We start from the raw sequence: 144,179 nt of genomic DNA on the forward strand, positions 1-144,179 counted from the left end.
CTTATCTTTATTTTAAAGTTTTTCTAAATATTAGGACTTGTTTCCGTTTTATTTTATTCCATGGCTGAGATGTTTTTATATCTTGGTTCTGTCACAGGGCCTCCACGCTAGCTTTCCCAGTGCTGCTTCAGAACCTTGTTAGCTAAACATGCATTTTGTCATCCAAGGAAAATGTCTAATAAGGCAAAACCACATGGCATAACATCAGAAACCTCACTGCAGTTGGACAGGAATCCGTTTATCCATGCTTTTTGGACAAAGGCCTTTCATCAGCTAAAAATTCCTTTGCTTCATGTGCTTCTCTGATTATAACAGCTTTGTTAAATACCCATTACTGACTGCATAAGTATGTATCGAGCCAGGCCCTGTGCCAAAATGAAAGCACCCTGTAAATAATGAGTTTCTCTCAAACAGCAATCTAAAAATTCTTACACAGCTGTCAAGTATTTGTGATAATTTATGCATATTATTATGACTTTCCTTTTTAAAGGCCTATTTTCTGATTATAAATGGATATTAATAGTTAATATTTATTAGTTTATAGACATATGTGATATATAGGGAAATGTGAAAAAATAAAATTATAACCTCAGTACTTTGAGAGAGGAAAACAACTATTGGCAATATTTTGGTATATTTTCATTTCAGGCTTTTGTATATAAGTTATATACTTTTTTTAGTTATATACATTTTAAAATAATGTTCATTTTTCTGATTATGACAGTAAGACATGTTGTCTGTAGGAAATACTTAAAGCATAAAGAGAAAAAAAAATCATCCCAAAACTCATGACACAATTTTTTTCCTGCTTTTATTTATTAGCCATTCTAGTATGTACATTTGAATATTTTTCTACATTAAGAAAAAACTATAAATATTACACAGGTATGTATTATATATTTAATAATCTCTCCACTGTTAAACATTTAAGTCTTCAAAGTTTCTAGTTTTAAACAATGTACAATGAATATGTTTGAACATAGTGGGTTTTCATTAGTTTCTTTCAATTCATATTATTTCCTTAGGATAATTTCTTAGAAATGGATTGTTAGTATCATCCCCCCAAAAAACATGTTTATTGCTAAATTGCTTTCCAGAAACATCGTATCCTTTCCTTTCTATAAGTTCATAAAATATCATTATTATATGTTTTTTGGAACGTACATTTCTTGGGAAACAAAGACACTTACCCATCTCTGAGCTTCTGTATTCTCGAAAGATTTCACTTTTACTTATTCCTTTTCAAAGATTTTTTAACTATTCATAAGAGACAGAAAGGCAGAGGGAGAAGCAGGCTCCATGCAGGAGCCCGATGTGGGACTCGATCCTGGGTCCCCAGGATCATGACCTGGGCTGAAGGCGGCACTAAACCGCTGAGCCATGCGGGCTGCCCAAGATTTTACTTTTAAGCAACCACAGTTACAAGTTCTTTTATTTCATCAGGGTCTAAAGACTTCAACTGACTAATGGTTCTAAAAATAGGAATCACCTGGGGATCTTGTTAAAATGCAGATCCTAATTCAAGAAAACTAGGGCGGAGCCAAGAGTCTGTTTCTGAAAAGCTTCCAGGGGACAAGCGGGGGTGATTGGTCTCTAGGTCACAGCAAAGAACCCAGATGTCTTGTTACTTTCTTATCAAATCTGGGGCTTCACTTCCTTCCTATGTTTATCTTACCTTTGAAGTTTGAAAATTATTCTTCTTGATGGAGACCTAAGCAAAAGAGAGGGTGGGCGGGGTGGGAGGAAGAGAGTGTGCAGAGCATGCTATTTTCTAGGTTAAAATTATGCCATGTGACCCAGGATGTCTCCTGTCCATGGTCTCAACACATCTTTATATCCTTAGTATCCTAGGACCGCAGCTCGTGTTAAGATTGGATCTCACTAATCTAATGACCATTTGTCCCCTTTTGTTCTCATCCTTGTTTTTTATTGTTGTTGTTTGTTTGTTTGTTTTTTTGCCATATTTCTGAGTGTGTCCATTACTGTGAGCAGTCACTTGGGTTTCTAAAAGCCCTCACATCCCCTTCCTCATTGTGATCATTGCACCATCAGAATTTAGCTTTACAGACCACCCCCCCCCACCCCCCGCCAACACACACACAATGTCTTGAGTTACCTTATCGTTTCACGCTATGCATGTCCTCTCGACTTCCAGTCTGCTCTGAGTTTTTGGAAATCCATTTTTTCAAGCTCCAGCAAAACAGGATTTTTTACCCACACTTCCCCTTCTTTGGCTACTGCAACCTGTAGGATGGGATAGCCACCTTCTCCCAAATGTCGGTCTCTTCCTCAGTTCTTCCCTATTGAGATTGGTCAAAATTGAGAAGAAACCTTGTGAATATGTATGTGAAGGAGATTGCCTTGCAAAATATAACACCCTTGAGGCTTGTACCGTATCCTTCTCAGAGTGAGTCATTCCCCCGGTTCCTTCCTTAATCTTGGACTTCTCAGCAAAGCAAGTAAAAATTATTAGTCTGCTTATAACGGAAGAGACTTTCCTAAGCCAAGTAGTTGGAATCCCTTCCTGTGCAATGTCTCACGTCCACATCAGGTCTGTGGTCTGTGTTAGGAAGGTGTATATCTTTGTTCTATCACTTCTGTTTCTAACTTCATGCGTGTGTCTCTCTACCTATAAAAAAAAGATGTGAATTATCTTTTCACGGACAGTGCTAAATGTCCTTGTTAACAAGTCTGTTTATTTAGAAAGTCATAAAATTCTCTTGTCATATTTATGGAATGGACGCTAGCCAATGGGTCCATATTCAGATAGACTTACACTTTACTCTGTGTTGGTGTTTCTGGTTCACTGTGTTATCCACACATAGTGCACAGACTGTGCTTAAAGACAATTCCCACCGACTTCAGAAAATTACTTCAAAACACTGGGTCAGAAACTGCAGAGACAATCTAAGGATGGCGATGTGCAAATTGCATTACGCCACATATCAGGATTTTTGAAAAGCAGCCTAAAAAAGTGATACACAAATTAAAAAAATAAATAAAAATTAAAAAATAAAAAAGCGACACGCAAGAACGGCATTCAGATTCATGTGAAAACCCCGGCAGTCAACCTGCTTTTGGAAACTAAACCCATCTCTTTTAAAGGGTCAAGAGAAACATCGTATACTTGAATTTTTCATTCCAGATCTAAAACATTTATGTGAGATGGTAGGTTTGTGAAGAATTATAGAGTTCTATTGAATCACTTGTGCATCAGTTTACTAGCAATGTTGAGATTTTATATGCATCAAGATGCTCTTGAAGTGTAAACATTATAAGTAAACTGGTCACAAAATTCCTATTGCTTCCCTCAAAAACAGCATGGATAAAGTTCTTGTCATTAAGGAGATTGAGGTGTCAACCTAAATAAACTTGCTCTGTTTGGCCCCCCACAGACTTAAAGCTGGAGGAGCACAGAATTTGCTATCTTTGCTGATTGTTGAGAATTGTCCCCTTAATCAATCTCTGGGTAAACGGTAGCTTTCATGTTGTTGCCTGAGGATGCCTGAGGGTGGACTGAGAACACAGACCAGAACAGCTGGTGACTATCTCAGAGGATTAATTCATAACATTTGTAAAATAGGAAAAAAAATAGTTGCGTTACAGGGGCGGGATCTGCATAGATGGATTCTAAGGTCATATCCATAACTGAAGAATCAGAAGGCGAAAAACATCAGTATCCCCCCAAATGTAAAGTTTATGTAATGGTTTTTAATCATGTGTGAGGATGCTTTTGCAGTGTCTGGAGACATTTCTGATCATCCTAACTAACTTGGCAGGCAGTACTGCTCCCGGCGTGGAGCAAGCAGAGGCCAGGGATGCTGCTAAACATTGTACAGTTCACGAGACGGAATTATCTGGCCCAAAATATCGATGGTGCTGATACTGAGAGACCATGATCAACAAGGTATTTTTTCAAAGGAGCTTTATGTCTTAATTCTTGTGTTTTTATTGATTTGGTCATAGAGATAAAGCCAGTAGGGAAAAGGGGAATTATTATTATTGTTATTATTTGTTAAACTTGTTTATCATTGTAGATGATGTGGAGCCCATGTCATAGAAAAATGTGCTCTGTTTCTGGCCCTGTTTTGTTTTTGTTTTTTTTTAATTGAATGGTGCTTACTTCATGCTGTGGCAAACTAATCAGGTAGAAATAAATGTATATAGAATAATAAAACATTACGAGTGCCTCAATATCACACAGGACAAAATGGAATCTGGCCATGATGTAGTGAATGTGATTAATATGGAAAATAAGCAAGATGGTTCAGGGCACCAGGGGAACATTTGTCCTGAATTATCTGGGTTGACTGTCCCCTCTTTTTATGAGAACTGAAAAAATCGCAGAGTCTTCTCTCCATGCAAGGCAAGCATGAGCTAGATGATGCAGTGCGCCAGGGTGTAGGCAGGGGAGATAATTAGTTAGAGGTATTGTTGTTCTTGGCTAAGGATGTAACTGGAAATAAAAGAACTGAGCAGGGAAACATGACAACACTACTGTGGCTGACCGATGATACTTTGCACAACTAGCAGTTCACTTCCCCCAATTCTCCTCCTGCACAATTCCTTTTAATGTGGAAGAGGGATGCAATACAGAGAGCTCATAGGTATGTTAGCCCTTTGCTGCTGGGGTCTGACTACCTTGGATGCCTTGTTTATGTGATACGGCTACTTTCTCTTTTTTTCCTCTTTTGAGTGTTTATCAACTTGAGTTGGTAGTAATTTATTATTTGTCTCTGGGTAGGAGAAATGAAATATTTTATTTATACTTGGCATATAGCTCTGAGTGGTTTTGATAAATATTGATTTCATACCTTACAACGTATTTTTAACTTGTTAAAAATGAGAGTGCCCCGGGGCACCTGGCTGGCTCAGTAGGTAGAACATGTGACTCCTGATCTTGCGGTTGCAATTTCGAGTCCCACATTGGGTGTAGAGGTTACTTAAAAAAAAAAAAAGTAAAATCTTAAAAAAACTGTGAGTGCCCCTAGAAAACTCAGTAACACAGAAAGTTTTAATAAATACAATTAATTAAACCATTTGGCATCTTTAGCTGGTGATGATATGATATAGTCCCTTTTATGTAGCTATTTTTCTTCAATTCATTAAGGTCTATTTACCAACTCACGTTAAATAAAAATGCAGGTAAAAAGCAAATTCCTATGGCTGAGCGACAGAGCAAGAGAGTAGATTTTATACACTGAACTTATGTTCAAACTTACAGTAATGATAGATTGAATAGAAAACCAAAAATGTATGTCTAGGCTCAGAAATAAGATGGAGATCTCCGTGAAACAGGAACTGCTCAGGAATGAACACATAAATGGGGCTGAAACCATTGGCATTTTAGAATCTGGTTCCAAAAGCCAGAAGTGGTGGCCAGGAGTTTCATTCCTGCCAGGGAAAGGGAGCCAGACTTCGCGAGATGAGGGATTGGAGAGAGGCTTGCTGTGTGAAGCCATGGGCTCGGGTATGGCTCTCTGACCACAAAATGAGAATAAATAAATGTTTCTGAACCACCTCCTGGCTCTTCAGCTTCATGGGAAGCTGAAGACCTAGGGAAGTGGTGCAAGCAAACCATCACCTCACCACCCAAAGCTAAACCAGTCCATGTGCCGGGTCAGTGCCTCCATCTCAGTGTCCCCAATACTGCCATAGCACAGCAGTCCCCAAACATCCTTACGAGTCCTTGCCTTGGATTAGAAGCCCAAAATGCTGAGTGGAAGCAATAAAAAACTTCTAAGTAGGGATGAGTGAACTCAGATTTGTGTGTGTTGAGAGGAAGGGCAACTAACTGTTAGTGAGGAGAGTTGAAGAGAAAATTGAGAAGAGTGGAAAACTCTTCTCAAGGGTAAGGGGAGGAGAGAGAGGAAATCACCAATCTTTCACTTCAAATAAGCATTTAAAAAAAACATCCCAAATATGTGAAGAAATAAAATAAGGAGCACTAACAATAAAAGGAATAATCAGAATGTGAATTCACTACATGTAAGGGTAAGGGGAGGAGAGAGAGGAAATCACCAATCTTTCACTTCAAATAAGCATTTAAAAAAAACATCCCAAATATGTGAAGAAATAAAATAAGGAGCACTAACAATAAAAGGAATAATCAGAATGTGAATTCACTACATGTAGTATTAAATGCGCTTAGAATATTTTTTAAAGTGATAAAGAATATACAACATCTGCTCTTGAATGAAATCTTTTGTTTGGGGACGATGGTAGACTCACACTCAGTTTTAGAAACGAATCAAAATCCCATGTGCCCTTCACCCGGTGTCCCCCAGTGGTGACATCTTGTAAAAACAATAATACAATATTACAATTATGATATTGCCATTGATATAGGCAAACACATAAGATTTTCATCACCTCAAGGACTCCTTTTGTTGCCTTCTTATGGCAACATCCAATTCCCTTCCAAGATCCGCGCTCCTATTCTTAACCCCTAGCAAACATTCATCTCTTCTGCATTTCTGTAGTCTATAACCGTCATTTCAAGAATGTTACATAAATGAAACCGTCCAGTATGTAACCTTTGGAAGGGACTGGTTTTTATTACTCCACATAATTCTCTGGAGATCCATCTCGGGTGCTGATTTTATGAATAGTCTGTTCTTGTTTGTTGCTAAGTAGTATTCCACTGGATGGATTGGCACATTTTAACCCTTAACCTAGGAAAGGATATCTGGTGGTTTTTAGTTTGTAGCTATTTCAAATAAAGCTGCTATAGACATTCACGTATACATTTGCGTGTGAACAAGAGTTTTTGTTTCTCTAGAGTAAATGCCCAGGAATACAATTCCAAATCATATGGTAATTGTTTGTTTAGCTTTTAAGAAACTACCAACAGTTTCCAGAGTGGCTGTGCCATTTTATATTCCATACCAATGATGTATGAGTGATTCAGTTTCTCTACATCTTTACCCTCATTTAGTGTTGTTACTACTTTTTTTTTTTTTTGCCATTTTGATAGGTATTTAGTGATATTGTGATTTTAATTTACTCTCATGGCTTTTTATGTTCTTATTACTATCTGTATATCCTGTGTACTGACATATCTGCCCATACTCCTTGCCCAATTTCTAATGAAATTGTCTGCTTTTTGACTATTGAATTTTGAAGGTCCCCTATATGCTCTAGATGGTAGTCCTTTGTCAGATATGTGTTTTGCAAAATATTCTTCCAGGGTTTAATTTGACTTTTTATCCTCCTCCCATGGTTTTTCATAGATGAAAAAATTTTGATTTTGATAGTCTTGTTTGTCATATTCCCTTTTATGGATCATGCTTTTGGTGTTGTGAGGAAGAGGTGTGTGGCCTGCTGAGTGGTGGTAAAAACCTTTACCCTCCGCTGGACTCCTCCAATACCACGGCAGGGGAGAGGGGTAGGAACACCTCCTTACTGCCAGGTGGCCATTGAAGTCCAGGCTTCCTACGTGGTCTCCATGGACACTGCAAGGGACAGACGTCATTACCACCCAGTGAGAATGAGCCCTATTTCCCTGATATATTGGAGGTAAAAAGAAAACAGAGGAACTCACTACATTGTTGTTCTTTGCATTTCAAGGTCTCTAGCCAATCTGCTTATTTTCTCCTTCTTCTAGAATTGTATTACCTTGCTTTTTTATATAACATCTAGGGACTTTAGTTGTGCTTAGCAGCAGGAACAGGGAAAATTGTGTCAACTCTATCTTCCTGGAAACAGAAGTCTTTAACTTCTATTTTAATATAAGACAGTTTAAATCAAAATCATCAGGAATAAACAAGTCATGGTACATCTGAAAAAGAGCAGATTATAACTATTGGAAATAAAAGGATAGTCATAATCACATTTAGTTTCTTTTTAGATACAGAAAGCGGAAAGAGACATTGCTCCTACCATTATATATTGCAGTAACAACATCGCTAACAACAAGCTGAACGAACTGTAAGTTTATGACTTTTCTTGAAACTCTCAGAGAGCCAAGGTCACTGGGCAACTAAAAAACGATGTTGACTTCCAGCTAAAAGACGATGTTGACTTTTGTCAAGTGCTTTTTCTAGATCTATCGAGATGATCCTAATGTGTGACATCTTTAGTCTGTCAATATGGTAAAGTATGCTGATTTTTCAAATTTGAAATCAGCTCTGTTTTCCCAGGATATGAATGGCTGTGAAGTATTATCCTTTCTATGTGTCACTGGATTTGATTTGCTGACAATTTGTTGAGGATTTTGTGTATATATGCATGAAGGATTCTGCTCTATAGTTTTCTTTACAATACCTTTGGTTTTGCTGTCATGATTTTATGATCATGCTATCATGTCTGGGCTCTTTTTTTCTTCACATCTGGACTCTTAAAATGAGTTGAGAAGTATTGCATTCTCTTCTGTTTAATGGAGAAAATTGTATAGAATTGATATATGTTTATATCTTAAACATTGGATAAAATTTACTAATGAACAGTTAAAAAACCAAGATCTAGTAACATGTTGTCATTCAAGGAACATAACTAAAGCAAATGTGTAAAAAATTTGAAAATTGAAGACTAAAAAATGAGATAACAGCAAAAGAAAATTGGAGTATATATGTTGGTGTCTGACATATATGAAGGACAATGTATAGTCATATGCTGTGAAGAATGAAAAAGAATAAGCACAATAGAATAAGAAGCTACTATTACCATAAATAAATATGTACATAACAATAGAACCAGATACTCAGAAAAGTAATAGGTGTCAGAATGTCAGGGAGAAATAGAGTAACCACCAATTTTAGTTAGCAACTTTTTTCCTGCTCCCCTCCATCAAAGAGATACAAAGATCTGAATATATGAATAATTCAGTTACTAACAAGCTAAAAAAAATAGCTGTATAACAGAACACTATATAATAGAATGTTGGAAACATACTAAAGTATATCCAACAAATGAACAAGTGATACTTTTTTCGAGCACTTACAGAAAATTTGGAAAATTTCTCTATGTAACTAGGCAGCAAAGGAAGGAGCAATAAATTCCAAAATAATATGGATCATTATGACATATTATGGCACATAATTATGTGTTATGTTATATTATGATTATTATGACACATAATAATATGTCAGAACATCTCTGACAATAATTTAAATAAAATTAGAAAATAAGTGGATCGTTTAGAAAACTCTCAGTTGTCGTCCTTATAAGATATACTACTGCTCTACAGCTCTCCTATGAAAGGAATTCATAAGGGCTATTGCAAATATCCTTAGAATTGAATGGTGATGAAAACATGTTTATCATCAACTGGGAGGCACAGATAAAGCAATATAAAAGAAATTAATTCTTTATGCATATTTGTCAGGATAAATAAATTGTATAAATATGTATAAATAATTCTTTATACATATTTGTCAGGATAAATAATAGAATAATCTTTTTAAAATGACCTAAGCATTCAATTAATACAATCAGGAAAAAAGAGTAGAGCAACATCAAAGAAATAAGAAAAAAAGAAATAAAGATAAGGATAGGTATAAGGGAAATAAAAAATTGAAGAGAATAATGAAAACAGTTCTTTGAAAAGATTGACTAAATCCAGAGACCTTGGGCCAGAACTTCTTACAGGAAAAAAAAAAAAAAAGTTAAAATAGATAAATTACAGAATAAGTGGAAACAACCACAGAAAAAAAAGCTTAAAATAATTTTCCAAAGTAAATTGCAGTGTGCCAAAAAAAAAAAAAAAAAGCTAAAAATCATCATGAAACATACATACTTACGAAGAAAAATAAATGCTAGAAATCAGCACAAAAAGGAATAGAAAAGTTAAGCAGACAAATGAGTGTTAAGGAAACAGAAAGTGTTGTTGAAAACTGACCTTTGGGCGTCAGAGCCAAAATAGAGCAGAAGACAGAGTTTGGGATAAAAAGGAACAATGGATTTATGGCTTTGCTGGATTAAGGAGTCTGCAGCAGGCAATGGCCTTCAAAACCTGCAAGCCCTCTGGGAGGAAGTGGGGGGTGCCTTACAGGGAAATACAGCAGCTAGCTGATTTTGACAGGAATTCTGTGCAGGCACCGGCCTCCTTTGTTCTGTCTTTAGGGTGGGACTGGGTCCCTGAAATGAAAGGCTAAAAAGGGAGTAGGGGAGGTTGTGGAAGGGAGGAAAAAAAATTCCTTTAAAAATCAAGCTTCCCTGAGGCATTAGTGCAGCCATTTTGATTTTTGCTCACCTTTGTGCTTTTAAGGGGTTTCAAAGTGGCTATTTTAACTTTAAAAATTCCATCTTAAAAAACTACAAGCTATTTTGAGATTCTACCAAATTCAAGGAATAAATAGTTAAACTGTTACTCATTTTTGTGGAAAATAGAGAAAGGGCACATTCTGGTTTGTTTCGTGATCATGGTATAACTTGATTTCAAAATCAGAGAAGGGCGACACAAGAAAAGAAACCAGGGGCTCATTTTGCTGATGAATACAGATGTACAAATTCCAAATAAAATATCAGCCAATTGAAACAAAGTATAGCACAATGGTATTTGTTAAATACCATAGCATGAAGAACGGGGTTTGTCACAGAAATGCAAGGATGGTTGAATATGAGTAAAGTCATCAATGTAATTCTTCCCTTTAGTCAACTAGAGAAGATATAATATGGTTTTCTTACTAAAAGTGAAAAAATTATTTCATAAAGTCCAACATCTAGTTATGATTACATCTTATCAAACTAAGAATAGAAGCCAATTTCTCCAAGTTAAGATTATGAACCAAGTGTCTATGGCAAACCTCATAGCAAATGTCACAGAATCCAAGTCAGACATCAGTTGTATGGCTCGGCATTATTTTATGAAATTACATGCTGTCTAAGGCTGCTTTCTCGCCACACAGCAATAGGGACCTATGTGGTACACATCTAAAATATTTGCTTTATCTGGCTGGCCCTTTAAAGAAAAAGTTTGATAACTGCTGATCTAGACCATAAAGAAACTTACACAAATCAGTAAAATTACGCCAAGGACCTAACTAGAAAAATGAGCATCTGCTAAGTCACATAATAGGTACATTTCAAAGAGGCAAAAAGCGATTGTAGAGATGCTCCAATTTATCAGTAATTGAGAAAATAAATTGAAACCAGAAAAAGAAATTACTTTACACTTGTCAAATTGATAAAACCTAAGGTCGTTTTTTCCCCACAAACATTTTATTAATTTGTTTGAGAGAGAGAGAGAGCACCCATGTTGGTGTGAGGCACAGAGACAGAAGGACAAGCAGACTCTGTGCAGAATGTGAAGCCTGACGTAGGTCTTGATCTTATGACTTTGAGATCATGACATGAGTCAAAATCAAGGGTTGGATGCTTGATCGACTAAGCCATCCAGGCACCTCTAAAGCCATTATTATAAACATAATTTGAAGGGGGATTAGTTATTCTACTAATTTGATTCAGATACTAATTTGGCTAGATTTTGCTTTATAATATACTTTGTCTAAAATTCATGTAAGAATATTAATATGGAAAGAGAAAAGCAGAAGATGACCTTTGTTGCAATTGTCAATTTAAGAATTAAGGAAGCCCTGCGAAATCCAAATTCTAAGAGCACACTTCTTATCAGATTAACATAACTCCTAGTGATTTGTAAATATGTCAGAATTGATTTGCAAACCTAAATAGCTAAATGAACCTTGAGATGACAAAGTTCTACTTGAATTCATGTCAACAAAACACCAGATAAATGCTTTGGTAAAGAATCAACTTGCATGTATTTTCAGAGATGATAGTCTTTTAATTACAGACTTAACCCACCTGCTAAAACTTTTTATAAGAATGTCCTTACCCACCTCCACGTAGCCCTCCCCGCCGTCACCCACTCACACCATATTGCTCTACTCTGTCACAGGCAGGAAATGTTTTTATTCAATCTGAGTATGATGAAGTTGCTATTGTCCTTATGTTCTTATATAATCTTTGTGAACAGTAAGTAAATGTATAGTGCAAGGCAAAACCCTGTACTATTCATTCATGCGTCATACTACATGCATTTAGCTTGTGCCAGTGTGATGCCAGATACTCAACATATAAAAATAGTTCCTGCCCTCCAAAAAATTTTGTCTAGTTAGGCAACAGTTACAGTACAGTCTGGAAGTACTCAGAGGAGAGTGAACAGGGCCTTACGAAAGCACAGAAGAAAAGTGTCTGGTCCAGCCAGATGTTGAGAAGGTAGAGCACCAAGGGCTTGTCCTAGACAAAGGGCTGCTTTAGTTGAGGTCCGAAGTGCGTGGGGTTGTCCCTGCAACAAGGCTCTAGGAAGTAGGAAGATGAGTCGGAGATGGCGGGAGATAAGTAAATAAATTCGGTTAATGAATATTTGGCTAAATGCGTATATCACTCATGTTAACTTTTCTACGGGCGCCAGGTACTATAGCATACGGTATCGAAAGTGACAAATGCAGGAGGACAAATGCCTGTCACTGGTGCAAGGCAGCCAATCACCTTACACATGAAGCCCCTCCACCCCACCGAAGGAGGCTCTTTCCAAACCTCAGGGAGCCCGTTTCAAGTCTTGGCCATTGTTATTCAGGATGCTTTTTCTAACCCCAAATTTCATACACAAAGGAAAAGAGAAAGGACTATAAGCACAACGCAGATGCCTTAGACCCTTCTGATGTGTTGAGAGTTCATTTTAACCCATATTGGAAATCATGGACTAGTCATGGGTAAGTGAAAAATATCTATAAGGGGATCCCTGAGTGGCTCAGCGGTTTAGCACCTGCCTTTGGCCCAGGGCGTGATCCTGGAGTCCCGGGATGGAGTCCCACGTCAGGCTCCCTGCATGGAGCCTGCTTCTCCCTCTGCCTATGTCTCTGCCTCTCTCTCTTTCTCTCTCTCTCTCTCTCTCTGTCTATCATAAATAAATAAATCTTTAAAAAATATATCTATAATTTGGGTCCTATGAAGGTTAATTCTAACAGAAGTCTTAATCACATTTATTGAATTGGTTGGCTTTCCCTTTGGGATGACTCTCCAATAAATGCAGATGTGCAGTCATATTGGTATTTATAAACAAATGGGGAAACGCTGAGGCTTTCATATTTCAGTGGCTGATATTCATCTTGCTTTGAACTGGTTTGACAACTCAGACAGTGAGCCATTCATCACGTCCTTCCCATCCCTTTCCTATTTCAGGAGATAGTACCTCTCCCCACCTACTTGTCCCAACCAAAAAAATGGAAATGATTCCTGATTTTTCTTGTCTTTTCCTCCGTCCCCTATAACCTCACCCCAATGGCTCAAGCCCACAAACAGCAACATACATATTTACACATGCAGCCAATGCATGAGCGTGTGCAGGTGTTTCTATGATGAAAATAAACCAAAAAAAAAAAAAAAAAAAAAAGAAAAGAAACCTTCGTTCTAACTACTTCTTGATCGGTACCATCCGCTCTCACATGGGCTATTATGATAACCGTCTTCTGGTTTTACTGTTTGAATTTCCTCTCCTCCTACTCTAGCCTCCAGACTCTAGGTTGTGACTTTTAAAACTATAAATGTTCTTATCTTACTCCTTGGGCCAACTCTTTCGGGGGTTTTCTGTTGCATTGATAGTAAAATCCAGCCATCTTACCCTGATCGAAAGACCCTGCATAATCGGATGCCTGCTTCTTTTTGCAATTGCTTTCCACTTGTTCACTATAGTCCATTGACATGCCTCCTTTCAGCCGCTTGAATTGCTAAGTGTTTCTGGCCTTAATGTATGCACTTCCCTTCGCCTGGAAAGTTCTTGCCCCCGTCTACATGGCTGGCTTCTTCTAATTATTTCTGTCTCCACCTCCATGTCACCTCCTGAGTCCTTACTGACACCTCTACCAGAGAATCTGCCCCCCGCCACGGCCCCAGGCCTGTTACTCTCCATTACAAGGCCTATTGTTTCCCTCATAACCTATCACATTTTGTAATTATTCATTTCTTTGTTGATATGTTAACTGATGTGATCCTCTAAAATCCACGAGGGCAGAGCTGTATTTGTTTAACTCACCCCTGCATACCATAGTAATGGACTCAGCACAAGCGTGCTGGGTGAATAAAGGGGTGAATCAGTTGATGAATGAACCTGTGTTCTTTACTTGGCGTGCACTGATAATGAAAACTATCGAACGGAAATGTCACTCAGTTAATCTATCATGCACACCTGTGTGGGCGAAAGAGGCTGAAGAGCAACAAATGTGTTGAATAAGGGAAAGTTGCTCAACAACTTTAGTGCTATTCCCTAGGAGGCCTGGATTTTATTTTTAGCACTGAAATTTTAAGTAAAAAAGTAAAAGCATGAAGACTTGAGCCGAAGAGAAATAAAATGCTATGTTCTCCTTTCGATTATATAAACCAAATACTTTAATTTGGAACAAAGAGCTGAACTGGAATTGGCAGACATGTTCCAGAGAGCCTAGCTATCAAATGGATTGTCTAGAAAATTTAAAATTCTCCCTGTGGATGGTGACAGTGCCTACATCTTTTTAATTTTAATTGTCATATTCGCTGCCTTCAGGCTTGAAAAATAATTACATCAAGATGCCTATTATTTAGGAGGGGGAGGAGAGTTGTAACACAATGGATACTAAAGAAGATATCACATATTTGAAGCTCAGGCTATGGGAACAGTGTGTAGCCAAATAAAAGCAGTGGGCTGAGCTGCAAGTTTTCAGAAGAGAAGTTGGTATGACTAGAAGTTAAACACCCATGTGGGATAATTGCTCCTTCTTGGGCCATTGAACTCCTTAATGAAACAAAAGTGATGACCCCAGGAAAAACTGCCACAACATTAAAGCTCAGAGACCTATTTAGGTTTATTACAACCTATTTGGGTTTCTGAGGAATATGCAAAGAGAAGACAAAAGAGATACTGTCAACACCAACGGCCTTCAGTTCTTTGCTCTTGAACAAAAACTTGTCTAGTTTTGGAGAATTTATGCCTAGTAATTTAAAGTGATTGGTCTCAGCTTGAGCCCTACTCATCTTTACTGTCTTTGCTGATTTTTTAGCACTAAAACATGTCTAAGGCTTTCTGAGATGAGTGTTCTAGTTAACAATCTAGAATACAGGAAAGATGTGAAAATTAACATTTTCAAAATTCTACTTCTGGCCAAGGCTCAGCAACAAAAACAGGACTTAACCTCCTGCCATGAAAATGTAAAATTGCCAAATATACAGGCAACAGCTCTCTTCAGACTTTAATTATATTGTTTTCACAGATCTGTGATCCCTGATAGAAGGAAACAAGGTGAGACATCCTGTGAGTGGGCTCTTTTCTCCTTAGAACCAACGGTAAGACTATAAAAGTAGAGAACATAGCCCAGAAGTCCCAATGAGAAATTAGGATTCAAGGAGGTCGCAGGGTCTGCTGATGGTGGAAAACAGAGCCCTGAAAGGAAGGAAATAACATAGATAAAGAGCTCAGAACTCTAAGGGAAAGTCCCCTTGAGTTTTTGCCGAGCAATAGGCTGCAGATGCTTAGGAGAGAAACTCCACAGGACGAGGCAATTTCCAGGGCTCACACAGGGTGGGGAAATGTTCAATCATTTGGAGTGGAGACTCCAAAATGATCATATTAGTAACAGAAATTAACTGTTTTTGGAGTAAATGATACTATAGACCCAACCCAGGCCTTAAAGAGATCAAACTGATCCCCAAGTAACTCAACCACCTGCAAAAACAAAGCTTCACACTAGGTCAAGAAAACATAATCCAGGCACTCAGTAACATAATGCTTACTATTTTGGGTATCCAAAAAAAAAAAAAAAATTGTTAGACATGTCAAGAAGCCAGAAAGTGTGACCTTTGCCATAAGAAAAGTAAGTCAAAGGAATCAATGCCATACATGATGGACTTAGCAGCGACGAATATCAAGGCAAATTGTAACCATGGTCAAGGATTTAAAGGAAACATAAACATGATGAGGAGAGACATGCAAGACATAAAAAAGAGCCAAGTGACACAATAGAAATGTACCTAACTGTACATGTAAAAATAGTGAAAATGGTAAACTTTATGTCATGTATATTTTCCTACAACAAAAAAAGAAAACCAAAATGACTTTTAAGAAACGAAACATATAGTGTCTGAGTTGAAAATTTCATTGGACAGAATTAACAGATGAATATATATTGCAAACAGCAACAACACTTGTTTTGAAGATATTGCAATAGAATCTACCCAAAATAAATTATGGGGAGAAAAAAAGGAAGAGAGAGAGAGAAGGAAGGAAGGAAGGAAGGAAGGAAGGAAGGAAGGAAGGAAGGAAGGAGGGAAGGAAGAATATGAGAGGCAAGAGGGAACAGAAAGCATATTTAAAGAATACTGGCTAAACTGTTTTCAAATTTGACAAAAACTATAAACCCACAGTATAAAAAAGCCTCTAATACTCCAAATTTAAAACAATCTACCTCCCAATGATAAAAAGGAGTCAAAAGAAAAGAGACACATGGTATACACAGGAACAAGAATGATTTCAGACACAATCAGGCATCATGCAAGTTAGAAGGTGATGGACTGGGATCCCTGGGTGGCGCAGCGGTTTGGCGCCTGCCTTTGGCCCGGGGCGCGATCCTGGAGACCCGGGATCAAATCCCACGTCGGGCTCCCGGTGCATGGAGCCTGCTTCTCCCTCTGCCTGTGTCTCTGCCTCTCTCTCTCTCACTGGGTGCCTATCATAAATAAATAAAAAAAAATTAAAAAAAAATATAAAAAAGAAGGTGATGGACTAGTATCTTTGAAATTGAACACCAATAAAAAATAAATTTATAAAAAAAATTTAAAAAATAAAGTGCTGAAAGAAGTAAAGAAGGCCAGCTTAAATTTCTGTAGCCAGTGCAAATATCCTGCAAAAACACAGCCCTAATTTAAGACATTTTAGATAAACAGAAGCTGGTAAAATTCACTGGTCACAGAACTTCCCTCCAATACATATTAGAGGAAGTTCTTCAGGTGAAATAGAAAATGATCCAAATGGAAACTTAGAGCTACACACAGAAATGGAGAGTGCCATAAATAGTGACTCTGTGTGTGAAGATACTAGGCAGCTTTTTTCTTTTTTCATTTAAAAATCACTTTGAAAGATAATTTAAACATTGAAAATAAAAATGACAATTTATTGTGGATTTTACGACACATTTAGAAGTGAGATGTGTGGCAGCAATAGCACAAAGGATGGAGGACCACCGTATGTGAAATATTTGAAAACAGCCTGTGGTATGTTAAAGACGTATATGCTAAACCTTCAATCAAATGCTAAAACTATTAAGCCAAGAATAGTGACTAATATCTAATATAGGACATGGAGCATCATAAAAATATTCGAGTCAAAAGAAGATAGGAAAAGAAAGAAAAACAGAGGACAGATAGGGAAAATAGAAAACAAATAGTAAGTTGGTGGATTTGAACCCAAACCTAACAATAACGACCTTAAATGTAATTTGTCCAAACACCCTAATAAAGGGCAGAAATGATCGAACTGGGGGGAAAAAGATATTCATCTGTTATATATATATACATATATATGTGTATACAACACATCTGCTTTCTAAAGCAACATTAACATTAAAAGGCAGTCAGTCCACAGACTGGGAGGAGGTATTTGTGCTGGCTAACCCTGAGAAAGGGCGAGGCCACAAAAGTCAAGCAGACATTTAAAAAGAAAATTTACAAGTGGCCATAAACACACAAAAACTTGCTCAACATCACTGGTCATGAGAGAAATGCCAAGTGAAACCACAGAGCTCTCCTATGCACTCCGCCGAATGTTTGAAGTCAAATGTTGTTAAGGCTGGAGAGCGCGTGGGGTCCCGCCCACCTGTGACGGCCTCCTCAGCCGGTATAAACACTGAAAACCAGCTTACCCGTTCCTAGTGAAACCACACGTGTATGTACTGACCACCTGACCTGGCGGTTACACTTCTAGGTGTTTACTCAAAAGAAATAAAAAAGAAAGAAAGAAAGAAAGAAAATCTATGCCTACAAAAAGCTCGTACACGAATAGCAGCTTTTTATACAATCCCCCCAAACGCCAAATAGCCCAGTGTCATGACAACAGGGTAACTGGAAAAACCAATTGTAGTGGGCCCGCACGATGGAGCACTACTCAGCGATGCAAAGGAGCCGCTACTGACATACGAGCCCGCGAACGAGTGCCCAGGACATCACGCTGGGCGAGGAAAGCCAGGCCCCGTGTGACACACATCGTATAAACGTTTCTAAAAAAATTTAACTTATAGTAACGGAAATCAAAGAAGTGGTTATCTGGGGCTGAAAAGGTGAGAAGCTGGGGGAGGTTTTTTTATTTTTTATTTTTTTTTCAAAATATGCATGTAAGAAATTTGCTGACATGTGCCTGTGAAAATATTGTATGTTGTGACTGTAGTGCTGGTTCTTGTAAATCTTGTGGGACTGTAGACTTAAAACAGGTATGCTGTACTAACATCGATTATATCTCAGCCAGCTTGGTTTTTTAAAAGTTCAGTCTGTATAATTGTTAGGATGTCTTGGGAGTTGGTGGGCTAAGTGGTTCACTGAAGTTCGAATCAAGAAGTGTACCTGCTGTCCAATCATATGTGATTAAAAAGAGAATTTATTTACGTGCATATTTGCTTGACACTTTAATATTTGTCCATATTAGTATTGTATATCTACAACACAAGCAATTAGGATATAGAGAGAATATACATGTTTAGTTAGGTTTAAGATTAGTATGGTTGGGATGCCTGGGGGGCTCAGCGGTTTAGCGCCGCCTTCAGCCCAGGGCGTGATCCTGGGGTCCCAGGATTGAGTCCCACGTCGGGCGCCCTGCATGAAGCCTGCTTCTCCCTCTGCCTGTGTCTCTGCTTCTCTCTCTCATGAATAAATAAAAATCTTAAAAAAAATAAGATTAGTATGGTTAATAAAGACCTAAAATCGTTCAATTATGATCAATGATGCACCAACTTTTTTTCTCCCGTAGATAAATTACACAATCAGAGGGTTTTATCCGTATTCAGGCTCAACTCAAACATCCTAAATTTCCTAAATCTTTTATAATTTTGTCACTCGACAGATTTCAGCAATATTACTTGGAGTTTTCAAAGCTAATCTCCATAATTGTATTTCTCTATATACAAACCGTTTTCTCTCCCACTCAGATAAGTATGAAAAATCAAAGTTGCAGCATAAAAAGAAGACATTTTGGTCCACTAGATATATCAAAAAGTACAGTGAAATGTATTTGTGTACAGTCACGTGATGGAGCTCCCACGGCTTTCGCCAGAGGCTTTCAGGTAGTCTGGGGCCGTGTGTGGACATGAGGAGAAGCCCTGGGAGATGCGCGGGGCTGGGGTCGGGGCCACGTAGTAGATGCCACCCGGGGACCAGCCTCCAGTACAGTGGCAGGTCAAGGTGCAGCTCCATACGCACTGTGATGGTTTAGTGTATGTGTTACCTTGACCCGGCCGTAGGATGCCCAAATAGCCAAACATTGCTTTTTTTTTTTTTTTTTTAGATTTAAAAAAATGTACTTATTTCACAGAGAGAGCAAGCGAGCACAAGCTGGAGGAGCAGCAGGGAGAGGGAGAAGCAGGCTGCCCACTAAGCAGGCAGCCCGAGCCGGGCCCATCCCTGGGCCCCCGGAGCATGACCTTGGCCGAAGGCAGACGCCCAACCCACCGAGCCCCCCGCCCGGGCCCCTACACATTATTTTTGCCAATGTCTATAAGCGAGTTTCTGAAGAGATTAGCTTTCGAGGGGATGGGCTGAGTGACCAGGTGGGTGGGCACCATCCACCCCACAGAGCAAGGGAGGGAGCTTGCATTCAGTCTACTGGACACGTTCAGGTGGGAGCTGCTGTCTCCCGCCCTCGGTGCTCTGGGTTCTCCTCCAGACTGGAGTCTGTGTCACTGGTTTTCCAGCCCGTAGCCTTCGGACTGGCTTTCCCAGGTGCTTCCAGTTGTGGGATTCCTCGACCTCGTGACTGTGAGAGCCAACTCGCTGGTACCGAATCTCATTTTCTGTGTCTCCGTATCTCTATGGACTCTGCTTTCCTGGAGACTCCGGACGAGGGCAGGCACAGGACCCTAAGATCCACACAGGCTTAGGGCGGAGACTGTTTCTGGATCTACCTGCTGCTCAGAGTAGGACAGCTAGAGGGCTGCTGGTAGGTCAAGGGGGGCCTTTCAGTACCGGACACCTGAGGTCAGGCAAGCTCTGCACGGACATCTAGGACGCCCAATTTGGGAAATAGTGGCAATTCATCCAGGATATTTGCAGCCTTTTCTGGAGGCATCTTGGTAGGCAGCCTCATTTTGGGGTCAGCAAGTGGTAGCCTGACTGGTCTTTCCACTTTGCAGGGAAAAAGGAAAAAAAAAAAAAATAACACCGACTGCATGTGTGAGGAGCCATCTCTAGGCACTTTGCCTGCATCTCATCTCATCCCCACCTACTGTCCACATTTTCATAAGAGGAAATCATGCAGCTCAGCAAAACGATCGCCTGCTTTGGCCCGACACTACATCATTAGAGTTAAGAATTCAACTCCCATCTGTCTCCCTCCAAAAACTGTTCTTTCTACAACTTTGCAAGGCTAAGAGGCCATTTTTGTCAGAACGCCAAAAATTAAGATTTTCACCGACCGTTCATACTAATCAAATTTATAAGAGACTGATTCCTTTAGAAAGGTGTAATTTATGGGGCGCCTGGGTGGCTCAGTCAGCTAAGCATCTGCTTCCGGCTCAAGTCAGGACCTCAGGGTCCTGGGATCGGCCGAGTCGAGCCCCCCGTGGAGCCCCGCGTGGAGCTGCAGGTCAGGGCCTGCATCGTGCGCAGCAGGAGGTCTGCTTCTCCCTCGGCCCCTCCCTGCCACTCGTGCGCGCTCTCTCTCAAATAAATAAAATCTAAAAAACAATAAGAAACAAAGAGTTATTCGTAAATATGCCTTGAGCACTAAAACGGAGAAGGAAGACTGGAGTGCGTCAGTCAGAGGGTTAGTATATCCTCTCAGCAAATTGAAGACTGACCTGGGAAGCAAATCATATTCTGAATATTGCTTGGTGGGTGCAAATGGGAAACCCAGGGCCCACGAGCTTGAGGATGAGGCTCTGCCGTTAAGGGAGCCGCAGGCGTCCTCTTCCTGAGGAGCAGGCCGGCCTCGGGGCTCAGGGCTACGTCTGCAGCGGGCACAGCTGAAGCCATGGCACCGCCCCGGATCCTTACTGTGCACACCGCACGAGGACGCTTCTCTGTTTCGGAATCCGGTGCGCTGGACAGCCCGGGTGGCTCAGCGGTTTAGGGCCGCCTTCGGCCCAGGTTGTGACCCCGGGGTCCTGGGATCGAGTCCCTTGTCGGGCTCCCTGCATGGAGCCTGCTTCTCCCTCTGCCTGGGTCTCTGCCTCTCCCTCTGTGTCTCTCATGAATAAATGAATAAAATCTTAAAAAAAGAATCCTGTGCATTCATTCAGTTCATACATATCGTGCGTCTCTAAAGGCCAGACGGTTCTCGGCTCTAAGCGATACAACAGTAAATAAAAATCAAGTCCCTGCTTTTGATGGAAGGAGTGTGAAAAAATATCTACACTGTCAGAATCAAGGAAGGTAAAACACGGACTTCACTGCAGCTGGAGATCTGCAAATACGATTGCTTTTACAAATGGATCTTCTGTTACGCTCTTCTCCACCAGTTACTTCTTTCAAAGGTCCCGGGGTCACTAGCTCTATCCTTGTGTGTCACCTATGTAAGGTGAGCGAGTGGCTGGGGGACACAATGCTTCCGGTGGAAGTGGGGCTTGGGGACGTGTCAGGGCCCGCACCTGGGAGGCTCCTGCGGCTCCTGAGTGCTGGGATCCAAGATTCCTGCCCTCCCCTCCCCAGGAGCCCGCAATCGCACAGCCCCGTGTCCTCGCGGCGCCACCACTGCCACCCTGGGCTCGGCTGCACTGGGTGTGAGGCCTGCTCGGGCCAGGCCTCAGGGCCGTGGGGACTGTAAGGACGCCTCCAGGGTTCACAGCAGGTGGCCGGGGCTCGCGGGGTGCGGTTACCCCTCTGCAGCTGAGGCGCTCGGTGGCCTGGACTCAGCCATATCGACTTCTCCTCTAGGATGGTGTGGCCCACACTAGCAGGAGAAAGGAGGGGCCGGTGGCTGGCGCCGAAACTCTTAGAATGATTAGGAATTCTTCTCACGATGCCACCGCCAAGGAGTCTATACAGAGGAGGAGGGCAGCCTTTGCTCTCTGCTACTCAGTCACCGGCAAAATAGAATCCAAGAACAAAACAAACCCCTATCTTCAATACAGTAGAAGGTTCTGGCTTCTACTCACCACTGGGCAGGTTCCAGAGTCCCAGCGGCTTCCCCCTGGAGCCCCAGCCTCTTGGGAGGGCCGGCCCTGGCCCTCTGCTCCTCGCCTGGGGGAGGCCGGTCCCGGGACGCAGGAGGGCCCGGGCGAGCCACGTAACCTCATGCACGGGAGTGGGTTGGTCTTGCTTTTCTTTCTTTCTTTCTTTCTTTCTTTCTTTCTTTCTTTCTTTCTTTCTTTCTTTCTTTCTTCTTTCTTTTTCTTTCTTTTTTTTTTGTAAATGAGGATAAAATGTACTTGATTCTATGAAAAACGACTTTCTTCACAAGCTGATTGAAAGGATCCGCTGTGGTAGTTACAGGAGAATAGCGTGAGACTGTAGAGCGGTGCAGATCTTGGTCGGCTGTGGGGCGGTCCTTATCCTCTCCACCTTGCATTTGCATAACTAGGGACTTCTGCGCCCCTGCTCACAAAGGGTGAGCACTGGGGACACCACATTTGTCGTCTCGGGAATCAGAACGGCCAGGTTTTTGGTGGGTAGGGCACCATGCTCAGGCCTGGCGGGCCCTTTTGCTCTTAGGCATCTGCATATGATCCGACAAGGTGCATGCTCATCTTCCCCGCCCTCGCCTTAGCCTCCCACTCCTCCATCACCGTGGGCACATCTACCCCCTCGCCCACCCCCGCATGCCTGGGCCTGTCCTGCCCGCGCCTGGGGACACGAGGCCACCCAGCCAAGCTTGCAGCCAGCTGGAATATACGAAGGCACTTGGTGTCTGCCCTACAGGTCCAGCTGTCCTCGCAGCCAGTTCCCAAGACTCAGAGGGAAGAAGTTCCCATTAGTCTAACCACGACTCACAGTTTGCAGATGCCTAGGAGTGAGCAGTAATGAAGGAAGCTAATGAAGGTGTGTGAGCTCATTCTGTTTGATGGGAGAAAGGAAGAGGAGTGTTTCCTCATCGGCCCACTAGACCCCTTAACTATAGCAGGGTCTTTAACAGGGGAATCTATGCTGTCCTCGAATATTTGTCACTTTTATTCCTTTGCTGATACTAAATCTTCAAAGAGGAAAAGTTAACTTGGAAAATGAATCTATAATCATTTTCCCTTTGACAATAAAATGAAAGAGAGAAAAAAATCTGTTTAGAGAGCTAGATGCAAAAACCTTTAACAAGAACCAGAGTCTATCTGCATCGAACTATATTTAGATGGAAAGCCAGCTGGCCGCACTCCAACTGCATCCCCATGTTTTGTTCAGAACTCAGCAAACTCTGTCCAACCAAATACACCGTGTGCGGCCAACGTTGCTTATTTAATACGGGTCTTGACTACTGGCAACAACAGTTCTAAAAATAATCACCCAGAATACATCACGGATTATCTGCAGGACAGGAAAAGTGTTTAAAACACTTGTTAACAAACAGACTGAAAGCAGCACATGGCCCGCTATCCCTAATCCGAAGGACCGCTGTCTCGTTAGTGGTTTCAGTTCACGATGTTTGCTACAATGGTTACATGTTTCAGTAGGTTTGTACTTAATTCCAATTTAGCTAAGATGACATTGTCCTTTCCAGGACCCCCTTCTCGGAAGAGTTTCACGTTAGCGGGGCCGTTGGAGACATTTTGCGGTATTATCACCTATGTGCTGGCTCCCCTTGTTGGGGTGGGGTAGGCAGCACTAGCCACACGGCCCTTCCAGCTCCTGCCAGAAACTCCTTCAACTCCCCAGACGCCTGAGCCATGCACATGCTTAGTCCCTCTAGGACACCCTGCAAACTTGGAAGCGCTGAGCCAGAGCCAGAGACTAACAGCTTCTATTCCATCTTAAGGGGTCCGGGTTGGCGTCTCACCTCTTATCGTCACATAATCTTCCCTTCTCGGTGGTCTCAAACTCTAGCACCAGATGTAAAGGCAACCACCTCACCTTGACTGTTTAACAAATTCCTACACATGTGTAAGATCAGAATTTTTAAATAAATCCTAATGGTTCTGTTTCTCTGATTGAATCTTGGCTAATACACGTCTTGGTGCTGGAAGGGTTTCCCCAGAACAGAATATGAAGGGTGGGTCCTCTACTTACCCTTAAGGTTGCACACTATCTGGAATTGACTCTCTGATATGATTAGGCTTGGAGTCATTGATGACCCTGTTCCCAGTGATAACGGCTAATGAAGCACAGCAATGAGCCTGGGCTCATGGAGTTTGCTGTTGTGATTACATTCTTTCTCACCCTGAAGCAGCTGGCCTAATACAATGGGGGAGTGGCTTTTTGAAGACTCAGTCAGTGATGGATGGCAACACCAGGGCTGGGCCAATATCCTCATTTTTTCAATAGCCTTTCCCCTCAAGCTAGGATTCACAAGTCTAGGAATCAAAGGGCTAGAAATGGGATAGCTCTTCTTATGAGAGGTCAGCTAGTAGAATTTTTGCTTTCTGTACTCATGACTTAGGACTCTGGTTATCTTAGACATTCTGGTTTCCATGTAAGGAATGTTTCCTCCAGAAGACCCAGCGATGGATCCACAAAACTGAAAGCTGAGCTTGCTACCCACTTGTTAGGCAACTTGTGCCAGCAAATCATCAGGCAAAGAATGGGGTTATAGTATTGGCTGGGATGCTTGACACTGATCATTAAGGGGGAATTGAAATGCTCCCACACCCTGGGAGTAGTAAGGAGGAGTATGTCTGGGATTTAAGAGCTCCCACGGGGCACCGTTTAGCACTTCCATGCTCTGTGACTAATTCAGCAGAAAGCTAACCAGCTCGATCTAGGCAGCACTTCTACAGACTCAGACCCTTCAGGGATGGTTTGAGTTACCCTGCTGAGCAAGGAACCACAGCTCTCTGAAGTGCTGGCTGAGGGCAAATGGAATTGGGTAGAGGAAAATGGTAGTTTTATCACCAACTATGCCTACATGACCAGTTACAGAAACAAAGAATGTAATAGTTTAAGTATTTCATTCTGAAATATATATATATGTAGAAATATATATATGTAGATACATATATTTCTTGATATATTCGTCTTCCTCTGTCCCATTCTTCTAGTATCTAACATAACATTAGTAGGAGTTAACTTTTTTATGTCAGTATGTAAGTTACAGGACACCCAGGGGAGAGCATGACTCATCTAGAAAACGAATGAACATCCCTTAAAGATGGGTAAATAGATTCGGTGTCTTCTTTGCTGGAGAAGGTTACCATGTGTTCAGTGTATGAGGAGATTGTTGCATTTTGCTAAACAGAAGCATGATCTTGCCTGTATTTGTACTTTAAGTATGGTTAAAGGAGGTGGATATAGATGGCAAGTTAACAAGGGGTAGAATGTAGCGGCTCTACACGGTGTCAACCTAGCTAAATTGAGGCTACGTCTCCCAGAATTCCTTTCCCTGCATGAGTTCTAAAAGAAATGTTGTGCGAGACGAGAAGATAGAAGAGGCAACCATATTCCTTCAATTCGCAGAAAACAGGTGCAGGGGCCCCAGGCGCTGTTGTGGGGTCTACAAGCTTCTCTACTGGCCTCACCTGGTTGGCCTGGGGTAACAACCGCCATGCTCCTGCTCCAGCTCTCACTATGTCCTCCTTCACCTACTCTGACTCCTGGGCCAGGAGAATGTTTAGTTTGGTGATAAGAGAACACTTCCTCATCAGTTTGGAGACTTGAGGGTGGTAAGTTCTCATATAGGCCCCAGCGTATTATGAACTCCGGTTTGTACTTCTGGGTTCCAGTTCGCCTTCTCTCTCCCCCTGGCTCATATTCCTGTTCCCTTCCCAACGGTTTGTCCTACTGGCTTCAAATTCAGCATAGATGCAAGAAGTTTTACTTAAACTGCTTATCCAGTTCTGATAATTGTGCAAAGTAAAAAATATCTACATAATCACCAGGTATATACATGTATGTGTGCATATATATGAACATACACATGCAGAAATATATAAACAAAGACAAATATGGCACACACACATAGATAAAACCACCAGCATCTAGCGTAACACTCGACCATAGGCACTCAAAACACATATGTTGAACTGAGGCAGTAAAGTGAATAGAATTGAAAGATGGTCCGTATGAACTTACATAATGTTTGAAGACCATACAGGTTTACCATGTCATAGTTCTGTAGGTCATTAGTCTGGTGGGTTTGGCTGATGGCTGTGCTCAAGTTTCCACAAGGCTGAAATTAAGGCACAGCCAGGCTGGGCTGTTAATCTGGAGGTGACAAAGGAGAGCGTGCTTCCAGGCTCCTTCAGGTTGTTGGTAGAATTCAGTTTTGCCTGAGGTCCCTGTTTCCTTGCTGGCTACAGCCTGGGGGTTGTCCTTAGCCTAATTCCCTGCTTCATGGCCTCTGCATCTTCAAAGCCAGCATCCGTATGTTGAATCCTTCTCATGCTTCCAATCCTCTACTTCGTCTTCCCTGCCTCCAACTAGAGAAAGTTCTGTACCTATAAGATTAGATGAGCCCCAGCTGGGTAATCCAGGACACTCTCCCTATCTTGAGGTCAGCTGACTAGTAACCTTAATTATATCTGCAGAGCATTACCTGGATTACTGTTTGACTGAATAACTAGGTGATGGGAATGTTGGAGAGGGTATATTTGTAATTCACCCACCATATTGCTCAGTCACATGTGATCCTAATCCTTGAGTTTAAAGCACAGCATGGGGCAGTCCTGGTGGCTCAGTGGTTTAGCACTGCCTTCAGCCCAGGTCACTTCAGCCCAGATCACTCCAGGGCGTGATCCTGGAGACCCGGGATCGAGTCCCACGTCGGGCTCCTTGCATGGAGCCTGCTTCTGTCTCTGCCTCTTGTTCTCTCTTTCTCTCTTTCTCTCTCTCTCTCTCTCTGCGTGTCTCTCATGAATAAATAAATAAAATCTTTTTTTAAAAAATAAAGCACAGCAGGAGACTAGAGAGGAAGATGAAGATGAGTCATGGACAGACTCCTATGCTATGCTATGGCATAGAAACCTTAATTTGCAAACAATTGAATGGGTTTTAGTAGAGAGTTCAGGGTTGTGTTTTAGTTGGACTTTGGACTGCAAAAAAGAAGGCTGGAGAAAGTTGTTAAAGGTCAAGGACAAAGATGAGCCTGAATTGTGAGGATGATAGTAGAAATTTAAAAAAACTAATGCATTCCAGAAGTATCTAGAGAGTAAAATTGCTGAGGAGTTGGATGCTGAGAGGAAGCAATAAGGAAAAGGAGAGCTCTCAGATCATTTCCGAGCTTCTGGCTGGAGGAAGGTTACCAAGAGCACGGTGGTGGTTCCGAGACATGAAACACAGGGAAGCAAGCAGGTCTTGGAGGGATTAGGAGAGGAATGAAAGCTTCCATTCTGGATCTACTGTCCATGAGATTTATGGGAGAAATACAAATCTGTGTGTATGTGTGTCAAGATTTTTGTGTTTTTTTTTTTTTAACATGGCCATGGGGTAACAGCAAAGAGGAAGGGAGTAGATCATAGTAGCTCTTAAAACTACAGATATTTGGGAATAAACACATAAACAAAAAGCCAATCCCCCCTAAAATTAATTTGTACAAATTTCATATGGATTATTGGCTCACCCTTAATCAGTGGGTGGGTTTCAGAGACGTAGGCATGCGCATTTTCTCTGATGATAATATCAAACTCTGTTCAGGTGTGTTTGGCTTTCTGACATTCTTGGAGAATGTTTAGCTGCTTACAACTTAAATACACAGGTCGTGGAAGTCAGAGGGAAGAAGAGGAGGTTACTCGTAAATACAGAAATGGGGCCACGATCCACTCTCTACGCCATATCCGCTCTACCTTCTGGACCCTCACTTTTTGCTTTTCTGCCTTCAAGGGTATTACAGAAACAAAGAAACCTAACAAGGAAATTTAGAGACAAGCAACACAGCTTGAGTCCCTGGTAGAACTAGAAAATTAAAAAGCAGCTATAAAACCTTGCTGCCATGACTGTCGGAGATGTCCTCTCAAGCAGAAAGTTAATGGCAATGGTCAAACCCAACCTTTTCCAAACCAGCCGCTACCCATGTTGATAATTGAGTCTATAAAGCATGACGTGTTTAACACATTTTTAGAAATTAGAATGGAAAGTGAAAGTACCTTGGTTAAAAACATAATTGGAATATGAGTTAATCGTGTTACAGGTACTGGACTTTCCTGCTGTTCTGGGCCTGGTCAAAAGCTTCAATTTTCCTGCATTTGCATCCTGCAAAATGCAATTTTGTGCATTCCGGTAACCCAAAATCAATTATGCTATCTCAGCAAAGGAGCGATCTTATAAGAACCGTCTCCTCTTAAGTATATTTTTTTCAGAAAGTTAAAGATAGCACAACTCTTTGTTATAAATGGCACGTGCGGTCACACACGTGAACCATTTCAAAGGCTTCTATGTCCACAGTATCCACTTAACCTTGAACTTCACACATGGCTCGTTCTCTTAATCCTTGGAGGAATGAACTAAGCACTTCTTAGTACTTTCTCTAATCTGAATTCTTCTTTTTTGTGTGTGACTCTTGGAAAAATTTCAATTACTTCCATTAAAAGTAAGCACCGAAGAAGAGTTTTGCCTTGGACCAAAAGTGGGGAGTCATCAGCCAAATTAAACATAAAATCACAGGGTGTCTGCACAGCTTGGGAGAACAATTCATGTCATTTGCCCAGTAATTGAAGGGCCGATGACGTGCAGTGACGAGGGTCCTCAGCTGTATGTGGGCTCATTCTTTACCAGCTCCTCATTATCACTGCCACCACCCAGCTTCCGCCCTCATTATCTCTCACCTGGGCTCTTGTAATAACCTTCTACTGTCTTCTTCCAAATCAGTACCCTGAACCTCTGCTTTCAAAATATCCCTGCAAGATTCACTTTCTTTAAGTGCTGTGCTGATTATGTCACAGCTCTGCTGGGAAGCTCTAATGTACCTCATCCCCTGTGGAGCAGGTTTATCCAAGCTCCTCAGTGGCCCCTGCACGACCCTAATTTAGAGCACTGTCCCACCTCCTCCCAGTCTTCTTTTGCTTTTTCATCACTTTTACAGTAAACATCAACTAGCCTCCATCTACTTTCCCACCACTGAACCTCGCATCCCTTCGTTGCCTCCATGACTAGGCTGTTTCCTCACATCAATGGCCAATGATGTGGCCTCTTGACATAGGCCAATGTTCATGCCACTTTTGTCAAAAAAGTGCCACCAGTCTGGCAAAGCATCTCTCAACTGTGACCTCTTTCACTATGACTTTTTTCAACCCATTTACTTCCCCTTCTTGAGCTGGATAAGACCTGTTCATGCATCTTTCATGGCACTTATACTGCTTTATATTGTAGTTATTTGTTCTTTCAAAATAATTCCTCAATTTCTTTAATCTGTGTTCCCTTTGGGAGAAAAATCCAAAACTCTTCATTTTAATATTTTTGGGATTCCAAAAGATACGAGTTATCATGACTAATAAAGAAATCAAAGTAATTATAGTATTTACTGTGCTTTTAAAAGCTATCGTGGCCCCCACAGAATGTCTTCATCAGTTGATAATTATAACTCAATCAGTGGATTACACTGAAAATGTATATAGAAGCTAAGCACAGTACCAGTATCCTAGGAAATGCCCCATAAAAGTTGGCTATTTTTATGAGTATAATGAGCTCCTTGAGAATAGGATTGTCAACTGTTGGTTGCAATATTCACAACTGGCTGATCCCTTAAATTATATGATTTTTCCTTCATGGCAAATTTAAGATCGTATCGTCTAAATAATGATAATCAGTAGTAACACTCCATTCCACATGTGTTGTGACTTGGCTAATGGGGTAAAGAACAAATGAAGCAGTGGCCCAAAGGGGACAATGTAAATTGGTGCAGTGTGGATAGCAAAGGATGGGTAAGTTGATTCTGGGTATTTCTGGAAGTCACTGTGAGTTCAGAGTCAGATTATTTTCACACTGAAAAAGATATACAAGTTACCCTGATTGGTAGTTCAGCAAGCCAGGCAAATATCCATTCCAGAACTTTAAATTGTTCAATAATAATTACCAACGTGTCATCTCAGGGCTTGAATAGAAAATCCGTCATATTATTCAAATAACTTGTTGAATCCACATTAAGAGAAAAAAAAAAAAAAAACATCTCTAGGTTTTTGGACTCAGTGATCTCCAGTGGGGGGTCATATGACAAAAAGACAAGTTGGTGATGTCACACACCCATTTTAACTTAGTAAAAACTCATCTATGGTTAAATATTTATGAGCTTGGAATCACCCCAAACAGAACTTTTCTGAAGTTTTCAGTTATAATTATTAGAAAAGAGGGCTTAGAAATTGAGCCAACATCAAAAAATAAAGTTGAAGATTAAACTCAATCACCTCTGTTAAAGAAAGAAAACTATCAGCATTTTCTCGTCAGATGACTTAGAAAGATACTGTCCAGAAAAGCATGGTTACACCCGAGGACATCGTTAAATGCCAATGAAAACGCCATCAAACGTCCCAGAAAGCATTTCATTGTCCATTAAAGTTAATTTTATTATTTGTTATTAAAAACACAAACTGTATTCTTCAAGAAATCAGGCAAACCATCCGTACGTACCTTTTACATCCCTGCAGACGCTGCAGGGCCATGGCTCTGGATAGAGCGTTAGGTGCCCAAGGGAACACATTCACTTGTTTTGAATCTTATCAAAAAATTGAGTTTGTTACTCTACACCATTTGTTACTCCCTTATCTTTAAATTAAAAAGTAGCACAACAAATAGTTTTCATTGACTTAATGGGGGCTTTGAGGCCAACCCTTAAGCCGGCTGCCAGGAATTCCACAGGGTCGTTGGGGTTCAGGCCCCGGGAGGCGGCGGAGGCCCTTGCAACACGGGAGCCTCCATCCCCTTGTCCACTGCTACGGGAAACCTTCGCATGGCCTGTGGGTGAACTTCGGGTGGGGAGACCTCGTCTGGAGGGCAGGGCCAAGGAGGCTTCCCCGGGACGGCAGCTGTGAGCGGGGACCTCGGGACAGCGGGGCGGGGCGGGGAGGCAGCGAGGAAGCTCCGTCCAGGGGCGGCAGGAGCAGAAGAGGCTGGAAGGAAGTGGCGGGGCCAAGGAGGGATGGAGCCTCGCCCTGAGCCAGCGTTATCAGGCCCCACGCCTTCTGCACTCTGTCCCCACCCGCCCCTGGTCACCGGCCGCAGTCCCGGCCCAGCCTAGCGAAGGCCTGCCAGGTGCCTGGAGAGAACCTGAGGTGCAGGTGTGCATGCAGCAGGAGCCCGCTGGGCCCGGGCAGCAGGGAGCGCCCGCCTGCCACCTATCCTCTCAGGCCCTTGCCATCGCCCCGGCTCCCTGTTGCCAGGCCCACCGGCCCGCGTCCTCGCCCTGGTGGCACCGGAGCCCCATCTCTGTGTCCCGGCAAGGGTCCCACCGAAGGCTTCCTCGCCATCTCAACAAGGCTTATAGGGCTCACAGGGCTCGGGAGCCAGGTGCCGGGGAACCGCAATGAGGCCGCGGGACGTAGGCTTCCAGGTTGGGCCGAGCCGCTCCCCCGAGGCTGCCAGTAGCAAGCTGGAACTCAGATGACCTCTGTGTCCCCGCCTGTCCCCCTGCACCCACCCGCTGGCCGGCCAGCGCCCGAGCGCCAAGTCGGGCAGGACTTTCAACTTCCCTCCTCATGTCTCATTCATTTTCTATTTGTTTCTTTTCCTCGTTCCTTCCTCTCACCCTATAAACGCTTCTTGCCCTCCGTCTCGCTTTACAATTCTCTGGACCAGTGGGAACGAGGCCACCCACTGCAGGGCGTGACAGTGTCACCCAAGGTGCCGTCTTCAATCGCTTTTAGCAGATGGAAGAAGCAGAGGGTAAAGGAGTTGGGGAGGCGGACAGAGCGGGCAGGCAGGGGCTCCTGAGCCTCAGGAAAGACGTGGTCTCTACGAAACGAGAGCATAAAGGCCCTGAACAGTTCAAAGACACACGGGGATGCGGTCAGATGTGCATTTTCAAAAGATCATGTGGGCCTTTGACGAAGAAGAACAGCCCCAGTTTGAGATCTCTGGACACGGTTCATGCGCGACTGTGTTGGGCCACAGCAATGGACGGTCACAGCCTGAGCACATCAGGACCTTATCCTCCCCACGCGTGGGCTCGGGCCTGTTACGGTGGCCAGGAGCTCGGAGACACCGCCGGGCCCCAACTCCTCGGGCGGCTGCCCCTTCCTTACCGTGGCCTTGGCCACACGCTGGCCTGGGTGCTTCTGCACCCCTGGGCGCTGAGTCCACGGCGCCGGGGAAGGGACGCGAGCAACAGATGAGAACCCAGCCTGCCCCAGTCCTGACCTTTCTCCCCCCCCCTTTTTTTTTAAGATTTTATTTATTTGAGACAGAACAAGACAAAAAGAGAAGAGAGAGCATGAGTGGGGCGAGGGAGAAGCAGGCGCCCCACAAGCTCACCGTGGGCAGCCCAGACCTTCCCAGGACTTTGCCTTGGGAGTTGCCCTCCAGGGACCCAGGTTCACAGGCTTCTGGGATCCAGCAGTTAATGTGCGCTCCAGAAAGGGCTTGGGGGCCGGGGGCTCAGCCGGGCATCATCAGGCCCTTGATCTGGGCCCAGGTCAACCTCTGCGTGTAGAAGAGGGTCTGCTTTTCCCTTCCCCTCTGCCCTGCGTGCTCAACTCCCCCTCAAAGACATAAATCTTAAAAAAAAAGAAAGAAAAAGAAAGAAAGAAAGAAAGAAAGAAAGAAAGAAAGAAAGAAAGAAAGAAAAAACAAGGACATGGCTCTGAGTAGGTGCAGCACATGGGTTCGTGGCCACCGCACTGCACTCTGCAGGCCTGTCCCTCCTTCTGCCCCGCGGCTGCCTGCGCCCTCCATCCCTGCTGTGGGGTGCACCTGTGTCCCTGCCCTCGGGTGCACCTCTGCCCACCCACGCCAGCCTGCACAGGATGGGGGGCACGACGTCATCACCCCCGTCCGCGGCCGTCGGAGCATGAGGCCTGAGCGTGCAGAGGCCCCGGGAGGCTAGGCAGCGCTGTGCGGGATGTGGGTGGGCAGAGAAGGCGACCACAGCGGTTCCCACGCTGTCCCCGGGCTTCTCACCGGCACGGTGCCTCGGGGGTGGACCTCGGGCCGTGACAGCGGGGCCCCTGCGGCACCAGCCCCTGTGCTACCTGCCGTCTGAAGCTCAGGTCCCACGGGAGGCCGGGTCGTCTTTGGAGCCGTTGGCCTGCACCAGCCGCGCCAGCGCTCACACGGGCCACCTGCTGCTTCCTTCTGCTCCGCCCACAACGCACCAGCCCACCCGAGGCACTGTGATGCTGGGCTGGATGCGGGGCTGGATGCAGGGCTGGATGCAGGGCTGGATGCGGGGCCAATGCGGGGCTGGATGCGGGGCTGATGCGGGGCTCCCAGGCACCCACACCAGGGCCTCGCTGCCCAGGGCACCGCTGTCCCTGCGCATCCCCACTCCACCCCGCTCACCCCGCTCCCAGCCCGGGGACCGAGGGGCAGCTTGCTAGGCGGGCAGCACGTCCTGACCCGTGGCGGGGAGGCCGGGGAGCCAGCTTCACAGCGGGATGAAGAGCCTACGTGCTTTGATTGTCTTACACATCCCAGAGAGCGAGGGTTTTAAGATGGATTGACTCAATAGGTTGATTGCATATTTTATTTTATTTTATTTTATTTTATTTTATTTTATTTTATTTTATTTTATTTTATTTTATTATGATTTTATGTATTTATCCATGAGGCACAGAGAGAGGCAGAGACCCAGGCCGAGGGAGAAGCAGGCTCCCTGCGGGGACCCGATGCGGGACTCGATCCCGGGACCCGGGGTCACGTCCTGGGCCGCAGGCAGGTGCTCACCCGCTGGGCCCCCCCGGGCTGCCCAGTTGCCTGGATATTTTATAAGACACAGAGGATGGAAACTACTTGAAGACACGTGACAGGGATACAGACACTAATAATTCAAAGTACCAAGAATTTGTGATTTTGCCTCAGGCCATATTTCAGAGAAGGCTTCCTTCCACATTCGAATTTACCAAGACGGAAGCCCGCTCCCCTCCATTGTTCGGGAGCCTGTCTAGGAAAATCTTACATCTGGTACAATATTCATTGCTCTGAATGAAGACAGGAAATATCTGAGACCTCTCCTCATTTACAATTCACCCTTGAATACACTTAATTTTAATGAAATTCAGAAACTTTAATTCATTGTCAGCCGGTCTTGATTGAGATCTCTGTTTTGGAGAATACATAAAGCCATACTTAATATTTATTTTCTTTTTCCTTGAAGGAATTATAGCTAGACCTCCTCAGTCTATTTGCATATAAATACGGTAATAATACGTTATGTATGTTAAAAATTATCATGAAAATTTGGACAGAAACACCAGGAACTCCTTTACTCAGTAAAAACCCTTTGGGCCTTCAAGCCTGGTAACCGGGAACCAACGGACAGGATGCGCTCAGGACACCCTTGTACTTGAATTGCCTGAATACAGATTAATATTAATACCTGGAAGTGATGAACCAGTTTTCTAACATCAGCAATGAGAAATTGATGACTGAGACTGAACATTTCAGGATGACTCTGCCCTCCCAACCATTAGAGCCCAGCCAGTGCTATAATGCAAAAATAAATATTACAGTTGCCATGGAAACTGAATCACCTTGGAGATGATTAATACCAGGAGAGCTAACGGGAGAGGTTGCAATCTCATCATTTCTGGCCAAATTAATCATGATCAAACAAAGAGCAGCAAACACTTTTATAAAGGCGTATGAGCCCAAAAACTTGTGTTTTTTTTTTTCTAGACCATTTAATAATTATTAACAAGTTACAGGGGTGGTTCAGTCCGTTGAGTGAATCAACCCTTGTGATCTCAGAGTCGTGAGATCAAGCCCCACAGCAGGCTCTGTGCTGAGTGGGAGTCGGCTGGAGGTTCTCTCCCTCCCCCCACCTCCTACCCACACTCCCCTCTGCCCTCTCTCTCTCAAATAATTTTTTTTTAAGGAATTACTATCAAGTTTTGTTCTCTGTGTGTCAGGAAGTTTCCTAGTGAATCATTACATTTTCATATATGGAGCAACTTTTTACTAGCTCAGCTGTAGGGGGTGTTGAATGACTCTTCCAGCACAGGCAGGAAGGTTTCATGATGAAAGTCCTCCTCTCCAGCATTTTTTCCTATTTTTCCCCTTTTTGCTGTGATTCTTCATCTTTTGAGAGTCTGGTGACTCTAGATTATTACGATCCTTGAGGTTTTGATTGTGGCTTTGACAAAAATTGCTTTGCTTGTGAGAGCCTTGCCAAAACATCAATACATGATGATGTTATCAAGAAGTGTTATTGAACAGGAAGAAATTTTATTGTTTAAATAAAAGAGTTCTTAATGGAATGTAGAGACAATAAAAAAAAATTGTTACCTGGCATGGCTGGTTGGTGATTAGGCTGTTCTAGTTTCAAAAGACAATGAAATTGTTATCAGCAAACAGACTGTTCCAGTCACATATTTCTCTCAGAGATTTTAGCATCAGAGGGAGAAATAAGAATAGAAATAATTATGTTTTTTTTCAGGTGAAGGGGGTTACATTATAAAAATATTACTGAAAATTGTTGGTTCAAAAATGATGGTCTCGATGCCTGTAATTAGTTTATAATACTTCCTCCTAGGCAAAGTGATGTTACTATCGATGTCTTAGTAACGTTGAATAACATGCTTCTGTAGCAGAAAAGCCCAGAAGTCTCAGAGGTTTAATTCAATGAAGATTATTTTTCAAAACCAGCACAAATTTAACAGCCCACTTATCACGGAAAGGGGTCACGGGTCTCACGTGCCTCCTAAGAGGACCCAATGAGAAGTACCCAATACCATCTACAAAATCCGCTTGCCAAAAAGCTTCACTAACCAAATGATCCATTTACAGGACATATGGGGCAGAGAAACTTGTCAAATAACACCAGACGCATGTGGTCTCCTGAATCCAGAATATGGAGAATGAAAGGGGACAAATGGCCTGGTTTCTTCAATAAGGAAATCAGGAGGGAAATGTGGGAGGGGAATCTAAAGATTGAAAGAAACTTAGAGATATTAACCAATTGTAATGTCTAGACCTTATTTAGATCCTAATATGAAGAAACGAAGAGAAGGAAAATATGAAATGATTAGGGAAGTTTTAATACCAAGTGAATATTTGATAATATTAAAGAATTAATGTTAATTTTCTTTGCTGTGACAACAGTATCGTAATTAGGCTAAGACGAAAGAAGACTGTTGGGGATAAATGCTGAAACGTTTATCGATGAAATGGCATGTCTGGGATCTGCTCCAAAATAATTCAGCGGGAAGTGGTAGTAGAGGTGAGACCTTCACCTTTTTGTTTTTTTAATGTCTCAACAACTAGAAAATTTGCTCATTAGTATAATGACGTGAGAAAGGAGACTTCATTGTTAAAATCAGCGGCTTTCTAAAAGCAACAAGGATGTGAGAGATGGGCTCCCACCTGTGGTATCTGCAGTGTCTGAGACAAGAGGATTTGCTCCTGTGTTTTGGGGTCGTCCCCACATGCATATAAACAGATTTAATTGAAAAGTCCTGGCGTCCCTTTTATTTCCTTCTTCATCTTTCACTCTCAAGGATGGTGTGGGAGGTTTCATGCCTACATTGTTCTATATACAGATATTGGTTCAGAGGGTTCTAGTTGCATTTGTTCATTTTTGAGTAACTGAGTCCTGACTCTAGATTAGCGATGCTAAAAGTATGTAGCTGGGACCTCCAGGGGCCCCCAAGACTTGAAACAGGTCTGCAAGGTAGACTTAAATTCCTGACAATAAGGTTCCGTTTGCTTTTTCACTCTGATTCTCTTGGGAGTGTGCAGTGGAGTTTCCCGGAGCCTACGTGATACATGAAAACATCACTGCTCTGAAAGCTAATGGGATGTGCGTTTTAATTTTTTAAAGTTCTCAGTTTTTTTTTTAAGATTTTTAAAATTTATTTATTCATGAGAGGGAGAGAGAGAGAGGCAGAGACACAGGCAGAGGAAGAAGCAGGCTCCATGCAGGGAGCCCGACGTGGGACTCGATCCCAGGTCTCTAGGATCACGCCCTGGGATGAAGGCGGTGCTAAACCGCTGAACCACCCGGGCTGCCCAAGTTCTCAGTTTTATTTTCCAATACAGCGAGCACCTAGATACATAAAACACAAACGCAAAATCTCCTTGGAGTCTTCAATAAATTTTAAGAGGATAAATGGTTCTTGAGCCCAAAAAGTTTGGGAACCCCTACTTTAGATTGTTAGTACATCTGTCTTAAGTAAAACCACTGTGCAAGGTGTTGATGGGGTTCAGGACACACTACCCCAAAATATTGCATCGTGACATATTGAGTATTTTAAGCTAAAGGAGACTAAGGAAACAGCAGAAGCAGGAAGGTCACTCTGATCTCCTTTCCACAGTTGCTTTTCTTCCCTGAAAACGGGATAAATCTCCCTGTATCAGGAGGAAGACATTCTTATCACCAGAGAAAAGGATTTAGGGCTGAGAAAGCCATATGAGCAAATCTTGCTACTTTTTCACCATTTACTACCCAGAGCCCAAACCCCTTTGTCTTGTCAATTCCTCACAAATTTATTGTTTCTTCGTCTAAAAGGTATACAGGTTTCTTGCTTCGGCCACTTCTCCAGGTCTTTATTCTCTTATGAAGTTTCCTATAGACATGTAACATTTTCATACAATTTGTATTCTTTTCTCCTGTTAATCTGTCTTTGTCAGCTTCATTTTCAGACCCAATCAGGACTCTAAGAGGGTCAAGGAAAACTTTTAACTCCTCTGCAGTGTTATAGAAGCTTATAAATTTTTGGAGAAGTAGGACTTGATCGAGCTTGCAGAACAAGCGGTTTTACTTCCACTTGCTAATAACTGTCTGCATCATCACAGGACCTGGTAAGAGACTTGCCTTCATTATAACGTCGCAGCAAGGTAAGAGAGCAGCCACGCCTATCTGTTAACTATTGGCAAGCATTGTAAGCAACCAGAAAGAACTTTTTTAAAGATCTTTAAAATTTATTTATTCATGAGAGACACAGAGAGAGGCAGAGACCCAGGCAGAGGGAGAAGCAAGCTCCCTGCAGGAGCCCGATGCGGGACTCGATCCTGGGACCCGGGGTCACACCTTGAGCTGAAGGCAGATGCTCAACCACTGAGCGCCCCCCCAGGCACCCTACAACCAAAAATAACTTACTTGGGATTTGTACCCCCATTGGCTTAGGTCATTTTGTACCAGTAATGAAAACCATAAAGCATATGCTCAGGAAACTTGGAGTAGATGGTTGGGAAGTTGGTGGAAGAATAAAGCCAAGGGATGAGCACATAGACTGGAAGCCAAATTCACTTAGAGAAGAGAGTAGAAGGTTTCTGAGGGGGGCGTCCAGTGTGGAGGGAATGTAGAGGTTCTAGCTGTAGAGGTTCCAGGTTGTGGAAAAAGCTATGATATGGGTCTTAGGCTCCTCCATTCCCAGCAGTTCCTGTATTACAGGAACCATTACAGGAATGGTTCCCTCCATGGCAGCTAAGCCAGCTCCAGTTTTCCCTTCTGGAGAAAGGAGTTTCCAAAAACCTGTAGAAGTATAATTTCTCCCTGCCCTACCTGCTTGCAGACAGGGATGATCTACTGGAGAACAAAGATATTTGTTCCACAGTTAGAGGAAAAAAGTTAAACATCAAAATATAATCAATTAGGCAATTGAATTGCCAATGGACATACCCCGAAAATTCCCCAGGCTCTCCTCCGGCCTGGGTCCAGTACACCTGTTTGCCTGGTGCTCTTTCAAGGGTAGCTAAGAATATATGCCAATCTGTTTCTCAAGGTTTGAGAAGACTTTGCTCTAGCCAATGGGGCATATGTTTCTTATTTTTTAAAATAATTTTAGTTCACAGATCTGTCACTGACAAAACAAAAAGCTTAGAATGTATGCAAATGCATTCGATGACAGGTTAAATGACTTAATAATTTGTGAGTGTCTGGATCATCTGAGAAATAGTCTTTTCAAAACCATTTGCCCTTATTTTTCCTGGCCTCGTCCAACCCCTTCATTCTCAGGCCACGGGCTCCACCTCCCACCCCTCCCACTGTGGGCAGGGGCTTCCATGCAGGCCGGGGCAGGCCAGAGAGGCGGGAAGGTGGCCCCGGCCGGAGGGGATGGTTGACGCCAGGGCAGGGTGTGAGCTCCGGCGCTGTGGAGGAGGATTTGGCCATTTGAACTTTGCAGGCTTTATTTATTTATTTATTTATTTATTTATAATAAATTTATTTTTTATTGGTGCTCAATTTGCCAACATACAGAATAACACCCAGTGCTCATCCCATCAAGTGCCCCCTCAGTGCCCGCCACCCATTCACCCCCACCCCCCGCCCTCTTCCCCTTCCACCACCCCTAGTTCGTTTCCCAGAGTTTGGAGTCTTCATGTTCTGTCTCCCTTTCTGATATTTCTTACCCATTTCTTCTCCCTTCCCCTCTATTCCCTTTCGCTATTATTTATATTCCCCAAATGAATGAGAACATACAATGTTTGTCCTTCTCCGATTGACTTATTTCACTCAGCATAATACCCTCCAGTTCCTTAAAGGACAAACAATGGCTCATCTGGTGGTGTTTTCACGGCACTTAACACCATGCCTGGTACACAATGGGGTTTCAAAAAATGATTGTTGCATTGGCCAGTTAAGGGTGGCATCTTGAGGGACATTTAATTTTCTAAACTATGCAATTCCATTTTGTTGGGATGTGGATTTTTTTTTAACAGTGACCACACTATTTCCATAACCAGTAATATCACACAAATACTTCTAAACACCTGAATAATGGTTGAAGAAAGTCCTGCAAGCAAAGGGGAAGTAATAGCTTGGGTTGTCAAATCCAAAGGAAAAACATAGACGTGGTCGAGAGACGAAAGAGATTGGGGACAGTAACAGCAGGAAGAGCAAGAGAGGAAGGAAGATAGAGATGACATGGTCTGGTACAAGCCCAGCGTCCGTTTTCCACAAGGGGCGGGACACAGGGGTAGGTTCAAGCCAAGCCTTGGGGAATTGGGGAGCAGAGAGGATGAGGTCAGAGTGAACCAGCGACGTCTCTCAGTGTTTTGTCTTATGCTTGGGGCGTCTCACCCCTGCCCTGGGGCCTAGCTCCCCGGCCCGGCTTCTTAAAGTTCCCGCTAATCTGAACTTCGGGTTCCCTTCCCGTTTCTCTTCTGTTGCTCTCTAACTCAAACTCCCGACTCCGGGAAGGCCAGATGTCCTGCAGGCTTTACTTCTCTCAGTTTCCGGGGCTTAACTCGAGCGGCAATTTCTCTCTAAAAAGACTGTCCTTGAAATAGTTCCTTGATTCATACAAATCCTTCAAAATCTAGTTCAAGCTGTTTCACTTCAGAGAGCATGACTTTCTTTTTGGTATTCTCTCAGGGTGTAAAGGACAGTGCAGGACTCACCGAGGGTTCCCAGCGCCACAAACGGACGTAACAGGGGTGTGTGCACGATGCTTAAGAGTCCTTTAAAGAATCTCTTTCTTTATCTTATTTAATAATAAAATAAATAACGGCAGAATTTTTTTTTCTTACTTACCCTGGAAGAGTGAATGTTTGCATCTTCAGTTTCTATTTTCCCATTTTTCTGGTATCTGCTGTTAGCACATAGGCATCAAATTTCGTTATTTCAGGGTTACATCTAGGAAATAAAGGTAATTTGCATGCTCAGGGAATGTCGGGGTTCCTGAGTGACATGGGCCTGGGGAGACGTGCTGTACCAATCACACGGCCTTGTTAAATGAACTGAATGGGCAACTCTAAAGAAACACTGAATGAAGATGGTCATTTTGGCCTACAAATTCATGCAATTGAAGTAGTATGTAGGCCTTGGTAATTGTTCCATTGTTGAAATGAATTTTCAAGAGGGCTTGGGCCTTAAAGACTAAAGCAAGTAGATGGGACAAAAATATAATACAAAGTTAATGTTTCCAAAAGGCCACTGACCAACCATAAGTACTGAATTCTTTTTGCAGTTCAGAAATAGCTTTTCTGTTTTCTATGCTTTTACAAGATATACACAGCTTTTGAAATTACTTTCTTGTTTTATTTATTTTTTTAAGATTTTATTTATTTATTCATGAGAGACAGAGAGAGAGGGAGAGAGAGAGAGGCGAGACACCCCAGAGGGAGAAGCAGGCTCCTACAAGGATCCTGATGTGGGACTTGATCCTGGGACTCAGGGATCACACCCTGAGCCAAAGGCAGACGCTCAACAGCTGAGCCACCCCGGCGCCCCTGAAATTACTTTCTTATTCTTTCTAGGATCAAATGACCAAGAGTTACCCCAGATTAATTCTTCCTTTCCCTTCCTGCAGCTGGTTGATAGCCCAGTCCATGCCTTCCACTTTTATAACCAGCCACATATGTTCTCTCTTTCTTATCGTAGAGGTTTTTGCACACCGACACATCTGACCCGTGAGTATAGGACAATGAAATACAGTCTGTACTTTCCACCATGAACCGAAGAGTAAATTCTACCAACATCCATTAGGAGCCTGATATGTACCAACGTTTACAAGACTCTTGATGAATAGAGTCTGACGTCTATAAATAGAAATATTGAGAAGAGAGCCCACAACAAATAAGTTAAAATCAATTCCTAAATTTCCTGGACTTTGCAGTACACACACCCGTTTCAAGACATAATACCCAAACTGACAATAACCTCCATTCTACCAAAAGTCAACTCTGGGTTGACTGTGGCAACAGGAGCAAGACAACAGAAATCACACACATAAAGCAAACTTAGAAATACTCAATATCACACCTTTTCAGATATCCTCCCTTTCCTTCCATTGCGAGCCCATGGCAGCCTCACCATTATACCGCAGAGGGCCAATACCCACTTTTTAGTTCTCCTTTAGCCAGAGAACACAGCCATAAGATTATGCCAACAAAGTCAATAATGAAATATATAAATTAAAAAAAGAATTTAAAAGAGAAGAGTTTAAAGGATCTGCAGATGAAATACTATACATTTAAATACTTGATTGCAGGCCATACTTTTGGGACCAGACTTCTTTGGTGTAAGTTTATAAACATACAGTCATTTTGCATCAATATTTCTTAGTGCACATCATTGCCAGAACTCCAGCATAAGAAAACTATGGCTTCTACTAAATTTACTTTGTAAGCTGCTAAATATCTTGCAGGTCAATATAAAATACAGTGCAGGGTTCACACACTAGAGTATATTTTATTTTTCACTTTGATTACTTTGTAAGACATTTTTTTTCCTGTGAATTGGTAATGAGTATACTGAACTTTAGGGGATAACCAATCATAACCTATATTGAATATGATCCAGGTTCTAAATGCCCTTCATATTTTTGCTCATCTGTATTTTATTTGACCCTGAAACAGTAATAGACTATAATAACAAACATAAAATGCAAGAGCCTTTGAACGATAGTTCCTTAACTCTTCAATTAACTGGCTGGAAAGTTCATTTGACTTCTCAGGTTAACACAGTATAAATGGTGACACAAGGTAACACAGTGGGCATTGGAAGTGCTTTAGAGAAAAAACTATACCTAATAAATACAGAACATGTGAGTGTAGAAAAAAAAGTGATTTCATTTTTAAAAATAATAATCTCTGAACAGCTCCGAGCTATTGATTCGTTAGTCAACAACCTCAAATTAATGGTTAATTCACGAACCCTTAGGGTGATTGACAGAAATAAGCTGGAAAATAAACACTGATAATACCTATTAAGATGTATTTTTAAATCAAGTAAGAATATTTTCTCACTGTTTCCATGATTAAAAATTATAAGCTTGGTTTTATTCCAAAACAAAGTGTAAATGGAATGCCATTTGCTATGCATGGGTTTTCAATAAGCATTAAAAACATATGGGAGTCCCTGCTCTCTATCCCTCAAATCCCACACTCTTCCTTGCCTCCCCCTTGCCTTCCTGCCTTCCTTCGTGTACATGTGGTTCATTGAATATGGATGCAAATGACTCACTTTAGTTCCATAAATCTTGTTCAAAGATAATATAATGCTCAGGCAGGAAAAATGGTAGAGTTACATAGGTAATATATTAAAATGCAGGAAATCATGGGTAAGACAAATAGCAAAAATTCCCATTTCAAACTCTGTGCCTTATAATGTCTGTCCCAAGTATATCACCCCCTGCACACCCCACACAAACCTCTAAGATGGGATGAAAGTTTCAACACTGTATTTTCTGCCTGAAATTTTAGATACTTTTTCTTTACCAGTCCTAATGAACTCAAAATCTATCCATCAGAGTTTGAACATATATATATTTTAAAACCTTTAAAAAGAAAAAAGAACCACCTGGCTTGATTTTAATTGATGTAGATCCTGGGAGTCAACAGTTCCAGGTTTGAGTCCTGGTACTGCCACTAACGTGTGTCCCACTGGGTGTCAGCTCTAATGTCCTATTGCTTCTAAAGTCCAGGCTTTTATGTTTTCATTTGTAAGTATTCAATCTTTACACCAAAAATACCATGGCCTTATTATCTAGATTATAAATAATTGCACCACAAACAAAAATCTCTAAATTTACAGAGTACACGTGCTCCTGGAGACACAACCCATACTATTTGGTGATGAGAAAGAACTAGAAAATCATTCGAAATCTCAAAGTATTAAATGGTGAATGAGTAGGGAGGAGTGAAAATAAAAGTGAATTTCTCGATAATTTCTGTAATAAAATAACTCCTGAACCAACCAGGAGTGAAAGGAAGCAGTAAGAAGAGAATATTCGAAGTGTATAGTGAAGACCTACTTGATGCATGAGAATGACAAGATCCTGTGTGTGGAGTTTCCTGTGTCCTCTTTATTATTTATTTTCTCTTTTCCTACAGTCCCCATAGGAATTGACCTGCTGACATTTAAAGGTTGAGTGACCTAATTCTGTCGCTTTAATAACCCAGCTCTTGGGCAGGCCTGATTTTTAAATTCTATCTTCAAGATGGCATCAATGAGTAAAAAGCACTTCAATGAAGTTGGCCTTTCCCCTCTTGCGCCACCATCCTGAAAGAAACAGCAGACAGAAAGAAACCAACTTTAGTATATGTGCCGCCAAAACAAGCACAATGAGTGGGGGAAAATCAGAGAGGAAGACAAACCATGAGAGACTCCTGACTCTGGGAAATACATAAAGGGTTGCTGGAGGGGTGGGGGGTGAAGAGATGGGCTGGCGGGGCGACGGGCCCTGAGGAGGGCACGTGATGGGATGAGCACCGGGTGTTGGACTATGTGTTGGCAAATTGAATTCAAATTAAAAAAGAAAGAAAGAAACCAACTGAATTACTTCAGTTTGAATTTGGATCACAAGGGACTTAAATCGTTAAATGAGGATCTGATCCCATATCAACGTTATTATTATTATTGATACAAGACCTGAGATGGGATTACATGTAGCATGGGAGAAGGGTAACAGAGCAATTCTTTGGAAGTAAAAGACAGGATAGTGCATGTAGGGCCACTGCTCCTTAGTGAATAATGCTTAAGATCTTTTTTTTTTTTTTTTAATGCTTAAGATCTTTAACAATTGAAAACACCACAGAAGTTGGATGTACATCATTGGGCAGGCCAAGACTTTCATCTTTAAAATACAGTAGGTAAGCTTTGGTAAATCGATGGATTTAAAAAAAAAATTACTTCCTTTAGTCATTCATCATGTGTTTCCATAAATTAAAAAGGGTTAAATTTGAACTGCTAAAACAAGTAACTAAAACTTTATCTTTAGTAAATTGTTAATTGCTAGTACAATATCCATTTTGATACAAATGTTGCTAAAAATGTTTCCACTTTTCTTTTAAAATCATATAAACAGGAACACTAATTTGACTCTGAAAACTTTTACAATTGATAGCTGCTCTTAAGCCCAGAGTTTAAGATATGCCCTTATCCAAATATGGGAATATAAATATACATATATATGAATAATAATAAATAAGAATATATATATTTTCCCCTCTTAAGATTTACACCTCTTAATCCCCTCCACCTATTTTGCCCATCCCTACATTCCCCTCCCCTCTGGAAACCACCAGTCTATTCTCTTTATTTATGAGTCTGTTTCTGGTTTTGTTTGCTTGCTTGTTTCTTCATTGGTTTTGATTTTTTAGATTCTACATATAAATTAAATCATTTATTATTTGTCTTTTTTGGTCCAACTTATTTCACCCAGGATAATGCCGTCTAGGTCCACCCTTGTTCTCACAAATGGCAAGATCTCATACTCTTTCATGGCTGAGTAATATTCTATTGTGTATATATGTCACATCCCCTTTATCCATTCATCTATCGATGGACACCTCGGTTGTTTCCATATCTTGGTGATTGTAAATAAAGCTGCAATAAACATAGAGGCACATACATCTTTTTGAATTAGTGTCCTCATTTTCCTCAGGTAAAAGCACAGAAGTGGAATTACTAGATTGTATGAAACTTCCATTTTTAGCTTTTTGAGGCATTTCCATGCTGCTCTCCACTGTGGCTACATTCCCAGGGCACAAGGGTTCTCTTTTCTCCACATCCTCACCAACATTTGTTATATTTTGTCTTTTTGATACTAGCCAATCTGACAGGTGGAAGGTGCTATCACATTGTGGTTTTGATTTTGATAATTCCCTGATAATTAGTTGTGTTGAGCATTTTTTCGTGTGTCTGTTGGCAATTTATTTATTATCCACCAAAGTCAATATTTGCTGCTTCAAAGAATCTCTACCTCTTTTGTCTAAATAACTTACATTATCAATGTTGATCCTACATCAACACTGGGCCACCTGCCATCACCTGGGATGGACGCATTCACCCTGCTTGTTAGTCTGCAGACAACCAGCTCGCTTGTCTGAAAAAGCTCCTTTGGTTTTGGAGAATGTATTAGCTCCCCATGGCTGTAACAAAACACACAGGTTTAGTGGATTAAAATAACATATACTTAATTCACTTCTGGAGGCCAGAAGTCCAAAATCAGTTTCGTTGGGCTAAAATCAAGGTATCAGCAGGGCTGGTTCCTGTGAAGGCTCTGGGGTAAGAGTTTATTTCCCTGCCTTTTCCAGTGTCGAGAGCTTTGTTCCCGTCATTTCTTGGCCTGTGGCTCCTCTCTCCATCTTCAAAGCAAGGATCCTAGCATCTTCCATTTTCCCTCTGGTTTGAACACATCATCTCTGTAGTCAAATCTTTCTCGGCCTCCTTCTCATGAGGACACATCTGAACAATCCAGGATAATCTCCTCCAACTCAAGATCCTTCATTTAGTTGGAGTTAGACGTTCATTTTGCCATATAAGGTAGCATTCATAAGTTCCGGGGAGTGGGACATGAACATTTTTAGGAGGCCTCAATCCATCCTGCATCTGGGGGTGGGATGTGGTTGGGGTGAAGGTGAGAACGCACTCAGCTGACACTGTCAGATAGTAATAGTGATGCTGAGTGTTCACCATGTGCTCCCCTAGGCACCACCCTGGATCCTCTATGAGCTCCAACCGATTAAATCTATACTAGCCTGGAGTGGGGCTGGCACTCAGTTGGTACTCATTGGTGGTCTTGCCACAGCAGGGGGAGGAGCCCAAAAGCGACAGAGCCGGGTGCAAATCCTGATGCTCTGGCTCTGACATCCATGAGTCTAACCACTCTGCTCTACTGTGGTTCCTGCCCCTCATTATTTGAGAAGCAAACAGAGATGGTGACAAGCACTGGGTCTTCATCCCAGGGCATCAAGAACCCAGAGCCTCTAGAGTTTAGGCTTTATCATTTATGTTCTTGCTCATTTCACTTCCCAGTTGAGGAATCTAAGACTCGAAATTAAGAAATTAATAAAAATGGAGTTAAGTGAAATTGAAAGATTGATTCACTCCAGGCTACACAGCTGGGGTAGTAAAGCCATTAGGGGGTATACTGTGGTTTCCTTACCTGCTCTAGGCTAAGAACACCCACTCAGCTGCCCCACTTCTCCAGGCACACCTTGTGTTAGAGCCAGATTTGTGTTCCCCTCCAAATTCATGAAGTCCTAACCCCCTGCACCTCAGAATGACATCATATTTGGAGATAAGCAGAACCTTTAAACAGGTGATGAAGGTGAAATGAGGACAGGATAAAGCCCTAATCTAACAGGACTAGTGTGCTTCTAAGAAGAGAGACTCGGAGATGTGCATTCCAAGGAAAGGCTGTGTGAGGACATAGGGAAAAGATGGCCTTCCGGAGGCCACGAAGACAGGCCTCGGAGAAACCAAACACCCTGATCTTGGACTTCTTGCTTCCAGGTCTAAGAGAAAATAAATTTCTTTTGCTTAAGTCATCCAGTTTGTGGTATTTGTTATGGCAGCCCCAGCAAGCTAATACATCCCAGGTAGATCACAGGCCTTAGATCTCTTTGGCCTAGAGGCAGTTAGCCCACAGTCCAGATACCTGATGTTTCCCAAGGGAAGAAATGAGAGTTTCTAAATAATTTTCAGGATTTATTAAAGCCTAAAGGGAAATGTACAAAACGCACTCTGACTAAAATTCCAAGTTTCATTGCTTTTGGGTAGAATTGTATCAAGTCAACATGGTGGCATCCACTGTCTCATATTCATCTGAAGTTTTAATTAGCAACAAGTGTCTGATTAATTTAAAATAAAGTTAATCATTTCATAAAGTTGGCTTGTTTGGGAAATAAAAAAAAACCTCAGGCTTTTTGATGAAGAGAAGAGTGAGCAGGAATCACTGCTTTGGATCCAATTCCTTTCTTTGGATCCTCCAAGCCCCATGCTGTTTAATCCTCTTCAAGCTGCTACAGCTCTTTCAGGGGTGAACTGAGCAAATTACAAGGCTTCAGTCACCTGTCATATCAGGGGTGCTTAGAGTCACTGTTTTCAAATTTGGAATTATCACTGACATTTGCTAGGTGCTATGTGTCTGGTTGTTTTCCTGAAAACCAATGAAACTTTAAGTGAAAATGATCCCAAGTCAGGGTTCCCCAGAAAAACTGAACCTTTAGGAGATAGACAGATAAATAGATTGATAGGTAGATAGATATAGAGAGATTTACTATGAAGCACTCGCTCACATAATTGTGGAGGCCACGAAATCCCACCACCTGCCATCTGCAAACTAGAGGGGCAGAGGAAAGGTGGCGGTGTAGTTCCAGTCCAAACCCGAAGGCCCAGGAACCAAGGGAGCCGATGGTATAAACCTCAGTCCAAGTCCAAAGGCCCAAGAAGCAGGAGTACTGATGTCTGGGGGCAGGGAGACAGATGTCCCAGCTCAAGCACAGGGAACAGATGTGCCCTTCCTCTGTGTTTTTGTTCTATTCAATCCCTCAACAGGTGAGATGATGTCGACCTGCACTGGTGATCAGTTGATAGATTCACATACAAATCTCTTCTGTAAAGACCATCATAAACACCTAGAAATCTGGACGTCCCTTAGTCCAGTCAAGTTGACACATAAAATTAATCACCACACAAAGAGAACAAATATGAAAATAGTCTATTTTCAATAAGTGGAGAGACCCAGCTCTTTAATAGAAGCAAAATAAGAAAGCCACAAAACCCAATACATATCCTAGAGGATCAAGTGCCTCCAGGAGACTACATCTTGAAAGTTTGAACAACAGTACTTTAAACAGAATTGTACATTTTATTTAAAAATAATAGCAAATGTAAGCAGAACACAAATTTCTATTAAGAACAGAAGTTTATTCAATGCTTTATAGCAAAATATTGAGCTCACTCTATAACGATACACAAGCTTGGTGTTCTAACAAGTAACACTGACTCAATTCAGGGAAGCTCGGATGCCAACACAAGGTGGGATTGTGGGGAGCTATGGACAGAGATGTATTTTCCTTCTCCTTTTCCACAAGAGCTGCAATGATACTGATGCTGATGCCACTCAGAAACATTTAGGCATTGGGAAGAATCTGTAAAATTTCCTGAGTATTCCATTAAACAGTTCTTACAATTAAATGTTACCTTAATGGAAAACATGAACATTTTCTGATGGAAACATTCATTTTCGTGTTTATTATCTTCGGTGACTGACAGCCACAATTCCAAAAATGTATTACACCCTAAGAAAGTCTTTGGGGTCTTCATAAGGCTTTCCAGCACAAGGTAAATTTCAAGGCCATTTGTCAAGGATTAAATTTTCTTGAATCACCAAGCTAGTGATACACAAAGATAAAAAGAAATGTCAAGGTTAGCTGATTATTTCCCAAAGAACAGGATCTAAAAAATGTTGAGGGGAAAGAAGGATGTGGGAATGCGTGGATGCTGGATGACAAAAGAGATGGCGAGGAGGGATACTGAGCCTAGTTACTGTTAACTAACCCATAGTGTATTTTTGTGACTAGTCAACATTTTCTTCATGTATATAATTATTTCAAGATAGCATTCCTACAAACTAAATTGGCTCATTCCTTTTTTGAGTTAGTTGCAAAGAAATTCTGATTCTGAATATCTAAAGTTATAGCTAATAGCATTTTGATATTTATCCCTAAGAATACCTGGCATTCTCAGCCATGGTTCTCGAATACATGTTTTTTTTTTGTTTTTAGTTTTTTGTTTTTTATAAAGTATCCCCAAAATAGAACTAACATTGAAAAAAGATATACCTACCCAGAGCTCAGGGAACTAGTCACAACCAACTTAATTCCTATCAATTAGCTCACATAGAGCTAAACCAATTTCACCAATTCACATTATTTCGCTCACACAGAAACTAGATCTTTTTCCTTTTAAATAATTTATCTGATTTTGTAAAAAAAAAAAAAATTTAAAAAAGCAATCATTTAGAAAATCACACCTATGGTTTGTACTCATGTTCATCTGTAAGTTTATTTTGAGTCTTGGGCCTAAATTTGGTACTGTGGGTCCACACATTTGGTACCCTGCCCTTTCCGAACCGGACACTTCATTCTATGCAGATGACCATCAACGCGAAAACTTGAAAGTAAAGAGAAGGGAGCTGTAGTTCAGATGGGAGTCTGGTGTGTTCGTATCAATAAAAGAGATAATGCTTCCAAAGGAAGAGAAAACACTAAACCATGTGCGATCGTAGAAAGAACTGCAACCATGAGCAACCCAAACATAAGCAGCCATCTCCCACACAGAATTACAACAGCCAGGTCTAACCCACTACAAACCATTTGATTAATAAAAAGGCTTATAACCTATACTTTAACAAGGAAACACTGGTGAAAATAGTTTTAAAATATATAGCCTTGTAAAATGATATATTTTTGAACATTAAAACCTGGTTTCAGAAGTTCCCCGCTTCAGGTTGTTACTCAAAAACTCATCATGTTCAAAACTCAAATTATTATGCGATCTGGAAATCATGAGGAGCTTCTCCTTGTTGGTAAAGTCTTTTTTGATTGCAGCCTGGGGCACAAGCAGCCTCTCCATGGGGTCCTCTTTATTCTCTAGTTTCATGTAGCCTTTGCTGTTGCTTCGGTCCAACCGAGGCCAACTTGGGTGTTTCCGTTGCTCCGCCTGAACAGTTAGGGTAGAAGCACCCCGGTCTAAGTCTAAGGATTTTGAGTGTGATGAGAGCAAATGTAAAGATGTGTTGGACCCGAACTGTCTTCTCGCGGCCCCAGGAGACAAGAACTGTCCAGCCCCAGGTCCGAGGGCTACAGAGGACTTGTACTGGCTCGACAGCGACTCGCCAACAGAATGATTCCTCGGGAAGGCCGTGCCGACCGGCTGGAAGGGCTCCCTGGCGTCAGGAGGAGGGAGCACCAGGGAGTCCATGGACAAGTTCCTCGCCCTGCTCTTGAGGTTGTCCGCAGCCTCAGTGATGTGGTCTATACTGGGCTCGTCAATGACGCAGTTGTTAAGCTTGATCACAGGCAAGGTAAAAGCGCTGATGGATGATGACACGATTGATTTGGTTCCACATTTCTTGGGGCCACCCATCTTGTCCTCTGTCGTCTTGGACGCAGGCGGGTAGAGGCCAAAGACGGAGACAGAGCTGTCAGAAAGCAAAGGTGGCATGAGATGTCCCAAACTCTTATTTTCATTCAGCACAAGCTCATCCTCCTCGACAGAGCTGTCCATCCGAAAACTGTTCCTAAAGCCGGAGAAAGACGCGATGGTGTTTGCTGCCAGTCTCGAGGCGCAGGAGCTCCCATTCTGTTTAACCTCCGAGTCTCCCATCACACCCGTGTAGAGGCCGTTCATATGCTTCTGCTCCTTGACCCTTAGCGTGTGGATGTCGATGACCGTGGAATAGATGTCCCTCATGTGTATGATTTTTGTTTCTTTGTCACGGTTCTCGTGAAGAATGGCATTGGCACAGATGAAAATGAAAATGCCAATCCCCATGGTGAAAGGGCCGAGCATTTTCATCTTATCAGAATGTAAATGCTGCTCAAAGAAACGGACCACCACGCCACCCTGGTTCCGAATGACCTGGGTCTCGTTGGTTGACAGTGTTGTCTCGGCATCGATGAAATGTTCTTTTTGGGGCCAGTATCCAAGGACTGCCATTGCGATTCCTACAATGGAGATGAGCACTCCTAAAATGAGGAAAAACCCAGATGGGGAATAAAGCCGGATTTTGCCCCGCACCACTACGACGTCGGCCTGAGGCCGACGCCGGGCCGGTTTCTTGTCTTGGGCAGCAGGTGCCGGGCTGAGGCTGACGTGGTGCTGCGATCTCGCCGAGTCTTGCCTTTTCAAGGCGGCCAGGCCTGTTATCACTCCCCCGGTTGCTATCATAGCTCAGCCTTCTGTTCTGAAAAGAAAGAGAAAAGATGATCATCTTAGCTGTTCTGGGACATGCTCACCAGTTCAGCAATTGTTTATATGTTTTTATTGTTTGCTGTTTCATTTAATGAAAAGGGGCAGTGGAGTATCTCTTTACCTGATGTAGTTTGGGTAGAAGTTTTGTCTATTGAATAGCGTAAAATTCTGGGGATTTCCTTTATCGGCTGAATTAATGTCTGGGTTGTTAATGAAACATGAGCTCAAGGTATAGTTTATTCAAATAATCTCACCATTTATATAAAACAGTCCCTGATCACAAGGCACCCCCTCCACACACACACACACACACACACACACACACACACACACACACACACATGCATGCCGTCTTTCATTATCTGTGTTATCTCAAAGAAATGGGAAAATCCAGAACACTTAATAGACCCCAAACCATCAAACCCTAGACTTACAAAGAGAACACATTCCAACAAATCACAGTTTAACATCCACTCTTGTGGAAGTCACCAGTGAGCTCTCGCCTATCACACTTCGTTTCTCCCGATCTGTTCTCAGCCTCCTTATTTCTCTGTGTCCATGAACACTTGGACCCCTGCTTCTTTGAAACTCGCTCTTTTCCAGTCTCCTATGATCCTAAGTCGGGCTCTTTCCTGCCCTCACTGACTACTTTCATTGTGGCTCATCTTCCCTCCCCTACAACTAGACCGCCTGCCCCCACGAGGCCGACCTTTGGCCGTCTTCTCTTTATATCCCCTCTTGGCCTTCATACCCGCTCCTACACCTGGCGCCATCACGTCTGTGCTAACGCATCCCAAGCCCGTACTGCAGGCCGTAGCCAGGGTTCCCAGGGCAGCGCATGTACGTCCATGTACCGCTCACACAGCTAAGTTCACCCTCCCTCCGTATGGCTTGACTTGTCTCACTTCCCTCACAGTGTCGCTTCTTCGGGTTGACGCTTCATAATTATCTTTAACTCCTTCCCTTCTCCTTTCTCTCATCTGCTGATCAGGTTCTAAATCTGAGAAATGTTCACTCCCTGACGTCTCTCCTTTCTACCGCCCACTCCAATCCTACCCCGCCCAGCCCAGGCCGCTCTGGGTACCTGTCACTAGACCATTGTAATAACCTCCCAGCCAGCCTTCCAAACTCCAATTCTCTTTCTCTTCCACAGTCAAGCTTATAAGCTGAGGACAGATTAATTATGTGATTCATTATCCTCAAACACAACTCTGAAATTGTTTAAAGAGTGGAATAATGGATAAAACATTCCCCATTACCTACCAGCATTAAATGCGGGATTTCAGACCCAGGGGATTTAGCTTTATCTCTAACTGTTCTCTTTCATTTACATAAAACTAAAACCTAACAAAGTGCCCTGTACTTCATACTGTACTATTTTTGAGACTTTGTTAATAAGGTTTCATTCGTCTAGATGCCCTTTCCTCACCCTCTATGCCCCATTTCACATATTAGCACAGGCTGGTCATCGAAGCTCGTGTCCCACTTCCCTTAAAAGCTTTCTTTGACTCACTCAGCAAATCCCACCCGAGCCCTCATTTCTCAGTGCATTTTAGCAAGTTTTCCATGGCACTGGCTGTATTATAACGTCTCAGTTCTTTCAATTCTTGTGGTCAAACATCAAGTTCAATTCATATTTTCATCACCAAAAACATTCAATATAATAGCTTGCGTGGAGCCACTGTTCAAGAAACACACGCTAAAACATTCAAAATGAGAGTAATTCTTTTCCTGGGATTTGTTGGATGACCATCATGTCACACCACACTGACTTCCCCAGTCAAAAATATGAACAAACAAAATTAATACCAAAACAGAAAGCAACATGTTGTGAGTTGGTAAAATATTTGTCATTATTTGTAAGAATAGTTCTCCAGCTGCCAACGCTGGCTGGGAGGAAACGGAGGATATTTTAGGACTCACAGGGTCTCTGGCAAATTTTTGAGAGGGTTTCAGATCTCAACTTGTGAAATCAAGCTCTCCTTTTGAATTGCTATTTATGATTTCTGAGCTCTGTTTAAATAAGCGGGGTCGTGGAATGCATCCACACGTTGAGCTAGCTGAACAAGCCGCTGAGTAAATCCAGCCTTGGCCGCAACTATAACTAGGAGGAAAAGAGTTTAATGTCGAAAGGACCAACTATCCCGTAACACACAGCACGAGCCTAGGAAAGTCAGCTAGGCCTCCTACTGCGGTTCAGAACCTCTCCCGGACCTTGGCTACCTCGGAGCTTAGTCAACCTAGGTTGTCTCGATCCCCAAACAGTTCTAAATGTTTGAATAAAATAATTTGATAAGATAGAAGCCATCTAACTCCGTTATTTCCGTGTGGCGGGACGAGGATTTAGTTTGCCATCCTTCTAAACAGAATGAAGACAAAGGCACGGACTTTTCCATCGGGGGTTGAAAGCCTCCATGGTGGATCACATTCCACTGAGCCCATGCCCACCTCCAGTGGTTAAGACATTCCCGCTATCTCGCCCTCTCCATTCCCGAGGCCCACGGAGGAGAGGCGGCTGGAAGAGAAAACCACATTTGAGAAAGACGGATGAGTATCAGAAGGCAGGACAGAGCGACGGGGAGTGGGCCTTGAGAGCAAGCACGCAGGGCTAGTCGACGTGTGAAAACGCAACTGGAAGGAGGAGAGTCCGGGCCGAGGTCAGAAATAAAGAACAGGGAGGGGGGGAGATGAAAGGACCCCCTGGCTTTTTCAACCTGCTCTGGCCAGACCCCGAGGGGGCACGCAGCTCCGGGCGGGTGCCCGTGTCTTCCTTTGTGAGCCACCGTGGTGACTGGGCCCAGACTGACCCCGACAGGAAGGCAAAGGTGCTTAAACGCAGTCACTGCTTCAAAGAGCTTGAACCTCCACTGTAAAGAGCTAGTCTATCTCCATAAAACAGAATTAACGCCCCTAGAACCAAAGGTTTATCGCGGAGGACCTTTGCAGCAGCTTCCGGCAGGTGGAAGCTTTCTGATTCTCATCACAGTGAGAAGCCGAATGAATAGTATTTGGGACAAGGAAGGTCAAGGGAAAGCGAGGCTGGAGAAGAGAGCCCTGGTCTGCGCCGAGCACCCCCGAGCACCCGGCTCAGCGTGGAGGGAGGGAGCCAGGCCACGCGCGAGGAGAAAGGGAAGGAAGGCCCGGGTCTTGGAAGATAGCAAGGGTCCCTCCCAGGTGCTTGACTATCCCATTCACACCTGACGGGGCTGGAGGAAGACACAAATACCACTGTCATAGCTTAGGAGGATCGACCTCAACTCGTAGGCCGATGCCGTAATGAGGGACCGACACTGTGACCCCCATGAAGATGCTGGTGGAACTGCAAGCCCGGTGGGGGGGCATCTGGGCCTGGGCCCCTGCACCCCCGCCCTGCAACATCAGCCTGGTCTACGGTGTTCGGTCCATGTGAAAGCAGCCTAAATCTTTCTTTTTTTTAATGTATGCTAAAAAGCCACATCCTCTCCATCCTACACTTTTATCACTGTATGTGTGCTCCCTACCATCCTGGGGCAGGGATAGGACTTATTTCCTTAACCATCCAAGTGAAGAATTTTGCTACTACACTGAATTTTCGTTCTGCTAACTTGGGCACAGAGTCTGTGCTTCCCAATCTCTCTGGATCCACAGCTTTCCCTAAACCTTTGGAATTGGAGGACATGCTGGGATACTCCAGTAGGGGCCTCGTCCTAAGGGGGGGGGGGTGTTAGTCTGTGTAGATATTCACTCATGTAACGGTAAACACTGACACCTGGGCTTACGCGTCTAGTGGAAGACTCAACATCGGTTTTCTGGCCAGAAGAATATAATGATCAGCAACTGTCTTTTTGAGGAGGCCTTTTGATGAGTTATACCTCAACCTAGCTAGAGGGTCAGCCACAGTCTCCTTCCATGTTCTCCAGAGAGGAATCATGATGTCGTCAAGACATGCATGAAAATAAGCATCTGTTGACAGCCAAAATATTTTTTAAAAATTAGTTTGGGTTAACTTTTGGCTGCATATCAGTCAGCCTATCTGCCATTCCCAGTGCTCGTGAATAAGCCACAAGCCACGTGCTGCTAGCTGTCCCTGCCCCAATTAGCAGCTTGCGACCCACACTCGCCCTTCTTCCCCGCCCCCCCCCCCCCCCAAGCAGATTTGTGCTGGGCTGTGTCTGGCCTGCACCTTCTTACCTGCTCATGAGGCACGTCAGTGTCATCAACAGGGACTCAGGCCCCATAGCTACCTTTCCACCACAGGTGCAGCCTCTTGCGCTTGCTCGCATGCCCCATTCTTGTCCGCTTGCCTACCTGGGGCACCTCTGCCCTCTGGGCCGTGCTCACCTGACACCTCGGGCTCGGCTGTAAGCGCTTGCTCCGGCCTGAGCAGATCTCTGCCTTGCATATCGTGTCAGTACCACACCACTGGCCTCACCATCAGGCCTCACCTCCCTACTCTTGCTCAGCCAATCGTTTTTGAAGTTGCTGCTGTGGCCGGTCACTCCCATCATGAGCTTACGCACCCTGTGGACCCGGCTCTCCATGGCATTCACCCACACGTGGGACTCCTGCCCTCACGGACGCCCATTCCTGTACCCTGTATCCTCTTGCGACCACGTGACCTCCTGCCCTGACCACGCCGTAAGCCTCCCGCTCAGCAGATGCGGTTCCAGATGCATTCGCACACTCCCCTCGGACATGGTAAGTACGTGCACTTGCAGAGTCGAGGGACGTTAGAAGTCTTTGAATCAGACATTCCTTTTAAGCAACTGAGGACCAGGAATGCTGTCCCAGATCCAACAACGGAGAAGCAGAAAGAATAGGACTGGATTTCAAGTTTTCAGACTCGCAGGCCAGCGTTCATTCTTGGTTACATATTCCTCTTCCTGTTGTTTTTCCTGCTACCCCTGGGCCTCGCACGGCGCCGGGAACGCGACAGATGCCCAACAAGTTGATCTATTGACTATGACTTGATGTGAGGGATGCCAGGGCATGACTGGCACGTGCTGGAGGCCAGGGGCACGGTTCACAGCTCATCCTGACTTCCAGGAGCATGGAGTCCGGTCGAGAGCAGGAAAGCACCTAAAATGAAATCACCTACTTGCTGTGATGATGGACTTGAGGACGCTCTTCCCCACTATCTGGAGTAACCCGGAGGCTTTGGAGAGGCAGCGGCAGCAGGGCAGTGGAGACGCAGCCGTAGGATTTTGCCAAGAAGCAGATTCTAACTCACTGCTGTTCCTCACTCTTTCACAAAGGCCCTTGCACCAGGATTTCTCTCTATCCACTCAACCGCAGTATGCTTATTATCCTAAATATATTTGATATTGTCTTACTTCTCTGTTTGAATTTTTATTCTTATCTCAAGGCTTAAAAATGCACCAGAATGTGAGGCTATCTGCCAAAAGGAAGTGAAAGTTAATCTGTGCCTTCAGGACCAAACAAAAACATTATATAAAAACCCCATGTGGTATCCACAAATGTGACAGAAATATTTTCTGTTCAAGCTAGAACAGTTTTAGGACTTTCTTCCCAGGAGAGACATTTTAAATTTTCAGACTGGGATTTTTAATCTACATCTTTACCAGAGTTGGAAGAGAAAATGCCTATGGGTGACTAATAAGTTCAATCATATTAAAGTTTAAAAAATAGGAATAGGGTAGAAATCATTGCTTAGCACGTAGCATAATGGATTTGCACACTGTCTCTGGAATCACAGAAACCTGATAGCCAGGCAGCCTTGGACAATTTTTTTTTTTAAGATTTATATATTTATTTATTATTATTTTTTAAAGATTTATTTATTCATTCATGATAGACATAGAGAGAGAGAGAGAGGCAGAGACACAGACAGAGGGAGAAGCAGGCTCCATGCAGGGAGCCCGATGTGGGACTCGATCCTGGGACCCGGGGTCATGCCCTGGGCCTAAGGCAGGTGCCAAACCACTGAGCCACCCAGGGATCCCCAAGATTCATGTATTTTGTTAAAGAAAGGCAGAGCACTGGTGCACGAGCAGGGGGAGGGACAGAGAAAGGGGGAGCGTCTCCAGCAGACTCCCGCTGAGCGCAGAGCCCGACACAGGGCTGCATCTCATGACACTGCGATCACGACCTGAGCCGACATCAGGAGTCAGCCGTCCAACCTACTGAACCACCCAGGGGCCCCTTGGACAAGGTGTTTTAAATTCCTATCTCAGTTCCTCCATCAGTCAAATGGCAAAAACTTTCCTTAATGCTCAGTATGTAGAGCACTGGCCCTGTTAAGGATAAAATGAAGAAATATCTATGAAAAGTTCACTGTAGTGTTGACTATAGTAAATCCTCAAAAAACAGCAGCTATTTTTATTAGCTCTTCATTGCTCAGTGCCATCCACTCTTTCGTTTCTCTGCTAGGCAAACCAACACACACTCCAATATGCGAAGCGAAATAATTAACAACGGCTCACTGTACGTGGAGAGGGAATTATGACTGCAGGTTTGCACGGGGTTTAGAGTCAAAAGCTATCTGAATGGAAACTGTATTTTAGTGGCAGGAGTGTTAATAATTTGGTAGTTACTAGGAAGAGCTGTGTTTATATAAGAGAGAGGCAAGTGGGGGATTATAGAAAGAATATAAAGCATGCCCTCCTCCTAGTTCTAGTTCTTCAGATTCAGAGACCTGTCGTACGACCAAAAAAATACAAGCAATTACAAGAATTAAGTTCATCTGATGTTTTGACCTATCTTAATGATGCAGGTGAACCAAAGGCAGCGGGATCTGATCAATTCTGCAAGCACCATTCTGCTTCCATTGGGACCCTCGGGCATAACACAGACTGAAAATGAAGAGGAATATGGGGCTTGGGGATATGGGGACTAGAGAATTTGCCATAAGGGTGATATAAAGCGAACATTGCAAAATGTTAATTTTGTGACAAGAGGTTTAAGCTGCGATTTTATGTACATGTGATGACCTGTGCTGGTCTGCCTTGGAGAAGGGCATCCTAATATTCAGCATAATTCTACATCTGCATGAGGGCTGGAACTACAGGGAAATAGAGAATTCTTTATAATTAGCAGAATGATACTCGAGTCATTAGATAGAAAACACCACGTTACGGTCAAGGACATCCTATGCATGTGGAAAACGCTAGGAACAGAGGATGCGCTGGGAAATCCTACGTGTTCTTTGTTACTGACGCCTTCAAAACCCACCAGCCTGACAAACTGTACAATTAGGGCCCAAACCAATTATAGACTGTGTAACAATGACAAGAAACAACTGCTCTCCCAGGACTAAGAGCCACGAAGCTCGCAGAACGCAAAAGTCTTCAGGAGGCCAAATAACAGATCCGTAATGAGCTGTTGGAAAAAAACCCTGCTGAGACCCAGTGGGAGACATTTTCCGCAGGAACAAAAGAAATTAGAAGCCTATTTCCCCCAAAGTAGAAATAATGCTTCCTGCCTTGTACCCTCATTCTTCAAGTCAGGACAAGCTCTCACAACGTAGCCACCCTTCCCGCTCACTGCGTTTCCGGGCAGGAAGCCGACTTGAAATCGATGCACAGAAGCTACCGTTAAAGAAGTCACAGGTTTACGAAAATGCAGATTAGCTGAGATGAAGAGCTGAAACACTGAAAACCACGGGCTGGACTTGGTATACAGACCTCTCCCCTGCAGAGAAACACCGGCGGTCACATCACTTAAGGGTACGGTGACAAGGCTTCTGGAGACAACACTGGTAAGTGAGGCTCCAGTAATCACACCCTTTCCAGTGACTTAAAAACCCCAAGAAGCCCCAAACACGCTGGTGACTGTCCCATAGGACAAGGGGGAAGGCCGAAACCCGGTAGCAAGTCTCAGTTCTCCTTGGCCCCACTTTCTAGCAAACATCCTATGTCAGCCCGCCAGGTGTGTGTGCAGCGCCGCTGGGTCAGTACTGTGATGGGGCCCGAACATCCCACTTTCTTCTCTGCTGCAAATTAGGAACCATTTCCCTCCAGAGCAAAAGCACCATCTAGATTAGCAAATAGCTGTGCCATCTTTTAATCCACAGTAACACACCATCCATCGAATTTCTCATAAAGTTTTCCAAACCATGGTAGCTCGAGGCTGCCATGAAGCATTTGTAAAAGCCCAGAAATACGTTAGGCAATAAGTCAGACCTCATCGTTTCCACTGGGGAATTTCTTTTCCCTCAGAAGTGCGACCTAAGTAGGATCGCCCTTCAGGCAAGGGGGGAAGGGGTGGCCTCGTGGGAGAGGCCAAGGCCAAAGCCTTCACCAGTCACAGAAAAGAATGAAACACACACAAAAAAAATTTAAAAAAATAAAAAAATAAAAAAATAAAAAAGAATGAAACACACGAGTCCTTCAGCATAAGGAACATAGTCTTTAGAGAAACTCTGGCAGAGGAGGCAGTGGGGACGCATGTGACTATTTCTATTTTTGTTTACCTCGTCTTTTCTCCTCCTTGTGCAGCTTAGGGGCAGCAAGGTGAATCGAGGAAATAGATTTTTACAGTTCCAATTTAAAACCAGTGTTGGGGGTGACTGGGGTGACAGGCACTGAGGGGGCACTTGATGGGATGAACAGTGGGCGTTATTCTATATGTTGGCAAATTGAACACCAATAAAAAATAAATTGACAAAAAAATAAATAAAAAATAAGAATTTGCATCCATGTATCAAAAAATTAAAAAAATGAAAAAATAAAACCAGTGTTGGTCAGCCCATCTGTCCTTTTCACCTCCCTTCCCCTCGGCTCCCCTCCCTTCCTCTTCTCTCCCTTCTCTGTGCAAGGGAAAAATCCAGCAATACAGTAAGTGAAACCGGTTTCCCTAGTTTCCCCCTCCTAGAGGTCAGCTGAGTGTTGTGTTTTTGCAGCTTTTTGAGAAGTGGGAAGGAGGTTTTCTCACTTGGTGTCTTAGAATTGATCTATGAGAACTCTTTACATATGAAAGAAATCAGCTCTCTGGTAGTGATATGCCTGGCACACATATTTATGTTTTGGCTTCCGTTTTTATTGTATCCTTTATCGAACAGAAAATTTCAATTCTATGTGGCCAGCCTTATGTTGGTTGATGGCTTCCCAGAATCATTAGAAAGCTCTTCTTCATTGGAAGGTCATGTTAAAAGTTCTTCCATGTGGGGGCACCTGGGTGGCACAGGGGGTTGGGCATCCGACTCTGGGTTTTGGCTCAGGTCGTGGTCTCGGGTCGTAGGATTGGGCCTTCCAGTAGGGTTCACACCCAGTGCAGGGTCTGCTTAGGAGTCTCTCTGCCTCTCTCTCTGCCCTTCCCCCTTGTGATCGCATGTGTGCGCGTGCACTCTCTCTCTCTCAGATAAAGAAATCTTGAAAAAAAAATTCCCTCATTTTTTCCCCCAAAAATTTCATGTTCTAATTCTCTTACATTTTCATTTTCTTGTGTATCTGGATGTGTGTGTGTGTGTGTAAGAATACAGGTAGGGCTCTAACGTGTTCATAGGAAACCTCTCCTCCTTTGCTTCGAAATACTTTCATTGTATATTAATTTCTTATAGTCGTACTATGTACCAAATCTCATACCCATTTTGGTCAATATTAAGATTGCCCATTCTGTTCCATTAATCTACTAATTTGCCTGAACGAAACTAATATGATAATACATACCTGGACACCTGATAAGATTAGTTTATTCTCATTCTCCTGCGTCAAAAATTTCTTGCTATGCTTACACATTTTATGTTGCCTGTGAACTTCAGAATTTGAGCTTTAAAAACCTGGCAATTTTATTGTGATCACACCAGATCTCTACATACATATGGGGAGGACGGACACTGTTGTACCACAGTAGCATTTCACTAAAAGCTCTATGCCATAGTTTCGTTTCTTTTTTCTTTTCTTTCTTTTCTTTTCTTTTCTTTTCTTTTCTTTTTTTCTTTTCTTTCTTCTTTCTTTCTTTCTTTCTTTCTTTCTTTCTTTCTTTCTTTCTTTTTTTTTCAACATAGATGTTTCTCACTTCTTCTTACTCTTTTCTTTCTTGGGTCACTGGGTTTTGATGTAAAGCGGAGTTTTCTGTCCCTATCATTTCCATCTTCAAGTGGTTGTCATTTGGCTGTAGGAAGGCTGTTGACTTTTGTGCATTAATTTACTAAGCTGCCTTAACTGAGCTTGCTGACTGTTAATAAAATAAATTTTTAGTTCATTCTCTTACGTGTCCTAGAAGGACAATGATATCATCCAGATATATCTTTGCCTCCTCTTTCCCAATTTTTTAAAAGATTTTATTTATTTATTCATGAGAGACCCAGAGAGAGAGGCAGAGACACAGGCAGAGGGAGAAGCAGGCTCCCTGTGGGGAGCCTGATGCAGGATTCAATCCTGGGGCCCCAGGGTCAGGCCCTGAGCCAAAGGCAGATGCTTGACCCCTGAGCCACCCAGGTGCCCCCCTCTCCCAATTTCAAACACACAATCGGCATTTTCTTTTTTTTTTTTTTTTTTAATTAATTTTTATTGGTGTTCAATTTACCAACATACAGAAAAACACCCAGTGCTCATCCCGTCAAGTGTCCACCTCAGTGCCCGTCACCCATTCCCCTCCAACACCCGCCCTCCTCCCCCTCCACCACCCCTAGTTCGTTTCCCCGAGTTAGGAGTCTTTATGTTCTGTCTCCCTTCCTGATATTTCCCAACATTTCTTCTCCCTTCCTTTATATTCCCTTTCACTATTATTCATATTCCCCAAATGAATGAGAACATACACTGTTTGTCCTTCTCCGACTGACTTATTTCACTCAGCATAATACCCTCTAGTTCCATCCACGTTGAAGCAAATGGTGGGTATTTGTCGTTTCTAATTGCTGAGTAATATTCCATTGTATACATAGACCACATCTTCTTTATCCATTCATCTTTCGATGGACACCGAGGCTCCTTCCACAGTTTGGCTATTGTGGCCATTGCTGATAGAAACATCGGGGTGCAGGTGTCCCGACGTTTCATTGCATCTGAATCTTTGGGGTAAATCCCCAACAGTGCAATTGCTGGGTCGTAGGGCAGGTCTATTTTTAACTCTTTGAGGAACCTCCACACAGTTTTCCAGAGTGGCTGCACCAGTTCACATTCCCACCAACAGTGTAAGAGGGTTCCCTTTTCTCCGCATCCTCTCCAACATTTGTTGTTTCCTGCCTTGTTAATTTTCCCCATTCTCACTGGTGTGAGGTGGTATCTCATTGTGGTTTTGATTTGTATTTCCCTGATGGCAAGTGATGCAGAGCATTTTCTCATGTGCTTGTTGGCCATGTCCATGTCTTCCTCTGTGAGATTTCTCTTCATGTCTTTTGCCCATTTCATGATTGGATTGTTTGTTTCTTTGGTGTTGAGTTTAATAAGTTCTTTATAGATTTTGGAAACTAGCCCTTTATCTGATACATCATTTGCAAATATCTCCTCCCATTCTGTAGGTTGTCTTTTAGTTTTGTTGACTGTATCCTTTGCTGTGCAAAAGCTTCTTATCTTGATGAAGTCCCAATAGTTCATTTTTGCTTTTGTTTCTTTTGCCTTTGTGGATGTATCTTGCAAGAAATTACTGTGGCCAAGTTCAAAAAGGGTGTTGCCTGTGTTCTCCTCTAGGATTTTGATGGACTCTTGTCTCACATTTAGATCTCTCATCCATTTTGAGTTTATCTTTGTGTATGGTGAAAGAGAGTGGTCCAGTTTCATTCTTCTGCATGTGGATGTCCAATTTTCCCAGCACCATTTATTGAAGAGACTGTCTTTCTTCCAATGGATAGTCTTTCCTCCTTTATCGAATATTAGATGACCATACATTTCAGGGTCCATTTCTGGGTTCTCTATTCTGTTCCATTGATCTATGTGTCTGTTTTTGTGCCAGTACCACACTGTCTTGATGACCACAGCTTTGTAGTACAACCTGAAATCTGGCATTGTGATGCCCCCAGCTATGGTTTTCTTTTTTAAAATTCCCCTGGCTATACGGGGTCTTTTCTGATTCCACACAAATCTTAAAATAATTTGTTCTAACTCTCTGAAGAAAGTCCATGGTATTTTGATAGGGATTGCATTAAACGTGTAAATTGCCCTGGGTAACATTGACATTTTTACAATATTAATTCTGCCAATCCATGAGCATGGAATATTTTTCCATCTCTTTGTGTCTTCCTCAATTTCTTTCAGAAGTGTTCTATAGTTTTTAGGGTATAGATCTTTTACCTCTTTGGTTAGGTTTATTCCTAGGTATCTTATGCTTTTGGGTGCAATTGTAAATGGGATTGACTCCTTAATTTCTCTTTCTTCAGTCTCATTGTTAGTGTATAGAAATGCCATTGATTTCTGGGCATTGATTTTGTATCCTGCCACGCTACCAAATTGCTGTATGAGTTCTAGCAATCTTGGGGTGGAGGCTTTTGGGTTTTCTATGTAGAGTATCATGTCATCAGCGAAGAGGGAGAGTTTGACTTCTTCTTTGCCAATTTGAATGCCTTTAATGTCTTTTTGTTGTCTGATTGCTGAGGCAAGGACTTCCAGAACTATGTTGAACAGCAGTGGTGAGAGTGGACATCCCTGTCTTGTTCCTGATCTTAGGGGAAAGGCTCCCAGTGCTTCCCCATTGAGAATGATATTTGCTGTGGGCTTTTCGTAGATGGCTTTTAAGATGTCGAGGAAAGTTCCCTCTATCCCAACACTCTGAAGGGTTTTGATCAGGAATGGATGCTGTATTTTGTCAAATGCTTTCTCTGCATCTAATGAGAGGATCATATGGTTCTTGGTTTTTCTCTTGCTGATATGATGAATCACATTGATGGTTTTACGAGTGTTGAACCAGCCTTGTGTCCCAGGGATAAATCCTACTTGGTCATGGTGAATAATTTTCTTAATGTGTTGTTGGATCCTATTGGCTAGTATCTTGTTGAGAATTTTTGCATCCATGTTCATCAGGGATATTGGTCTGTAATTCTCCTTTTTGGTGGGGTCTTTGTCTGGTTTCGGAATTAAGGTGATGCTGGCCTCGTAGAACGAATTTGGAAGTACTCCATCTCTTTCTATCTTTCCAAACAGCTTTAGTAGAATAGGTATGATTTCTTCTTTAAACGTTTGATAGAATTCCCCTGGGAAGCCATCTGGCCCTGGACTCTTGTGTCTTGGGAGGTTTTTGATGACTGCTTCAATTTCCTCCCTGGTTATTGGCCTGTTCAGGTTTTCTATTTCTTCCTGCTCCAGTTTTGGTAGTTTGTGGCTTTCCAGGAATGCGTCCATTTCTTCTAGATTTCCTAATTTATTGGCGTACAGCTGTTCATAATATGTTTTTAAAATCGTTTGTATTTCCTTGGTGTTGGTAGTGATCTCTCCTTTCTCATTCATGATTTTATTAATTTGAGTCTTCTCTCTCTTCTTTTTAATAAGGTTGGCTAATGGTTTATCTATCTTATTAATTCTTTCAAAGAACCAACTCCTGGTTCTGTTGATCTGTTCCACAGTTCTTTTGGTCTCGATATCATTGAGTTCTGCTCGAATTTTAATTAACTGTCTTCTTCTGCTGGGGGTGGGGTCCATTTGTTGCTTTTTCTCTAGTTCCTTTATGTGTAAGGTGAGCTTTTGAATTTGAGATCTTTCCAGTTTTTGAATGGATGCTTGTATTGCGATGTATTTCCCCCTCAGGACTGCTTTTGCTGCATCCCAAAGATTTTGAACGGTTGTATCTTCATTCTCATTAGTTTCCATGAATCTTTTTAATTCTTCCTTAATTTCCTGGTTGACATTTTCATCTTTTAGCAGGATGGTCCTTAACCTCCACGTGTTTGTGGTCCTTCCATACTTCTTGTCGTGATTAAGTTCTAATTTCAAGGCATTATGGTCTGAGAATATACAGGGGACTATCCCGATCTTTTGGTATCGGTTCAGACCCGATTTGTGACCCAGTATGTGGTCTATTCTGGAGAAAGTTCCATGTGCACTTGAGAAGAATGTGTATTCAGTTGAGCTTGGATGTAAAGTTCTGTAGATATCTGTGAAATCCATCTGGTCCAGTGTATCATTTAAAGCTTTCGTTTCTTTGGAGATGTGCTTAGAAGACCTATCCAGGGTAGAAAGAGCTAGATTGAAGTCACCAAGTATAAGTGTATTATTATCAAGGTATTTCTTCAATTTGGTTATTAATTGGTTTAAATATTTGGCAGCTCCCACATTCGGGGCATATATATTGAGGATTGTTAAGTCCTCTTGTTGGATAGATCCTTTGAGTATGAGATACTGTCCCTCTTCATCTCTCACTATAGTCTTTGGGGTAAATTTTAATTTATCTGATATAAGGATGGCTACCCCTGCTTTCTTTTGAGGACCATTTGAATGGTAAATGGTTCTCCAACCTCTTATTTTCAGGTTGTAGGTGTCCTTCTGTCTAAAATGAGTCTCTTGTAGACAGCAAATAGATGGGTCCTGCTTTTTTATCCAGTCTGAAACCCTGCGCCTTTTGATGGGGTCATTAAGCCCGTTCACGTTCAGAGTTACTACTGATAGATATGAGTTTAGTGTCATCATATCTATTCAGTCCTTGTTTTTGTGGATTGTTCCACTGAACTTCTTCTTAAAGGGGAATTTTAAGAGTCCCCCTTAAAATTTCTTGCAGAGCTGGTTTGGAGGTTACATATTCTTTCAGTTGCTGTCTGTCTTGGAAGCTCTTTATCTCTCCTTCCATTTTGAATGAAAGCTTTGCTGGATAAAGTATTCTTGGTTGCATGTTCTTCTCATTTAGGACCCTGAATATATCCTGCCAGCCCTTTCTGGCCTGCCAGGTCTCTGTGGAGAGGTCTGCTGTTACCCTAATATTCCTCCCCATAAAAGTCAGGGACTTTTTTTCTCTTGCTGCTTTAAGGATTTTCTCCTTATCTTTGGAATTTGCAAGCTTCACTATTAAATGTCGAGGTGTTGAACGGTTTTTGTTGATTTTAGGGGGGGATCTCTCTATTTCCTGGATCTGAATGCCTGTTTCCCTTCCCAGATTCGGAAAGTTTTCAGCTAGGATTTGTTCAAATACATATTCTGGCCCTCTGTCCCTTTTGGCGCCCTCAGGAACCCCAATTAAACGTAGGTTTTTCTTCCTCAGGCTGTCATTTATTTCCCTTAATCTATCCTCATGGTCTTTTAATTGCTTGTCTCTTTTTTCCTCAGTTTCCCTCTTTGCCATCAACTTGTCTTCTATGTCACTGACTCGTTCTTCCACCTCGTTAACCCTCGTCGTTAGGACTTCTAGCTTGGATTGCATCTCATTTAATTGATTTTTAATTTCTGTCTGATTGGATCTAAATTCTGCAGTCATGAAGTCTCTTGAGTCCTTTATGGTTTTTTCTAGAGCCACCAGTAGCTGTAAAATAGTGCTTCTGAATTGGCTTTCTGACATTGAGTTGTAATCCATATTTTGTAACTCTGTGGGAGAGTGGGCTGTTTCTGATTCTTTTTTTTGAGGTGAGGTTTTCCTTCTAGTCATTTTGCTCAGTGCAGAGTGGCCAAAAACAAGTTGTATTGGGAAAAGGAGAAAAAGAGAGAGAAGGAAAGAAAAGAGAAAAAGAAAAAAGAGAAAGAGGAAAAAAAAGGGGGAAAAAGAGAAGAAAAAGAAAGAAAAAGAAAGAAAGGAGATAAAAGGAAAAAAAAGGGGGGGTGGGGCGGGGTAAGCAATCAGAAATCAAGAAGAAAGAAAGAAAAAAAAAAAAGCACAAAACAAAACAAACAAATAAAAAAAACACACACACAAAAAAAACCAAAAACAAAAACAAAAAAAAACCAAAAGCAAAAACCACGGGGAGTATCTTCCGATTCTGTGTACTTTAAGTCCCTTGACTTCCCTTGGAACTGGTCCGTCTCGCTGGTCTTCTGGGGGAGGGGCCTGCTGTGCTGACTCTCAGGTGTTAGCACTTGGGGGAGCTGCTCTGCCCCTGCCTGGTGCAGGGCTCAGTGGGGGTTGTTCACCCCGTGAGGCCCCCGGAGGAAGCCACAGTGGCGGGGGCAGCTCTGGGACCCTGGGGTCAGCTCCCGCAGTAGCTCCGGGGCTCTCCGGCTGCAGGGCCTGGGGGCTCCCGGGCGGGGCCGCTGATCTGCTCAGTTCCAGGCAGGAGCGTCCTCGCTGTCCTGGGCCCTCCCGGCCTCTGCCTGTCCCGGGGGGAGGCCGGATCCTGGGCTGTGTCCCGGCGCCCTGTGCTCCGGGGCCTGCGCTGTTGGATTCGCGCTCCCGCCCCGCAGCCCCCTCCGTGGAGCCGCCGCCCGAGCCCCTCCGAGCTGTTCCCGGAGCTGCGCCGCCCCCTCCGCGGAGCCGCCGCCCGAGCCCCTCCGAGCTGTTCCCGGAGCCGCGCCGCCCCCTCCGCGGAGCTTCTTCCTCCGCCCGAGCCGCTGCCGCCGAGCTGTTCCCGGAGCCGCGCAGCCCCCTCCGTGGAGCCGCCGCCCGAGCCCCTCCGAGCTGCTCCGGGTCCCGCCGAGCGCTGCAGCCCTTAGGGAGCTCGGCGCATCTCCCGGGGCGCAGTTCCTCTGTTACTGTCCCCGGGAGCCCGAGGGCATCCCCGCCTTTCTGGGGATCCTGCTCCAATTCCCCGGGAGGCCTTTCCGCGGGGAAGGTCGGTGCAGCTCCTGCTCCTCCGGGACGGGGCTCTCCTGTCCTGGGGACACTCGCCCCGGCCTCAGCCCGGCTCCTCGCGGGGCCCCTCCCCCTCGGAGGCCTTTTGTGTCTTTATTTCTTTTTCCCCGTCTTCCTACCTTGATAGAAGCGCGAACTCTTCTCACTGTAGCGTTCCAGCTGGTCTCTCTTTAAATCTCAGGCCGAATTCGTAGATTTTCAGGATGATTGGATGGTTTTCTAGGTAATTTGTTGAGGACAAGTGACCTGGAGACCCTACTCTGCCGCCATCTTGCCCCTCCCCCCACAATCGGCATTTTCTCACTGTACCACCGAGGACCTGGAGGAGGTAGGTAAACCAGGACAAAGTGGGGGGTGTATGTGGCCCTCCCTGCCTGGCTCCTGGGTTTAAAGGGAGCACCCCCGGTCCCACCACCGAATTACCTGTCCATAACTGCTTCAAGTAGAGTTTTTAACCTAGATTCTGGGGGAGAAAATTAATTACGTCAGAGCTGCTGCTAGATGGGGACACGGAGGACATGGAGGGAAGGGGGAAGGTCAAAAGATAGAAATGAAGGAAGAAGGAAAAGTGAGTTCAGTGGAGGAAGAGAAGGTGAACCATGTTCCGGGGCAGAAAATTATGGAATACTAACACAACACAAACTATCAGAAACCATGAATCAGTTCTATCTGTTTTCTTAAAAATGCTTCCTTCTTTCCAGAACTTCTTTAAAAAAAAAAAGGTCATGCAAGGTCAGGAATCCTCCTGCTGGGCCTGCGGGGCTTACCAGGTCGTCCACACACTCTGGCTGAATATATTGGCCGAGAGGGGAAAATCGAGAAGAACGGTAAACTGCCCACGATCTCAGGCATCGAAGAGCAAACTGGAAAGAGCGCAGGACATGATTTCGAGGGAGGCTTAATCTAACAACAGCGACGGAGGGAAGCATGTTTCTAAACACACCACACACGCACATGTCCGCTTTCCACGGGTGGGGTGTGTGGGGGCCCTGCCTGGGACAGCTTCAGCCTCAGCTGTCTGTGACCCCGGATCGCGGCCTGCCTCACTGCTAACTTCCACGGGAGACAGCAATCCAAGGGGAAAAGGGACAAAAGAGATTCCTCATCCAGCCACAGAAGAAAAAAAAATACAAATGTCCAGGGAGCAGAGGCAAAGAGCAACCCGACAGGAAAGAGAGGCACGCGGCCTGACGCAATTTCGAAAGAAAGCTGCGCCTTCGTTCACTCGTTGACGGAAAAGGAAAAGAAGGGTTGACTATGTCCATTCCTGGGGGTGACTTGCAAAGTCGCCCTCCTCCTCCCCCACTTCACTTCCACTACCACAGCCTTGAGAAAGCCTTGCAGGGGTCCGGGGGGTGGGCGCGCGGGGACGGGGGAGCCAGGCAGTCCACGTGGGCACGAGTCATCGGCAGGGCAAGGCTCTGCTCTGGCCGCGGCCTGGTGGGCGGGTGGCAGGGCCTGGCGCCTTGTGCCCAAGGGCCCCCGTGCATGCCCCCCGGTTCGTCTGAACGGAGACAAACACAGTCACGAGGAACTTTCCTTCAGGCACCGGCATCCCATCCCGGGGCTTATGGAAGTTGAGTTTAGGCCAAGGTTGAGCCGGCCTCTAAACTGTGCATGGGGATCCCTGGGGGGGACTCAGCAGTTTGACACCTGCCTTTGGCCCAGGGCATGACCCCGGGCCCCGGGATCCAGTCCCACGTCGGGGTCCCTGCATGGAGCCTGCTTCTCCCTCTGCCTGGGTCTCTGCCTCTCTCTCTCTCTCTCTCTCTCTCTCTCTCTCTATGTCTATCATGAATGAATAAATAAAATCTTTAAAAAAAAATAAAAATAAAAATAAACTCACGTGCGACTTCAATCTGAGTTTTAAAAATGCCTTCGATCTCGATGCTTATCATCAAAATGAAAGACTAATGGGATTATAAGGACGAGTTTTTGATGTGTATGCTTTTTAAACAAATACACAGCATTGGTTCAGGTTTTTGATCGTCAATGACATCCAGCCCACGGACAAACAAAACTTGCTTTAAAATTCTAAGTATTAAAAAAAATAAATAAATAAATAAATAAAATTCTAAGTATTTCTTAGGTTTGCCACAGCTGCCTGCCAAACCATGGATTTTACCTGTAGCCTTTTGAAGGTGAATCAGACGTTTGCTGGCTTACTAACACGTTGGCCCATGAGAGCCTCACAGCCATGGGGAGCAGGCTGTAGCACCGTGGCCCGACACACAGCTGCGTAGCAGCCCCCTCCCGGCAATGGGCCAAGAGTCCAAGACGATACATCGGTCGTGTGTAGGGCAGTGCTCCGCAGCTCTGCAGCTCTGCCGAAGCAAGCTCCGACCCTACAACCCCTGGGGCCACCTGATTACCTCCCAACTGGCTGATCTCCAAAAGGAAAATTACGTAGAGGGTGGAAGCAATGGCTGGGCTTGTTCAGGCTTCAGCATCCTTCGCTTCCAACCACCTATTTAGAGGGCGTCTGGGCTATTTTTTTTATTGCTTTGGAAATGATGACGAGGATTCTTCTTTGTTCCTAAATCCACGTAAGATAACGAAGCCAAGTAATTAAACAAATCAAAGCACAGTCCTAATTCTTCCAGAACGATGTTGATCGTTTATTCAAATTCCTCGTTCACTCTGGGAAGCAGGGAATCTCGCATTTCTATTTAGCGCTGCTTGGGCTGCTTTTCTTTTTCTTTTTTTTTTTTTGGGGGGGGGGGCTGTTTTTCATTCCGATCACCACTTACAATGATTTCAAGCTTCTACGTCCCTTGATCTGAGGAGCCGTGCTTGTGATGTTTATTTATTTCTGCACTCGGTGCAGACTCGTTGAGCACCAACTATGCGCCAAAGCTCAGCGGTGAGTGTGCCATCCCCTGTGCTGTCATCGGGCCGACAAGCAGGTGCTAAGACGCAGTCTAGGCATGGCGACGGGAGTGTTGGTGGACACACAAGGCCCAGAGGAGACAGTGACCTCGGAGTGTGCGGGTCAGGGCAGCGAACGGGCAGGAGAGGTTTCATGACCAAGGGAGGAAGAGGAGCAGAGAGGAACTCCCAGCAGAGGAAATAGAGGGAAGGCGGCCACTAGGACGGCATGGATGGACCTGCAGGAATTCGGGCTGGTTGGGGGTTTAGACCTAAGAAGCATAGCTTCCTATCAGCAATCCCCAAGCAGCACACGGAAGTCGGTGGTGAACTCCCCAAGACTTACTCTACCACAAGTCGTCACCACCATCATGATCACAGCCCAGCCCAGCCCCACCTAACCTCATAAAGCAGAGGAGGACCCTGTGCTGCGTAAAAGGTCATTGTAGGATTCACTCCGATTGGAAAGGGCTGGAGTTGACTCGCCGAAGCTCTGCAACCTTACTGAGACCAAAGTAAATATTAGGTAAACGGGAAATAAGTCAATCGGAGAAGGACAAACATTATATGGTCTCATTCATTTGGGGAATATAGATAATAGTGAAAGGGAATAGAAGGGAAGGGAGAAGAAATGGGTGGAAATATCAGGGAGGGAGACAGAACATAAAGACTCCTAACTCTGGGAAACGAACTAGGGGTGGTGGAAGGAGAGGAGGGCGGGGGGTGGGGGTGACTGGGTGACGGGCACTGAGGGGGGCACTTGACGGGATGAGCACTGGGTGTTATTCTATATGTCGGCAAATTGAACACCAATAAAAAATAAATTTATTATTATTTAAAAAATGGTGACTTTTTGAAGATGGTGGCAAGGCTCTCACAAGCAAAGCGATTTTTGTCAAAGCCACAATCAAAACCTCAAAGATCGTAATACTCTAGAGTCACCAGACTCTCAGAAGATGAAGAATCACAGCAAAAGGGGGAAAAATAGGAAAAAATGCCAGAGAGGAGGACTTTCATCTTTTCCAGAGGGAAAGAAAAAAGTTTGACTCTTTTCCAAGAGAACAGTCAAGAAGCTCAACTTATTCATCTGGAGGCTTTGGGGGGAAAAGGATGAAAATTGTGAAGGAAGAATGAAAAATCAGAAATAAGAGAGGAGGTAGTGTTTACCGAGCTGTGATGTCTCATTAGGAACTAAATACACACCGTTGTCCTTGATTTTCAGAAAAATTCGGTGAGGGAGGAAAACCGCTTCACTGAGACTCAGAGAGGGTAAGTAATTTGCTTCATGTCGCACAGCCAGGAAATGGGAGAGAGAGCAGGGCTTCACATCCAGACCCGCTCAGCTCCAGGAACGTGATTTTTATCCCAAATCACACCGCGCAATAATAGGATAAGGGGGAGGGGGAGGCGTGACAGCAAGTGTCGAGAGAAAACAAGGAGATGAGGGGAAGACGGAAGAATTTGTGCTTATGAATATAAACTGCAGAGAGGAAATAATACGTTATTTAAAGCAACAACAAAGTCTGTCATTTAAAGGAAAAAAATGTCATTTAAAGAAGGAGATCGTACGCATCTCTGAACTGCACAGCGCGGTGCCACGTCCTCAGCACCGCACCATTGCTGGTGATGACACAGTGAGTTCCGTATCTGACCTTTGTAGGAACCCATTTCTGTAAAAATCGTCGAAGTTGTATATGAGAAATAAACAAATGCCTCAAAAAAAAAAAACACAAAGAAAAACCCCGAAACTACCCAAAACTATAGTACTGGACGCAGAAATAAAATAGAGATCGATTATCCCAAAAAGCAAGTGACGGTGGCGTCACTCCATCTATTTAGTTGCCTTCGCATCCTGCCACCTTGATGCGTACTCATCGCCATGCCGCTACGCACATGACCCAAACTAAGGAAAGGCACTTAAGGAGGACCTGGCACCCTAATCAGATTGGAGAATATTTTAGACCCAACTGGCTTCAAGATTTTTTTTCCCCTAAAGCATCATCGGTACAAACTAAGGAAATGCCAGCAAAAGGTTTTTTATTAGTTAGCAATGTTTATATGGAGGGGTTTTCTCTCTTTTTAGGGGGTAATTCAGCAGCATGTACCTTCTTCTCCTCTCGACTGTATTAACACAGCGACCCCACCCACCAGTTATGGCGCCCTCACGGCGATGGATACTGGTGGTTATCCCCAAATGTAGACAGACATTTTTTTTTTAAGATTTATTTACTCATGATAGAGAGAGAGAGGGGCAGAGACACAGGCAGAGGGAGAAGCAGGCTCCATGCCCAGAGCCCGATGTGGGACTCGATCCCAGGACCCCAGGATCACGCCCTGGGCCAAAGGCAGGCGCCGAACCACTGAGCCATCCGGGGATCCCCGTAGACAGACATTTAATGACAGGAAGACATGTTCAGTAAGTATATCAACCCAATATAAAAAACCCAGTGTGATAAGCAATCTCATTTATTTGAAAAATCTATTTCATATGCCTCCGTGCGGGCACAGCTGGAGAGCGGCAGCCAGGTGAGGCACAGCCGTCGACCGTCCACTGGTCGGGCCGCAGAAATGCCCCTGCGTAGCCAGAGGCACACTGGAAAAAATGCACACATGGGGAAAATACCCAGAAAAGCCATATGGAAAAGAGTTCACCCTACGGTCTAAGCACAGTCCCCAGTTGGCTCGTCTAACAACAAATATCCCCAATAGAAGATCACGCAGCATCTAGACTTTGATTTCTTCCGGCTCGTGCAGCACAGCTCGGTAAACACTGCTTTTTCACTCAAAAGTCATATTACTCTGTTGTTACATCAAGATCAGTTTGAGAGCTACAGCTATGAATTTAAAACTTGGCTCAGTCAACTACGTGATAGAGCTCCTTGTGCAAAATCACGGCCCGTGGATTTTATATTCCACCCCTAGAGCTGAAGTGACTTCGTGATTTCAAAAAGGCCGACTGGCTAACTAGCTGGACGCCAGGTGCACGATGCAAACTCTTGCGAATTTGGGAAATAGCCGATGAAAGGGTCCAACTGTGTTATGTGACAGGAAGCCATCCCTTTCCCCTCCTGACCGAGTGCAGCCTTCAGGCAGCTCCCTGGACTACCCCCACCCCCGGACGGTCTTCTGGGACCAGAGGTTCCAGTGCTTTAGCAATTCATAATCCGTGACAATCAAAACAACACTGGGGCCGCACACAGAAGACAACACAGGGATTCTAAGAGCAGGGGAGAAGTCATTAGGGCCATTCCCATGGTTCAGAAGCAACACGAACAGTTATGTAAACCCAGTGCCTGAGCAGAGAGGCCCCCGGGAAGCCTGGAGGATTCGGGGGGAGGCCTCAGGGGGGAGGAGGCCTGGGGGAGGCCCGGGGGAGGGGGCGGTGGAGGGAGGCGGAAGGCCTGGGGGAGGAGACCTGGGGAGAGAGGTCTGCGGGAGAGGGGGGAGGCCTGAGCACCTGCTGCGGGTGCCACGTCCATGCAGCACACCCAGGCACGTCCAGCGCGCCGCTCAGGGCTCAGCCGGGTTCGCAGACACGGGTTTCATTTCAGCACCCACCCCCTGAGGAGCATGCACCCACAAGTGCAGGAGGCTGCAGGCCTGCGTGCTGGGGAAGCCTGCAGCCGATGCCAGGCTGACAATCCAGGCGGCTGGGTCGTCGCGGGGCACCGAGCAGCTTCCGCCCCGACGGTGCTGATGGGCCAGGTGCTCCTGAGGGTGCTTCTCCACATTCCAACCCCCTCTCCCCCGGTCCACAGACCCCTTCCTGCCTTGCGTTTTCCCGACCCCATGAACCAGGCAGGGGAAGTGACCTGCCTTGTCCCTGAAAGGTGAGCAGACAGGTGTGTGTCCCTTCGGGGGACAAGGCGTGTGTGATTCGCTAGGACCCCTTCCCCTGGCTGGGACCCTCCAGATGGGTCCACACCTCAGGTTCTCATACGAGAATGACGGGAAGGGCTGCGGGCCAACCCACATGGACCTGAATAAGAAAGACATCCTGGCTGTTTTAAAGCACTCTGATGTGGGGTTGTCTGCTCTGAACACCCCGCCTGATGGATACAGCTAAGTACTGCTGTCTTTCCAGTGCCTTCTAAAGAAACCAGAGCCAGGGAGGCTAAAAAGCGACTTGAATGCAAAAGGGTATTGTCACCAGATTAATGTTTTATTTCATGCCTGACCCTCTAGCTTCAGGAGCTAAAGAAAACCCTTAGCGGATTTCTCAGGGATTCCCTCTGGTGGCTCCAGGTCATTTTTCACCCAACTGATACATGATGACATCACATGACTAATAATTGCTCAGACTAAACATTGCCCCCATCTACGGAGATGAAGCAAATTGCTCACTGTGATTCAGCTGGTATGTGACCAACGGAAGGATCCAAACCTAGATCTTTAGGACCCTAAAAGCTGTGATTTTATCACACTGCTACATTGCCTTTATGGCCCAGTATAACCTGAAAAGACTAGAAGTTTGCATCCTTAATAAACTGTAATTTTAAGGTAATAATTCAGGTTCCCGCTGCAGGTTTTTATTTGCAAAATCAGAATATTGGCGCTCCCATCCTTAATAGGTTGCTCTGAGTCAGGTTGAGTTTAAAGGGTTTGCAAACTATACATTGATAAAATCAGAACTGGTGCATAGTGACACTTCGGGTTTGGGACACTCCCTGGTTTCTGAGGAGCTCTAAAAAAATAGAAGTAGCAGGTTTGTATTCACCTCTCTGTACTTTCATTATGGGGAATAAAATATTTCTTCTAAATAAATAAATAAAAATTTATAATAAAATATAACACTTCAAAAAAAATAATGCAATAACAGTACTTCATTCCAGGTTCCTCAAGCAATATTAACCATAATTTAATTTTCCCTTGATGCCTCCGAGTTGTTTCGCTCCATTTGGAATCTGAGTATCCGCCACGACCCGCTCCCACGTGCCGCCCGGAGGGCTCTGTGAGAAGCCAAAGCCTTTTTTTGAGATGTTTAAGATCGAGAATGGGAAGGAACTTTTTAAAAGCAGACTGGAGTCGCGAGGTGCATGCGGTCAGCGCTGTGACACGGGTGACAGTCCCCAGGGTGCAGAGTGGGTGAGGGGAAGGTGCCGTGGCTGACCCGCCACTGCCATAGGCTTCCCCGTCCCCGGGCTACGCGGGGTGCCGTCCTCGGGAACAAGGGGCCCAGCAATGTGCCCACGGCGCGTCAAGGCAACGCGGGCAGAGCCAGAGCGAAGGCTCGGGGTACACTCCGCTCTGGTCTTGGCAGCATCTATTTAACCTGTTGTTTGACTTTTGGGTGTGTGTCTACCCTGGTTTTTCTGCGTCCCTAATAGGTCTGCAGATTCCCGGGGAAGGTAAAGTCCTTAGGTCGCTGGATCAGCCTCTACCTGTCAGGGGCTGTTTAGACAGGTTGTAGCCGGAGTACGAGAAAGCCAGTGTTTTCTAGACGTTACATTCTGTATCTGTTCTCATGAAGGATGCTTCCCACTTGTGGAGGGCTTACCCATATATTTAAATTTCTTCACCTGCAGGATTCTCTGCGTTCCTACACACTGCCAAGCCAATTTGAACCCGAGTATATGAGAATGCCCATAATACTTTCAAACGAATTTTTTAAGAGCACCACCAGTCTGTGCCCAAATTTTCATTATTTTTTTCTAACTAATTCTAATTATTATCGTAATAATTCAATACCAAACTAAGTATCTGAGGGACATTCACATTGGTCTGTCATTCATTCACTCATTCATTTCATTTATTCATTTACATTCATTCAACAAATATTTGCTGAGCGTTCATTATGTGCCAAGCACTCTGTTGGGAGCCCGGAGAAAGTACCTAACTGTTGAGTGTTGAAGAGAGACATCGGACAAATCACTGTGAGCGTTACATGCGGTAGGAGGGGCAAACATAGGGTGGCACGGAAGTGAACACCAAGGTGACCCCTTTCGACTAAAGGAGTGTGAGGAGGTGACTTTAAAGTAGAGCAGGGAAGATCCCTGGGTGGCTCAGGGGTTTGGTGTCTGCCTTTGGTCCAGGGCGTGATCCTGGAGACCCGGGATCGAGTCCCATGTCGGGCTCCCTGCGTGGAGCCTGCTTCTCCCTCTGCCTGTGTCTCTGCCTCTCTCTCTCTGTGTCTCTCGTGAATAAATAAATAAATAAATCTTAAAAAAAAAAAAGTAGAGCAGAGAGGGAAGAACAGCATGGGCCAAGACTGACGTGGTAGCAGGGGCAAGGTCACAGGAGATTTCACAGATCATATTAAGGGCCTTAAGCTTTATCTTGGGAGACACTATGAGCGGGCTCTAAGCAGAGCTAGATCAGGATCAGATTTGCATGATTATAAGATTCCTGGCGTCGGAGGGAAAGGAGGCAAAAATGGATGTAGGAAGACCAGGTAAGGAGCCCTACAGCAATCTAGGTAGGAGGCAACAGTAGCTGGAACAGGGTGGTGGCTATGGGGTTAACAGGGTGGACAGAACTGTGGAGGGAGGACCAAGATCTTGGTGTGGGGGAGGGGAAGTTGTCAGGATGACACCCACCGGTTGCTGGCTTGAGCACCTGGATGAAGACAAGGAACAAATGAAAAGTTGTTTGAAGGAAAAGTTTAGTTTTGAATAGGTCATTGGTCCTCATATTCCTACAGACTTACAGTTAATTAACTATGTGTACACACACAAAGACAGCAGTCCTATAAGGAGAAGTGGAAAATCTAATCCACTGATAAAATAAGTATGAGGCTTAATGACCATGAATCATCATGTTGTTTTTCTCAGTGAAACAGATCCTCTGAATCTTCACGCTAGACTCAAATACTCCATAATGAACGTGATTTTGGAGCTAATTTCTGTTCTACAGTATTGCTTATTTTGTAACCTGGAGAAGAATCCCAGCAGCAATTGGCACGGAATAATTGTCAAACTTAATTTACTGTTAAAAACAACAGCATCAACAACAACGACAAAAATCCTCCTCCCGAAGTAAACGTCTTAATGAAAATCAATGTAATTATGACATTTAAAATGTAAAAAGGAAAAAAAATCCAGGAATTTCTATAAAATATTCAGTATACAAAACACTTTCAAACCCTGGAAGAGATGGGAATTCAAAGTATTATTGTTACCAAATCATCTCTAGTTTAATTTCCAGATGACTTGTTTTAGTAAAGATGATGGATCTTTGCTAATGATGCTTATAAATACTCTAATAATTCCTTACACATACATAGCACAGTAGCTCATTTACATATCAGATTGGAGTTTTCGTTCGGATAAGGGTACAACCTCAGACGCCCTCCCAGAATGGTCTCGTGGGTGCCTGTAAGTGGAGGAAAGGGGTCTGTAGGGCAGAGGAGGGTGGTAGGTTACCATCAATTTAGTAAACTGTCCAAGTGGGGCTCAAGGGAGTCCCAATGTCCCCTCACAACTGAGGGATCCATCATCTTCTGGAGTCTTTGGCTCTCCTTTTTTCTGGCATATAGTTTTTTTGAAATTATAAGGAGCTGATTCTGTCACCAAGGAATGATGTGACTCATTAATAATGAAGCTTGCTGTTGGCAAGCCAGGCACGCAGAATTGAGAACATACTAAATCGTTCATCAATCCATGTTCCATTTTTATCTCTTAGTCTCTACAGGATGTGTGGGGACTTGGGGGTGAAGAGGTTTCCTTACCCATCTGCTCATCTCCGTAGCTTGGTACCTTATCAGGCCCTCAAATGAAGAAAATCCTTCCTTTTGGGCCAAACCTCTATTCTCTCCATCCTCTATAGTCTCTAACTCCCTGATTCTCTTCCATTTCTTTTTGCTTCCTCTGAGGCTCGATCTGCTAATGCCTGCATTCCACTGGGTTCTATTCTGGATGGGGTGGAAGGGGTGAGCTTTCAGTCCTCATGGATACAGTACTTACAAAACAATAAAATTTTACAATGCCTCAAGTAATCTGCCTCCTATGAGTTCATATGAACCAGGAGTCTCTGACCCTTCCTTCCTTCTCCCTGTATGTCATATCTAAAGGTTGATTTGGATGTTCAGTATGTTCCTGGCTCCAGAAATACAGTGTGTATGAGCAAGGGGAAATATCCCTCCAAGCACATAAATGTATTTGCTGGTTCACTTGTTTATTATGTTTGTCCTCCAGGAGATCATGAGCACACTTTGTTCCTAAGTTCCTAGCACAGTGCTTGATGCGGAGTACTCTCAAACAATATTTACTTAATGACATGATGCTAATAAGTCACTTCTCTGATCTCATGAGGTTGGAAATTCAAGAGAGACAATGCACGCACACATTCTTGTACTCTGGACTGTGCCATGTATCTGTAAGAAATTATTACAGCGCTTACAGACACCGCTAATAAAAATCCGCCGTCTTTACTGAAGCGACTCATGTGAAAATTGAGCTAGACATCCTTTGGTGACACTAATACTTTGAATTCCCCCTTATTTCCCCAGGATTTCAAAGGGTTTCATATACTGAATATTTTATAGAAACTATGACTTATTCTCCTTTTTATCTTTTAGTGTCATAATTACATTGATTCTTATTAAGACTTTTACTTTGGAAGCGGTTGGAAGCAGACTCTTCTTGTTGTTTTCTTAATAGTAAATTAAGTTTAACAGTTATTTCGTATTAATTGCCACTGAGATTCTCCTTCAAGTACAAAATAAATAATACTGAAGGAGAACAGAAACTAGTCCCCAAATCACACTTATCAGTAAGCATTTGGCTCTGGTGGAAAGATTCAAACGTTCTTTTTGGAATAGGGACGTTAATGATATTCTTAGGCAGAGGATGTTCAAGAGCTCTAAAGTCGCAAATAAGTCTGATCCGTTCCAAGAACAGAAAGAGGGCCAGGCACTCAGGGCTTAGGGGGTAGAGGGGGTGAGCCACACAAGATGAGCGTGGAGAGAGGGACGGGCTGGTCACACAGTAAGAATCGTGGGGCTTGCTGAGTGTGGTTAAGCAGGTTAGGGACGTGATCTGAGATGCAGACCTCGCTTCGGCAGCTGTGAAGATAAGGAATGAGGATAAGAAGTAAATGAGAGGAGAAATACTGGGTTTTTTTCTTTCCCTCTTTTTGAAGGAAGAATGAAGGTCACCTGCCCACTGGGCTCCCCGTGTAGCCCATGGAAGCTTCCTGTTCTTCAGCCCACAGCTATTTTCTTACTCCCCAGGAGGTTGTGGTAGGCTCTTCATTCTCAACTCTACCCCATTTTCATTTGTGATGAAGAACTTTGGCCCTCCGTGTATCCATTTCAACCTTTTCGCTCTTTTTCCAAAGCACGTCCCCCCTGGGAGCCACTCAGAGCCAGTGTCTCAGAGCAACGCACTCTGCTTTAAACCGAGGGCTTGAAATAAATAAATAAATAAATAAATAAATAAATAAATAAATAAACAAACAAACCAACCAAGGGCTTGGGCAGAAACCTTGTGACTCTGTCATGAGTTGGGCCACAGGGCCCTTGTAATTTGCCTCTGGGAACTCTGTTGACAACGGGCGGCCTAGGGCATTCGATGGTGCCAGGTGGGACCTGTTTGTGTGTAGGCAGGGCCCAAGGTTTTGGAAGGGAGCCGTCCTCACTTCAAGGTCAGGGTAGAATGAAGTTAGACATCTCATTCCCAGCTTTATCCCAATCCCATTCCCATTCCAACTAGAGTTGAGACAAGAGGTCCCAAAAAGAACAGAACAGACCACAGACCACAGAATGCATTAAACTGTCCTACATAGGGATAAAGGAGCATTAAGAACATTTCCAGATCTCTCACTTGGGGCATGGCCGCGCCACGTGTCGGGAGGGGGGAGACTGGGAAGGAGATGTGCACTGCACAGGGTGGTGTTAATAATCAAGAGTTCGGGTGTGGACACGCTGAAGTGGAGATGCCTGTGAAATACCAAAGGAGCCCAAACCCCAAGAAATGCCCATTTGGCGTCTCCATCTCGGTGTCCCACAGGCATGTCAATGACAAAGTTTTAGTACAACTGACACAAAGAACAGTCTAATGTAGAGTGGTCTGAAGGCAGCTCCAGGGCCAATATCTGTGCTGGAAATACAAATTTGGGGTCACCAGTATATACCACGCGTACAGGGTGGGCAGTACCTTAGACCTTTGCCTGATATCAAAGAGCATAGATCTGATGGAATGTCAATGAGAAACTGCTGGCACTTGATTCTGAAGGTTTCATCACAGATTACTTTGGACACAAAATCCTCTGAAGACAACCTACTCCTAAGTAATTAATGCCTCTGTCTATTTTGGAGAAGATATGCTATACATGTGTGTTCATTTCCTATGGAGCATAGAAGAAATTAAACATCAAAGCTCTGCTATATTAAAATATACATCCTCACATTATAAAATAAATCTTAAAAAAATGAATTGACATGAGGATACTTCAGGAATAATTTCTCTTTAATAGTATGTTCCAGAATCTTGGCTAAAAATATGACCACAGATCTTCTGAGCCCAGCAAATTATTAGGTTGCTTCTATATCAACATTTAAAAATGGCATTGAGCCCTATTCTCCTTCATGAACAATTCATTCCTAAAGCCATTTGGTGGGGAAGGAGCAATACTATGGCACAGCACACCAGCTCAGGGAATCCGAGCAGGACCAGGAGGAGGGCATCCCCTTGGGGTGGGGCGGGGACAGCAGTGATGACTATCTACTGAGAGGGTCTATAAGCAGCAACAATGCCCTAATAATGAGCACACCTATCACCCAAATTTGGGTTTCTAAATATCGTTCTCCACTGAAAGGAACAAGACCTTCTGGAAGAAATGGATAATTTCAGAACTAGGGTAGGAGAAGTGTAACATGACCTCAAAATAACATGGGCCCCCAAAAGCAAGGAAATGCTCAATGACGGTGATCTGTCAAGAGGACGCAGAGGTCAGCTTGCACGAGCTCCTACCAGCCAAATGTGGAAGAACAGAGCATCAAAATAAATAATGGTAGCCACAGATTACAACCCACTAAGCCATGAGACCATGATAATATAAACAAGCAAATGCATAAATTTGAAGTTTAAGAAAAGATATTTACACAAATTCAAAGTGCCCCCTCATAAAACACTTATTAATTATAAATGGAAAACACTGTGAAACTTTGATGGACTAAGGAGTAGCAAAAACCGGAACAAAGTGAACATCATTATCATGAGGCGAACTGAAATCACGCACTAATTGACCCAACACGGAAAAAGCGCCATGAATCCAGAATAAGCCACTGTGGCATAAAAATTATTTTAAGATAAAGGTATTTTGAGTTCCTGAAATCCCTTATCTGCCTAAAAGCAGAGGCTCCCAAAACAGCTTAAAAAAAAAAATTCAATGGTCATAAATCCCCATCTCTGGGAACAACTCCAATCTTTTCTTTCAGAGAGAGAAGCTGGCACCACACCCGATGATCGTATCTCCCATCTATTTTCCTAAGGGCCCATTTATCATTCCAGAGAGTCATTTGTTTTTCCATAAGTGCCCTTTCCCTGCACTTCCTTTCTAAAAAGTCCTGTGTCCTCCTCGAAGTGCCCATCTGGCCCTCTCTGTTCCCGATTAGGATGCCATAGGAGTCTCAAATCTTTACTACTTCTCTGCGTTACCATTGTGACCTCCCGTGCATATGTGATTGATTAAATCTGATTTTCTTTCCTCCTTACTAACCTGCCTGTGTCGGTTTAATTTGCAGGCCCCCATACCCTGAACTGGAGAGGTTAGAGGAAGAGTTACTTTCCCCCTCAACAACCACTTCTGTGATACCTGTGCCGAACCTGAACCTGAGAACAAGGAAGCATCATCAAACAAACCCACGCTGAGAGACTTCCTACAAAACTGGCCTTTCACGATTATGAACGTCTGGGGCCGACTAAAGAAAAATTCCAGATTGAAGGCGATGAAGAGACGCGACCGCTGAATCCAACACGTGATTCTGGACCGGATCCTTTTGTTAGAAAAGACAAGACTGGGACACCCGGCAAAACAGGAATAGGGTCTGAGGATTAGAAGGTAGTAAAGCATCAGTGTTAAGGTTTGGGATTTGATGGTTGTATTATAGTTATGTAGAGAACATCCTTGTAAAAAACGCACACTAATCTACTTGCCCGCTAACTCGTGCCAACAGGTTATTTTCAAGTGGTTTAGGGAAAAAAAAAGTTCTTTGTGGTGTATTTGCAAAATTTTTGTAAGCATGAGGTTCAGGAAAGACAAACACTTCGAAAAATGGCGTTGCCTCGCCTCAGCACCCCGTCCGTTCATGTCCATCAAACACAGTCAACTGCTGGCTTGAAACAAATCTCAAATGTCGAAGGGAAAGGCCATACTGTGTTCCCAAACTTCCATTTGACCCAGAGAGCCTCCCTGCAGAGGCCCCTCCGCACTCTCTGTAGCTTCCCTGCAACAACTCTGGCGACACGGAAAGCTCATTATTAAGTTAAATAAGAAGGTCACGCACCCGCCCAAATTCAATCTCACCCAAATTAAGACGTAAGCACATTAACGTTTCACTCGGGCTTTTAAAGTAATGATTCCTGTCACGTTCGCTGATCCTCGTTTTTGTCTTCGTTTAAACGGCAGATCTGCCACGCTGAACAGAGGCAGCGTCTCACGTGTCACGGGTTCCAAACACTGCAAAGTCATGATGTCGCATGCGATCCTTTCACCAAATAGACTTCCCAGCACATTAAGCAATGTCACAGAAACACGAGGTTTTTCTTTACATGATTCTTTTTTTCATGTTTCAGCAACATATTATGTGTTCTTTCTAAATGAAAATGTAGGGGATCCCTGGGTGGCTCAGCAGTTTGGCGCCTGCCTTCGGCCCAGGGTGTGACCCCAGGGTCCCAGGATCGAGTCCAGCATCGGGCTCCCTGCATGGAGCCTGCTTCTCCCTCTGCCTGGGTCTCTGCCTCTCTCTCTCTCTCTCTCTGTGTCTCTCATGAATAAATTTTTTAAAAAAAAAATGAAAATGTACTAGAAAATGTGCACAATTACAATTAGGTTATTTGGACTTTAAAAAAATGTGTTGTTGTTTTTTTTAATGGGAAAGTTAAAGGCATTTAACATCTTATCACTCCAGATTTTGAATCCATCTGAGGCTTTATCGGCCGTCTTCTAGCCGCCTCCTACGGAAGAGATTCTAACGTGGAAGGATGATAACAAAGCGGGGCAGCGAGGCCATGTGGTTGGTCCTCAGCCCCTCCCTAAGTCCTGGACCACACAGAGGACGCCTCCCACTCACGAGCACCTGCAAAGCAGGTGTGATCACAGCTACACCTGAAGGCTGGCCCAGGAGGTCAGATAGGGCCCAGTTCCACAAGGTAACTCAAACACCTCCCTTTTGGTTTTAAAAAAAACCTTGTAGTTTTTTGAAAACTATGTAGTCCATCAACAGCACTTTACCTTAAATAAATGGAGTATAGCGTTCTGCTGTTGGCCGTGCCCCACGACCTCCAATAACCAGGACAGGCCTCCGAAACGCTAAAAATTAACTTCCATACTTTTCTGAGAGCTTACTCCAAGGACATGATTCATCTAAATATGATTCACTCGGAAGTTTATTAAAAAGAAAGAGCGGGGAGGTGCCTCCCCACGGAAGGCAGAGTATTCCAGGGAGGGCACCTGCCTCAGAGGTCAGCGGGCAGCTTGCCCCGTTAGCCCTGTCCCCCCAGATGCTGGCCACCGGCTGTTCAGATGCCGAATCGGCTCCTTTGATGTGGCTGCCTGCTGGTCCGGAGCCCTTGACGCGCTCTAGAGGAGAGCCAGGCAAGGACGCCCACCGACAGAAGCGATTCGTGTCCACGACGTCTCTGACCCGCGCCAAGGGGGTGGCCAGCAGTGGGGGGGACACCCCGGGGAGAAGTCGGCCGGGCAGGTGGCCGCCCGCTGACCTTGTGCGGGTCAGAGTGCTGGGGTCGCCGGGGTCTGTGGGGCATCGCTGGGGTCGCGGCTTGCTTCAGGCCACACCTGGCTTCACACAAGCAAGGATGCGAGCCCGGGACCGGGCGCAGCCGCTCCCAGACCTACGTGGGCACCTGCCATGGCCTCTGGAGCGCCGGGCCTCAGGTCACGTCCTAGGGAAGCAGGTGGCCACATGATCAAGCCCGTAAGAGGGTGCTGGGGGCCGGTAATGCAGGGCGGGCACGGGTGAGGTGGGGCGCCCTGCAAGGGGGCAGGAGGATGCATGCGGCTGCGAGTCCGTGCGGTTGGCACCCCAGGCCCAGGTCACCCAGCAAGGCGCCTGGCGTCGGGCAGAGTGGTCAGGCAGTACTGGGGGCGGGGGAGATGCCGCAGGTGGGCCAGGTGGGGGGACCTGTGGCAGGTGATGGGGGAGCTGCGGCAGGTGAGCCAGGTGGGAGACTGCGGCAGGTGGGCCAGGTGGGGGGGGCAGCGGTAGATGGGCCAGGTGGAGTGCCTGTGGCGGGTGGGCCAGGTGGGACCCTGCAGGCCACTTGGCCGTGACCCCAAGGGGACCCAGGAGCATATGCCTCGCTCCAGCAGGAAGTGACCCAGCGACGTGGCACATTGTAGGGTCTACACCCCCGGCGGAGCACACAGGTTCCTTCACTGTCCAGATGCTGCCCTTGTGCCCCCCCCCCCATGTCACACCTGTTCCCCAGAAGCGGCCGACTGTGCTCAGGCCCCCACAGGCCTCGGGCTGCCACCACATCCCCAACTGTTCTCAGGTCCTTCCTGTCCTTCCGCATCTGGTTGCCCAGCGCAGGGTGAGCCCCGCACCTCCCAGAGTGTTCTGGGAGCTGGGCCACGCGGAGCCAGAGGCAGGGTGGAGAGCGGACCAGGACCCGAGGCTGGGGCTGCAGCCAGCGGTCGAGCGGGGACAGCTGACCATGTGTCCGGGGAGCTTGGTCACAGCCCTGCTCCGGTGCCAGGCACAGCGAGGAACCCGTGCAAGTGCCCGCTGGGCAGAGCCCCCAACGAGCCCCTGGGTCGGAATCCAGGCCACCAGCTGCAGCTGTCAGTCGGGGTCCACACCGCCCCGGCCCAGTGCGTGCACAACAGCGCCCGAGCACCAGGGATGGGGTCCCGACCTGCCCCCTCATCTCTGAGCCCCTCAGCCACGTCCCACCTCCCCCTGGTCCACACTCGGGGTGCACTTGGGGCGGGCCATCGCACCTGCCATGGACACTAGGGCTCAGGTACGCGCAGGCCCCACGGCAGCAGGCCAGCCTGTAGGATCAGGGGCGAGGGCCAGCGTGGGAGACCACGTGGATGCAGACTCAGCAGCATCATGCAGGGACCCGAGGAGAAAGGGCCAATGACGGGGCGGGGAGCAAAGGGGAAAGGTAGACAAGGACGCAGAGGTGGACACTCGTGGAGGACACGGCCCGGTTTCCTGTCGAAGGAATGTCAACCTACATGTCAACCTACATCAGCCCCACAACGTAGCTGTTTTGTTTTTTTGTTTTTTGTTTTTTTGTTTTTTACAATGTAGCTGTGGACGGCAGCTGCGGGTGGCACAGACACGGGGCAGGTGGACAGAAGGACGAGGGAGCCCGCGGCAAGCTGAACAGGGGCCACTGCTGGTACCGCAGGGGGAAGACAGGTCAGCCATAGGCGACTCCCTGGGGACCGATCTAATAAGCCACAATTATCACCCAGAAATCACTCTCTGGAACACAGCAGGTCATCAATACACGTCGACTGAAAAGCAAACCGAAAAGTTAAGTTCCGTCAAAGTTGAACGACTCTCATTAAGTGTAATAAAAAGTTCCTCTGTGGATCTTATCCAATTAACAATAAATCTCGAGTACTACGTGAATAGAACAGCTGACTATGGGTTTCATATTTCTTTCATTTAGATTTACTTAGTCTCTTCATGTTTTTTCCCATTTTTTTACGCAACCGTGTTCTATTTTCCACAAACAGTGTCGTAGTCTCGTCGCTGGAGGCGCAGTGTCTGAATTTCCATTACTTGAAAATTTGCTTGTTGGGTTTCACTTTAAAGTTTTGTTATTAAAAAAATAAAATAAAAAATAAAGTTTTGTTATTTTTATTGTTTTAAGTGTGTAAGTTTTCCCCCTATTTATTCCGGGAAATGTTATTTTTACATAATGTTCCATTTGCTCATTATATGAATTACTCATGACAAGTTAGAATTTTTTTCTGATGAGAGCACTTCACCAATTCCTTCTTTAGAGTATTTTAGTCAGTGTAAGAAAGCCAAAAGTCATTGTTTTTTTTTTTAATTTTTATTTATTTATGATAGTCACAGAGAGAGAGAGAGAGGCAGAGACACAGGCAGAGGGAGAAGCAGGCTCCATGCACCGGGAGCCCGATGTGGGATTCGATCCCGGGTCTCCAGGATTGCGCCCTGGGCCAAAGGCAGGCACTAAACTGCTGCGCCACCCAGGGATCCCATTGTTTTTTTTTTTTTAAAGAGGAACTATGAATATATAAACTTTAAAATTCTTTTTTTTTAATAATAAATTTATTTTTTATTGGTGTTCAATTAAACTTTAAAATTCTTATGTTGCAAAGCCACTACAGTCAATTTTAGAACAAAAACTGCAAACAACGTTGCAACATATACAACAGGCAATTGTATATGCCTGTTCCTACTATATAAAGAGTTCTTAGAAATCAATGGTTAGAGCAGCCTGGATGACTTGATGGTTGAGTGTCTCCCTTTGGCTCAGGGCATGACCCCAGGGTCCTGGGATCGAGTCCTGCATCGGGCTCCCTGCATGGAGCCTGCCTCTCCCTCTGCCTGTGTGTCTGCCTCTCTAGGTCTCTCATGAATAAATAAAATCTTAAAAAAAAAAATCAATAGTTAGGGGCTCCTGGCTGGCTCAGTAATGCACGTGACTCTCAATCTCAGGGTCACGAGTTCAAGCAACTCACTGGGCATTAAGACTACTTAAAAAAAGTGGGGGGGGGGGGAAGAAATCAATGATTAAAAAAAACAACACTGCATTGGAAAAATAGAACATAAACAGGCAATTTACAAAAAAACTGAAAAAGGTCATTAATAAATGAAAAAAATGCCCAACCTTATTAAGAAAGAAATGCCAAGTAAAGCAATTACATATCCCTTTATACGAATTAAATTTACACAGTTAAAAGCAACTGGAAAGATCTAGTGATGGCGAAGCATGGGGTAAGCATAGACCCGGGAGGGTAACAATCTCATAATACCTGCGTAATTTTAAAAATATGTACACCCTTCGACCCAATGATTTCCTTTCTGGTCTCCGACTCCATAAGGTTGGGCACGTGGGACAGGAAGACACTTGTGTAAATGTCAAGATCCGCGATCCAATGGTCTCAGTAATCAAACATCAACAGCAAAAGTACAAGAATGGGGATGTGAGGCTTTACGAGGGACCAGTCACTTCCAAGGAGCGAGGGCAGAGTATGGGACGTAGTAGGAGGGAGCTGCCAGTGGCACCCCAGGCACTTTCCTCCCTTTTTTTCCAACTTTTAAAAAATATTTATTTATTTATTTATTTGAGAGAGAGAGAGAGAGAGAGGCAGAGATGCAGGCAGAGGGAGAAGCAGGCTCCATGCAGGGAGCATGACGCAAGACTCGATCCCGGGACCCCGGGTCACACCCCAGGCCAAAGGTGGGTGTTGAACCGCTGCGCCCCCCGGGCATTCCGGCCTCCGTGTTTTCCCTGCTGTCACGTGTGGCATTTGCTTTAGCTTCGAAGTTGGACGCGGCGTGAGTTTCCTTCTTGACCACATGACACCATCGTCACCAGCAAAATCGCCTGCACCCAAGCAGCGATTTCAGAAGCAATCGTCGCGAACAGAAACGCACTTTCACTGACCCCTTATTTAAAAAGAAAAAAAAAAAAAGACATCACCACCTCCTATCAGGTTTAACAAGAGCTTTTTAAAATTGAAGCATTGAAGATTCTCATGCAGAGCCTGGAACATTCTCTGAGCTACTTGTACTCAAATTGGTTGTTTGTATAATCCTTCCCTGCGAAGAGAGGCTTTGCGGCCCCGCTCTTCCCGTGTGTGCCTTCACCGACCCGCTAGGGACGCTTCACAGAGCCTAACGGAACAAACCGTCTGGGGCTGGCGATGCAACTGCTTTTCCAATTTCTCCAAAATTACAGATTGACGTTGACGCGCTCCAGCTGGCTGGCATTTCAACCAAGGTTCCAAGCACTCGGGAGCGGGGAAAGCTAGCAAAGTGACCCCTTTTCCAGGCAACTCAATCCAGCTGCAAGGACAACAGCCGGTCCACCCGGGGCGGCGACACAGCCAGTCAGCGCTGTTCCGGAGGGGAAATGGGGAGCCCTTGCTTCGCTGCGTGCTACATGCAAAATGAACCACGGAGGCAGATGACTCGATGCGTCTCCCACGTCGCCGAGGCCCTACTACCTGCGAAACACGACGGGAGAGTGAAAATAACACAGAACAAAGCGAGGAGCCCGGAGTTCGAGCTCGGGGTCCAGCGCGAGCCAGCGGGGTGAGCACGGGCCCATCACTGAGCGGTGCCTTGCCGCAACTTCCTCTGCTGGCAAGAGCTCACGCTAAGTCCCAGACCCTTGCCCACCTTCCGGTTCAGGACCTCACAGCTCGACGTTCACTAAGGGGTCCTCCGACCTTTGCAAGCGGGCAAGTGAGTCAGGCCGCGGTCCTCCGCTTACCCAGAGCCGCGACCTCTCTCCCAGGGAGGCCGCTGCCCACGTCGCAGACCCGCCAGAAGCTCCGGGATATGAATTCGGCCCCCTTCACGCCCAGACTTCATGCAGACCTTGCGACATCTTAACAAATGCGTAAAAGACGCCAAAAAAACAAATTAGCAAGGGCGCTGTCAGCCAGACACGAAGAAATGAGAATAATGTGCCAAGAAATGTCCTCCCACGTGTACAGCAGCCGGTAATTGGAAGTGAGAGGGATGCCCGCCTCCCGGAGCAGACTGTGCAGAGGCGGGGTGCCCCTGCCGACACCCAGGCCTTTGCCAGAGCAGCGGTGGCGGTGGCATGGGGGGCACAGGGCCCTGCCTCCCCCGCCACCCCGGGTATTTACGGGGACGGGGTCCCACCGCGGCAGGGCCTGTGGCCGGGGCTGTGCCCTTCTGCAGGGACACTTGGCGCTCCCCACCTGATCGCTGTGAGGCGGCCGGGGATCTGCAGCTCTGGGGTCGGGCCCCACTGGCCTTCGGGGTCTCGGATCCTGCGGACCCCGCTAGGCAGGAGGATGGTGGCTCCCCCGGTGCGGGAGAGCCGGGAGCCAGGCCTCCGGGGCTGGTACGAGGCCATGGGAAATGGGCAGCCCTGACGTCATGGCCCGACACCCGCCCAGAGGGGCTCGGTTCACTGAAGCCCTGAAGGCCCCCAGGGCTGTAATCACGCTGCCCCGCACCCGCCCAGCACCGCACAAACGCCAGGGCCAGAGAGTCGCTGTCACCCTAATGAAGCGCGGCGGGTGCTGCTCCACCAGGAAGGTCGGGGGCCGAGGACGGACCCTCTGCACAGGGCGACGCGGGCGTCGGCAGCAAAGCTCGGCTACGGCCTCCCCAGCTGTGGCTTCCAGAGGCAGCCCCGTGGGCAGCGAGCCCACGCCTTCCTTGCCACCACCCCTCAGTGCGGTTCCTTCGGAGACAGCGTGGATCAAAGGGCTCGTCACCCAGCGCTGCTCTTGTCACCGCCTGGGACGGCCGGTGCGCGTCTGCCCGTGTGGGGCAGCCTTGCTGCAGGCAAGGGCTCCCGGGACCGTGGCCCTGAGCAGCAAGCTGGCCTGGGAATGCTCGGGTGCAGGACGACCACCACGGGCACCGTGTGCGGGCAGAGGCTGGCGATCTGAGGCCGCCCGGATGGGAGCCTCCCTCCAGGGCGCCAGTTGGTCATTTCTGGGCCACAGGCAACGACACGACTCCACCGTGGAGAAGTTATTTCGTCTCTGTCGTCCCCACACGGGCACATGCCCTGTGAAGAGCACTCTCACAAGAGCGCGCGGTCCCGGGGGCCGGTGACCAGGGGTGGCTTTGAGGATGAGGACACGACGGCGCTTTGCCTTAAAGAGGAGATGTCAGTTCAGTGAAAAAGAGGAAGGGAAACAGGGCGAGGAGGAGCCAGCTCCAAGGGCAGAGGTGCGGGGGCCACAGGCATGAGCCGGGCTGCAGTCGGGCCACCGAGGGCCACTGCGTCCTGCTTGAGGTCGGCCTCCGTTATGGAGGCGATGGCAGGTGCTAGGCCGTCCATGTGTCCAGAGACCAGGCGACCAGCAGAGGCCCAAGGCCTGAACCTGAGGGCAGGAGGCTGCATAAGCATGGTCCTCACCCATCACGGCCTCTACTGAGCGGAGCAGGCGTTTTGGGTCCCCTCGCTGCTTTACACACTTTGTTTCATTGAAGTGATTTGCATGTATTACCCACTGTCGTCTTCACAGCAGCCCTAGGAGATCGGAATCCATCTGACGGATGAAAAAAACGAGGCGACAAGAGGAGAAGGTCACCGAGTCCTCAGGTGGCAAAGGAAGATCCCAACTCCCGACCCCCGCACCAGGCCTGGCTCCTGGGCTAACACATCGAGGGAAAGCTGAGAAGGGGCACGGAAGGGACCAGGTGAGTCTACAGTCCTTGCACACCAGGGTGCTGGTTTGCGAGCTCGGGAAATGGCAAGAGGAGCTCCCCGGGGCCAGGAAACCGTGGAGTCCGACTTAGTAGGGAGGCTCTATGCCCGAGACACACGCTTGGGGTCTTCAGGGAATAGGTGATTGGAGCCTGGCTATTCCAGGGAGGTGTTCCAGGGTGGGGGTGGGGGAAGAGAGGGAGAGAGGGGGAGGGTGATGGAGGGGGAGGGAGGGAGGGAGGGGGAGGGGAAAAGGGAGGAAGAGGGAGGGGAAAAGGGAGGAAGAGGGAGGGGGAGAGGGAAGGAGAGAGGGAGGAAGAGGGGAGGAGGAGAGGGGGAGGGAGAGGAAGGTGGAGAGGGGGGACGAGGATGGGAAGGGGGAGAGGGGGAAGGGGAGGGGGAGGTAGACAGGGAGGGAGAGAGGGAGGGGGAGGAGGAGGGAGAGGCTTTTCACCTCTGTCCCGACATTGAAGCCTAAAGCCCCAGGGTTCAGCCCGGGTTGACCCGCACTTTGAGTGGACACCCAGCGTGACGGCGTCCTCGGTCGGGCCGTGGGAGAGGAAGACCTGAAGGAGACGGGACAGCAGCGGTTAGACCAAAGGAGACCTCAGGTGCCAGGGAGTCCTTGCCCTTTTCATGCCCCTGCCCCCCAAATCCGCTACAGGTCCCTGACCAACCCAAGTATCCTAGCGGCTTCTGCTGGCCGGCGGCTCCTCCTCTCCACCCCCCCCCCCCCCCCCCGCCCAGCTGTTGCGCCTCCACCCGAGGCAACAGCGGCTCAGGGAAGGCCCGGGGCCCCTGAGGGGCTGGCAGCTTAGCCGACGAGCCAGTCACGGTGAAGCATGGAGAGCTGCACGCCGTGTAGACGGCCGGCCCGGTGGGCGGCTCTGCACCCAGAGCTCAGGCCACTGCACGCCCACGGCTCAGGGTTACAGGCTGCCGGCAACAGAAACGCCAGGGGTGTTAGCGGTGTCGGTGGGCAAAGGCCAGGCCTCCTCTCCCGCCGCAAAGAACCACCCAGCCCTGTGGTCACTAGCATGGGGGCTGGGGAGCGGGGAGCCGGGGGCAGAGGGCACCCAACGCCGGGCTGCCGGGGGAGCACAGCAAGCCCACCCACGCTGGAGCTGCCCCCCAAGATGTGCGAGCGCACATGTGCTCCTTACTGGGAACTGTTTCCCCACAGTCCCGATCCATGTGCCAGCATCCAGTAAGCACCTACCGTATGCGATGCATCTCTCCAGCTCTCCGAGGGAGAGACTCATGAGGAAGGTGGGGTTCATCCCTTGAGTCCAGAGGACACTAATATCCTGCCCAGCTTCCCCAGACACTTCATTGCGTAAACCTCACGTCGACCCTACGACGGAGCTGAACGGGTCTTGCTCCCTACAGTCGGACGCTGCTTGTTGAGACCCCAGACAGACCTCAGCCCACAGGGGCAGTGGCAGGGCTGCTCGGCGGCCTCTCTCGTGCTGCCCTGCACCCTGCGGGACAGCACCCCACGGGCGGCACCCCACACCCCGGGTAATCTACGCTGGTCAGTTCACCAAAGTGTGACACCTTCACGTTGGCTCTCCGGCTGCCGAGCCTCCCGGGGAAAGTTAGACACCTGCGAGGTTTCATAATATATCATTTCTCTGGACCAGACAACGCAGATAAAATAAATAGAACTGTATGATTTATAATTGTGTCTATCAGGACATGAGGGGTTGTTTTTTTTTTTTTTTTTGAGTTTTTTTTTGTTTTATCAAAGAAAGATTATAGTCAGAAATCGCCCGGGAGCTTGTTGCACATTTCGTTTGTTATCCTTTTCGGAAAGTTGGTAAAGCATTCGGAGCAGCTCTGAGTGGACCACAACATCCCCAAAACCCAAACGCTTATTTCTGGCCACTCTCGACAACTGCTTAAAATGCACTCGGCAGCAGAAAAACGTTTATCGGTAACCCTGACGTGTCGGGATGAGCCATTTTTATGAGGCGATTTTTACGCTTCTGAAGTAGTCAGCATTAACAGAAGACTGGGGGAGACCCCGTAGCTCCGTCCTAATGGCAGGAGCGCGTGGGAGGAAATCAGTCCCGGGGAATATCGACCTTTCGTCCCTTACTTAGTACAACTGACCTGGAAATCCTACTCAGAAATTTTCAGATTTGGGGAATCTGAAAATCAGTTAATCATCAGAACCAATTGATAGTATCAGAACCCGGCTTGCCACATTCTGTGCCCCAATGTGTGGCTCCCGCTTCTCCAAGCCTCGCTGCGTGATTGCCGGGCAACCGTCGATCTTTGTTTCCTCATCTGTAAAATCAGAGGACTATGTGAGTCCAGCAATCTATAATGCCGACCTACAATTTATTTATTCTAAAGGCCTAATTTCCTGAGAGGCGATGAAAATGTCATTGATTTACCGAATTACCTAACTGGAAAATGGTCGTGTTTTCATATGATATTTATATTATCTTTTTTTATAAATTTATTTTTTATTGGTGTTCAATTTGCCAACGTATAGAATAACCCCCAGTGCTCATCCCGTCAAGTGCCCCCCTCCGTTCCCATCACCCACTCACCCCTACCCCCGCCCACCTCTCCTTCCCCCACCCCTAGTTCGTTTCCCAGAGTTAGGAGTCTCTCATGTGCTGTCTCCCTCTCTGATATATCATATGATATCTATATTATTTTTATAGAAAACATGCTTTGTTTTATATTAATTCATCTTTATCAGATGAATCATGGATTTTACCAAAAAAAAAAAGTCTGCTTGTTTTCTCCTTAAACATAATGATTAGCATTAGAATGACTGCCATTTACTATTATTTATATAAATAATAGTGAAAGGGAATAGAAGGGAAGGGAGAAAAAATGGGTAGGAAATATCAGAAAGGGAGACAGAACATGAGAGACTCCTAAGTCTGGGAAACGAACTAGGGGTGGTGGAAGGGGAGGAGGGTGGGGGTTGGGGGTGACTCGGTGATGGGCACTGAGGTGGGCATTGACGGGATGAGCACTAGGTGTTATTCTATATGTTGGCAAATTGAACACCAATAAAAAATAAATTTATTATTAAAAAAAAATTACTGCCATTTAGGGGCACCTGGCTGGCTCAGCAGGTGGAACACGCGACTCTTGAGTTCAGAGCTGTGGGTTTGAGCCAGGTTTGAGCCCCACGTAGGGTGTGGAGATTACTTAAAATAAAATCTTTAAAACAAAATTATTGCCATGTAGGGATACACTGAACGCCATGGGGTAAGTGGTTTTATAAGCACCCATACCTGCAGGGGTTGGCATGGTAAAAAAAAAAAAAAAAAAAAAAAAAAAGCCTCAATAAATGCGTTTTTAGTAAGGACACTCAAATGCTTGCTCTTTTTAGTCTCGGTAATTTCAGTGTGTGTAATGGGGTGATGCATGTATTTTTTAAGTATTAGAATTATTTTAAGAATCAGCTATCTACTCGCAAACGTAAAAATTAATCGTCATCGTTTCTGGGGACAAGATGGGGAAAGTGTGATGACCTAGTTAGGACAGGCACCAAAAGGATCCATCATCTTCTCAGAAACTGGAGAAAGAAGGACACGTGAATTTGGATTCTAAGACACTGTTCCTGGATGAAGACCCCCCCCTAAGCCAGAGGACACACATCAATCACAGCCACGGAAGCAGAACTCAGCTACGCAGCCAGTTGTCCTACCCGGAGGACGGGTCCCGTCTTCTCCCAGGACACATATGCCGCCTCTCTTGACACTTCATTCCGGGCCTGACCGACCCAGCTGGGGAGCACTTACACGTAGGTCACCTCCTGGCGCTGCAGCGAGAGCACATTTCCTTTTTAAACTATTTTCATCCTCAGGAGGAAGATACCTGATTCTCACCCCTCCGGAAACCATCAATATAAGCCTTCTCGTCTCCAGAATCCTTTCACGCTTCCCAGCTTCTTAATCAGGCCTCGTTGCTCATCTGCAGCTTCACCCCTCTCCCTTCCCGCCCGACAGGTGGCTGGCTGAGGCGGGCCCAGCTCCGGAGGTCTCCGCCGGACAGCGCAACGGAGTCGCGGCACCGTAGGCCTTGGCTTCCCCTTTCCCCGACGCCTGCTTTCATTCTCCCTTTCACTCCCAGACTGTTCATTACGAAAACTCGTGCCCCAGGCAGCAGAGACTGACCGCCAACCCCCAACGCCCCGGGACGCTCATTGCCTCCCATTTTCGTCGTCCTTCCCACCTTCGCCAAAGGACTTCCCAAAGAGAAAAAACAAAGACAGAAATGGGACCTGCTCTGAAGCAGCCTGGTCACAGAGTCCAGCTGTCTTGTGGACAGCAGTTCCAGGGAAAGACACTTACGGGTAAGGAAACCACATCGTGATTTCTCTAGAACTCCCTCTGGAGACCTGAGCCCCTGACTCAACCTTCGCCGAGGAACCTGAGGAGCCGTGGGGACTGCGCCTGAACCGAAAAGATACAGCTTCCCGGCTCTTTCCGATGCTGTCCCAGCAAGAGCATCTGTTCCGCTACGGATGGACGGACGGACGGACGGGCGTCCCCCGAAGGGCTTCATGTCGCTCTTAAATGCTAATCACCTAGAGGAGCTTTTCAAAAGCCAAGGTTTGCTTTTTGCCCCAGGAGGCTGGTGTTTGCAGGGGGCAGAGGGGCCGGCACACGAGGCGAGGAGGGTCCAGAAAGGCCCCCAACCACATCCCGGGATCCCCGGGACCATCTGAGAGGCCACCCAGTTCCCCTGCACTGGGCTTCACGGCCTGCGGTGACCGGCTGCCTTCCCGGCTCTGAGAGGAAGCCGCAGAAGGGCCACCCCGAGCAGCATCATCCTGTCGCCAGCACACTGCAGCTCTTGTCCGCAGAGATCGTGCAACCACCAGGGCTGCTGTGTGAGGTGTGTCCTCTGTCCCCCCCTCCCTGGGCCAGCCTCGAGCTTCGAGGGACCAGGCCCTGCTCAGCCTCCTCATTGTCAGACATCCCTTCCCTGCCGGGGACGGGGCTGGGATGAGCCACGAGCATGGGAACCAGAAAGCTCTTCCACTATGCCCCCTGTTCCTTCCAACCGCTGCACGTCAGTTGCATAAACCCAGACGCAGACACGGAAGGGACACAAAGAACACGGGGAATGCTAGCTAGTCCACGTCTAGGAGCTCTCCCCTTGTAATACACAACTTCCCCCCAAACATCCATAAGATTTCAGGGAAAAAAGGGGGAGTTTCTTCCTCGATTGAAGAATGATTTCCTCAACTGTGCATTTTGCCCGAGGCATGGCCAAAGGGCACAAGGTAGCCCCTAAAAAACTCACCTGGACATTCTCCTCGTAGTTTATTTATAATAACAGGGGCTCACGTAGCTAGGAGTTGGCTGAGGCTCAGACTCCAAGAAAAGTGTTTTCAAAAAGGAAAATGGAAAAAAAAAAAAAAAGGAAAACAGTGTGAAGAACCACTGGTCGCAAGGTCATCAACCTTCCTTTACTCCAACTGGCACATCATGTGACTTTAAAATTAAAGAAGTGCAAAGAAATTCTTTTTTTTTTTTTTCAGACAATGAGCTTCTACTTGGCATCTTTTTTCTTTTTTTTTTCTTAGATTTTATTTATTTATTCACGAGAGACACAGAGAGAGAGAGGCAGAGACACAGGCAGAGGGAGAAGCAGGCTCCATGCGGGGAGCCCGATGCGGAACTCGATCCCAGGACCCCGGGGTCACGCCCTGGGCCAAAGGCAGATGCTCAACCGCGGAGCCACCTGGGCCGCCCCTACTTGGCATCTTCTTTGGGGGACTTTGGTGGAGATGAAAGAACTGGTGGCACCGGAAGCAATCCTGTGAGACGGTTTCCTCTACAAAAGGATCTACAAACTTATTTTTACGGTGAGTGTTCAGCCAGGGTAGCGACCCACCTTTATTTTGCATTAAATTTATTGGAGGAGCTTCGATTTGGCAAAATAAGGCAACTGCTCTACGTAATACGGTTAACAGGAGGAACGGCCTGACAAATCCCCAACAATAAACTCTGTTTAGAATGTAAACAGACTCTTGGATCCCTGGAAGAACAAATAGATCATAAAGATGGCCATAAAAAGCTGTCGAGCGGGCTGGGCTGTTCCCACTCACCTCCGGGACACGGCCCAGCGGGAGCCCGGCCCTTCCTCCTTCCTTGAGGCAGCTCTAGGAGCCGAAAAATCACAGTTTTATTACTGTGACCACTGCGACACATAACGCCCCAGAAGCACGTGCACGGAGCACCGTGTTAACAACGCAAATCCCCTTTCTAGATAAAGACCGCTTTCTTCTATATTTCTATTCCAAAGATTCTATTTAAAAAAGTGACTGGTTTTGGGGACCTCTGGGTGGCTCAGCAGTTGAGTGTCTGCCTTCAGCTCAGGGCGTGACCCCAGGGTCCCGGGATCGAGTCCCGCGTCGGGCTCCCTGCATGGAGCCTGCTTCTCCCTCTGCCTGTGTCTCCGCCTCTCTCTGTGTGTCTCTCATGAATAAATACATAAAATCATAAAAATAAATAAATAAAAATGATGTTTTTCTCATGTTTCTCTTTAACCCTGGATGAGATGCTGTGATAGAGAGAAATCTTTCTGCAAAAAGACAGTAAGTAAAGATACTCCAAATACAAACATTTGTGATATGAGAGAAAAAGCAAAAATAATCCCAAAGTGTCTGACACTCCAAAGCTTCTAACAAGAAGAACAGAAAAAGATTCCATCAGAAACTTCAAGGGAAAAGGGGACGAAAAAAAAAAAAAAGAAAAGGGGACGAGCTCACTTCAGTGTGAGTTGGTTGTCACTTCAAGTTGTTAAGCTTGACAGAAAAATGCCAAAATATCCAATGACACGTCTGGGAACCATGCCTTTTTCTCTTTCTTTCTTTCTTTCTTTCTTTCTTTCTTTCTTTCTTTCTTTCTTTTTTCATGTTTCTCTTTCTTGAATCAAGGAAATGGCAAAGGAAAACTCCACCTCTCACAAGAATCAATGTCTCCTTTTTTATTAATTAAAAACTAATTTAAAAATGTAGGTACTGGGGGCGCTTGGCTGGCTCACCCAGTGGAGCATGCAACTCTCGATCTCCCGGCATAGAGATGACTCAAAAAATAAAACCTTAAGAAAAAATAAATGCATAAATGAAACATAGGTAACAGAACATCGTGCAGCCTTTAGAAAAATGTTTACCAAAACTTCAGTAAACTACTATTAATAAACTAAAAGAAGTATGTTCTGAAAGGCTCACTGGCAAAAACAACTAATAATGTTCAGAAGATACTTAAGCAATTCCTGTTTTTTTTTTTCAGATTATTTGAATAAATTATTCCTACATACTACCTTGGGTCCATTGGCCCTCCAAGTTTTAACATTTATCATAATTTCTCAGAAAAGTTTAGAAAGGAAAGAATAATCATTTGTGCTCATAATACAGACAGCCTTCGCGGCTTCTTGACCCTCCTCCTTATCTGGGTGCCAACTGCGTGGGGGGCGGCACGGGGACCCCAAGGCCTCCGGGGTCTGGAGCATGCATGGCGGCCCTGCACCTGCTGCTGCCAATTTCACTGGGGGCCTCGTGGATGTTTCCAGACCTCCAAATGGGCACGGCCAGGAGAAGCCGGGTCTGCTGCCCCAAGCCCCCAGGGACCCCCCACCCCCCAGGTGTCCCCTGCCCCCCTCAGGCCCCCTGGGACCCCCAAACCCACTGGCCTGTCCCTGGACCGCTGCCCCAGGCCCCCTGGGACCCCCAGACCTCCCAGGCCCCCCAGACCGCTGCCCTGCTTGGGCTTGGGTGGACCCCGTAAGCTCGGGGAGACCTCTGAGCTCCCGGGGACACCAGGCAGCCCTGACGGGGTCCCGCAGCCACTCAAGTGGGGGCCACGCCTGTGTGGGGTCCCCAGGCCCAGCTGACACAGCAGCGGCACCTGCTCACCCATGCCGCGCAGCGGGAAGCTCCCCGTGCCTCAGGGGTTTGCCCAGGGATCATCTGGCTGCACAGTGAGGCGGGGGGGGGCACTGCCTGAGGGGGGTGCTACCTGGGGGGGTGCTACTTGGGGGGGAGTGAGGCCTTGGGTGGGACGCTGCAGCCTCCTCCACACACTGGCCCCCGTGGCTGGAGCTGGGGCGAGCCCTGCAACTGCCCTTGCTCGTCCCCTGGATCCTGTGCCCCGTCCTGACAGCTGTCGGCCCGTTGTTACCAGCCAGGCCTCCGGGTGGGCAGAGGGGGGACCTCGCCAACAGCTGGCGCGAGCAGGGCACCTGAACCTGCTGCACGAGGCCCGAGACTCTCCCCAGACAGGCTCGCCCCCGCCCCAGGACTTCATGGCCACGCAGACCTAAGAGCATGTGTGCAAAGCAAGGTCATCCGAGTGGGAGCGACCGGAGGGAAAGGACCACACCGGGCGAGGCCACCCAGCGTCCCACGCTCCACGGGATTCTTTATCTACAGGACCTCTGCGGGTGGGCGACCCCTTCAAGGAGGTCCTGCCCTGGCCGCAGCTGAGCAGCGTGGGCTTTGGCAGGGGGACGTCACCTGACTCGGGCCACACGGCGCTTAGGTGGCCGAGCTGAACGTCTCCACGGCTTCTCCAATAACCCCCAGCAACGGGACTCTTTTTCTAAGCACAACGTCCCTTAAATCACAGAGAGCTCCAATAATCAAAAGTGGACCGTGTATTTTAAACACCCGTCGGAAGGAGAGCCACTTGGCCAGGCGCCGGCGCGTGGCCTCTGAAGTGGAGGGCAGGGTCAGGCCCCGCGGCCCCAGGGAGCAGGCCGGCGGCGAGGCAGCTCCCACTGTTGACCGTGGGTCCGCGGTTCTCCAAATCCTATCAGACGAACTACAGAAAACTCAGGGACAGAAAGCACATCCACATCTCTGGTCCCTGGACGTGGACTCCAGGGGGCCGCTCGGAGCCCTTCCACCAGCTGCCTCCCAGCGCCCCCCCACCCCGGGAGCGGGGACGTCCTCCCCCCGGGTGTCACCCGTGGGCCACTGTGGCTGGGAGCTCACGGGGCCCAGCGTCGGGCCGGGGAGCACGGTCCCTCACGGATCCCAGGTCAGGCCGACCCCCCAGCACCCCACCTCTTCTCCTCAAGGGCCAGCCTCAGAGGGAGGTCCCCGAAAGGCACAATTTTTTTTCAATTATTTTTTTCTTTTGTTGAGGACAAGCGAGAAGATGGGTGAGCAGACACAGCACGCCACGCCCGGCGCTGCTCCCGGGACACACTGCTGACAGGCCTGACGGCCCGACGGAGACACTGGCCGCCCCACGGAGCATGCAGACGGGAGGAGGAAGGCGCTCCTGGGCTGCCGGCCGGGCCTCCCATAGGGTCCCCGCTGGGATCTCAGGGGGCTTCCCGAGCACGCTCCTCTCCGGCCGCCTGCCTTCCGTGCATGGGCCCTGCTCACGGCAACGCAGGGGCTACTGCGGCCTGTGTCCTCGCCGCCGCAGGCGTCCCCCACACACTGGTCCCTGTGGCCGGAGCTGGAGCGCCCTGCAACTGCCCTGGCTCGTCCCCTGGATCCTGTCCTGTCCTGACAGCCATCGGCCTCCAGGCTCCTGCTAGACGTCGGGTGAGGGCAGCAACCCACGCGCTTGGGAAACAGGCGAGCATGAAGGGGCAGAGGAGCCAACGAGCAACACTCCCCCAGAGGCCAGGCGGCACCGGCGCTGAGGGTCTCGGGCCTCGAGCCGCGGCGTCTCTGAAGGGCAGGGGCAGTGGTGCAACGAGCAGTCGAGGCAGAGCCTAGGCTGCTGGGCCCCAAGGCAAGGGAGCCAAGAGACGGCCCCCCATTTGCACACCCCCGCTCGTGCCGCCCCCACCACCACCCGCAGGCCGCTGGGGAGAGGCTCTGTTCACGGGGTGGCAGGCGGGGCTGGGTCCCGGGGCCCTGCCACCCCGCGGGTCTCCTGCCAAGCAGCGGTGAGCTGCTGACCCCGGGGCTGGAGGACACGAACTCCCCAGGGCAGGAACGGTGGAAACGGGGTCAGGATGCAGCGGCCTTGCGACCTGGAGGGGGATGCGGCCACCTTTTCACTTGTGTCCTCTTTTGTAATTTGTCTTTTAAAAATCACTTAACCAGGGGCACCCAGGGGGCTCAATGGTCGAGCGTTGGCCCTCGGCTCAGGGTGTGACCCCGGAGTCCCAGGATCGAGTCCCGCATTGGCCTCCCTGCAGGGAGCCTGCTTCTCCCTCTGCCTGTGTCTCTGTCCCTCTCTGTGCGTCTCATGAATAAATAAATAAAATCTTTAAAAAATATATCGCTTAATCAAATTCTGAATTTAAGGCTTCCGTGAGCTAGTCCACATTTTCACTCACGACCACCCCTTTCCCCAAGCGTGGGCTCAGGGAGGCCGTACGTCATCTCTCAAGGCTGTGAATCCTCTCCTGCCCCCTAGACTCCAAGTCCCTCTGGAGGAGCTGCGGGGCTCCCAGCACCGACCACAGAGGCCGGCTCTCGGCATGCTCTTCACAAACACCCGAAGACGCGGTGCGGAGATTTTGAACGAGATCTCCCCAAAGACACCGAGCTAAACGTTCACAAGCAAACATCACTGATTACGTGCTACTATTGTCTTCTCTTCAACTATGCAGGTGTTGGACAGAGTTAGTCCTGCATAGAGAGCAGTGCAAGGACTGGAAGACTTAAGAGAATAAATAAGGGATTTCCACATGTGTCATAAGGTGTGATAAGACCACCGTGTGCATTTCCAGAAATTTCTACCTCTACAGCACAGGGGCAGGGGAGTGGGGCGGGCGGGGAGAAGAAGTGTGTAAGGAAGATGATTATATCTGCATATTACATTTTTGTTTTCAAGATTTCATTTTTCAACACTTTGAAAATATTTTTAATTTTTAAATATTTTAATATTTTTAAAATATTCTTTAAATATTATTTTTAAATAATCATTAATTTTATTTTTAATTATTTTTAAATAATCATTAATTTATTTTTAATTATTTTAAAATAATAATTGATTTTATTTTTAATTAATTTTAAATAATCATTGATTTTATTTTTAATTAATTTAAAATTAATTATTAATTTTATTTTTAATTATTTTAAGTATTATTAATTTTCAGAGGCACCTAGGTGGCTCAGTCAATTAAGCGTCCAACACTTGATTTCAACTCAGGGGGTTCATGGTTGATTTCAAGGTCGTGGGATCAAGCCCCGAGTCTGCTTGAGGTTCACTCCCTCCCCCCAAATAAATAAATCCTTTAAAATATATGATTAATATTCACAATATTAACACTTTATCTAAATATTTTCAGAAAAAAATGATGCCGTGTTTTCCTAAAAGTTCTGTGTTCTATACCTTACAGTGATTTTTCTCCTCCCTGACATCACAGAAGATCAAATATACTCGATTCAGCAAACACTGACTGAATGCAGACAACACGCAAGGCCCACAGTTAAATAAGCTTCACATAACAACAAAAAAAAAGTGTAGTGGACTGACTGAGCTGTTCATATTCTACCAAGAGAACTATATTTATCTTAGTATTGAATATTTTATTTATGTTTATTTTATTTATATTAAGTATTTTATTGTATTTACATTGAGCGCTCTTTGAAGGTGGATATACTATGTATAGTATGTCTGCAGCCACGTGATGATGTTCGGCACGTCTTGAGTCTCTAACATGAGGGGCACTTTTGCTCCCAATCCTCTGTTTTTAATAAATGGCCTTACTTACACACCACGCTCCAAACAAAAAACCTTCTAGTAGCCCCCACGTGCACTGAGAATAGAGGTTTCCCTCCCGCAGCATGCAAGGCTGGGCTCTCATGACGGTGCAGGCATGAGCCCAACCGCGCCAGACCACATGGAGTTGGCCCTGACCCTCCGATCTGCAAAAGCCCAGGCACCTGTCGCAGCAGAGTCCTTTGCCTTCCGTGCGTGAACCCACGGTGGGTGTCTCCCCATCTGGAAGGCACCCTCGCCACAACCTGGGCTGTGACCCTGCCTTATCCTCAGCTCTTTACTAATGAATATCCTAGAGACCTTGAACTGACTACCCTAACTACTATCCTTGGCCTTCACCACTATCACGTATGTGACGTGCTTCACTTTCAACCAAATGGGTCATGAGTATGACCTTGCGGCAACTCCTGAGCAAAGCTCCCTAAATCATGATTTGGCGAATAAATGAGTGAGAATGATTATGTTCAAGGTTGACTGAGATCCATACATGAAAATGGTGTCCTAACGCTCTAATGTTCTCCCTCAACTGTTAGAAGAAAACCAAAACCATTTATTTGAGTTGCATGTTAGTTTTGTAGAAAAATAGCAGTTGTGAAAAGATGGAAAATGGTATGCAAAACCCACATCAAACGGGCTGCTATGGTAGCTTTAATCGTTCCCTTGTAGTCTCAAGCGGTGTTTTCGGACAAGAAAAAACCCTACAGAGGTTTACCTAAGATGCAAGTTCCTCCTCCCTAGGGAAAGTCAAAGGTCCTCACTCTGAAAGCCAGCGACTATGACACGGCTGGCTTTTTTTCTGGAAAGGGGAGCAAAATCTGAAGGTTCAAAATTCAGGTTCTTTGGCTTATTTGGGGGGAATGGGTCGGTTAAGAGAGCCAACATGCTCGAGGGGGAAAACCTCAAGCATTTTCATGTTCTATCTGGGACCTCACAGCCTGCCTGTCAGCTCATCGTGGCCCAGTAGCCCCGGTGGGGACGCAGCCGCCCGCCAAGCAGGCACAGGGCCGCCATGGCGGAGGGGTCATGAGCAAACAAGGTCACAGCATCCCACGCGCCACTGATGCCCAGTGGGACAGGTTCACTCTACAGAGTGCGGCTCTGGCCCCACAGGTTCTCCGCAGCATGAAGACGCTCCCACGGGACGTGCATCTTATGGATTTTAAAGAATTACTCACGAGCTAACCTGCTCTCTGTCTTGCGTCACCATCTGCATCATCAGGAACGTGTGCAAATAAATTTTTAAAATTTGAATGGTTTATCACAGCATTTTAACGGTCTGCATTCTGAAAGAAAGGTGTTTTTTTTTTAATAACAAAGAAAGTAAAAAGTTAAAAGCTGTTACTCATTTTGAAACAGTAGCTTTTCTTAATTTAAAAATAAATACATAAAACCCTAGTGCAGGCATAATGAGGAGTATTTCCATGCACTGTCAGTACACAGTCACCTATCCTGAAAATGAGTTTTGCACGAAGTATCTTGACACATCCACACCCCCCGACCCAGGAATCAGCCTCTTCCACGGATCCTGCTTAGAGAAGTAATCTGAAATCGGAACAAAGATTCCATCAAAATGCCACTTATAATGCCAGATATTTGGAAACTGCCTAAAGGTCCAATTTTGACAGAAGATGGTGCATCCACACCATCAACTCTCATACAGATATTAACAGAGCTTGCCTGGGAGTTGGGAAATCTTTAGGACACAAGGTTAAGCAGACAGCGCAGGGTGTAACATGTTACTGACTATGGAAAAAATGCATTAAAAATGAGTGAAGAAAATCTCAAAATGTGACGGGTGCTTTCGGGTCATGGAATTGCAGGCAAATTGTCTCCCCGATTTGTTATACTTCACGTTTTCCAAAGTTCCGATGGGGAGCATGTAGCGCGTTTATGGCTGGAGGTGGTGACGTGTTCTCTGCAGGCGGTGGCCACCGCACGCCGGGTCCACGCTCGCGGCCAATCGCAGGGCCCATCGGGTAAGTGGTGAGCCGCGTGGGTGTGGATCCAGGCCTCGGCCCTGCCCACGGCGGCACAGACAGAGGCTGAGATTCCTTGGATTCACCTTGCGTTTCGGCCCGAAGATGCTGATGCACAAAAAGGAAAATCCCCCTCGGCAGCGGCCAACCTGTCAGCCCCTCTGGGACGAGCTCGCCATTTGCAAGGTGGCTTCTCCTCAGCACGGCTAGTCCGGGCCAGGCAGGCGTTACCTACCCGCACCCCTGCTCAGCGCTGGGGTGGCGGGCTGCGGGCACCGGCCAACGTCTGGCTCCCCCACATCGTGAACTTCTTGAGGTCCCTATCACCCCGACATCCGCAGAGTCTAGCCCAGTGCCTAGCAGACGGTGGCATCTAATAAATACTGTGAAATAGATTCGTGTCGCGACACCTCAGTGACGCCTAAGAGCAATATGCACGAGCAGGCACCTCCTGCAACGGAACCGGGAGGAGCCTCAGATGGAACCTCCAGCTCGCGAGCAGCGGAGCCGCCCGAACCCCGCGCTGGCCTGGCGCTTGCCCCCTGCCCCGCCGTTCTCCCGCACGAGGCCACTCTGTGCCCACGGTGGCTCAGGACAGAAGCAGAGCTTTGGGGGTCACACCCGCCCACAGCAGATTTCCCCCAAATGTGCTTCTGTGCCAGCTGCAGCCTTGTCTCCGTCAGACACGCTGATGAGGACAAAGTCACGGGATTGTTCCTGCTCCTGTGACCTTCCCCCAAGTCCCGGAACACGAGCCCCGACCTCGAGATCCTGTGCTAAGTGCCTTCTCACGCCCCTTGGCGACACCCCGCGACTCCGGACGGCCGACCTCCTCCACTGCTCCCCGTGGGTGCTTCCCAGGCCTCTGGCCACAGGGCAGGCAAGAAGTTCGTAATCCTACATGCTCCCCTGTCGTCTCTCTGCTCATGCGGGGCCTTCAGAACCCTCTTCCTCCTGAGCGCCTTCCTGGCTTGGCCACCCAGGTTTTGGACAGGCCCGCTCTTGCTCATCTCCGCCCGCTCCACTGCTACCGTTCAGCGTGGACTTCAGGACAGTCGCCGACGCTGGGATCTGCGCTGCTCTCTGAAAAATCCTTTGAACCCTAAACATGTATTATTTTTTTTCCCCTAAAGATTTTATTCATTTATTCATGAGAGACCCAGAGAGAGAGAAGCCGAGACACAAGGAGAGGGAGAAGCAGGCTCCATGCAGGGAGCCCGATGTGGGACTCGATCCCGGGTCCCCAGGATCACGCCCTGGGCTGCAGGCGGTGCTAACCACTGAGAAACCCGCACTGCCCAACACATATTATTCTACTGGGTTGCTTTAATAGTTCCCTGGGTGGTTATTTCCCCTCCCCCAAGGTGACGGCTCTGAGTTCTCACAAATAGGCCTAAAATATATACTTTTATCTACCTTCACATCCGCTTTCCACTTACTGTACACACACACACACACACACACACACAGTCCAATGCACATGACAACACATATGGTCACGTGTCTGAGCAGATGACTGTGATCGCGTCGGCTGGGAGCGACACGATGTGGCTCATATTCCACGGGTCAGCAGGTTCATCCATTAAGCAGCATCGTCAAGCACCGGCCCCTTACGGCCACAGAGTGACCCATGTTCCACCTCCATTCAGCCTGTGCGAGCACCTCCCTCCAGCCCACCCACCCTCCCTCCCTCCCTCCCTCCCTCCCCCTCCCTCCGTACCTGTTCATCATATTTCAGGGCAGAGTGTCTATCCACACAAAGGTAAACTCAGGCCATGGCAGCCGGCAGAGGTCCCTCCTCTGCAACAGGAATCAGGGCCTAAAATGAAGCCCCCCAAACACCTGACTTGCTGACGTCTGTGTCCTACATAGGGACAGATCCCCGCGGAGGGGAAACCCCGCTGGGTGGTTGCATCCCTGGCTCCGGATCCATCGTGCTGCACGAGTCCTTCCCACCCTGGTGACACGCATGAGCTCCCAGGCTCCCTGCACAGCCACATGCCCCGCTGACTCCCCACGGCCTTGGCCCCACGGACGGCTACCCAAAGGCCCAGAACCGGGTCTTGACGCAGGCACAATGGGGCTCCGTAACGGCGCCTTGTCTCTAGTCTGGCTCCAGGGTCATCTGGCCCTTTTGAGCCTCGAGTTCCTGGCTGAAAACGGGGAGAAAAGCCGTAATATTCCCCGTAATGAGGACTTGGTGCAGATCTCGTCCCCGAGGCGCAGGGCGGCCGCTCTTTGCTGTGTCCTGACAACGCCTGACAGCCGGCAGGACCCGGTCTCCCCAGAGGAGCGGCCTCCTGGGGGGGAGGGGGGCTGAGGCAAGGCGGTGGCCCCTGTTCTGAGCTGGCCCCGGTCCTTCGCCCACACCCCTCGCACAGCTTCCTTGCTCCCCGCAGACCCCACCCCAGGGACCTGCGACCGCCAGCACCGCCACTGAGCACCCAAGCCCCCCGGTCCGTCTCCCCGGAGCTCCCGTTGCTTTGGGTGCCGAGTAGAAAGTGGCCCCTCCACACATCTCTCCCACCAGTGGCGGCCCACAGACCCAGAGCTGCGTGTCCCTAACCCCCAGGGTCCTCGCCCCACACGGCCTCCACAAGGACCGGCGGACAAGGGAGGTCCTGGCAAGGGTTGGTGATAACCTGTCAGCCCCGGGTGATAACACCGCCTGGGCCTCCCCTGGCCGCCTCCCACAGACCCAGGGAAGCGCCCGCCCGTTGGCACTGTGTGCGCCTCTTCTCTCTCCCACTCAAGCCCTGGCTACAGCTGTAGTGCCTGAAGTAGGGGGTCTCCAGCCTCATGATCCCTAGACACCCCGGGCTTCTGAGGGTGAGCTCACTAGGCTGCAGATAAAGCAGAGTGATACTTAGTGGAAGCGTGTAGATATAGATAAACGGAGATAGGCCGCAAGCACGAGTCTTTCAGTGAAGTCTAGGCGTGAAGGGTGTTCCTTCATCACCGGGCTTTGCCTTGGTTGGAAAGAGAGTTGCACTTTTGGAATCTGCATGTCACGGGCACCTGAGCTGCCTTCATGTGCAGACTCCACATCACTGTTCAGGGGGGGGTCTGTCCCAAAACAGGAGGGGACAATTCTCCTCCACAACAGACATGTCGTTTTTGGTCATCGGCATCATCAGCTTCGGAGAACCACACCTCTCTGTGATCTCGACAAAGAGTGTCCATCGTGGTGTTACCACCAGCCTCCAGGTCCTCACCCCACCACCAGCACCATGCACACAGCTGGAGGCCCCCCAGCTAGACGGCCCCCATCATACTCTCTGACGGACGCGGGCGGATTCAACGGCCACTGAGGCAGGGCCAATTAGAGCCCTTCCAAGAAATTTCTAGAAGCAGAACCCGGAAAAGACAAGACCTCTTTTCTATGGCTCAAAAGCCCAAAAATTCAGGCTGCAAACTGCTTGAAAGTCAGCTTTCTCAGCACACGGAATGAAGCTGTCCCAGACAGAAAAGAGCTAGAAACGAGGAGAGAGAGAGAGAGAAAGAACCCCGACAAAGCCTCGTGAGTCTCTGGGTTCTCGCCATGACTCAAGCGAGGTCTACCGTTGGACCTTCCAGTCACATGAGCCAATAAGTCCTTTTTTGCTTAACATAGTTAAGTAGAGGTTCCTCATACAGACAATCAGGTGAGTCCTGACCAATTCACTTGGCCAGGAACATGGGGTGGGGTGGGTGGGAGGGAACTCGTCCTCCCTTGGTGCTTCGGGCAGAGAGGAGAGTAGAGCGGGAGGGGATGTAGACATCCTCATCCTCACACCTTGCTCACATTCCCACAACTCCTGTGTAATTTCACCCCAGCACAACTTGCTGCTACAACAGATCCCATTAGCAGTAGCACAGCCCCCAAACCCCACCTTTATAGGAGAATTTTCTTTCCCAGCTGCACTCAAAGCCCTTGTGAGCGTCAAAGCTCGCAATGACGCTGTCATAGTCAAACCCCTAGAATTCCTGCTGGGGAAGGGGAGGGGGTGAGGCGGGGAGGGAGCACACAGAAATAATCAGACTAAACATCAACGATACGAATCACGACATTCCGGGAGGCCTCGATCTCCTCACTGGAGACTTACCTTCCAGAACACAACCTAAATGTTTTATGCAGAAATGTGAACCTGCACCAAAATCGGACACCAGCCTTATCTCTCTGACCCATGAACACAGGGTTTCCTTTATTTTTTTTTTAAATTTATTTATGATAGTCACACAGAGAGAAAGAGAGAGGCAGAGGGAGAAGCAGGCTCCATGCACCGGGAGCCCAACGTGGGATTCGACCCCGAGTCTCCAGGATTACGCCCTGGGCCAAAGGCAGGCGCTAAACCGCTGCGCCACCCAGGGATCCCAATACAGGGTTTCCTAAGCACGTTCTAGCTTCTCCTATTCTCTACAATTCTGCAGAAAGGCAACGGGGCATAGAGCAGAACGGTGTTCCTTGGCCTTAATGGGCTCCTGGTGCGAATGTGCTTTGCAGTATTAGTGCCAGCTTCATCGCCGTTCTGCCCTAATTAGCCCTTGGCGATGTTGTGAAAAATCAGTGGCCATCATTTGTGAAAATTCACCGAAATCCATTCAGGACTAAGTAAGAGTTGTATTTTATTCATGAGCTCAGATAATCAATGATGGGCCAGGCCTCCTTTGCCTCGTGTCAGCACCACTATAACCCTTTCCCCGGGTCCGGCATGGCCTCCAGCCTGTCTTCCCCTGACCCCAACTCTACTAACCGCACCCTTCCCAAACCATGTTCTGACTCCTCCCTCTTGATTCCACCAGAACGCATCATGAAGTACTTTGAAAAGAGAGACCATGGACCAAAGCTCTCGACCTGTCCATGAGGGGATGAGGGGGCACAGAGGCCACTCAGCGGCTTGGTCAGATGACAACGTGGGTTTTCCAAGCCTCCCTCCAGAGTCCTTTGCAACCCGCCAGGCCCCTGATGCTCAAAGAGCATCCCAGGTGTGGAAGGATCTGTGCACGCTTTCCAGGCCCCCCCCCGCAGACTCTAGGTTCCTATAGGAGCGGCGATCTCACAGTCCCCCGGCTAGCAGGGCACCCCACATGTGCTCACTGTGTTCTCCGAGAGCCGGAGCACATCTATGTCAGCAGACAAAACCTCTTAAGTCCTGAACGGATGCATTTAGCAAAATTGCAGGTCATATATCCCTTCATAACACAAAGGGTCCATCTCACTGCAGATTCATTTTCTTGGTCTCCACACAAGCTTCTTTTTTTGTTTTTTTGTTTTTTTTGTTTTTTTTCCAAATGCACTTTGCTTAAGGAAGAGGTCCCATGCGGTCTCCTATTTAGGGAGAGAGATAATAAAGAAATTTAAGACCGCCTTCCCTTTTTAGGCTGTATATTCTGTTTAATAAATGCATTATTATGAGAACTTATTAATTCATCCTCTACTAATTCTGCTTAAGAAATGTAAAAGGTGACATCTGCTTTTATCCTCCTTCTCCTCTATTTTCCTGAGCTGAGTATGCATTTCTTTGCCTTTAGGCTGAGAATCTTCAGGGGAATGAACAGTTAAACAATCAGCTCAGATTCGCTCCCCGTACGTGTTGGTAGTTATCTTCCTCTGCCGGGTGAGCCGTTGTCAAAATTCTGAAACCACACACATCCGACTATAGCAATGTAGCTCTTGGAGCTTTCAAAAGCTTCCCTAAAAATTCTTGTAAGTTAAAATAAGTGCAGCCATCCTTCCTCACAATGGTCCTTCCTGAAGAATCCCTTCCGATTACGGGTGCTGCCTTTGGGAGACCACATGGCACTTAACCTGGACCCGACTCAGACGCAACAGGTAAATCCTCTCCAAGCTGACGGCCTGGAAGCCACACACAAAGACTTCCCACGCGACAACTCCCTCTTTCACTGAAGGCTTTCCCAGCCTAGCATACAAAGCTAATTGTCACAGGGGTTACACATTATAGCTAAATCATCCCATAATTACGAGCTCTCTAGTGGGACTTGGTGAGAGAGGATCAGTCCTAACACATATATTTTTAAGAGTAAAAAAAAAAAAAAAAAAAAATTCCACAACGTTAAACCGCTAAAACATTTAACCATTGTTTCCTCTTAATGAAAACATTATTCTCTGTTCAGGACTCCTATTCTTCACCTAGGCTGTTTGGAAAGGCTGACACCACATGCAGATACGCTTCTGTACCAATGAACAGCAGTGGGAAAACCAAAGTTTCAAAATGCAGCCCCTTTTTCACCAAATGGTAATATGTTCTAGCATCAGCAGCCCCAACACGAACGGAAGGTCATTTGATAACAAGTGTTTCTACGATGCAAGGCCTGCCCAACCAGCTATGCCAACAGCTGTTACAGGGGCTGCTAATATTCTCCCCCGAAGCCCTCCGGCCGCGCGTGGGAACTTGCTTGGACTGTAAAGCCTCGAGGGCGGCCGCGCTCACGGCCAAGGGCAGCTGTCCACTCCACTCCTGCAAGGTCCTCGGTCGTCCACAGCGGCCCCCGAGCCTCTCCAGAGGAAACCACGAGGTCAAGGGACGCTTTCACGCGATGTATTCGGGGCTGAAGCGGCCGACGAGGGGCCCCGGGGTGCACGCGGGGGGCGAACTGCAGGCGGGACGCGCCACCGCCTCCCGGGCCCGTGACCACGCGCATCTCACGCGCGCACTCGGCTCGTCCCCAGGCCCGGCCTTAGGACGACACAGGGGGGCGCAGAGCTGAGCCCGCCCGCGTAGGTGCCAGCGGCGCGGCTCCGGGCACCGCGCTCCGGGGGCCGCGCTCCAGGGGCCACGCTCTGGGCACCGCGCTCTGGGGGCCGCGCTCCGGGGACCGCGCTCTGGGGGCCGCGCTCCGGGCACCGCGCTCCGGGCTCCGCGCACATCGCTCCAGCGGGCCGCGCTCCGGACTCCGCGCTCTGGGGGCCGCGCTCCGGGCACCGCGCTCCAGGGGCCGCGCTCCGGGCACCGCGCTCAGGGCTCCGCGCTCCGGACTCCGCGCTCCGGGGACCGCACTGCCCGCAGCCGCCGGGCTCCGCCGGGGACGAGGCCGCGGACGCCCTCGCGGAGCGCGCCGACCCGGGGCCGAGACAAAGGAGGGTGTAGTCGGGGCCGCGGCGGGCTCCGGGCTCCCCCACCCCCGCCCCCCGTGGGCCGGGGTCCCACGCCAGCGGCGGACCCGCTTTGCGCCCCAAACTTCGGGCGACCGCGCTCACCCCAGCTCCGGCGGCCGCGGCGGGGGCGCGGGAAGGAGCGACCCCCCTGCCCGCCCGCCCGCCCGCCTCCCCCCTGCCCTGCCCTGCCCTCACCTGTGCGGGGCGCGCGGCCGCGGGGTTCCGGCGGGCTCCCTCCCGGGACGGTCAGCGCGGGAGCAGTCGGGGCGTCGGGCGCCTCGGGAGGCGGGCGGGGGCGGGGCGGGGCGGGGGGGGCGTCCGCGGGAATCTCGGAGCCGCCGGCTCCCTCCCGCCCCGGCGCGGCCACCGCGGCCCGATGAGTCAGACGAGGGGGCGGCCGGCGGGGGCGGCGGGGACGGTGGGGGGCAGGGGAAGGGGGCCGGGGGCGGGGTCCAGGGGGGAGGGCGTCCGGGTCCTGGGTCCGGGGTCCGGGGTCGGGGGGGGGGCGGGGTCCGGGTCCGGGGTCGGGGGGGGCGGGGGCGGTGACCCGGGCGCCCTACCTGGGCGGGGTGGGGTGGGGGTGGGGGGGTGCGCCACGCAGCGCTGGGAGCGCGGGCGCCTGTGCCCTGGAGGTCAGCGGCCGCGGGGTCGTCGCCGCCCGCGAGGGAGACAAAAGGGCCCCGGGGGCTGCGGGGAAAAGTTTTCCGCGCGGCTCCAGCCGGACCCGGCGAAGCACCCGCCCGAGCGCCGGCGAGGCGGGGGCGGGGGCGGGGGGCGGGCTTCCAGGAGCGTCACCGCGCGCTGGGGACCCGGGTCCGGCCGGTGTCGCCGCCGCGCGGCCCCCGCCGCCGCCCCCCTGCCCCCCCGCCCCGGGGCGCCCCCTCCCCGCCCCTCCCCGCCCCTCCCGGGCCCCGCAGCCCCCCCCCGTCCCCCGTTCCACTCGCGGCTCCGGGACGGCCGCGGGCAGAGCCTGGCGGTGGGGACGGAGGAGCCGCGCGGAAGCGCCTCTCGGGGCCGGAGGCCGCGCGACACGGACACACCCACCCGAGGGCGCGCAGCCGCCTGCGCCGGGCCGGGGTCCCGAGCCGAGGAGCTGCAGGGCGCCCCCGCGACCCCCGCCTCCCGGGAGCCGGCGCCGGGCCCACGCCCCTCGGACCCGCCTCGGCCGCCGCGTAGGGGAGGGGAGGGGAGGGGAGGGGAGGGGAGGGGAGGGGAGGGGAAGGGAGGGGAGGGGAAGGGAGGGGGCGAGGGGGAGAAAGAAGGGGCGGGGAGCGGAGGGGAGAGGCGGGGAGGGGAAGGGATGGGACGAGGAGGGAGGGTACGGGGGAGGGGGGGAGAGAGCGGGGAGCGGAGGGGAGGGGCGAAGAGGGGAGAGGAGGGGCAAAGAGGGGAGGCGATGGGACGAGGACTGGAGGGTACGGGAAAGGGAGGGGGCGGGAGGGGAGGGGCGGGGAGAGAAGGGGGCGGAGACGGGAGGGGTGGGGCGGGGAAGGAGGGGAGGGGACGGGAGGGGAGGGGCGGGGCGGGGAAGGAGGGGAGGGGGCGGGAGGGTACAGGGAGGGGAGGGGGCAGGAGGAGGGGAGAAGGGGCGGGGAGCGGAGGGGAGGGGCGAAAAGGGGAGGCGATGGGACGAGGAGTGGAGGGTACAGGAAAGGGAGGGGGAGGGGGCGTGGAGGGGAGGGGCGGGGAGAGAAGGGGCGGACGGACGGGGGCGGAGACGGAAGGGGAGGGGTGGGGGCGGGGAAGGAGGGGAGGGGCGGGGAAGGGGGAGGGGCGCGGAGGGGAAGGAGGGGCAAGGGAGGGAGGGGCGGGGGGCGGGGGCCCCCTGGCGGGCTGCTCGGGCGCTGCGGGGGCTGAGCGGAGCCCGGTCTACACCAAGGGAGCCCACAGTGGGGGTCCGCCCGGAAGGAGCCCCGAGAGAGAGGGAGTGGGGCGGGGGCGGAGGGTCGCGGGGAACCCGGGCGGCAGCCACGTGCGGTCGCGCGGCAGAGGCGGGCTGTGGCCTGACCACGTGGGGCCACCGCAATGATAAATAAAGTCTCGTCTACACCCGCGGATTCCCAGTCCCGCCGCGACGCTGACGCGTGCCGAGCGCATCAGGCCCGCGAGGAGGGGGCTACACCCGCGGGCCTCCCGAGTGTACCTGGGGTGATGGGCGCTCGGGGTGACAGGTGCTTGTGTCCTGGGGACAGGAAGGCGGGGGGGTGGGGGGGATGCCGTGCAAGGCCGCACATTGTGGAATTCGGACACGACCCGGCAATGAGGACACACCGTGGAAATGGGTTTCCTGGGGTTCAGTCCTCCTGCCTTAACTAGGAGAATTTGGAGATTCGGCATTTTTAGTAAAAAAAAAAAAAAAATCTCACCATCAAAATGTTAAAAAAAACCACTAAACTAAAAAAAAGCGGGGAGGTAGGTGAAGAAATAAGTCACACTAATACACCATCTGTGGTCCTATTTTTACCCCCCTGTATCTAGTACTGGTTAGGCCACCGCCACTTGCCTAGTTCTCTTGGTTTCCGGACACTCCACTGAGGACTGTGATTCCACTGGGACTTTCCTCTAGTTGTAGCTCTCTATATTTATAAAACCACATTTTTCTATAAAGCTCCGGAGAGGAGCCATCGTCTGGTAATGTTCACTAGGTTTCCAGAGAATAACAGGTTCCCACTGTCCATAAAGATCATCAGATATGACATTGCCTCTAATACAAGTGGGGAGACATTTAAAACGGCCATCTCACCACCCTACAGGTCGATGAGTGAGCCTTTCTCAAAGAGCATGTGACAAGGGCCATGAAAGAACAAATAATCCCATTCTATGTTGATGGTCCGTCATTTCTGAAGTTAGATTTCAGTGATTCCAGCAACAAGGAGCAGCAGCAGAAAGGGACCACGTGAGACCACCCAAAGGGAATTATTTACATTTCCTTTAAAAATACTTACTATTTTTAAAGCTGAACTTAAAAAAAAATAAAAAAATAAAAATACTTTTTGTCTCAGAAAAGACCAAGGTAAGATGTCCTATAAATAGAGGACTGTCTGCAATCCAGCAGACCAAGCAACTCCCAGGATATTCGTCATAAATTCTTTCCTGGCATTGAGTGCTGAAGGCAAGCCCGGGTTAATTATTTAATATTTGTTAATGGCCAGTGTCTGTCCATCTGAAAAAAGCCCAGTGAGGATAACACCACTGGTAATGGATTTTGAATTTAGCTCCAAATCTGCTTTTGAAATAGCAGTTGGGGCCTCTCACCGCCAGCCTGCACTGCACTTCACACACACCATCCTTGCCCCGTCCTTACGAGATTGGTGAATTGGCACTAGAACAAGCCCATCTTATGAGAGCATCCTGAGAAGACAGCACGCATCTCTGTGGTTCAAGCTCACCTACCTACAAACACTACTGGCAGAGGAACTTTGAACCTCATTTCATTCCTTAAGTAGGAACAAAGGACCTATTTCAAAGTGTTTCTGTGCAAATCGAATGGGACGACACATATAAGATACTTCTCCCCCATGACATAGATTGGCAATACATATTGAAACACGCACACACCCCAAACTTGCTTTAAAGTAAAAAAAAATAAAAAAATAAAAAAAAAAAGATTCTTCCTTTAGAATCAAGAAATAACTTGAGAAAAAAATTTGAAATATGAAGATCTAAATTTTCGCTCCTGGTATCTATAAATGTAAGCCCAATGGGTGGCAACACATTTTTAGCAAATTCGCTTTGGAAATACACATTGGAATAAAAAGAATAAGTATGTTAAGTAGATCATGTAACAAGGCTAAGGGAAGGCCTCTCACAAAGTAAGTTTCTGTGTGATTACGCCCATGTTCATTTGCCATAAATGTAGCCCATAGCATCTCCAGACCTGAGAAGAGGTCGTCAACCAAAAACTAAAAAAATATCTTCCATGGAAAACAAATGCAATTGCTTGCTAGATTTTTATCTGAATTGCTTGCTCCAGCTGTGAAATAGATTGATAGTCTTAAGGCCCCAAGATGTCTCTGCTGGAAGCCATGATTGCTGTTTCAAAATAAGGGGTAAAAAAGGACAAAGTCAATTAAAGAAAATGAGTTATGTGATTTTATCTTTAAAATTTGAAATGAGGTAGGGACGCCCGGGTGGCTCAGGGGTTGAGCGGCTGCCTTCGGCTCAGGGCATGACCCCAGGGTCCTGGGATCGAGTCCCACATCCGGCTCCCTGCATGGAGCCTGCTTCTCCCTCTGCCTGTGTCTCTGCCTCTCTCTCTCTCTCTCTCTCTGTGTCTATCATGAATAAATACATAAATAAATAAATCTTAAAAACATGAACCTCAATTTTTAAAGAGTAAAATAAAATTTGGAACTAGGTAGAAGGAATACAGGGGAAAGGAAAATAGAAATACATTTATAAGTAAATTTGTAATGTCATTTTATTTCCCTGTGATTCTGAATAGCATTCAGCCACATTTTTAATATTTCTTTCTCATTATGTGAAATTGACTAATAGTCCAGTATATTTAGCAGCAGAAAGATGTTGCTAATTTCCTTTCATTAAACATGCAAGTGAGAGTACTAACCCTTCTCAAATAGAGGTTTTATAACTTTGCAGCTGATACTACTACCTATTTTATAAATTCTGTATTAACCTCCTTATTTGATGAGACACCTAATGATTAGATTACTTTTACCCCAGGAGCACTAGCAGTATACCTTCTAAAAATACAAAGCTGGGGGGGTGGGTACCTGGTTTTCTTCTAATGTCCCAATTCTTTCCTCTGAACAGCTTCGTAGTTATAGGTGCGGAGGATCGCTTCATGGCCACTGGCAGTCCAGGAAGTACTTTCTCAGAAAGTTCCTGACTCTTTTGTTACCAGAATCTACCCACAAAAGATAATTAGGCATTTGACCCAAGTAATGGAGAAGGGGGTGACGGAGGCACCTGCTCCACTGTCCGTGGTACTGAACCGGAGGGCGGCCGGGCCTGGCTGCTCCAAGCGTGGTCTGGGGACGGAAACCTTCCACAGCCATGTTGTTGGAAGAGCAGGATCTCAGGCTTCAGCCCCAACCCACGGGGTCAGACTCTGCAGTTATAACATCCTCGAGTGATTACTCAGCGTGTTACAATTTGAGAAGTTGTCCTGCCCAAGGACGCCGTTTACTTGCTTTTATCCCAGCTCATTTCAGTCTCTCCCGGAGGCGCACCCGCATGCCTCAGCGCAGCTGCTTTACTTGGTGATGGTGGTGCGGTGTTAGAGAGATAGCAAAGGCTCTCGAATCAGACAACTGGTTTCCACATCTCAAACTGGTTTTCACATCTCCTCACCCATAAAGTGTCAATGGTTACGATATGTCCCTATAATGCCGTTTCAAGGATCCAATGAGAATAAACAGCATTTGCAAAGCTCTTAGCCTGGCATGTGTCCAATGTTCAACAAGCACCTCAACCACCTTGTGAGCGCTACATCCTTTACCAAAGAGGGGGTGCCCTTTCGGCGTCACGCTCTTGGGCACGGTGAATATATATTGTAAAACAGTTTAGTCTTTAATTTCTGCTCAATTGGGGCACCTGGGCGGCTCAGTTGGGTAAGCAATCAACTCTTGATTTTTGGCCCAGGTCATGATCTCGGAGAGTTGTGAGATCAAGCCCTGTGTCCGGCTCCACACTGGGCATGGAATCTGCTTAAGATTCTCTTTCCCTCTCCCTCTGTCCTTTCCCTCTCTCTTTTCCTAATAAATAAATAAATAATAATAATTTCTGCTCAGTCAAATCACATTAAAATTAGTTAATAAAATAAGATTTTAATACCCTCCAAATCTTCTTTCAGCGTGCTGTTTCTCCACCCATAATTATGCTCTAGAGCAAAGAAGATTAAGTTCTTCCTTGACAATTTTATGAGATCTGTTTTTATTAAATTAGAGTAAGATGATTTGGTATTTTGAATTCTAATATGTTTACAAATACCTAGATGCCTTAATTTTACTACCAACAAAAATCTGTACACATGTAAGGCTGATTTGGTAAATAGTAACCATTTGCACTTATGTATATAGTCTCTCATAAAGCCACAATGTTGGTAAAATAGAATGTGGTTTAAATCGTGCTATTTAGGAGCCCTGGGAATACCCTTTCACATGCTTATTTCAAAACATGAGGAAATGTTGACATATTCATTTTTCAAAAGAAATGTCAAGCCTGATCATCTGTTCTATTACAATAGTCATTTAATGAGTTTTGACACTTGGGACCATTGCTTACTGTGCCGCTTCTAATCTGGAAACACCTGTTTCTAAGCAGGAATGAGCTATAATGAACTTAAGCAGGCCAAATTCTCTTGAAGACACTGTATTCATTTTTTTTTAAATTATTGGAAAAATAACCTTTGAGTTCTTTAAATACCAGTCCTTTCAGCTCATGTTTCCATCTATGAACACAGGTTCAGTGCCTATCTCAGGGTCGTGCAACTAGACAGCACCAGAGGCATGACGAGAACCCGTGTCTTTTTATCCCTCGTTCAGGGCTTATTCAACATTCACTCACATGATTCATGTTAAGCTGCTTTGAAGTCCCAGGTGGTTATTTGAGAGATTTTAGCCTATCCCCAAAAGTAGATGCATTTCCCCCAGCCCTACCACACCTCCACATCTAAGGAAACAGACTTGTAATAAAATACGAGTAGAAATTCAGTTTTAGATTGTTCTTTTTTTTTTTTTTTAATTCAGAAAGCACTCACATAATGCCTAGGACATTATATTCAGTTAGGGCCATACAAAAAGGATATATTTTCTGTGGTCTGGTGTGTTTGGGCACTTTCATAAGCATATGATCACAATATGAAAAGTGGCCTAACAGGGGTACAAAATGATGATATAAAGTAGGGGTTGTCAGAAATCCTTTGGGGAGCTATAGTTCAAAGGAGGTTTCAAAGACATGGGGATACAAGATTTGGGTCTGAAGAGACGAGGAGGCTTCAAAGGGTGGACACAGGGGACTGAATTCAAAGAGGTAGAACTGTGTGTGCAATTTCCACAGGAGAAAACACGGTGGCACATTCAGAGGAGTGTAGGTAAGGCCAGCACGGGAGGGGCGTGGAAATAAGCCAGAGCTGTAAAGGGGAATTTGGACAGATAGACAGGGACCAGCTCACAGAGGGGCTTCCACTCCAGGTTAAGGAGTTTAGGTTTAGTCCTGGAGAAATTAGGGAACATCGGAATATCCCTTCGACAGAAGGGGTAGAGGTTTTGTGGAAGGGGTGAGAAACTCAGAAGCAGGCAGGCAAAAATGGTATAATGTTTATAATAGCCCAGGTAAGGGGAGATGGTGGACTGCACCAGGACGTTGGGAGTAACGATGAGTTGGAGAAATTCAGAAAAATACGTATTTCTGTTCACTGGTATTCAGTGAGCAGAGCATTGCACTGCCTTTTCTATTTTTTTTTCTGCTAAATAAGAAATGAAGACTAAGGGTTCATTGTCTGTTTTCACTACAGTCTAATTCTGTGTCCTCAAAAACATCTGATTTATTTAAGAGTTTTATTTATTTATTTATTTATTTATTTATTTATTTATTTATGAGTTAAAAATCAGATATATACTTAAAAGCAATGGATTGCAGTCTTGTCCATAGGAACAGAAGTATCACAGCAAACCTTCAGAGATACTTAGGAGATAGGCACAATTCTAAGCATTTTATATGTGTTAATTCTTCACGAGAGTCTTCGAGAGTGAGTACTAAATTCCCACCCCGTCCCCCATATGCTGAATTACCTGAGAGCCCCGGAGGCTTGGCGGCTCACACAAGTGAGTGAGGAGAGGAACTGGCTAGAGACACGCAGGCTGCTACGGGAGGCTGTGTTCTCAGGAACTGTTAGCCGTGGGCCCCCCGGGTGGCTCGGTGGTGGAGCGCCTGCCTTCAGCACCAGGCGTGACCCTGGAGACCCGGGATCGAGTCCCACATCAGGCTCCCTGCATGGAGCCTGCTTCTCCCTCTGCCTGTCTCTCTCTCTCTCTCTCTCTCTCGAATAAATACATAAAATCTTAAAAAAAAAAAAAAAAAAAAAGAAGAAGAACTCTTAGCCGCCTCCCAGTGAAACCAGGAGAGCATCTCTGTGCTCCTCCATGGGAGACCAGTCAGGTCACCGTATGCTCATGCAGTGGAAAATCACGGAGCCCTAAACAGAAAAGGCCCATCCCTAGGGATATGCATGGACGCCAGAGAGGTACTAGCAAGTGCGAAAAGCAGGTGTATAAGATCTTGTACAGCGTGACCCCATCTGTGTTAAAGTGTGAGCACGGGTGCGTATAGGGTGGGAGGCACAGAGGGACACGTACCGACTACCAAGGAAGACCACCAGTGGGCGCGAGGCTGAATCATTCCAATTTTTATTTCATACAAGCAATTCTGTTCCTTCCATTTTTTTTCTAACAACCGTGTATTAATTTTATAATAATATTCTTAAAATAACGATATCATTAAGAATGCGGACCTGGCAACAGACAGATCCTACTGATAAATGGCCGATTTAGGAAGCTCCTGTGCGTATTTTCAGACTTTTCTTCGAACCTGGCATATACACGCACAACAACGAATTTAAACACCAGGTTTCACCTTATAATTCATTAACTAAAATACAGAATTTTTGGAATCCTTACTGGAGATGTGGAATCTGAATTAAAACCTTCCTGAAAGAAAGTTCTATGGAATCTTCTGGCAAGGGCAACCAATCTGCCGTTTCATTGTCTTTCCACCTTTTCAGTGTATGAAAGAATAATTCACTTCAAAATGAGGGAAAAGGCAAGGTCATATTGGCTTAATTCTTTGAGACCTTGCTAGCAGGAGCATTATCTGATTAAACTCTTCTGCCTCTATGGGAGAGCGCAACTTTTTTCCATAAATGGATTAGATTAGAGACTTTCAGATGATGTAAAAAATAAAAAGTGACACGTTATTGCCATTAGAGAAATTAGCCTTGTTAACTAGCCTGGAGTCCAACATAGCATTCCTTTTTCCAACTGACAAAATAAGTCCTCATTCCTCAAATTCATGTCAAATCAAGCTTTTTTCTTTTCCTGCCAGCTTCCTCATTAACTATTTTAGACAAAAGTTGACGTGTGCCAACCAAAAAAATCTGAGAGCAACGCGTTTACGATGTTTACCCAACTGCGCTCATGAACGATGCTCTTCTACGACGTCTTATCAAGCGTGCGGTGCTCCTGTAGATTCTCGCTCACGGACCAATCCATCACCCGCTAGAGGTTTCGAGGTTACTTTTTCAACCTTGAGAGAAAAGATAGACGCCGGAGTGTTGGTGCTCAGAGTCTAACTTGCCCAGGACCTGACAACCTACCCGCATTGGGGCGGGGACGAGGCCACAGGTCTCCCATCTGGCTCCTCAGCCCCCTCCTGTGCGAGAATACGGTCTTCTGGGAAGTGGTTACAGGGGAAGAGGGATCGGTGTGCAAGGGGCTCCTGCAAACCCAGAGGCTAACGAAGGCCGGCTTACTGGACCTGCAATTGTGCTGGGCAGCAGAGGAAATATTTTTTTTTTATTGAAATGTAAAGATGACCGGTGAGAAAATTTTTAAGATCACAGGGACTTGTAAAGACAAAACATAGTCCAGCAAAGAAGTCATGAATCTCCATCTAATGATCCGACATAGGCTCCTGGCTCATGGCACAGTAAGTATAAAGGTAAAAATCCACTTTCCTCAGCCAAGCGAATATTTTGATGAAATTGTTTGTGAATCCCTTGCAAAATTAGAGGCTCAGCAACCTTGGGATGAGTCTCTCGGGTTTGAGAGCATATGAAATATGAATTATTTAGGGCAAACCAGTGAGTATTTGATCATCTGCTTAGTTCCTCCCTGCAGTTCCATGGGCAAGGGAACCTCCCAGAGCCGGAAAGGGCAAAGGATTGACAGCAGAGCGCTTTGTGATGAACTCCACCCTCAGGAGAATAAAAGAAGAAAACCAAGAAGGCTGGCGGGGCCTCTGGTGCCATCCGTGGGAAGGTCAGAAACTATAAACTGTGGTAACAGTGGTTTGATCTTTTATTCGGCGTATTTCTCACGAGCCCCTACCGCTCACGTGCACCAGGCGCTGTTCTGGGCCCAGTGGCTCTGCCATTAATGACTCGGACCCCGCAGGGGCAGGAGGTCATTAGAGAACAGCAAAGGGAGGTGATAGGTGCCCTGCGGACCTCAAGCAGGGGAGGCTGAGGCGCAGCTGGAGCAGGAGAGCCGATTAAGGTAGAGGCATCAGCACAGGCCTCCCTGGCAGTGGACGTTTGAGGTGACTATTCCAATGGGGTGAGGCACGGCGGCAGGAGTACGTGCCGCAGTCGCAGGCCAGCGGATGCAAAGACGCTCTGTGGTGCAATGTCCTGGGCATGCATGGGGCCCCCAGAAGGCCAGGGTGGCCGGCAGATGAGGGGCCAAAGGTGAACCATGAGGGACCAGAGAGGAGGAGTGTGGGCCGGGCATGCAGGGCCTTGGGGGGCTCAAGCTCCCGTTGCAAACCCCATCATTTTAAGTCGTACCCTCATTTCCTGCGACGAGCACAATGACAGAATCCTGCGTTTTAGGGGCATGTGGCTGTCCCCAGGGGTGGAGCATGTGACTCTTGATCTCGGGGTCATGAGCTCAAGCCCCACGTGGGGTGCAGAACCCACTCGAAAATAAATACAAGAAAAATTAAAAAGCAGAACCTGCGATCTTATTTCTGGGCACCTATTTCAAACTATTGAAATACGGAGGTTCTTAACCTGCATAAATAAAACAAAACTAGATGTGTAGGTGCTTAGGTTCTAGAAGGCTCCTGTCCTCCCCGGAGTTTGAGCAAGGGCACCTGCCCAGAAAAAGCCAGTTCCCGTGAAGGAGTGGAGGGTCGGCCCTGCGAAGGCTGCCCAGACCCGCTGAGCAAACAGGCCAGAGAAGAGCAGTGGGTCGGGCGCTCGGCTCCCCTCGCTGGAGCCCGCACCGCAGTAGGGCATCTCAGGGTGAAGGCGTGTGGGCCGAGGGCCTTGAACGCCGAGCCAACGGGTGTCAGGAGAGAGGCCGCGCATCTGTCCAACACGTCCCCACTTGCTTGGCCCACAGAAACCTGAGGACGTGGGCACCCCAGCTATCATGTCCGCAGAGAAGCTGGGAAGGCAAGCAGTGCGGGCACCCAGAGGGCAGGCCGGGGGCGGTGGGGGCGAGGGGTGCGGGTGGGAGGAAGTGGGTGCGGGCGGGAGGAAACGGGTGCAGGTGGGAGGATGTGGGGTGCAGATGGGAGGAAATGGGTACAGGAGTCAGGGGGAAGGAACCTGCAGTTACCTGAGGAAGCCTCAGGGTCGAGTGCCCCCGGGGCCCAGGGCAGCACTGACCCGTCCTTGGAAGTCACAGAAGGCGGGCTCTCAGAAGTCCTGGTCACCAGGAAAGCCAAGACTTGGCAGGACCCTGTGAAGCGTCCAGACCTCAGGGGGTGGCGTCGCCCCCGGGGCCTTCCAGGGCCGGAGCCGGGCACCCCTTGATCAAAGCAGACAGGAGGGGACACGGGAAGAGGAGCAGCGTCCCCACTTCCTCCAGCCTCACAGCTCTGAAGGAGGGCCGGTCTGCCAGCCTCGGGCCGAGGCTCCCCAAGCAGAACAGCTCCCCGAGGTCGCAGACCGGGATCAGGGCACCGTCTCCCCGAGGCTCGCTGGGATAGGGACCCACGCCGCAGGATGTTGGAGGCCCAGGCCCAGCAGTAGGTCTCGAGGTCGGCAACATCCCGCGGCCTTCAGCGGCCCCATCCACGTGCAGCGCCACCGTCCTGCTGCCCTGGCGCTGGTGCTGGCGCTGGGGCAACAGGTGCTCTGGCCGCAGGTGCAGGTAAGGGCGGCCCGGACAGAGGTCTGGTGGTGACCAGAGGCAGAGCGAAGTCTCATGGGTGGAAAAGTCAGCGAAGAGGGTCCCCTTCAAAGCCCTTGCGTTGGGAGTCACACCGGAGTTTTAAGCTGCGGTGCGGATGGCCGTCTGCCGAGCTGGTTCTCACAGGCTTTTACTCCTAAGGCCTTAATATCTTTATTCATTAGCGCAGCTTCTTAAAAAAAAAAATAGCTCCTTGACTGGAATTGACTACCCCCCCTCCTTTTTCCTTCATAAAACCTCCAGATTAATTCCTAATGAAGTCATTTTCTTGCCTAAAAACTTCAATGGCTGCTTCTTGCAATAAGAGAAATGCAAACCTACTGAGCGCGTCGCTGCCCGGTTTGGTTCCAAGCTCCCAGGCCTGGTCTCTAAGTGTCTAAGCGCCGACAGACAGACGGCCCCCTCCCAGCAGCCCGCCTCTCACCCCCGGAGAGGACAGTACCCTCCGCCATGCCCCCTTTCTTTCCAGGGCCCCTGCTCATCCTTGGAGCTAGGCACCTGCCTCCGCCCTGACCCCTTGGGGACAGGATGGCAGGTGCCTGCTGCTCCATGGGAGGGGGCTCGGCAGGCAGGTGCTTTGTGCTGCCCCGGAGCCGGCCCCAGGTGGGGGAAGGCACACAGTCGCCTTCCCCACCCCAGGGAGAAGGTCTGGGCTTTCAGTGAAATGAAGTCTCTTCTAAGCCAAAAGGGCTGTTTGAAGAAGATTCTGAGAGCTATTGATAAGGCATCCCCGAAATTGCATTCTATACCGGATTCAAAATAAAATTACCTCAAAACCCTACAAGTACATTAAAAAAAATCAATAACAATAATCACAGAAGTAATCAAATTCCATTACAATCTCCAAAAAGTTGTTTTTTTTCCAGAAGTTTCCTAAAATTACTGAGATGACTCCATTCTAGAAAAATCAGGTTTTTTTCCTAATAGTTTTGAATCAAGGCCTCCTAATGTAGTCTGAATTTTCTAGGTTCACCAGCTATGCTCTTATCAAAACAGGGTCAACATTTTCTTTTACACACTATAGATAAAGCCACTGATAATTTTATGATATTTTAAGAATATTTGTTATAGCTGCTTTTCAAGAAAGCTATTTGCCTTCTTACTTCTTACCCAAAATAGCTAAAATGTATTAAAATATTGAGTTTCATATGAAACTTACTATATATTGAATATTGGGTTGACTTTCTTATTTTTGTTTCTTTTAACGATAGAGTCTCCCTTTTTAAGCTATCATTAAAGAAACGAACGTGTACATTCCCAATATTCTGGAAGTCTGTCAAGACAATAGGGTGTTTCATATTGTTAAGAGAAATCCTTGAATAAGCAAAAACACGCAATGTTTTGGAGAGCCTCTAAAGTGAGTTTTAAAGTGATTAACTTTAATCATAAATGTGATGGTAAGATATTAAAATAAATCCTCCAATTCTTAGTTAAAATTAATTGAAAATGATGCTTAACGCACAGGTTGCTCAGCAATTACATTTTCATGTTTTCACATTAATTTTCCAAGGCTGCTGCTCAGTTTATTCGTGGTAGCCAAAAAACATCTCATGATGAACCTGAACTATTTTGTTTTCTGGGATTTGTAAGCAACATCTTGCGGGGTTGGGGGGAGATTCTAAATTTCTGGTCCTTAGCCATTTTTTTTCTTGGTTATTATATTTTAGATTCAACGTCATTTGAGAACCTGGTGAAAGCTACAGCTCCTCATCCCAGAAAAAGCCTACTGCCGTCACGTCCACAAGTCTTCCCTATGCTCGTAGAGAAATTCACCCTTGGCCTGTGATCCTTTTGGACCATCCAGTTATTCGTAAGCCTGGAGTTAAGAATGCCTGTCCACAAACCGGGTCAATGTTTCATGTTTGGTCAAGAGTCACGTCTGTGGTTTGGGTTTGTAGGAACTTTATTTCTCTGCCAAGTTTAGTCTGTTGACAGGATAACAAGAATAGTTTATGAATATCTGAAATTTATTGAGCTGAATTTGCAAATACGCCTGGGTGTGGAAAGCACATAATCACACATTTCAACATTTCACTCAGTTACCGGAGCTAAAGAGCGTAGAGAAGATAGCAGAATGTCATCTTTTGCCCATTTATTTTCTGGAAGGCTTTCCAGGAGCGTGTTTCAAGGTGTCTAACAAGGGCTGCTGTGGATACCACTCACGGTGCACAATCCCAAGACGCCCTCCCAGTCTTTGCCCACAAACAGGTGAAAGCCGGCTGCACGGCCACCAGGCCTCTAACACGTGTGCCCAGGAGCGTGCTGCCCGGGAGTAGCCTCACTCACCTGTAGATAATCAAGACGTTATTGGAATATTTACTCAGCATGGGCTTCAACCACTGAGAGTGGGCTGCATTTAATTTTCAGCCAGATTTTATTCCACTTCCCACTCAACAAATTTCTGTAGCTTCTTTTTTCTTTTCTTTTTTTTTTTTTTTGAATCACTGTAGCTTCTTAAGTGCAAGAAAACAACAAACAGACCATGGAAACCTGAATCGAAAACAAAAAGCGGGGGCTCCTGGGCGGCTCAGGCAGTTGAGCATCCGACCCTTGGTGTCAGCTCAGGTCGTGATCTCGGGGTCGCCAGGCTTCACGCTCAAGTGGGGCGTCTGCTTGAGACTCTCTTCCTCTACCTCTGCCCCTCCCTCTATCTAAAAATAAATAAATAAATAAGTAAAACCAGGTCTTCCTACTGCATCTTTACTTAAAAGTTGTTAATGTCTGACCATTTCGCATTGTCCGTAGAGGAGCCGCACGTGTGGATTAGCTGCAGAATCCTGATGTCGTGTGTTGCGTGAAAGCAGCAAAGTGACCGACCGACCGTGTTGGTTATCATCATGCGGCCCCCTGGCTTGCTTGCTTGACAGCAAACGGCCAAACAATAAACACACATTAACGCTGAGAGTTTGTGCGACCTAATGTCAATAGGGATCAATCACTGGAGGCACCGAAAAACCTTATGCGGCCCAAATATATTAAAAACGTCTTAATGCTCCCGACATTGTATTTTGCTTCCAGACAGATTTCATTCAACGACGATGCGCCTTGTCCAGCGGTCTGACTGCAGCAGGGGAATCAAACATCATCGGGGTTTGGGGGGGGATGGTTCAAGAAGAGACAATTAGAAGCAGAATAACCTACTTCATCATAAAGGACACCAGATGGCTGCCTACAACAGCAGAAAACCTTACACCAAAGTGTTTGGGGAAAAAAAAGTCTCAAATGATATAAACAGAAATATGATCAGAATATCAAATTGGACCAGACTTATTTAGTATTTTCCTCCTTTAGCATTTCCAGAAAATTCTCATGGAATTAAAACACAAGATTTTTGAGTAAAATCCATTCTGATTTTACTTTAACCATTTTTGTGTTCACTTAACTGATTAGTGTTTGTGGTAGGCCAAGGAACAGCTCCCCGAAGATGTCCATGCCCCAAACATCCAGAAATGGTGAATATGTCACATCACAATGAGGAATTAAGTCGTCAGTGGAATTAAGGTTGCTAATCCGTTGACCTTGACGGTGGTGGGGAGATAATCCGGGACTCTCCAGGTGGGCGTTATCACCGGAATCCCTGTGAGTGGAAGAGAAGGCTGCAGAGTCAGACTCAGGGAGAAATGTGAAATTGCCAGGCTGTGGCTCTGAAGTCGGAAGAAAGGGACTACAAAGCCAAGATATGCCAGGAAAGGCAGGGAAGCTGATTTTCCTCTAGAGCCTCTGGAAGGAACCGGCCCTGACAAGACGCTGACTCCAGCCCGGGGAGACTCACTTTGGACTTTTGGCCTCTTTTTTTTTTATTTTTTTCTTTTTTAAAGTAGGCTCCATGCTGAGTGTGGAGCCCGATGCAGGGCTTGAACATACGACCCTGAGATCAAGACCTGAGCTGAAATCAAGAGTCAGACGCTCAATTGACTCACCTGCCCAGGGGCCTCCCCAACCTCCAGGATTCTCAGAATAATCCTGTGTTGTTTAAACTTCCAAAATGGCAGCAGTGGAAAACAAATACAGAATTACTGAGCCACCTCTGCATCGCAGACGGGTCCATGTGGAGGTAGGAATCATGGACCCTCAGTAAGTGTGGTGCAGGATGAGATTGCATGCACTGGGTATCTCCTCTGCATACCATGTAGTGAGTTCCAGGGGACATTTTCACAATATTAAGAATCCTCTGACTTTTGAGGGGCTACGTGAGGAGGATAAACTTGATCATGTAAACTGAGAAAAATCAACTTAGAAACTTATATAGAATATTTGAAATGGAAAGATCAACACTTTGGGACGCCCGGGGAGCTCAGTGGTTGAGGGTCTGCCTTCAGCTCAGGTCATGACCCCGGGGTCCTGGAATCAAGTCCCACCTCAGGCTCCCTGCAGGGAGCCTGCTTCTCCCTCTGCCTGTGAGTCTGCCTCATTCTGTGTGTCTCCTGAATAAATAAATAAAATCTTTAAAAAAGAAAGGAAGAAAGAAAGAAAGAAAGACCAATATCTTCCATTGAATCAGAGCTGATGTCTGCACTACTGACGTTCTTTCTCCTACACCCGACCACCTGTTACGGAGGGTAACAGTGGGAATTAATTCTTAGAAATCCTGTTTTTTTGAAAGAAGAGATTAGAAAGGAGAAAGGGGGATTGTGGATCTAGGATTTAGGGTTTGTACTCTGTGCAAGCGGCAGGTGGTGGATGCTGATAGCACCGAAGACTAACGTGTGGTCTGCCTGAGGCCGGCCTCGGGCCTGCGCTGGCAGTGGTCTGCATCTGAAGGTCTGGGTAAGGCTGGATTACAGCCTAGTCAGGACTAGATAGCGGAGTCCTAACATTTTATGCAAACCCTCACGAGTACAGACACGGCCTGAGGTGCACTTAGGAAGCGGCTGGAAACCAGTCAGGTACACAGCCCGCCACCGGATCCCGGAGTGAGCCGCAGATCCCCCATCTCGCGTGGAGGGCCCGAGATCCTGACCAGCAGGGAAGTGCTGGGTGCACTGGGTCCCCTCAACGCCGCCTCATTTGTAGCAATGAACCTTCCTCCCAGCACAGAGAACCACAGACTCCTCGAAGGCGGGGCGGGGGCGGGTGTCTGGGCACAACACAGACGGGCACGGGAGCGAGCAGGTGCTCCCGCAGCTCGGAGGGGAACCACAGAGCTTTCAGGGGCTCTGAGCAGCGTGCTAGACGACGGGTCCGCCAGCTTCGGAGGCCCGCACACTGCGTGGGTGCTGCAGCCGCTGAGGGAGCATCGTCCCCCCAGCAGGGCGACTGCTGCATTTTCAGGCAGGAAGGGACGCCACACGCGATGAGCGCTCACGTCAGACTACGGGAGGGCACCCGGGTGAGGTGCCCGCACACGACCAGGACCCCGTGTCGAAGATGCTGCTTCCGCTTACCCGGGTGACCCTCTACACTTGGCAATGGGGTCCCTTCCTCATTTTTTAGAATGGAAATTCCCCGGAGACTGGCCTGGCACTGGCTTGGACCCCTGGCCGCAAGGCCACACGGGACCGAACTCAGGCAGCGGGACTGGCCGCTTGGCCTCCAAGCCGCTCCCGGGCCCAGCCGTCTGACCTCACTGGCCTCGCCCGTGACCCGGATACCAGAAGGTCCCTACCCCCTACATGTTTACAGATGATGAGAGACACAACACAGGTAACATGCTTCATGCGTGGTTTCAGCAAGGGGCAGCTGCCGTCTTCACAGCTGGCCACAGCTGCCACCGGCGCGGAGCATGGACCTGATGGCGCTGATTGAGGAGACCTCAGGTGACGGGCGCCTGGGCGGCTCAGGCCGTCGAGCAGCCAACCCTGGTCTCAGGGCCGTGGGATCGAGCCGGGTGTCTGCTTGAGGGTCTCTCCCTCTCCCCTGCCCCCTGTTCACACACACATTCTGTCTCTCAAATAAATAAATAAATAAATAAATAAATAAATAAATAAATAAATAAACAAACAAATAAATAAGTAAAATCTTAAAAACGAAGAGAACACCTCAGGTTTGATGATGCTGGTTGAGGGATGTGATGAGTCAATAATCACGTATCCAACTCGCTTGCGTCCCTAACATGCGGCAGAAGGAGCCCATGGTTAGCAGGACATGGGCGGTGCTCCACCAGGAAGGGGGCGTCAGGAGTTGTCTCCCTGGTGGCGACTGGCCAGAGCTGAGCCCTCACACTCCCGGGTGTGCTCATCGTGGTGGTGGGGCACGCGGGTCGGGGAGCAGCTCGGTCCCGAGCAGGGCTGGACTCCTCAGCCGTGGCTCCGCCGTGCTTTCCCTTTCTGGAACGTCCCTAACCACAGGGAGAGAGAAATCACAACCCTGGCCCTGTTTCCATTCACCCTGGGGCGTGACAAATGCTGCTAATCGACTGCCTGCCGAGCACTTGGCCCATCTTTGGGGACAGGAAAGCCAGCTCGAGGGGCACCTGGGGGGTCAGCGGTGGAGTGTGTGCTGTGGCCCAGGGCATGACCCCGGGGTCCCAGGATTGAGTCCCCCATCGGGCTCCCTGCATGGAGCCTGCTTCTCCCTCTGCCTGTGTCTCTGCCTCTCTCTCTCTCTCTGTGAGTCTCGTGAATAAATAAATAAAATCTTAAAAAAATAAAAAATAAAAGAAGGAGGACAGCCACCTTGAGAACAGTGGCAGCTGGGAACCTGGGCCTGACCCTTTGCTACTGTCAGGCCTTGGGGCATCCCCTGCAACTCGGAGACAAAGGCAGTTGGTGCTGCCACACGCTTTTGCAAATATTATGACTGATTTGAATCAAACGGATTGATTGGGAAGTGCACGGTGCATGGTGAGCGTGCATACTACGGCTCTGCTGGAACAGGTCCGCCTACTGTCAGGGGCCTGGTCCTCCACGTCTCCCTGCCCGACAGCGCGCATGAAAAGACATGCACGGGGGACTTGCAGAACCGGGATTTCCCTCTGGATCTGCCACGTGCTGCGAATGCGGCTTTGCCGGGGTGGTGGTGGGGGGGGGTGGGGCGAGCCCAGCACTGATGGGCGCCTTCTGTGTACCCGTCCTGCTGCGTGTGCAGGCAAGCTCTTCAGACCTCCTGACAGCCCCATGGGCACGTGTGACGGGCCCCTTCCAGCGACGAAGAAGTGGAGTCTCGGAGAGACTGTGTACACACTACCCAACAGCGCTGGACCCATAAGGCACAGAATCGGGGAGCTAGCCCAGCCCTGCTACTTGCAAGGCCTTGTCTCCACTACACCGTGCGGCCTCTGAAACTCACATGTTTTGTCCATAAAATGGGGGAGATGAGCCAGGTGGGGGGCATCCACGTTTTCTCAATAGAGAGCCACACAGCTCAACATGTAATACCACAGAGGCCACAGTCTTTCTGTTTTTCTTTCTTAAAAAAACAAAAAAAAAAAAAAAAAAACTTTACTAATAAGCTCATGCATTATATAGAAATACTGCAGGACTATTCAGTGAGAGAGCAGCCCCTGTAACGTGCTTCCTTCCTCCCCTCTTCCCACCAGCCAGCCTCAGGGAATAATTGTGGCGGGATGAAAAGTGGAAGCAGCCCGAGGTACCACGGAACCTTCCTGGACTTTGTGGAAGCCTGGAGTCCTTGACGTTATCGGGCCCAGTGCAGCCGGGGTGCAGGAAAGGCCCGGGGGGGCCTGAGGTCTGCAGAGGGAGGTGGAAAGGCCTCAGCGGCCAAGGAGAAGCAGGAGCCCTGCGAGCAGACCTGTGGGGCTGCAGGCCGGAGGCCCAGAGTGGGCTTCGACCATCCCAGCCTCCATGCAGCCTGCAGCAGGAAGATGCTGGAGGCGGAGCAGCCTCCCCCCACCCTGTCGGCACCACACGTGCCTTCTGGAGGCTTCTGCAGCCCTAGTGACTAAGCCTGACTTCCCACCTGTCTGACAGCGTAGGAGCTCAGAGCAGATTTTATGTGGATTTAAAATAATGAATAAATGTGACGTTTCCTGCCAGCAGAGCTTGTAGACTGAGTTGCACCTGCTCGACAGCGCCGGGTGGTGATGCCAACCAGAGTCAAGCACGTGGGAGCTTTATTCAGACCCACCTTCCTTTGGTTTATAGTCTTTCATCCGGCCCCTTTCTCATGGTGACATTTTAAAGGAATTAAACACGAGCGGCTCAAAACCCTGCATGAACTCATGCTCAGCATCCACGAGGCCCGCAAAGGGCCCCGGCCCGGTCGACGCCCCAACTGCTGGTGCCCCGTGGCACAGCCGCGCAGGAAGCAAGAGGACGCGCCACCCTTCACGCTCCTGTTGCCACACGTTCCAGACTCTGGTCACTCCTGGGGAGGAGCTGGGGCTGCGGGACGAGGACGGAGCACACGGCATGCGAGGGGCTGTGGCCAAGCTGCAGGGCGGGAGCTCTTGGTGCCGGTTGGGGCGCGGGGCTCTCCTGGCAGGTGCCCTTCACCACGTGCACGCAGCAGGTGCATCCCACGAAGCAGACCCGGGGTCGGGGCCCGACGCGCCACCGGCTGCACCCGGCCTTTCCTCTCCTGCCTCTCCTCTGCCGGGGGGGGAGACCCGGTGCGTGTGGCCCGAAGCCCCCGGGGCCCACCTCGCCATCATCTCACGGCCTCTCTCCACCTGAGATTCGGGACCTCAGAGCCCCCGCTGAGCCCCCCGGCCAGGCCCCCTCTCCTCGGCAGGCCTTCTGTATGAGAACCTGGGCGCCCCCCGGCCTGCCTTGTCCTACCCCCAGTTCTCTGCAGCACACGGGGCTCCGGACCCCGACTCGGTCCATGCACACCAAGACCGCGGTGCCCCTCGCGTTGTCAAACCCACTCGAACCAGGCCATCAAAACAGTAGTCTCCGCACTGGCCTGGGCCAACGGTGCAAAGATCCGAAAGGAGACGGCAGCGAGATTCCTGCTACACGGAAAGCCTTGCACGACGCCTGTTGGTGAGCACACACCCTTCTCCACGGCCAAGAGTACCCGCAGTTTCACGTAAGGTCACACAGATGCTCATGGCAATAAAAATATAGTTGATTTAAAAATGGCAAGACCATAATTGAAAACAACGACAAAGGAGATGCCCTGATTCTTTGCCAGGCCTGCGTGGTGTGGCCGCCGTGGGGCAAAAGCAAGGGATTAGTGTTTGCGTACAGGCTGCGCCCTGGGCCGCTGGGTGACAGCGTCTGGGCAAGTTTGGGGCATGAATCAAGAGTTTCCTGTTCCAGAGAATTTTCTCTAAGATGTAATGTATGTTATTTTAGTTGCAGCTATTTTCAAGAATAACGTTCAGATCTTTTGAATTTAAGATCTTACTTGACGGGGCGCCCTGGTGGCTCAGTCATTTGTGTGTCTGCCTTTAGCTCGGGTCATGATCTCGGGGTGGGGGGGTCCGGGGCTGGTGCCCGTCTCCTCTGGGCTCCCCATGTCTCCCTCCCCCTCTCGTGCTTGAGCGATCTCTTACTCTCTCAAATAACTAAATAAAATCTTTAAAAAGAAATAAAATAAAATTGTACTTGAGATATATTCAAAGGAGTGTGTTTGTTTTGCTCTGGGCCTGATTTTTCTGATAAGTAGAGTTTTAACCTAGTTTCTTCAAGGAAAGAGAAACAGGGTCAAAGGGGAAGAACGCACACCGTAAATTGGCACAAACAGCTGAGTCAGTGCTTCATAATTTTGAAATAGGCTAAGGATGGATCTAAGAATACATTTTTATGTTCTGATGATAAAGAAGCCAGTTCCAACAAGTATGCTTCAATATTATATAAATGGATACAACCACACAAAAACATAGGATGTCAAGCATCACATGCATTTTTAACAGCAAAATCAACCGCACTTAATATGCTCATCCTTATAGTTTTTGCCAAACCGGGGAAGCAAAATATTAAGTCAAAAAATAAATAAACAGGGAATCCCTGGGTGGCACAGCAGTTTGGCGCCTGCCTTTGGCCCAGGGCAAGATCCTGGAGACCCGGGATCGAATCCCATGTCGGGCTCCCGGTGCATGGAGCCTGCTTCTCCCTCTGCCTATGTCTCTGCCTCTCTCTCTCTCTGTGTGTGACTATCATAAATAAATAAAAATTAAAATAAACAAATAAATAAATAAACAAAAGCACATTCAACTTAAAGGCCTGGTTTCCAGCCCCCAAATAAGAGGGTTAACCTACTCATCTCAAAGGTAACTTCTAACTGAAAATGTACTCTATTTTAAATCGATATTTTGGAATTCAGATTATATCTCTTAACTATCATCCTGATATTTAATCACTTAATTAATTTGATCAATCTAAAATGTAAAAAAATATTTTAAAGGCTTATTTATGAAGTGTCCTAGCTTTCCTCACAAAGAATATGTTCTTTCAATGTCCCAGGGGTGTGTGGCTGGCTCAGTGGGTAGAGCCCGCGACGACTCTCGAGCTTGGGGTTGTGAGTTTGAGGCCCGTGTTGAGCATAGAGATCACTTCAAGATAAAAATCTTTAAGAAAAAAAAGAAATGTTCCAGATGTTAGGGGCCAGACTGTGTTTGTTAATTCATCCCTGTGCGTCCCAGAGCACCATCATGGTTTTAGCCATTGATTTATTCATTTGTTGATTTAAATATTTATTAAGCATAAGTGCTATGTATCCAGCGCTTAAAAGGGATGGATAGAAGGGAACCAGAATGCAGTTTCTTCCTTTTGGTCTTACTTTCCGGTTGGAAACCAACTGTTACGTGGTGTTGGGTTTGGGTTACCATGTCACCCATCCATTGAAGCACTTCTTACACTAACTCATGTAAGTCCTGCAAGAACCTTAAGAGGTGAATACCATCATCATTCCCTTTTACGGGTAAAGAGACCAAAGCAGGGAGGGGTTAAGTCATGTGTCCTACATCACACAGCCAGCAAGTGCTGATCCAAGGAACAGGGAAGAAGAGGGACGTTTGACAACACACGCTGTCGGTGGTCTTCATACATCATTTCAGGGAAGTCCGACTAAGTAGGACAGTCCCACGAGGTGACTTTCAGGGATTGGGCCCCAGGGGCATCTCTAAGGGCAACAGGGAACTCGGACCTACCAGTAAGGACGAAGTAAAGCCCGGGACAGAAAACCCATGAAGGCCCAGCTAGGGGGGCTGGCGTGTGTCAGCGCTGGGGAGACATCTCCACCGTCTGCTCCCATCTCTTTTCTATCTGTTCCATACGTCCAACATTCACATATGGGAAGAACCAGACGACGCTGCTGCTCTGACGTTTCATGAGATGCTCCATGGTTAACTACAGTAAATCAGCTCCGTGTTGCACACCAGTGATGCCCACGTGGTTCGTTGTTTGACTTGCCATCCTCTCTTCCACCGGGATTTTCTATGGGAATTTCTAAATGTCAGAAAAAACCAGCAGCTGCAGACTGAGGTCTTGTGCTCCCGCTCCCGGCAAGTCACGACCACACTGCCACCTAGCGGGCCTGGTCGGCTGCGCCACGACCCACAACCCGTCATCCAAGGACTTGCCGCCCATGATGCTTTCAAATTTGTTTTCACGTTGGTTGCGTGGAATACACAACTCATTTTAATATGGAAATGGTATTATGAGTCGTTAGCGAGTTTGCAGCTTGTTCCCGAAATCAGTCATCCCGTAATGAGCTCTGAACGCTTTCCAGTTGAGGCGACCCACCTGTCAGCACCATTTCACAGTATGTTCTTGTGTCACCTTACACATTCCTGCGGCCTTGACCGTTGACAGTCCCCGGGGAGAACCCCTGGCCGCCAGGCCTCCCCTCCAGCCGACTCAACCTGGAGTCTGGCCTTGGGCAAGAGAGGAGCCCCACTGGTGCTCAGTCTTGTTCTCTTAACCAGCCATCGATCACTGATGCTGTGCTTCAAGCTTCAGAAGGACCCGGCCCCCGGCCCCTGCCCTAGCTTGGGGTGGCCCGAGGGGTGTCCCCTCCACGTCTACCCTTGCCCGGCCCGCCTGAACCCCTCCCCTGGCTTTGCCTTGCTGATGACTCAGTGGGATCCTCACTGACGGGTTCCCATCTATGATCCTCGTCCTGCCCTCGCGGCTCCTTGTGACCCAAGAAGTATCCTTCCCTACTTATTTCTCCTTCCCAAATATCTTGAGAGCCTGATGAATGAATACTATGGTTGCCCGATCACAGGAAAAATGGAACCTAGCAGCTTAAAGAATTTCTCATTCTTCCGGTTACCCATGAAAGCTTCCCTCCTCCAGTAGAGACCTGCATGTGTCTGAGATTCTCCTTGTCTAGGGAGAACCCATCTTACAGTCTGAACTTTTTTCCAAACTCAACGTGAAGCTGTCAGGAGTACTCTAGGTATGTGGTTGCTCCCATATCTCCAGGGTAGAGACTTCCATACACTTCATTGCATCGCCAATGCCTGGAATAGTACCTAGCGCATAGCAGGTCTTCAAGAAATTCTTCTATGAATGTTCTGTGGACTCTTCCTAATTCTTCTTGGGAAGATCTCATGGCCTGGCCACCAACTCGCCTAAATCTGGACAGTTTTCCCATCAGCGTTTCAGGATTCTAGGAATGGGTTGTCATCCTTCCCCTACTCTCTCGCCACCTGCTTCCTTATGGTCGCTAGGGAAAATGACAACCCACAGAAGCAGGAGGCACAATAAGGTGATGGCTGGCGGAAGCTGTGAGCTAAGACCAAATTGTGTGTCTTAGAGTTTCTCATAGACCATTTGAAAATAATTTTATTATTTTTTCTTTATTTCTTTAATAATAAATTAATTTTTTATTAGTGTTCAATTTGCCAACATGCAGAATAACACCCAGTGGTCATCCCATCAAGTGCCCCCCTCAGTGCCCGTCACCCAGTCACCCCCACCCCCCGCCCTCCTCCCCTTCCACCACCCCTAGTTCGTTTCCCAGAGTTAGGAGTCTTCATGTTCTGTCCCCCTTTCTGATATTTCCTACCCATTTCTTCTCTACTCATTCCCCAAATGAACAAGACCATATAATGTTTGTCCTTCTCCGATTGACTTATTTCACTCAGCATCATACCCTCCAGTTCCACCCACGTCAAAGCACATGGTGGGTATTTATCATTTCTAATGGCTGAGTAATATTCCATTGTATACATAAACCACATCTTCTTTATCCATTATCTTTTGATGGACACCGAGGCTCCTTCCAGAGTTTGGCTATTGTGGACATTGATTCTAGAAACATCGGGGTGCAGGTGTCCCAGCATTTCACTGCATCTGTAACTTTGGGGTAAATCCCCAGCAGTGCAATTGCTGGGTCATAGGGCAGGTCTATTTTTAACTCTTTGGGAACTTCCACACAGTTTTCCAGAGTGGCTGCACCAGTTCACATTCCCACCAACAGTGTAAGAGGGTTCCCTTTTCTCTGCATCCTCTCCAACTTTTGCACAGCAAAGGATACAGTCAACAAAACTAAAAGACAACCTACAGAATGGGAGAAGATATTTGCAAATGATGTAACAGATAAAGGGCTAGTTTCCAAGATCTATAAAGAACTTATTAAACTCAACAGCAAAGAAACAAACAATCCAATCATAAAATGGGCAAAAGACATGAACAGAAATCTCACAGAGGAAGACATGGACATGGCCAACATGCACATGAGAAAATGCTCTGCATCACTTGCCATCAGGGAAATACAGATCAAAACCACAATGAGACCCCACCTCACACCAGTGAGAATGGGGAAAATTAACAAGGCAGGAAACCACAAATGTTGAAAATAATTTTAAATTATTTTAAAGTAAAAAAAATTATTTTAAAGTAATCATCTATCATGTAAATGGGATTCTTCTTACACAGATGATATGACTTAATTCCAGTAGGAATGAACAATAGGGATGAACTCCCTTTGCATTGAATTCTTAAAATATCATAGACCAGAACTCAGGAGGCCTGAATTTAAGTCTGCTTGGTCACTGCTGGCTGTGCAAACCAGGGCTCTTACTAACCTCCTGAACCCATGTTCTCACTTATTAAGTGGGGATGATAATAACATACGTTCACGATCTCTTATCTGCAATTCCAAAATCCAGAAGCTATGACAGTAAAACGTTTTTTCATAGCTTTTTGGGTATCAAAATATGACTTGTATGGAATAAAGTAATGTGAATTTTAAACCTTTTATTTGTCCCTCTACAATTATGAGACAATCTCTCAGAGCCACCTGGATGTATTGTTTAATGTTTGGTAAAGGCATTGACTCATCTTTCTAAAAACTTAAAAATTCTGGCCCCAACACACACACCTTAATATGACATATACTTGGACTCAAGGATTTCCTAAAAGGTGCTGTGGATTTTTTCCTCTCTAATGGCATTGCCGAAAGCTGTTATCACAGTGCCTGAATGTGCTGAGCCCTCACTGAAAGTACGTTATTATTTCTAAATTTTAACGTCTTCCCAGAAAAAGACATTTTCTTCACCCTTTTGGATGGACACAAACAACCTATAGCACACTGTTCCCAGGGATGTATATTTTTCTGAGAAAACCACTCCCTAGCACATATACCCACACTTTCACATGTACTTTCTGGAAAACCATAAAGTCCCCCAAAGTCTATCAAGGGACCCTACTTTGGGGAGTTCATCCCTATTGTTCATCCCTACTGGAATTAAGTCATATCATCTGTGTAAGAAGAATCCCATTTACATGATAGAGGATTACTTCGAAATAATTTAAAATTATTTTCAAAACTATTTCCTACTAAAAAAAATGCTATGCCTTATTTTAATAGATACAATTTTTCAATGTTTGGAGAAAGTTGAAATACCACAAAATGTGTAAAAGAGATATATAGGTAACTTACTCTCCTGAGTGGCTTAGGGAAGTAAATGAACCCAAAACCTTCCTAAGGACATAACTAGTTCTATTTTTTTCTATGATTCTGTTTCTGTTAACAACTTACATTTATTACAATGATTTCACATATATTATCTCAATAAATCCTCATAAACCTCTTGAGAGCTAAGACAGATTTTATCTTCACTGTATTCACAGAGGGAAAAATGTAATTTTAGAGAAGCCAGATGATTTATATTTGAGGTCACCATAACTGGATCTCCAAATGTCTAGCCTAGAGGTCATGCAACCATACTTCACTGACAAACAAATCGTTCTCATAAATACCTTCTTCGTTTCCAAGTTTTCATTGATGCTCTAAACCATATTTGCATTTGGCTTCTTTTTGATATATATGCATGTCTTATATATTATTCTTACATATGTTGTGTCACATATGTATATTCTAATACATCCAGATCTAGATCGGATATACTCTTGATATACGAGGATATGTCCGGGACTTCCCCGTCCCACATTTTCCGTTGACGTTCCTTCCATCTTAGTGCACTCAGGCTGTGCAATCTGCATTGTAAGTCAACGGGTGCTGTGAAAATCAGGGGTAAGAACCCCATATTGTTTCTTAGCTCTTGTTAGCCCGGAAACACCATATACTACACAATTTTGGCAGAAATCTTGTGGTCTGTCTATAGATTGGGATTCGAATAAGTCACAATGCAATGGAAATAATGCATTTCTATCTAATGAGCACATGTCCACCGAAATCTTTCACGGTGCTAGCGTTCAAAAAGCACTGGGATCACTTCTAGAAGTAGCAGGAGGGCACTTTGTCACATGTGGCCGTGCCCTGGAGCAAGCTCAGCAGAAGTCAACTGCCAAGACGAAGTTTGATTCATAGGACGCGTAGTCCATTTCAGCTGCAGTGTTTTCACAATTCTCCTGCCGAGACAGGTTTACTCCTGAGGGACCTGGTCATTTCCTCAGAGCTAGATATTTGTTTGTGAAGGATTTTTGCTTGTCATCTTGTTAATTATTGATTTTGAATTCACTATTCCCTTCGGTTACTTATGGCTAAATCCCACCTGATCCCCGAAAGTCACGCGCTGGGCTCTCTGTCAATGGCAAGAAGAGTTACCCGTGAGCAGGTCTGACTAATACCTAAATCTCACTTTTGCACTGCGTTACAATTTCAGATTGTTAATATTTGGGGGAGCAGCCAAGTGGTTCCACTGACTAGAATATTAATAACAACAATAAACCAAAAAAAACCCCACTTCTAAATGCCTCAAGGGGTTTAAGTCTCACTTCTAAGCGATTTGAGTTAGTGCCAGTGTTATTTTCAAAGCAGAGAGCAACTCTACTGTAAGACTATATTGCTTTGATTTTATTGGTAAAATGAAGGCCTATAATCTTTATATTTTTAAATGAGGAATTATAACCTACATAGGTATACATTTGACATTTATAAAGGGCTTTAATAAATACTGTCTTGCTCAATATTTCAGGGTCTCTTAGGGGCTATATTTTCTACCTCAAATGTTGTTTTTATTGAACAGGTGATAAACTGTAACAATCAGGGCTTTAGTCAAAAAAGATCGAAATACGAATAGAATGTATCTTACACCTTCTTCTTTTTTTAACCAAAATCATTAGTAACACTTTCCCAACTCAGATACTTTTATGCCCTTTCTATGCTCCCCTTTGCCCAAACCTAATTTCCCTGAAGCTGGGAATTCTGGTCCACACACAACAGGCTAAACACACATGTCATTGTTCCTCCTTTGCAATGGTCCAAAATGAAAACAAATGCACGAAAGGGCATAAATCCACAAGCGCAAAGACAGTGGGCGAAGAGATAACAGCGGATAAAAGACGTCAACAAAACCTTGGACTTGGTGAAGCAGGCAGGGAATGGCAAGCACTCCAGCAGGCCGGGGAAAGTGAACGTGTGGGCTTGTGGGGAGGAAGCCGCTCAGCCCTGCCAACCCTCAGGAGGACTCCGTCCTAGGGGCGCCAGGCTGTTCTGAAGGCAGAGCTGCCGAGCAACACTGCCCGCAGGCCGGTGGGAAGTTCCTGTGCGTGGGTTGGCCCCAGCCCCCCAGGACCCTGGCCCTCTCTCAGCCCTGTTGAAGGGGTTTATCTTCACAGAGAGTTCTAGGTGCAAATGGAGCGGGAGGCTGTGCTGAAGACAAGGGGGTTCCGTAGGATCTCCCAACTGAATGCTCCAGCTCTCGGGCCCACTGGCTCCAGCCTCCGAGCAGCGGGCCCGTGTTCCAGGCAGCAGATGGGAGCACTTCCGGTGCTCCCCTTACTCTAAATTCCAGCCAAATTAAAAAAAAAAAAAAAAAGGTAGGATAAGCAGCCACAGGAAGACTCTCCCATCGGTTTGTTGTTGTAGTTGTGCATTTTTTTTGTTTTGTTTTGTTTTGGGGGTTTTGTTGTTGCTGTTAGGAAGGCTCGGAATACTGCTCTCGGGCACCCAACACAGGATGGGTGGCAGCAGCAATGTCCCTGGCACTCGAGGCCCCAGTGCCCGCGTCTCCCATAAAATGTGCCTTTAATACAATGCGAAGGATTTCTAATCCCCTTCCAGCCCTACCGTGTTGGGATCCTGGCCACATACATAAAGCACTATTTTGGTAGCTGGATGAAGAACATTGATGTGCAGAGTAGAAAAAAAAAATTTGATGAAAATAGAAGTTCCAGTTCAAATCACTCAACCATGGGAGATGGAGAGTGGGGAGGAGGGCGAGGCCACTTGACACGCCATCGGCTTCTCCTTCTGTGCGACGTGGTGGCCCAGGTAGCCTGCGCCCGGCTTGCGCAGTGTCGCAGCAGCTCAGCCTGGGGCCGCAGTCAGGCTCCCTGGCACCCAGCACCCCGTTTACCTCTGCCACACTCGCCCCTCTCAGGCCCCGGGAGGAACACGAGCCATGGTTGTGAATGTTTTAAGGATCTGAACCTGCTACACACGACGTATTGCTGCGGTGGCTGAGTGCCTCGCACCCCATCTATCTATCCAGTGCAGTGCAAAAAATTCATGGCTGTGTTAATAGATACACATTCGCAATCAGTCTTCAACTCATTATTTTGCCATATAACTCAAGCCCTTAAGTCTCTCAGGTACGCAATCTATAATCGTAGGGCTTGGGAATTTACAGGGGTTAGATTATCTGCATGGAGCACATTTACTATAATTTTGAATTCAATAGAAGCACATTTATTTATTGCCAGGAACAATTATAGTTCTTAGAATAGAAAACCTGTAATATTCAGGGAAACTGTGTTCTGTAGCTCAGAACCAGAACTGTGTGTGGACGCACAGTGCATTGAAATTTTGTTACGACATGGTATGTTGTGCCTTGCTTTTTGCAAAAAGAATTTAAATATTTCTATTAACCAAAAAGTATATTTTTTAGATTTATTTATTTGTTTATTGAGAGAGAGAGAGAGCAGGGGGAGGGGCCAAGAGAGAGGGAGACAAGCCAACTCCCCGCTAAGCAGAGAGCCCAACACGGGGCTCAATCCAGGACCCTGAGATCTGGACCTGAGCCCCTGGTGACAATCGGACACTTAAACCACTGAGCCACCCGGGCTCCCCTCCCAAAAAATTATTTTTAGAAGACAGAGTTCATTAGTCTTGGAAAACAACTCATTTCTTTGGTCAATGAAGAAATAAAATACACGAAGTATTTCTATTAATACAAATTCTACTCCCGTTCTAAAGCTCTGGTTATGAAATGGAATCTTCTCAAAAGACAGTGTAGGTTTTACGAAGATTACACTTGCCCTACCGATATTGCAATATTTATAAAGACATGGAGGCATTATGGTAATGCTCTTTTACATTCTTTGAAGCCATTAGAACACACTGTGACTCAAATGGATAGGCATGCCAGAAAATTCCAGGAGGATATTATTCTCTAATATAAGAATAGAGAAACCATGGGTGCCCTACCCCCCTGTCATGTATAAAAAGGTTTTATTTATTTTATGAGAGAGAGAGAGAGAGCACAAGAGGGGCAGGGGCAGAGGGGGAGGGAGAAGCAGCTCCCCTCGGAGCAGGGCGCCTGATGTGGGGCTCAGTCCCAGGACCCCGGGATCCTGACCTGAGCTGACGGCAGACGCTTCACCCACTGAGCCCCCAGGTGTCCCTCTTTTGTCATTTTTTTTTTATGTGTCTGCAGCCCATTTAGAGTTCCAGCTTAGGACGGGAGGTTATGCTCAGAGAAGGGTATTATCTTAAGTGGATAACAGAATTACCTGCAATTTTGTCAATTGGAGAAAGACGTTTCCCCCTTCACATGGCACTCTCAGGTGGTTGCTTTCTGAGCCGAAGGAGAACACCGAGAAGGCTGAAGAGTGGAATTCAAGGGCATGAGGGACGGAGCTTCTAGTTCCCGGGGCACAGGGGCTTAGGGGCCAGTCAAGGAGCTCGGTCAGCACGGGGGATGGCGGCGAGAAGGCCGGGACTCCGACTCTCGGGTCGCCTTCCGTCTTCAGGCAGGGGCTCACCCTTCCTGTCACTCCTATGCTCCGTGTTTTCCAGGTCCTGCCCGGTGGCTGTGCGAACTCCGGCTCCGCCAGGCCAGGGGACCACACCTGGACCTCTAGGTCTGATTCTCTGACTCTGGCTTCTGACGTCCATGAGCTTAAAGGCACTGACATGGTTTTGTGATTCCAAACCACAAGCGACGACAAGGACAGGAATACGTTCAAAAGCGATCGCTACCGTTTTGGGAGCCCTTCTTATGTGCCAGGCACAGCACTAAGTGCAGTGGCCGCTTCTCTGATTACCACCACAACCCCACAAGGTGGGGAAGGATAGGCTCCCTGTTTTT

General features: G+C 47.0%; 1 protein-coding gene across 7 annotated transcripts; it reads right to left on the bottom strand.

The window, feature by feature from the left end:
• Positions 1-48,724: 48,724 nt before the first annotated feature.
• Positions 48,725-113,261, bottom strand: TMEM200A (transmembrane protein 200A). 7 transcript variants are annotated; one of them, XR_012002694.1, is made up of 5 exons: positions 112,923-113,261; positions 92,429-92,540; positions 91,684-91,816; positions 89,462-91,417; positions 88,461-89,219 (listed from the first exon to the last, which is right to left on the bottom strand). XR_012002694.1 is itself a non-coding variant. In XM_072764437.1 (2 exons), the coding sequence occupies exon 2, from the start codon at positions 51,968-51,970 to the stop codon at positions 50,495-50,497; it is 1,476 nt and encodes a 491-aa protein (XP_072620538.1). In that variant the 5' UTR covers positions 51,971-51,981; positions 112,923-113,256; the 3' UTR covers positions 48,725-50,494. The 7 variants fall into 7 exon arrangements, 3 of the variants coding, with proteins under 3 accessions (XP_072620538.1, XP_072620531.1, XP_025869183.2); XR_012002693.1 differs by having other exon boundaries at positions 89,462-90,165; positions 90,506-91,816; XR_012002692.1 differs by having other exon boundaries at positions 89,462-89,779; positions 90,049-91,816.
• Positions 113,262-144,179: the final 30,918 nt, after the last annotated feature.

Source organism: Vulpes vulpes, chromosome 1, assembly GCF_048418805.1.
Source record: "Vulpes vulpes isolate BD-2025 chromosome 1, VulVul3, whole genome shotgun sequence".
In the NCBI taxonomy this organism is placed as follows: domain Eukaryota; kingdom Metazoa; phylum Chordata; class Mammalia; order Carnivora; family Canidae; genus Vulpes; species Vulpes vulpes.

What these genes read in the sequence shown, in the direction of transcription:
- TMEM200A (XM_072764437.1), bottom strand. Translation starts at nt 51,970, where the DNA reads ATGATAGCAACCGGGGGAGTGATAACAGGCCTGGCCGCCTTGAAAAGG.